The sequence below is a fragment of the Condylostylus longicornis genome, unplaced genomic scaffold (assembly GCF_029603195.1).
Source record: "Condylostylus longicornis isolate FDR11 unplaced genomic scaffold, ASM2960319v2 ptg000010l, whole genome shotgun sequence".
NCBI classification, from domain to species: Eukaryota; Metazoa; Arthropoda; class Insecta; order Diptera; family Dolichopodidae; genus Condylostylus; species Condylostylus longicornis.
In genome coordinates, this window is record NW_026577979.1 from 10,075,245 (window position 1) to 10,219,423 (window position 144,179).

At 24.6% G+C, this 144,179-nt stretch overlaps 1 protein-coding gene across 1 annotated transcript; it reads right to left on the reverse strand.

Annotated features, from left to right (window-relative positions):
• Positions 1 to 4,827: 4,827 nt before the first annotated feature.
• Positions 4,828 to 120,176, reverse strand: LOC129618980 (homeobox protein B-H1-like). Its single transcript, XM_055534024.1, has 3 exons — positions 119,401 to 120,176; positions 39,258 to 39,489; positions 4,828 to 5,582 (listed from the first exon to the last, which is right to left on the reverse strand). Exons 1-3 carry the CDS (start codon positions 120,083 to 120,085, stop codon positions 4,961 to 4,963), a joined length of 1,539 nt encoding a protein of 512 aa, XP_055389999.1. The 5' UTR covers positions 120,086 to 120,176; the 3' UTR covers positions 4,828 to 4,960.
• Positions 120,177 to 144,179: the final 24,003 nt, after the last annotated feature.

The window sequence follows — 144,179 nt, forward strand, 5'->3', positions numbered from 1 at the left end:
TTTACAAAATCATCATCATCTTACCTTGTATATGTATGTATATATCTACAACATACCCGTAGGAATGCTATTCTCTTAGTAGGTGGCTAAATGATCCTTTGTTTAAAATCATTATTTTGCGTCATTATTATTGAATCACAAATGAAACGTCCATTCTCATTTTTAGAATTTTTAAGACCTTGTATGTTTTCTACATATGCAATTTGGATCGTCATTTTGAATCCTATAAGAAATGGAATTAAAGACTTTGTAGTTTAGCAAAATTTTGAAATTTTTAATGATTTTTATTTAATTTTGTTTTTTTTTATTTTGTTTTAAATGAGGTAGCAATTTTAATAAACGATGATATTTTGATAGTTTTTTGGATTTTGGAGGGATAAAATTAGGACTCTCAATTCTCAATTTTATGAACAAGTTAATTTCATTCAAGGAATGATTTATTCGCTTATATATTCTTTTCTCATTTAACCGACATTTAAAAAACTTTGGTTTTTGTGAATAAATCTTTGAATTGTAATTATTTAAAATATAAGAGATTCAATTTAATCCGAATTTAATGATTTCAAAAACTTACCCTGAAGTTTAAATCTAAGTTCTCGTCTAAAACATCAAATGCTCTAACGTTTTTTTAATATGAATGACTATGTGTTCACCTGAGCGCAAAAATTCACTAAGTTAATTCAAGCCAATTGACATAGTTGGTATATTGTAGCGACGTAAGCGACGTCGTTTTTGGCGACAATAACGATCAATTTTTTAATTAAAAATTTCAATTTGTTAATTTATAGATTTTTCGTTTTTGCAAATGGATATCTCTCGTCTTCTTGACCTATTCTGTAATAATTTTAAAATATCGGTTAAACTGAAAATGAAATATTTATGAATACCAGACTGTGTAACTGGAATATTACTTACTGAAAACAAAAAAAAATTGATAGTTTCCGTTTCATTTCAAAGAATTCCGGAATTCCTAATACTTCCAAATATTTTTAGGGCTTAAACCGGCCGAAAAGAGTATCACAAAAATGAGCTGGTTTCATTGGCTTGTGATGATCTTTTGTGATGAGACTGGTTTATGTTCAAGTGTTTTATATTAAAACAGGAAAGTTCTAATAATTTAAACATAAGATAATCACAATTTTGAAATAAACTGAAAGTCTGTCTAGAACCAAAAATTTTTTAACAGCTCTATATTTTTTCGAAAGAGTTTCTAAAAGTTTTTCTGAGATGATACATGTTTTTCTATAGGCAAGAAGAAAAACCATTCCAAACCGTAACAGGTGTAGGGCTGCTTACTTACCAACTCAATCTACTTTTATATCAAACAAAGAAAATTACAATTTACTGACATTTTTAAGTATTAAGAACTTTCAATTAATTTCATATTAATCTCATTTATTTTTCAATTTTTTAAATTTTATATTTTATTTTTAATTATACATAAAAAATATTTTATTTTTTGGATTTTTGTTTTTTTTTTTCTTCTCATTTATTTTATTTAAAATAAAATTTTTTTCTTTTGTTTTCTTACCTTTTTTTATCGTTTATAATACGTTTTTTTGCATATTTAATAATTTTTTTTTACTGAACTTAAAAATTAAGTACAAATATTTATAATATTTTTTTTTAAGCATATTTAAATTTTCTGTAATGTTTTTTACAATAATGTACTTAATAATTTCATTTACATAAGAAAAAAAAAATTTTGTTTATATTAATTGTAAATTTTGTAAAATTAAAATTCAATTAAAGTGCATTATAATAAAATATCGCGAAATATAATACAAGAAATTCCAAAAAAAAAAAGAAAGAAATTTAAAATTATTATAAAAAAATTTTCATTTTTACATTCATTTAATTTTAAATACACATTAAAAATTTTTTTTTATATTTATAATATAAAATATTTTTTATTTTATTTTACAAATAAATAATTTACTTATATATTTTAATTACATTTATTTAAATTTATTTTCTATTTAAATTTTATCTGTGACAATAATCGAAAAAATTATTTTCAAAATTAATTTGGTTTTTTTTTTATTCGAATTTAAAATTTTAAATTTTTTACACTTTAATTTTGTTGTTTTCGCCTTTTATTAACAATAATAATTTGCATATTTTAAATTGGTCTTTAAAAAATAAAATAAAATTTTTATTCTAGCATTTTTTTTAATTAAATTTTTGATCCGCCAATTTTTTTCCAAATTTTTTAATTTATATTTAATTGTTTGTCCGTTTTTATTTTTGTACAATTTTATTTTAATAAGATTTACGTAGTTTAAAACATAAAAATATTGGCAACTCTTTAATTGAAATTTTGTTAATTAACTGCTTATTTCCAATTACAAAAAAAAAACATATTCAGCCCTAACATAAATTTCGTTCATAGCTCCAAAATTCCGTAAATTACGAATTTCATATTTTCAGTTCTGAATTACTAAAATTCTACTACAAAAATTCGTAATGGAGCAGTCATAAATTGCGTTCGTAGTAAAAATTACCCTCTAAAGTCTACGAAAGGAATAATTGCACCTAACAAGCAATTCAAAGAGAGTGGTTGTTTTAAATTTTCAAATTTTTAATTTTTTTTTTTTGAATTTGGGCTCTTCGAACACAGCTACCATGAAATGAAATGAATTCATATTTGCAAAAAAAAAAAAAATGTTCACTTTTCAAAAATACTCAAAAACTAAAAAAAAAACTGCACAAATCCGTTTTTAGCACTTTTCCAAAAAATTTTTGAAAAAAAGTGCTTATTAGTTTCACTCTGTCCGTCCGTCCGTCCGTCCGTCCGTCCGTCTGTCCGTGTGTCTGTTTACAAAACTTCTACATTCTTAAAGATAGAAAGCTGGAATTTTGTATGTACATAGATCTTTACTAGAAACTTATTTCCATAGAACAAAATTTTTACCTATCTCGCCCCTCTAGAAGTTATACCCCCCCAAAACCCTAAAAACGGCCTTTTTTAACTATTTGTTGCAATGAAACCATAAGCATGAAATTTTGCAAACGCAGAAAGACAATGGCTTGCTTCCTCTAGCACGATATACTATAGCTAAACTTTAGAAAAACAAAATGGCCGTTCAAATTTACCGTTATCTAAAGTCTTTTTTTTCAAATTTTTGATTTCGTTTTTCTTCTAGACCCCAGCCTGTAGGAGCTTGAAATTTTAGGGCCTTTTAGACATTACCAAATAGTTCATTTCGTTTGAAGAAAATTTTTTTCCATCTCCGCCCCCTCTCAAGTTATCGCCCCTTGAAATTTGTAAAATTTGAATTTTTGACACCCTATATTTCTGAAACCGCAAGGTTTTTCAAATGTCTATAAACGCAAAAAGCTAACGGTAAATTCCGTGAAATTAAAAAATATAATTATTTTTCTTAATTCACACAATTAACCCTTAAAATCGAGCATTATGTTAACCCCTTTTTATATTAATTTTTGCTCTATTTCAAATACTGCATAAATCGTTCATCCTAAATATATGCAATCCCAGAAATAGTTTTGTATATGAATGAAAAAAATTTTAATAGTGTGATAGGTATACATAGGCTGTATTTAAAAACAGAATTTTCACTTGTCGAAGGGAAAAGTGCTACAATACAAACCATTGGTTTGACCCAACTTTATTAAAAATTATCCTATTATATGAAGGTAGGGTACTCAAATAGTAACCAAAAATATAAATAAGCATTTGGCAGTTAAAATAAAATACTGATTTTGATACTCCAAAAAATTCTGTTGCCATTGCTAATTCATAATCTCTACGAAAGCAATTTGTAATCATCTAAAAGTCTACGTCGTAGCTAAGTTCGTAATTCGTAAAATTCTACGAGGGGAATTCATGACAGAACTGATTATATTTGAGAAAACGTTCAAGTACTTCTCTAGTTTCACCTTTTTTGACTAATAATTACAAAACAGGTAAGCGGCTTAGGTATAAAAGGAACAATACGATGTTGTTGTTTTTATCGAAAACCTAAACAATTAATGTAGATTGTCTAACATGAATTGCATACATGAGTAAAAAAATCACAATCATTTCAAGAATTTCAGTTCTAGTATTGGAAAAATTGAGTTATTAAAATATCTTTCAATTAATATTATAAGATTCAAATTTTGAAAAAAAAAAATCAAATAAATTCATTGGATACTCACAAGATTGTACTCTAGATAACAATGCAAGAATATATTATAATAAATTTTATAATATATTTAATTAATGAATTCATATAAAATAATCGTCAGAATTTCAAAATAATAAGAGAACAACGTAACCATATGTATATAAAAAAATTCAAATCTAACGTGTAGACGCTTACGCTAGGTTCACTGTTACGTTTAGGGTGTAACAAACTAATTCGCAATCATAATTTAAATTAAAGTTCAATAAATTTCTATGCAGAATTTTTTTGTGTGCTCAAAAATATTAATGGATTTAATGTTAACGCTACAAAGCGCAAATTTTTCAAATGTATACTCTTATATAAAAATCGAAGAACATGGTGAAAAAAGGTAAAATATTTGTGAAATGACCGTGTTTGTGGCAAAAAAAGGAATTCCATTCTATACAATAACTATGGAAGTAGTAAAAACTTTTGAGATTTAACAGAAAAACTCAAAATTGAAAGATTTGTAATAAGTTATCAACGCCATATCTTTGCTTAAAGTGAAGGCTTTGTTTTTTTTTGTTAAGTTTTCAGCACAATTAGGGCTTATTGTTAAACGGCTCTTAAGTAATTTTTAATGCCTATTTTGTATCTTTTATGCTTACAACAACAAAGCAGTTTTAATAAATTTAAATGTACAAAAAAAAATTTAATTACATTAAGCAAAGAAAATTTTAAAAATCTTCTTTAAAATTGCTAAAAAAAAATTTAAAAATTCTTTAAAAATTTAAAAAAAAAATATTTAAAAATTTATTTAAAAAAAATTATTATTTTAATTTTTGATAATTTCAAACTTGAATTGTATCTTCATCATCACTTGGTGGTCGACTACTTTCTGAACGGCCCGGTGGACTACCTGGATTTAATGTTGGACTTGGTGATCTTCGTATAATTTCAGTACGATTTATACAATTATTACTAATACTGATAATATTATTATTACTACTACTACTATTGTTATTATTATTATTATTACAAGTACTCCCATTACTATTATTATTATTTGGATTAATGCTACTTGGTGATATACCACCAGATGATACTGGTGTACTTGTATTAATTCCACTTGTTGTATTTGCTGCTGCTGCACTCTGATAATAACTACTTAATGATGATAATGAACTTGATGCTGATAAATGTGGAAATTGTGTTGGTATACCACCTAATGTACCTAATGCTGTTGGTACACCTGGATATAAACGATAAGGTAATGGTTTTTGTAATGCTGCTGCTGCTGCTTGTCTATAATATAAATCTGTAGCTGTTGGTGGTGCACCATGTGGTGATTGACTTGGATATGGCCAACCACCAAGATATGGTGGTCCACCATATAATCTTTGAAATGCTGCATAATTTCCTGCTTCAGCTAATAATTCTAAACCAACTGCTGTTTGTCGTTTCCATTTTGTTCTATTTAAGAAAAATATGAAATAAAAAAATTTATTTTAAATATTACTTTTAATAAAAAATTTTATATTGTTAATAAAATTACGTCATGGGTTTAGATTTAAAAGGACATTTAAGAGAATTGACAAAACTTGATTTTATTAAAATCTTCGTCATTATTATTATCCGATCATAAGAAATACACATTGCAAGTTGCCATTTAATTCAGGGGTGCCAGATTTTTACTAACAATCACCTAGTTTTCCAAAAAAATACCCAGACTATACGAGAAGAAAAAACTTAAAAACTTGTTTTTTTTTTTTTAAACAGTAATAATTACAACCGTAATTCGAAGGTTAACAAAATTATTGGTTCGCAGTCAACTATTTTGGAGAATAATTCTTTCAGTGAAATGTTAGAATAAAATATACTTATATTAGGAACTATTGTATTTTATAACGTGTGGTCTACAAACGATCTTTGTTTTAATTAATTTGTCTAGAGGAATAGAGGCAAGAACTGAAATCTCCTCTTGAATGCTTCTGGGGTTCCTACCAAAATTATAAAATTGAAACTGTCTGATATCGTCTGATAAAATTAAAAATTCTTTCGGAAATATGGAAGATGCTGCAATTTTTCCACAACATGCATAAACTATTTTAATGAAATTTTCAGTACCCTATGATTTCCAAGTTAAAAATTCAAAGACACTTATTTATATGGACACCATCGACATAAAGTACCCCGACTTCAACAAGTAAATTGTTAGAAAATGCGTTGTAAGAAAATTTTCACTGTACTAATGAGTTATTAAATTTCATTTTATTGGTTTACTTTCAAATACCTCTAACATAAAAAGTACATTTGCAAACTAAAAACAAAAATCAAATTAAAACTTTCCTCCTAACACAAACATAACAGCTAATTTTTCTAATTTTTAAATAATTTTTATTTTCAAAACAAGTCACGAACAAAAAATTAATAATTTTTGTTTTGAAAGAAAATCAAATTTCCTTATTTATAAAATATCCAACCTTATAAAATATTCAAATCTTTTTTTTTTTCTTTTAAAATATTTACAAAAAAGCCTTCTTCACGAATTCCGATCACTCAATTTTACATTTAAACTGTAATTACATGCATTTTCTTATGAATTTTATTATGGAGGTGGCAAAATAATTTTTACATATTAAAATGCTAAAACTGATGTTTTTAAAAGGAAATTCTCGGCTATAACCCAAATACATAACAGAAAATCTTCTCCTCTAATATTTATATAAAATAAAAAAAAAGCCTTTAATTCACCTTTAAGGTAAAAATTTAAAACTTTGTGTCTGAAATTTTTTTACAATCATTTCAAATCAAGAACAAAATTGCTGTAGCTCAATTTGGCATTAAAATTTAACTATAATAAAAAATGCTTAGTATGCATATATATATATATCATATTTATATATATCTATATATATATCATATAAGTATATCATATGAATCTAATGTACATATAAGTGTATAATAATTGAAGTAAAAATCTTAAATAATTTAATAAAAAAATCATGAAACATAAATTCATATTTGCATTTAAAATTTTGAAAATAAATCGAGTACGGCGCTTTCCAGTTTTCTTATAATTCCAAAGAAATTGAATATTTCTTTCATCTAATATGGTATATATGTATGCCTATTTTAAGCATATGAATCCAAAAATCATAAAATGGATTCAATCAACTACCGTGCCATATTTATAATAATATTATGGTATAGTTTGGGCAGATACGAGTATATGCAATCAAATCTTCAAAAAAAAAAAAAATTCCTTGATATTATCAAAGGCATTTCACTAAAAAGGAAATACTCGTATTCAATCTGCATATATAAATAAACCAATTGATAAATTTTTTCTAAATCTTTCTTTGTTTAAGCATTTAGCCGCATTTATCCAAAATGGGAAAAAATGATTTAAAATTATTTCGTGCTTTAAATTACAAAAATGCTAACAACAAAAATAAAATCTAAAAAAAAAAAAATTAAAGCTATTATATCCTATCATTATGCAATTACTATATAATATCAGGCACATAATCATCATCATCATCATCATCAACATCCCTATCATCAATGTATAACTATCATTACCAACGCCATCATCAAACTGTCATTGAATATGCAATGGTCATGAAAATTTATACAGAAGCTGTAATTGTATTTTGCACATACAAAATATTCAAAACAATTTTCCAACTCTTCAATTATACAAAAACAACAACAACAACAACAAAGTTTCGGTAAAAATTTTTTTTTGCATCCCAGTGAAAATTTTACTAACATTCAAAAATAATGGTTCTTGGTAAACTGGTATAATGCACGACTTTTATTTTTTTTTCTTGTTTTCATTTTTTTTTTTTTGTATTAAATTGGATGCAAATGAAATTATGTTTTCTGCTTTTTTAAATCGTTTTAGTAGTTATTATTATTACTATAATGGTTGCCAATTGACTTTTTGAACGTGTATGAGCGATTTTAATAAATAATATAAGAATTGGAAAAATACAAACGAAATAAAAAAATGGTAAAAAGAAAATTAAAATTGCAAATACTTTTGAAAAAGCAAAATGTTGTTATTTGGCGCAAATTTCTGCAAAAATAACAAGTAAGAAAGTTAAAAAATGATTTAGAATTAAAATCGATTATAATTCTGTGGTTATAAACGGAAACTGCTTAAATCGCGTCTACTAGTTCAGAATTTTAATGAAAATCGCTCTCAACACATTTTCACTAGACAAATTTGGATTATGTACCTCAAATAATTCCAAAATTATTGAAAAGAAGTGTGAAAACTTGTGAATATTTTAGAAAAGTCATCTAAACATCATTTGCTAAACCGAAATTCTAAATTTTAAGAAAATTAATATAAATTTGAGTTTTCTACAGTTTCTAATCGAAGCCCACTAAAATTTTGCAAATATTTCTAAAAAGAAAATCCCTGGGTTTAAGAAAAACTTGCCTCAGTTTAGAAAAATCGTTTTCAACCAAATTAAATTCATTTGAATATTTCTACACAAAGTACCCGATTTCTATATCTATATTCCATACAAAGGTCCCTTTGGTGTTGAACATTCATCCCTCTTGATAGTTAATACGATTTTTTTCTTATTTACAAACCAAATTTCATAGAGATAACAAACTACAAATTCGAAAAATATAAATAAAATAGAATTCGATTGTGAATTCTTCAAAAGAGAAGAAAAATAGTTTCACTAAACGCTTAATTCCGCCTAAATGAAAATTTTACTTATTAGGTAACATATATTTTTGCAAGTTATACAAATTTACGTGATTTTTGTAAGATATACCCGATGAGTGATTTTTATTCCACTATACTTCGAGACCCTAAGAGATCCAGATTTCTTTTCCACAATTTCATGACACAAACTTAGAATTGAAATCTTTTGATATTTCGTCATATTCTGAAACCCGAACCCCGATCCGGTTTCAATTCATGCAATGAATGAATATTATCATTCGTAAACAATTTCAGAACAATATTTCGATTCATGGTCTTACAATGTCATAAAATATTTTCCATGTAAGACCATTTTCTTCACAATAACGACTTGGAAAGTTTTTACTTGTCAATGTTAATACCGTAAATGTAACTTAATTTAGAGTATAGGCAAATATAATATAGGAAAAAATTAAAAGACAAAATGTATATAAATTGCAGTAAATTCAAAATGGAGTTGATGATGATCATGAAAAAATAAATTATATGGGGAAAACTAGTACACAGTCGTTGTTGAATATGATGAAAAAAATGAAATGAAAAAAGTAAATACTCGTAAATTCTCGAGGACATAATAATTGCACCTCAATAACAGTTTTCATTCATTCTTGTTTTCAATAATAAATATGCAAAGGCAAAAAAAAAAATTTATATGCGAAATGCTATAAGGCAACTGAGATTTTTCATTTTTTATTACAATTTTTCCATATTTGTTGCTGTTGTGTGTGTGTGTTTTTTTTTTCTGAATATTGTTCACATAAAATATTTAAATTTTAATGCATCCAATTTGCATAATAATCATTTTTTGATATATGCAGAACGTTTTCATTTATTTTTTTTTATTTTTTTCTTATTTTGTAATGGATATATGTTAAGTATAGAGAGAACGGTATTATAACAGCAAAAACATCTTAAACAGGAACTTTTAGTATGAAATCATGTTATTTATATTGGTTCATGTGTGTGGTGTGCTATGTGCTCTTTTACGTACATACATATTTTTATATAGTGCTAAAAAAAAGCAAATGGATATAAATAGTTTATTGGCTTATATATGAAAAGTAAATTCAAAGCAATTTATATGTAAGATGAAATTCAGTACAATCGAATTTATTTGAACTTTATGAAAAAAATTCGAATATAAACTGTTTTAAGCACAATTTTTTAAAGAAATTTGTTCTTCCTCTATTTAAATTCAGTTCTTGGTTATTTCTAGAGTTAATTTATTCACACTTTAGGGAAGACAATTGACAATAAATGCTGGTAATTACTGTCATTTACTGTAGAGTCACTCCTTTGGACACAGTAATTAAAGCCACAATTTATGCCACAAAGTGAAATTGTTGCAAATTTATCATTTAATGCTTTCACATGTATGTAGCTCTGTACGCTATTCGAAAAAAAGGGATAGAGTAGTTATTTACATGAAAATTTATTCCTGTAGATGTCCTTGGTTTGATACTCGTAATTACGAGTATTAATAATATGAACAAATGATAATGTCAAACTGTTTACTAGTATTTTAAGTGAATGAGTTATTTTTACCGATTTATATACATATAATAAAATAATATACATTTACACACTGCTCTCCATTACCTTATTATTTTTTAGGAGAAATATCGTGGGGTATTTAAGTTTTCTCAAAATAATCATTGAATTAATGTGAATGTCACAAAGTGAATATAGTGGAATGGCAACCAATGAAATGACAAAAAATTATAATTAGGCTTTTAATAAATATCTTTAAACGATTCAGGAATACCACGTTTCATTTTCGCACAATTGGATTATAGAATCAAAAGTTCGAGTGGGAAAATATAATAGAGTTAAACCACGGAGTTCTGGCAGAGTTTTTTTCTGTAATATTTTCTAAATTAGGCTCATATAGTAATTTAATGAATTTCTTCCATGTCTTACAATATCTTACATCACTGATCTTTAAAATTTCAATTCCAAGAGCACACTTTCTCTATTTGAGCTTCCTTAAGATTTTTATAAAATAGTTTTAATTAAATAAAATTTACCGTGATTTCACTGTATGCGAATAATTTAGTGAGTGTGACTGTTATAAACTATAACAGAAATTATTTTTTATATTTTATATCGTAAAATTGTACATTAATGTCTAAAAAGTTTATAAATTTTTTCGTTTGTAGTAAAAACAAAAAAAAGGATGTTGCCATTTTGAAGTTTTTAAAATAATTTTTATGCTTTTAGATTTTTAGCACTTTTCCAAAAAAATTTTTGAAAAAAGTGCTTATTAGTTTCACTCTGTCCGTCCGTCCGTCCGTCCGTCCGTCTGTCCGTGTGTCTGTTTACAAAACTTCTACACCTTTGAAGATAGAAAGCTGAAATTTAATACGTACATAGATCTTCACTAGAAACTTATTTCCGTAGAACAAAATTTTTACCTATCTCCCCCCCTCTAGAAGTTATACCCCCCAAAACCCTAAAAATGGCCTTTTTTAAATATTTGTTGCAATGAAACCATAAGCATTTTTGAAATTTTGCAAACGCAGAGAGGCAATGGCTTGCTTCCCCTTGCGCGGTATACTATAGTTCTACTTAAGAAAAACAAAATGGACGCTCAAATTTACCGTTATTTAAAGTCCTTTTTTTCCAAATTTTTGATGTCGTTTTTCTTCTAGACCCCAGACTGTAGAAGCTTGAAATTTTAGGAGCTTTTAGATATTAATAAATAGTTCATTTTGTTAGAAGAAAATTTTTTTCCATCTCCACCCCCTCTCAAGTTATCACCTCTTGAAATTCGTAAAATTTGAATTTTTGACACCTTATATTTCCGAAACCGCAAGCTTTTCCAAATTTTTATAAACGCAAAAAGCTAACGGTGAATTCCGTGAAATTAAAAAATATAATTATTTTTCTTAACTCACACAATTAACCCTTAAAATCGAGCATTATGTTAACCCCTTTTTATATTAATTTTTGCTTTATTTCAAAGACTGCATATATGCGTCATCCTAAATATATGCAATCCTAGAAATAGTTTTGTATATGAATGAAAATAATTTTAATAGTGTGGTAGGTATACATAGACTGTATTTAAAAGCAGAATTTTCACTAGTTGAAGGGAAAAGTGCTACAATACAAACCATTGGTTTGACCCAACTTTATTTAATTTTTTTTTTACTACTGGCAATTTATTGCACTTTAAATTTAAATTAAAAAAAAAAATTATTTTTATTTTTAAAAAAACAAAGGTCCTCAAGCTAAAGAAATTAAATAAAATTAAAATAATTTTTTTTTTGTTTTTATAAAAACGAGAAATTTATGTTGTAAAATTTCGCATTTCTTTTTCCTATGATAAAAAATTTAAAACTATTTACGGTAATAAATTTTAATTTATTTGAATTTCTTTAAGAACGCTGATTGAAATTATTTTAACAGTAGTTAATGGAAAATATTTTGCCTATAAATATAATTAGTTCGACACATCCACAAATCATAAGTCATAATGTGAGGTACCAAAACTCATATATAAAAGTGTAGATGAATTTAATTTTTTAAATAAGTTAAAAAGTTTTTATATTTTTTTATTGTTTTATGAGATTTTTGTTTATTCAACTATAAATTCTTAAAATGATGGTAATCCTCCAGCGCTTCAACATTCTTTTTGCATATTCCGAATTCATTTAATTAATAAATTACAATTCCAATAGGCATTTTTTACACTGAGAGTATTTCAATATGCATTTAGTGATTTTTCTCATTATAAGGAGGAAATAAGAATGTACAAATAAAACTGTAGATCGGCATTGTATTTAAAAACTAATTAAACCATAAGGAAAGTGTTTTGATATACATACTTAAATTTTATTTCATCTCATCTTATACGAGTTCTTTGGAAAATAAAAATTTTTTAATAAAATTTCGTTGGTATGAAGGACAATAATGATAACGGGGAACAAGGTATTCGTACAGAAATTCTCATTTCCTTTATTCTTCCTCTAACTTTGCGTTTGCAAACATTGAACTTAAACATTGAAGTCTCGTCAAAAATATATATTTCTTAAATAAAATATAATAAATAATTCGACGAAATTGTTTGACATTTCGAAGCGATAGAACGCATTTTATACGGAGTAACGCGAATTTTAATCATATAAAAGCAAAAATTTCATAAATCTAAAATTTAAATTCAATTTTCTATTCAACTGTAAAATTAAATCTGTGTTATAATGAAGTTTATAATAATTTTTTCGTAATGCATTTTTTCAAAAAAATTACGATGTGATTAAAACAATTTAATTGCTCTTGGGAGAAGTTGTGTTACCCAGAAGTCTCATGGTTTGATACAGCTGTAATACTGTAATTTATTTGAGGGCTAACTATTGTGTTAATGTAAACTTTATGAGAATCAGAAAATATCCTATAAAGAAATAAGATGGTGAGCTATGGAAAATCGGTTTTACAAAAATAAGTGAAAATGAACTTTTACGACGAAATGTACGAGAATTTTCACAAGCGCAACAACATTCCTCATCTCAAGAAATTTCTGTGATCTATTTGTTTTGGAGTATACACATAGAACAACATGAATTAAATATTGTAATTTTTTTTACAATACTATCAGTAATTAATGGCATTTTTGTAAAAATTTACATTTGTCATTCTTTAACAATATTATTAAGGACATTATTTTCATATGTACATTCTTTTTTCTCCTCTACAATCTTGAATTTTTAATATAACCTTCATGTTATTCAGTTAGTTTAAAACCATTAATTATCCTAAGATTTATTTTATTATTATTCTAAGGTTCATAATATATTATTCTTATATTTTTCAAATTGAAACCATTTTCATCTCCTAAATAAATACTTTATGACATTATTAATGTAATTCCGACCGTACTACATCATAGCATACCCGTACACATAAGTACTTAGATTCTCTAAAAATAAAATGTGAATTCAAATCAACACCAACATATCAAAGGGCAATTGTTATGCAGAAAAGAACGATTCAACAATGTTACAACAATTCTTTTTTTGATTCTATTTTACATCTTCAACATTTTAATTTTTTTTTATAATTTGCAAATTTCTATAGTTTTTATATAACAATTTATCAATTCGTCATAGTTAACATTTTATTTTTTATTGTATGACACTTATACGATAGGGATTTATTTTTTTTTTCGTCCTTTTCCTTTCTTTATTCATATTTATTACTTTTTATTGTATAAAGCCGTCATTCATATCCTTACTGAAAAAAAAAAATATTCGCAACCTTTTGTCGTGTGCTACAACAATTTTCGATCTATTTATTGTTTTGTCTTTTTTCAGTAAATTTTAAATGAAATTTAATTGGAAAATATTTTTAAAATAAACAACAGACGATTGTCTTAGAAAGAATAGGTAGCTCAATAAAAGCACCGATTCCAAGTAGAATCAAAAATTTAAGCCTTAATAGGTACCTAATATTGAACTGAAATCTCCTATACTATAAATATATTAAGAATTGATTTAAGAATCTATATAGTAAATCAAATTAAAGTAAATGTGAAACATTAAGTATTATGGAAGTGTTATTAGTTCCTCTTAATTTTAAAATCCAAATAAATTTGATCAATATCGTTCATGGAGTCTTTCATTCCTGATTCAATTTAAATATTTATGTTTAAAATTTTGGGCAACTCATATAACGACCTCACTATTATACTTACGAAATATGAAAGCAAAATATCTTTTATTATATCGTATAATGTGTGTACGTAGGCATGTGTGGCAGTAGCAGATAATTAAGCACTATTCAATTTTTGTATAATGGCAATACCAAGCGTTAACTATATTTACATGAGCCAAAAAAAAAATTCCTGTATCTGTACATATAATAAATTTTTTTTTATAACTTTGTGTTATTACATTTATAGTGACCATACTTCTTTAAAATTTAATAAAGGACAAAGTTTGAATTGTGTCAAGTATTTCAACTAACCAAAAGTAGAGGGCTTGATTGTAAAATCGTTGCGGGCACATTTAAGCAACTAAACTATTGCGTCAATTCAAACCTATTGCGTCAACTAAAAATTGCAATCAGTTTGTAAAAAAATAAAACTCTTTAATTGCTTAATTGCTTGCGACCATAGAGTTGCATGCATGCAAATCCAATCAAACATTACAATAAAATTTTGAATGAAATCAAAATTTTCACTTTCAAATTTTAGTCAAATCAAACAAAATCAATGAATGTTTTATGTTCCAACTTATTCCAACAGGAGGCAGTTATTAAAGCCCTTAATAGTACAATAAAATTTTCTGTAAAATTGATTAAAATATTGGGAAAAACAGAATATTCAAAATATTTTATGTAAGAACGCCGCGCGTATTGCGAAAACTACTCACACATTGTATTAAATTAACAATTTAATTTTTTTAATTAATGGTCACCGCAATTATATTTGAATTTTTTAAGATATATTTAGAATTGTGAGCAGTTTTGCAGTTACAGAATCATTACTACATTAAGGAACAAAAAAGTAAAAAAACAAAAAAAAATGGCATTAATAATAAAAACTTACATGTTATTGTTCAATTCCAGGATCACAGTGTAATAAAAAAAGTTATCAAAAGATAAAATTTATGATGATGTTCATGCAAGAAGCAAGTTATGGAGTACAAAAAAAAACATAATTTTTATTATTTTATACTCGTCATTCTGCGCTCAAAAAAAAAGGAATTAACTGGCATAAATAAAATATTCAAAAAACGAAAACAAAATCTTTTTGAATTATGGTTCTCGACTGACTGAGCGTTAATAGTTAAAATTTTATTAAAGTTTGAGGTGCCATAAAGGAAAAAATATGAATAATTCTGAAAATTTTTAAAATGTTAAAGACGTTTTCTATAATTTCTCTATCCTCGTCGTGAAATGAACTTTTGTTCTAACGAAAATTGCTTGTAGATATAATTTCATTAGTTGTTCGATTACTATCTTGTGATACCTACAGGGATCTAAAGCCCAAATAAATCTTGTGTCTTCACAAATATTTTCATCTGAACTGTTTCCAGACGAAATTATCTTACTCACAATATTAAAAATTTCTCAGATTCCACTTAGAATCAACATTCCAACTCCATATGTGCTAATTATACAAACTATAACTTTACAAACTCAACATTTTAACTCTTAAAAACGCCAAACAAAAGGCTCATGTTTTGCAAATAAATTAAAAATTATAATATAAGAATCAAATTTAAATATTCCTAATATTGTAAAATATTGTAAATATAAAAATAATCAACAATAATGTTAAATGTATCAATTAATTTTAAAATTGGAAATTAATTGAATGTCATGGCTAGTTAAAACTAGATTTGTTATTTACAATGCAAAATAAATACTTAACTTATCAAAGCACCTTGTTAATCAACAATAATCTTCTCTCGAATACATTATTATTAAATTTGATTAAAATATTTATTTTATAGCAATTTTGAGTTTTTCACATAATACCATTGCTGTATACAGGGTTTCGTATAAAGTGCTATATATACCATTGTATATGCTCTTATGAGTAGGCAAAACTTTTGAAAGCAGACGATGCTCAGAACTCAACAGGTTCACAGCTACAGGCTCAAAATAACGCACGTGTGCACATGTAAGACAAACGTATTATTAAATATAATTTGGAAACCTTAGAACAAGGGCTTTCTTATGCCCTTATTATTTCTCTACATTACATATAATCTGTTCAGATTTCAAAATCACATGACATTAAAGTTCAAAAATTTTGAAATTTTAACTTTTCTAAATTTTAAAAGTTAATTTTCTAGTTGACATAACATTGGATCTTTCCCCATTTTTAGCACAGCAGGAAACTCTGTCAACTGAGCTTTAATTTGGTATATCTTCCTGCCTTTACTATGGTTTAGGATTTATTGAGAGAAAAATAGTGTAATAGAATAATTTCCTTAATAACTTAGAAAAATATCCAACAATCGTTCAAAATGGTGTCTTTCTTCGGTCATGCGACTGTTTAACTTAACAACCGAATTTTTCATTTTGAAAAATCAATGGCCCGGAGAATATCACATAGCGCCTCTCGTTGGTACAGCTCTGTAAGTCAGTTTTGATTTCACTAATTTTTTAATAAAAAAAGATTCTTACACATTCATGGGTAAAACACATTTTTTTTTTTTTTTTTTTTTTTTTTTTTTTTTTTTTTTTTTTTTTTTTCAATTTCAATTCAGTTTTTTATTCAAATTCATTAACAGTGTAACAATATTACATAACAATAATAAATGAAAAATTATAAAACTATTACAAATTAACTTATAAAAGTAATACTAAAAATTAAGATTAAATAAATTCAATATACAAAAAAATTTCAAATTACTTTTTCATTCAAATTTTAATTAAAACCAATAAAATAATGTATAATTTCATTAATTAAAAATAAATAATGTACCTCATATAGTGTCTCTCAAAACAAAAAGAACATTGAATAAAAACTAATCAATGCATTCAATGCAATTATAGTATTGCAGTTGCGAATGCTGTTAATTAAAACTACAAGTGTACTAATTCAAAATTAGAGTGGGGTTACTCTATTAAAAAAAAAAATAAAAATTAAAAAAGAGTAAATTAAACTAAAAAAAAAAATGTTAATAAATGTAAAAGGAAAGAAAAAAATTTTTAAGTATTTTGAAAAAAGAAAAGAAAAAAGCGAAACTAAAACAAGTTGATATTCGTAAATGCGAAATTAAGTAGTAATTACAAACAAACTCCTTATTTCAATATGATTGAAACCAAAAAGCCATGATTTTATCTCCCTTAATAGTTTGGAACCGAAACACAAGCCTCGAATGCACTGCGGCAAAGCATTATACAGCCGTGGAGCTATTGATGCAAAAGAGCCTAAAAAATGCTGAACTCTATGTGGAGGAACAAAAGCTAGCCTTCTATTGTTAATTCTAAGATTATGAATCGAACAGTATCTATAATTTAAGTAACCACTTTTCCTAAAAAATTCCTTAAGAACTTTAAAACAATAAAGGTGCTTTAGTGGAAGAATTTTCAAACTCCTAAAAAGATCAAAACTGCTAACTCTACGATTTTTATTCAGAATTAATCTAATTACACATTTTTGTTGCGTCAAAAGTGGCTGCAGAAGACAATTATGGGTTCCACCCCAGTTCACGATCCCATATTGAAGCTTGGAATGAAACAAGGCGTAGTAAATAGATGTTAAAAGTTTTTTTGAGGCAAACTGTTTCAGATAGTAAAACTGCCTTACCACTGTACTAAAATAGTGTTTCAACAACCTTGTGTGCTCAGACCAATCAAACCTCGCATTCAATGTAAGACCCAAATACTTAAAAGAATCGACACATTCTAGTTTAAAACAAGCCGGGTTACAGTTGCTGGAATTATCGTAAGGTATCGAATTCTCCCTATATGCACATAAATTGAATTTGTTACAATCCGAACAATGATAATATAAATTATCAATCAACGGCACCGATCCACCCAGGTTAAAAAATAGTAGCCTTGTTTTATCACTTAATAAAAGCTTATGGAGAGAAAGCCAATTTCTAAGCAATGCCAAGTCATAACTTATATCACATACAACTTCAAACAACGAAAGATTACTATACGAGCAACCAACGTCATCTGCAAAAGCAGTTAGACGACCTCTAAATTTCTGAAACAACAGAGAATTGAAAAATACTAAAAAAAGAATAGGACCAAGGACTGAGCCCTGAGGTACTCCTACAAGAATATCTTTGAAATCGCTAAAAACACAATTATCTATAACAACTTTTTGTTTTCTACCACTTAAATAAGATTTAAAAAGATAAAATACATTACCTCTAAAACCTGCCTTATATAGTTTATCGAGCAGAATTTCATGATCTACAGTGTCAAAGGCCTTTTTGATATCTATAAAAAGAGCAGCATTTTTAGTACCACTGTTTAGACCCCCGTAAATTCTCGAACAAAAATTCAATAAAGCATCCTCTGTAGACAGTTCACTTCTAAACCCGTACTGAATATCACTAAAAAATTTATTCCGATCCAAAAATTTTAACATTCTTTTTTTGATCAATTTTTCAATAACCTTAGCCAACGGGGGTAGCTTTGAAATTGGCCTGTAATTATCTATATTACATCTATCACCCTTTTTAAATAATGGAACAACATCAGCTAATTTTAGCAAATCAGGGAATATACCATCATCTATACACCAATTAAAGATAAAAGAAAGAGTGTCAACTATATTTAAAGCGATTTTCTTCAGCAATAAATTAGTACTGGAGTTATCTAGCTCACTTACTATTATCTTGTAAAGCTCAAATGAAGAAATCGGCTCAAAATAACAGCTGCTAACTTGATGAATATCATCAACCAAATCGCAAAAACCATCAACACATCCCAGCGAATTGAAACCTGACAATAAATTATTCACGTCAGAAAATTTGCTATTGAATTCATTCGCAATTACTTCTTTATCACTCACAATAACACCATCCAAATTCAAAGAAGAAATAGGAACACTGTCAAATTTACAACGATTTAAAGAACTGTTAACAATATTCCACTCCTTTCGTGTATTACCTTTAACCCTATTAAGTTCCGACATATAATAACAATCCTTCACTTTTTTCGCATTACGTCTCACTTTTTTACAAATTTTCTTATACCTTGCTTTTAAAGTAGGATTATTTGGAAATCTTGCACATTTTTTAGCTAATTTATGTTTAAAATCAATATCCTTCAGTAACCTATCATTCATCCAGGGTTTCAATGGTGTAAATCTATTAGAACTAACAAATTCCGAACAGAAATCCACATGCCCGTTCAAAATTTGGTTAAATGCCTCAAACGCTACATTCGGATCACGTCCACAAAATACATCAATCCAGCTTTCTAACCTAAGCCTCTTATTCAATAACTCATAATTCGTTCTTTTAAAATGGATCCTATCAGTTGCCGACCTTGGTATTTTATTGAAGTTAATATCATTAATTAATAAAGCAGTCATAACATGATCTGAAATCCCATAATCAAAAATAGAACTATATAAACTCAAGCCATTAGAATTACTTAGACGAACAAATATGTGATCAATACAGGAACTAGACACATCATTAATACGTGTGGGACAATTAATACAAGATTCTAAACCATAAAAAGACATTAAATTAAGGTAAGATTCTGAAACTACTGCATCACATAGAATATTTAAATTCATATCACCTAAAATAATTAGATTACGCGAATTATTGATATTCAAATGAGCAGACAATTCTTCCAAAAATAACTCTTTACTACCAATATTAAATCTATATATACATAAGAAAGAGAAGTCTCTTTCAAGAATTTTGCAATCAATTTTTAATGCATCAGCAGTATTCATTTCAATAACAGTCTTAGAACATAAAATATTATCACTGATAAAAGCTATAACACCACCAGCTGCATAATTATTATTACAGCACGAATAAATACTATAATTTGGTATACTATATAAATTAACTTCAGAATCATAAATCCAAGTTTCAGTTAAGAAAATAAAATCAGGCTTATTAGTTAATGAATTAATGTGCAAAAGAAAAGTATCAAAATTTTTCCGCATACTACGAATATTCTGACAAACAATTGAAAAGGCAGAGATGCAGCAAAAAGGTTACCATTTACTTTGTAAAATCGCTTTAATAGATACGAGACACCTTGCATAAAATAAAATTTCCTTAACACGCTTATTTTTATGATTATTGCAAAATCATATTTAAATCACTATTATGCATAAATGATTTAAAATCAATTTTGACAACAAAAATATTTATGTACATACTAATTTTCTTATCAAAAGTTAAGAAATACAATGATAATAACCATAAAATTTGAAGATTGTTGAAAAAATAAAATGGTGATCGTTAGCATAAATATCTTAATGGATTTTTCTAGTAAAATTTTAATTTAGTGATAAAAAAAACGAGCACTAAATTAACATTTAATAAAAATGTTTTATAAAAATTCACACTTAAATTTTTGCTTTAACAAGTCATTAAAATTTTATGATTCGCCTTATAATTTGATTAATTTTGAATTCAGTTAACACGGTTTTTTTTTTTATAATAAATTAGATTTAAATTGAATGTTAATTAGATGGCACACACACGTACCCTGTACAACATCCTATGTGAAATGAAATATTTTTTCTCCAAATTGGGAATTAAAACAATTTTCTGATTTTTATAAGAAATTAAGAAAAGTGTGTGAAACTTTATTGTTTGTAATTGGTATTGTAAAAATTCATTATTGAAATTGAATTAAATTATCCTAAATTGAAAGTATATGAGAAATACCTATTGCATGAAATGTTAGGAAACTAAACAGAAAACAGTTTAAGTTAACTTTGCTAAAAATTAAGATATTACTATATTGTATTTGAATAAACCGAATTTAAAATTATCGTATAATTCAATTCGAAGATGGGCAAATTGAAGTTAGTAACGGGCCTCTTATTAAATCTCATTCATTTAATTTTTTCACAACAATTTTGAAAACTTTATAGGCACACAAAAACACGAAATTGTTAAAAATTCTCAAAAATTGATTTTAAAATTGAGTTTTTTCGAAACAGTCTCTATTAGCGTGTAAAGATATAAAAATATATCCTTGCGAGAAAACTAGTTCTCTGGAAGAATATTTGTAATTATCTCAACCTTTTTAGATTTCATAACCCCTCAAAGTCCTAAAAGTTTCCTTTTTGACAATTTATTGTACAGAATCCGCAAATTTTAGTCTCGCCAGCGCAAAAAAATAGTCTCCAAGTCTACATTTCTCAAAATGAGTATAATTTAAATTTTCGCGGCCTAATATTTCAGAAAACGAAAGCTTTTTCAAATTTCTATATAAGCAGAAAGGTAACGATAAATATCTGGCCATCGGAAAATTCTTATCTTAATTTCTTATCTTAAGTGGCATAATTAAGCAATGATTGAACGATTATCTCTCGGAAATTTTTGCCGGAAAGTATGCAATATTTTTTTTTTCATAATATTTCAATGAAATATTTAAGGAGACGAAATTTTTTAAAAGAGTATTGCCATTCATTTGTTCCAAAGAAAAGTACTACTTTACCAGTGTTTTGATTGAACTTTATTCAGGTATATCCACACTTATTCATTACACATTCAATAAAAATTCATAGGTAAAGTTACAGTCTTATCATCTACTGTGTCTCAGTCTCATCTTTTTTTGATAATTTCTTGTTGGTTATACTTTCCCACTTTCATTTATATTTTCCACTTTCATCATTACTATGTTATTGTCGACTAAAATCCATGAACTTTAAAATAATAATCATTTCATCATTTCATTGATGAAGAAAATAAAATCTACCTACCAAATACGTAAAATTATCTCTACAAAATATTATAATAAAAAATTTATTCTCTAATAAAATTTTTGAATAATATTTAACATTCCCGATCAACTAACAATTCCAATCTTATTTTCAAGTAATTTCTAGGATATTCAGAAGGTGTACAGCGTACAAAGATACTATCTTAACTTTAAATTATACGTGTATCACAAATTGAATGAAAAAAAAAATAATTACATAATTCATAAATCTACAATCTAACTATTCATATACATAAATTACAAATTAAATCTTAAAAAAAAAAAAATTTCCCTAGCATATTTCAAATAGGTAATCATTTTTCAAGAAAATTAATTCAATTTAATTTTCTTTACGCTTTTTATTTTCACCATATCTAAATCTATTAAACAACCAACATCATAAATTGTAAAATTTTTTTAAACACATATCATTAAACTAATCAAATAAAATTCAAGCTAGTAATTTTACTATACAAGTACATACATTAAACCATAAAACTAAAACAAAAATCAAAAAATTGAAATTTAACCACGAAATCAAGAAAGTCCCAAAACAAAACTAGAATCCCAAAATAATATTAGAGAGAGAGAGTCAGAAAGTAGACGCAAACATATATTTAAACTTTAATCAGACAATATAAAATAACGCCCCGGAAAACTTAAATGCAATATTCTATTATTTACATTGTAGTTTTGAATGGGGCTGATTTGTATTTTTAGAGTTTTCAACGCTTTGTTGAGTTTTTCAAATATATTAAACAATTTATGTTGAAAGCAGTATTGAAATTAAATGAATAATTTGGGGGATTTTGGTTTGTTTTTGGTTTTAAATCAACTATAATGGTCAATTACAAATAGAATGAAGTTGAAAAAATATTTTAAAAATGTTAAATAGAAAAAATTAGGCCAGATTTGAAAAGAAAAATCAACAACTAAAATCATTTTTTTTTTTGATCATTTAAATCCCATTAACTAAAATTTAAAACAAAATTTCTTCGCTTATCCGACTAAAATTCATTTTTATAATTGTACACGGTAAAATATTCCGGTAATAAGTGAACAAAATCTAAATTTCAATTTGTTGGATAATTTTTTTTTTTGTTAATTCACCGTGTAAAAATTTTTGTTATACTCTAAAATTTTGAATTAGTTTTTCTGTAGAGTAATCCTTTTTTCTAAAAGCAAAAGTATAGGAGCTGAATAAATTTTAAAAATAGAAAAACACAACTTGTGAGTTGTCTCTGAATAAATGCTTTTTGATCTCAATTTATTTTAATTCACGAAATAGGTACATAATTTAACAAGTAAACATAAAATAGAGAACGCTGTGACTCAATTAAAATGATGAATATAGGAAAACAAACTTTGAAAAGAATTTGTCTGTTAGCCGCAGTCCGTTTGTATTTCAATATAATTTAAACAATCTGTTACAGGCATTGAATATATTTTAAGCAATCCGTTACATGGTGACTGAAAAAACTAATCCAAATATTATTGGACTTGAATGCCAAGCTTTCAGAATAATCCCATTGTATAACATTTTTGAAGATAAAATCTTCTTTTATATCAAATTTGGTTTGAATAGATTAGTCGAAATGCTGCAAAATTCATTAAAACTTTGACAAAATTTTTGAAGTTTTGACATTATTTCATTACCAAATTCAAATATTAAAAAATCAATTTGCTTAAGAAAAATAATTTATTCACCTTAAATCTTAAAATCTAACAATTTTTTAATCATTAAATTGCTCTTTATACGATGGAGAAGTTCAGTAAGGAGTTGAACAATAAGAACAAAATTTTATTAAAATTAATTGTTTACTCTTTTAAATTACTAAATCCTTAACATTATTTTTTGTGCAAAATTCTTTAAAACACAATTTTCTACTTTAAAAATTATCAATGTATAATTACTCAGTTTATTCACCTAAGTCCTAAATAAAACCATAAAACCTAACTACGCATGATAAAATTAAAACCTGATATTTTACTTTCTTTCGCTTTCTCATTGTTTTTTACTGGTATAAATTGAAGTATGACAATAGGTTGGATTCAATAGTACAATTGAAAAAATTTATAATTAAAATAATAAAATTCAGTCAAGAATAAAAATCACGGTAAATTTATTAAATATATTTATTTTCTTTTACTTTATCAAGTTGATATTTTAAATGCAATACGGCTTAAGTCTCCATAATGATTACCATATTTATGAGGGACTGTTTCAGCCTTAGGTTAAACAATTTTTGTATCTTTCTGCAAGAGAAGTAAGTTAAATATTTAGTCATTTAAAAACTGAAAGTCACCACGACTGTTATTATTACCTATTGTAAACGTTTGAAATTGTTATCTGTATATGCAACAGGAGTTTTGCAATAATAATGTTGGGGTATGTGAACGTCTTTTTTCTTCAGGTTTCATGAAAATTCATAGAAAATTTATATTTATCTACAATAAAATTGCAGCTAAACAATGTCACAGTGCTAAAAGCAGTCTAAAGAGTAGAATAATAAATCGAATATAACAAACATTTGAAATTATTAAAATTCTGTTATATTTTAACCCTTACTGCTCACATATGCTGCTACTACAAATAACTAATTTTCTTTTTTATTCATTTCAATAGGATTTTTATGCTACTTCACATTTTATTTCAGTTTAGTTTAAATATTATGGAGTCAAAATATTTTCTAGGCCTAGGTCTTGGTCTACTTATGTTTCTCATGTTAGCTGTTAATTTAACTCCTATATTTTAGAATTATGAATCAAAATTTGTGCTAAAGTATTCCTTATGTAATTGTTTTTATATTAAAAATTTTGTATGATCGCGACAAATCAAACAAAATTTAATTAGGACCAAAAAATTTTAAAATATTCTCTTCGTTTCAGATGTTTTTTCAACAATTTGTTATTTTTTAAGTAAATAATTTATTTGGCTTGATAATATTGAATATTTGCGAACACATTTAATAAAAATGTTTGATTCTGTTAATCCAAAAACAAATGTTTGAAGAATGTGTGGTGAATGTCTAAACAATCTTCTTCAGTTTCCTTTCACTGAAATTTTTGAAATACGAAATATTCGCGCAATATTACTTACGACTTAATTTTTATATATTAAACATAAACTATATTTAATCTCAAATTTAACAATGCTATTTTCCCCAAAATTAACTCAATCTTTTTCATACTCGAACATACATTTAATTTTCAAAAACAAAAAAAAAATCAATTTTACTTTAAACTAGGTTAATGTTTAGTTAACAATCATTTATTCACAAAACAAAAACCAAGCACAGAAAAAAACAAATTCAAAAATTTTAACAATATTGTTAAAACTCTAATGAAAAACCATAGTTATTATATGGTCAGTTGGGTTGACTCCCCAATATGTTAGAGAAAATTTCTCTTTTCATTCTTTTTAATGTGCCATACATAATGTGACTACAAATTGTTTTCAAATAAAATGCGGGCTATTATTTTTAATAAATTTAAAAAAAAAAACATAAAAATATTTTACAGGTTGTAATTTTTTTTTTTGTCTTTTTGAAATTTGCATAAATTTTTCTTCGAAAAAAATTCTTTATGAAACAAAATAATAAATATTAGTCGTAGAGATAAGCGAGCTATAGAGAAGAAACAAATCTATTGAAATTCAAATGGTATACAGCTAATAAACTATTGATCATATTTAAATTTCATATTTATTGAACAGTTTCGAGATAAAAAATATTTGTAAAATAATGTCTATAATATTTTCAAAAATACAAAACCGAAAATTTTTTAATTTAGTAAAAATTCCAGAGAGTTGTTCTCTGTATTTCTTTAATAAGATTTAAAACAATAGGAAAATAAAATTTGTATAAATTTGTAAATTTTAATGGTTTCCAATTTGTTGAAAGCCCGCATTTATTCTAAAAAAAAAAATTTATTTTTATTCCAACTATTTTTTTAGTACTTTTTTATCAAAAATTGAAAAAACGACAACTAATACCAAGTATGGGTGGCAGTGTTTTGTTTTTCATAATTTGATTATTTAATAATTTTTCTTTAAAATTTGAAACATAAACAAAAATTCTTTTTTAAATTGATTTGTTTTAATCTTTTAATCAATTTTAAAATATAAAGCCTACAATCACATCTTATCTCGAAATTATAGGTATAGGATTCAAAAAGACCATTCTAAAATTATTATTATTGTCAACCCATAAATTTAATGTAATGGACAAAATGTTATTAAAAATGTTTGAATTCATGCATAATGTGTACAAATATGCGTTGAAAGTGTGTGAAAGCTTGCAATCAAATTTTCAAAAAAAAATCAACAACTTTTACTGTACACTATTTGTAAACTCAAAAGTATTTCAGTGAATTTTTGGAAATTATTAACAGAAAACGTCCACTTATTGGATTATTTTTAGTAGAAAGTCTATACTACCCAATGGTCCAAAAATTATCAGGTTCATATTCGCCGGCTATTTGTTTTTTTTTTCAATTTCTTGAGAATTAATTTGATAATTTCTTTTAGTTAGTGCATATTATTCCTCCAACAGATTTCAAGTAAAAATTTACAATTCATTTCTCATATCAGCTAGTCGAGAGAACGCATTACATTATCTAGACATTAAATAAATAGGATTTTAATCATAGCATTCAATTAGGGAATCGAAATCCGAATTTCGGAATTCCGAAATACATTCTTTTTTTATCTTTTAATCGAAATCCAGATTATTCGAACTTCTATATCGTTCGTTTTCTCCTGTCTAATAAATCAGACGGAATTCCAGCATATTTGGTAAATTTTATTGCATTTAAAATTTTCGAAAATATTCAAAATAATCCGTTGTGTACTCTTCCAACAAATGTTATAGAATGTTTTGAACAAAAATTGAGCCAAACCTTAATTATAGCGCAACATTGGATAATTTGTACACGTCAAGAAGCTTTATTAAAAATTATAATTAAAAAAACATATTTTTATATATTACAACGCTTCATTTCTCACTGAATTTGTGTTGTTACACTAAAATTTTTTTTCTTCATTTGAAATAATTTAAACATTTATTTTTCCTTTCGAATTTTTGAATTTATTTTAGCAATTATTTCGGAATTATTCCGAAATTATACCGAAATTTCAAATCTCATTTTATATAATTCCGAAAATTTTAGAATTCAGTTTTTGATAACAATTGGATTCCATACTTTCAATGCACGCGTTACATATTGTTATTAACGCCACATTCGTTTTATAACAGAATAATTTCGGCTAATTCTTTAAATCTAGGGAAGAATAAAATATGCTACCCTTTCACTAAAAAATTTAATTGGCTACGATTTAATTTTTGACATCATATAGCTCTTTATCTGATGTAAAAATTCATTTTTGATGATTTCGAAATTATGAACAATAGTATATAAAAAGGGATTCTTGACTAAGTTTTCACAATTATTTTTCTATTGATAAAGGTATACTGAGGTTGTATTTGTCGTCCTTGAATATTAAATATTATTTTGTTATTTTAAAAGTTACATTTCTTCCTATATGTCAGGCGTAAATCAGTGTAACTTCAAATCAGAATTAGTGATTTACAAATTAAAATTATAATTTACACAATATTTTCAAGTATTTAAAATTTTCTATTTTGATTATTAATAAAAAATAAATTCTGTATAATAAAATCAATCAATAATTAATTGCTTTCCAATTAATATAATTAATTTTTAACCAAATAAATTTACATAACTATAATGAAAATATAAAAACAAAGCAATTTTATTAAAATTCAGTTGCAATTTTCAATTAAATTTAAAACTATTAAAACTTAACTCTGATACAAAACAAAGAATTTCTTAAAAACGCTAAACTAAGAAAAACAGTGAATTTTACAAATTGGTTTAGCAAGTAAGACTGCTTTTTTTCAAAAAACATAAAAGAAAAGTCAATTTTCGTTTTAATTTTTATTTATAAAATAAAACAAAATATTCAAATTAAAATTGAATTTATTTCTTAAAGGAAAACATTGTCAACATTTAATTTAAAACATCTAGCAATAAAAAATAAAATTTTCTTATTTTATTTTTCTTTTTCCTATATAAATATTTAAATTTAACAAGTCTACATTTTTCCAATTGCATTTATTATGTATATCTGATGTTGGGTACATAAATTCTATAAAATCTAAATCTGCCATAAATCGTTTGTAGACAAGCATTTTATGTTCGAAATGTAGCTATACATTTACGCTTATAATAATTATGTTTTGCGTATAACCAAATTGTAAAATTGTATAAAATTCTTGTAATGAATTTAGTTTATACCATATGTACATACACAATTATATATAGAAATAGTAAACGCGTACATATGAATTATACTCCAGCTGAATATGCAAAAGAGGAAAGTTAAAATTTATTACCATGTTAAAGAAAATTTTTTATAGAAACTCTGGTTTTTAAATGAAAACAAGTAAAGGAAACAAAAAATTTTTTCACACATAGCAATATAGTAGTTCTGGTATGCTGCTTGATGTATGTTTTGTCCTTGAGAATTGAATTTACTACTAGTTTAAGGAGTTTACATTTATTATCATTAGTGTTTTGAATAAATTTTTCAAAACTAGACTTTTGCAACTTTAAATTTATACATGGTAATTTGCTAATAAAATTGTTATTTTCTTTTGTCAACTACATACTTAATAATGTTAAATTTAAATTATAATTGTATCTATATATATTTTATGAACATGATAATAAAATTTATTAGTATATAGAATATTATGAATTTATTATATAACATTTATGGTCCTTTCACATACTGTAAAACTTGGAATAGAATGTTATGTTATTACAAAATATGTTTTTTAAATTTAATTTATGACTAAAAATTGTTATCATTGTATAAAATATTTAAGATCTTATATGCTCGTATACACTTACTTTTGCATAATAATAGGCGCTATATTTTAATTGAAAATTTGTTATCTAATTTCAGTTCTAGAACGCGTGAATTTCTCACCGATATTTTCCTATATAATAAATTATGGTTCTAGATTATTTTAGCTAAGAAAATGATATACCATATGCAGCGATTATTTGACATCGATGCTATTGCATTTTCAAAAGACTTAAGTAGTAATTTTCTGGCTGAAATATTATATAAAAAAGTTTCTAAAAATTGGGCATTTTGAATGGATTAGCAAGCGTTGAACAAATCATCATTAAATAGCAGAAAAAATAATTATAATAGAGAAATTTTGAAAGGTAGTGATACACGAATTGAGAAACAAAAATATTTTCAAGCAATTATGTCAGAAAAGTTAAAATGTTTATTTCTGCAACATGATTGCATTCGATACCTCAAGTTTACAAATTTTTCTAACAACAGTAAGGTAGAATAATTTCTATTGGAACAAAAAATTATAAGAAGACGTCCATTTTGTACATACAGTTCAAGTATGGTATGCTACAGTCGAAGAAGCCAGACCCTACTTTTCTGCAATTGTAAAATTTGAAAAATGCTTATGGTTTCATTGCAATAAAAAGTTAAAAAAGCCAAGTTTTATGGTTTTAGAGGTTGGGAGATAGGTAAAAAAAGCTTTCTAAGAAAAACAAGTTTATCATATAGTGAAGTATATTGGAGTGAAATACGACTACAGTTTCTAATTTTCAGTATACATTTATAGAATTTATATTCAAAATTAGTGTTCATGCTATTTAAATCTTACCGTTCCAAACCATTCAATCGTTTATTCACAAAATTCATAAGAAACTATACAAAATTTCATAACAATTATACAATATATTACTATGCAAAACCTTCAAACTAGTTTCATAATCAAATCAATTATAATTAATCGAATATTAAATGAATTTTTGATGAACAATATGGACGCTCTTAATAAACTCTTAAATACCTTAAAAATTATTTCACATCAGTTATAATTTTTGAATTTGTTTTGAATTAATTTATAAAAAAATTAATTTAAAATGGAAAAAAAAATTCCATGCTTAAAAACTTATTTGTTTCAGGTTTGAAGACAACAACAGCAAAAAATACCTTAGCATTTTTTTTTTTTCATAATTGCCATATTTTCTTTAACTAAATTAAGAGTTTAAGCAGAAATAATAGAAATAATCGTAAATTATGGTATTTTAAATCAAAGCTTAAATTCCCAATAAAACTACTTTTTAATAATGCCAATAACAATAACATAATTTAGCCTTAAAAATTTTCTCAAATCTCTTTATTTAAAAATCAAAAAAGAAAAAAATTCACTAGAAAAGAAACAAAAAATTCATTTTAATTTTCTTATCTTATCTTGACTAAAATTTTTCATTTAAGCTTTTTAATAAATTTTTTTTTTCTAACACCTTCAGCATACTAAGTATAACACTAAAATAAATAATCGATTTCCATATTTAAATTATAACAAAAATTTATTTTTTTTAGCAATTTTCTCATTTTTTATTGACCAATGAATAGAGGTTAAGTAGAGGTGTGATGCTTTGTAACCGAAATAAAAGCAATCAAAATTAAGTCCAATATTTATTGATAAAATTTCAGTAATTCAAAAATTACTTTCAGAGCAACGACGACTTTAATAAATTTATCAATGTTATTATATTTAGGCTATTGCAAGATACTAACAAAACATGGAACAATATGGGGATTAACAATAGACACTATTAATAGACGCGATAATATCCACGAAATTTTTATTTGTATCCCATTTAATAACTTACTTCCCCTTAAAACGCCAAGCTATTTTCAGATTTCGTTACTAGAAGGCCGAGCTGAAAGATAAAGCCATTTCACTTTCTAAGCATCGGCTTCTCAGTATCAGACAAATATTAGGACGTCCAAGCGATTAATGAGTGGAAGAATATATTTACTTAACTAAAATAACGTTATCGTTTTTGATTATAGTCAATGATTTTGTAAAGATTATGTACACAATTGTACATCGCAATTTAATTATCAATTCTTAACCATTTAATTTTTGAAAATTCTTGGAACAGAACTCTTTATACTGATCGAATGATCAATCTATGTTCTATTGTTAAGGTACAAAAAAACATGTTTTTGTAAAATATGCTAAAATATCCAAAATTAGGCTATGATTTGTGCAAGTGAGCTCCTAATTACAAACTTTTTGTTTCTATATTCTAAACATTCCTCAATGTTACTTAAAAAAATTTTGATGAAAATATTTCAAAATTATATTTGAATAGGGCTTTTAGCTCGTCCAATCTAAATAAAAAAAATATTATTCAAAAAAAATCTTAGAAAAAACTCACCTATCCAAACATACTTTTAATTTTTAATCCTATTAATTCAAAAAACTAATAGCATCAAAGCTCGCTGAAAAGCATTAAGATCAAATATTATAAAAATATGTACATATACAAACACACATACCCATACATCCAAATATTATTCGTAACCATTAAAAAAGCTATAATTTAAAATTTCAAATTTATTTATGCCCAAAAAATTAACAGTTGACTATAATAGCATAAAAATTTTTAATTTAGTCCAAAAAAAATAAATAATTTAAATTAAATTTAATGTTATCGAATTTCTTTCCATTTATATTTAATTTTAACCCTAAACTATAGATGCTTTTTTTATTTTTAAACAAAAAAATATTTGTGGCAATAACATACATAATAGTTCCATGGTACTAGAAGCATAGAACTTCATAAGTTGAATTTAATTTTCAATTTAACAATTAGAGTATAAAGCAATGTAAAGAACATTTCGTCAGCAATTTCTTCATACCTCTGTAGCTCAGTTGGTAGAGTGTCCGCCTAGAAAACGGTAGGTCACTGGTTCGAGTCCAGTTCGAGGAGATAAAATTTTTTAATTAATTGTTCTGCCTTTAACTCGTTCCTTTGAATACGTCATCCATCTGTTCTGCAGTTGCATGAAGAAATTTCCATTAAGTTAAAATTTGAGTTCGATTTTTTTTTTGGTTTTTGCTGTTTTCAAAAAATTTATACTTGAAAATTTTCTCAATTACAAATCAAAAATTAGTAACTATAAGTAAATCTGGAACAAGTTCTCCGAATAATTTATTCTCATCAGCATTAATTGTTATACACAAACATTTTAATTCCAGTAAACGCAAATATATATAATGATTAAAAATCAGTTAATATTGCATATCTTCGGGCGCAGAATATTTGTTTTTCAATAGAAAATTAGTAATTTGTTTACCCTATATTATTTAAAATACTTAAAGTATATTAAAAAATTTGTGGAATCAAGATAAATCTTATAAAATTGCTTTTAATAAAAGTTTAAGTTCTTTACTTTCATCGTAAATTAAAAATATGCAAACAACAAACGATAGCCAAAGAAAATTGCCATTAGACTAGTTAAAAAAACGCAAAGTTTATGACATTTATTCATATACACGGATTCATTTAAATACCAATAACTCTCTCTAAACCATTTAAGCAAATAAATAATACAGACGAAAAATTTACAAAAAATTTGCAAAGTTTTATTTAAAAAAATAAATAAATAAACTCCCTGAATATTTTAGTCATAAATTTTGTTCTTCTTTTTGCATACAACAAGGGTGGTTTTAGTCATTTATGATGTAGATTTTAGTTCATTTTTCATTCCTTTAAAAAAATTTTGTTTAGAACCATTTAAAAATATTTAAAAATTGTTTATAGTTTATAGAAAGACAGGGATAATTTACAAAGTTTTGCAAAATGTTGTTGCAAAATTCTTTATTACAAAAAAGAAAACATGAAATTCTCGTTTCTTCTTTTTGTTTTTTTAAATTCACACACACACACACTTAAACACATAACCATTTTTGAATACAGAATTCTCAAAAATTACTGAAATCAGGAATTCGAAATTCTCTTATGCAAATTTTAATACTACACTTTAAGTATATTTACTTTACTGTATGGTATGAGAGACACCAATTACGTACATGTAAGGAAAAATTTTTTAACTGAGATTTGCAAGACCAACGAAAATTAAAAAGCAAATAAATTAACTTAATTTAATGTGAAAAGAATGTATTCGAAAATATTTGGAATTTTAGAACTTTAGAACTGAGTTGCATACCTAAATTCAATAGCTGTTGTCTCAAAATAGTAAAATTTGTATTCAATAGTAATTTGCATTTGGCTATAAATACTCTAAATTCCGAAAGTCGATTAAGGACGTTAAAAAATTATAATTCAAAACACATATATACATTTTTATAAGATTTCAAAAATATAAAATTTTAACCTTCAAAAATTATTGTAAAATAAATTTTTCCGCAACATTTAACAAAACTGTTACTAACGATGAGACCTATTAGGGCTACATTTATGGTTTCAAATTTTATTTTATGCTTGTTTAATATACTTGTAGTAAGTACAATAATGCGAAATTTTATAATTTTCTGTATAATGTAAAATTTCTTATTTTACAAGATTAAGTACATGGTGTCAGAATATTAATAAAACTTTTACAAACACATGTAAGTACTAAGGTATTTAGTAAACGATTGAAACCTTTGCAAGTAAAACTATTGGAAAAATAAAAATTAAAAATATTTCTAATCTTTGTTTTGTAAAAATTGGAAAACAAAATGCAATTGAGTTCAATAAATTTTTTCAGCAAAAATTTAATATATCCGAATATAAAAAATATTCGATTTGAATTGAAAATCAAATACAATTAAGCAGAAAAAATACTAAACACCACGCTGAAATTTGACATGGAAATTCAAAAATACTAAAGAATTAAAAATTCAATTATCTTATTGTTTTAGAAGACTTTTACAGTAGAATGTGTACCATGAGATCCTAAAATTAATATTGTCAATATTTATTGAGATTTGCTACAGAAAATAGAAGTGAAATTTCAAACAAGCAAGCTTAATTGGATATTGAAAGAAAAAAACTCGGTTCTGACTTTTTCGACGCCCTCCCCGAAAATAAGAAAGAATAATTATTTTTTCAAATTTATTTTTCTTTTAATTTTTAATGACGCCCCTGTATTCCGACAACTATTGGAAACTCTTATATGGTAAATCCAGCGCTGATTCAAAGATTAAATTTTTGACAAAGCAGTTCAAATTCTTTAAGTGTATATGTTTTCAAATTTTTTTATTACAATATTATAATGAACCGCTTTTGGTATGTGCACAGGATGATCCAATAAACAAACCTTAAACAGATAAATTTAATCGCGTATGAGTCAATCTGAACGAATGGAAATTTCAAATCTTCTTTTCTATTTTAGAATACGAGTATTTCAAATATTTTGTTAAAATTTTCTAAATCTATTCTATTATTTCCAGTTTTTTCCACCATATTTATTTTAAACAAATAAAATAACCTTAGAGCACATGAAACCTTGACCTGTACGCATCACCTAATTAAGCAAACCATAATCCATTTCAAATAAACTAAAAAAAGGAATTAAAATATATACGGAAATTAATTACCACTGCCATAATGAATATCCGCTTAATTAATTTTTTGAAAAACAAAAAAATTATAAAAATCATAGTACTCAACACTCTTGTTCTAAACCCTAAACATGAGGAAAAAATTCAAAAGTCTAAATGAACAAAAACGTTTTATAAAATTTTTTATTTAAAACTACTGTGAAACAAAAACTTTAAAATGCCACCCAAAAAAAATTAAAACACAAATTAATTATTCGTACTTTTTTAAAAATTCTACAAAACTCTAAGCTTTTACTAAATTTAATGTTTAATGGGAACGCTTAAAACTATTTTGTGTACCCATTTATGTACAAATGTACAAGTATATGTAAAAAAATAATGGAACTAACTAAAAAGTAAATATGTAAAATTAAAAATTATTTTAGAAAAAAAAATTTCTGAAAAATTAAAACATAAAAAAAATTAAAATATCACAGACTTTAAAACATTACACTCAAAGAAAATTGGAAGTGATATTATACAAGAGATTTTCATTTCTCTTCAGTGTAAAATATTGAAAGATTTCCACAAATAAAATCATTAAAATTAAAGAGAAGTTTTATTTTCAAAAGAAAGTGTAAAAATGAAACAAAAATACGAGTATGCTCCCACCTTAAGCATTTTTGCTCATAAGATTATAAATTTTTAAATTTGCTGATAAGATGTAAATTTGCCACCAGAAACCAACAGGTGAGATTAAATTATGTGAAATAATTTAATAATTTTAGTTTTCTATTTTGCAATTAATTCATAAATTTATCATATAGCCCACTTAGCAAAGCCGATAGGTCAATTGAGTAGATTGCAAATTTATAGAAATAAATATAATGAATGCTGTTATAAATCTACAATCATTTGAACTCTACTAAAAGTGCAAATTTACATAAGGAAATTTTGAAATTTTACACAATTTTCGTGTATTTTTATCACAATACTACTATTTATACATACTGTTTAAAATAACGCAAAATTTTTCAAAGTATAACTTTTAAATGGAAGAGAAAAAACCAAAAATCGCGCGTACTTTAAAATACACTCATAAATAAGTTGAAAAGTCATCATTTCTCATTGTTTAACTGATATTTAACTGATAATGTTTAAAACAAAAAGCACAAAGCTCAAAACTATTTTAACTGGTCAGAAGAATGAAAAAAACAAAGTGGAAAAAATAAAAACTCTTTAAAAAACAAAGACCTTGCACAGCAGTTGTTCTGACTTCTTCAACTTCTTCATAGTTTTTTCCTTATTTTTCATCTTTTAAAGACAATATACGCGCAGCAACGCAACTCCCTGCTTTAAAAAAATAACTTAAGAGATTTAATTTTTTTTATTCGTTGCTTGTTCTTTAAATTTTTTTTAACCCATTCTGCATATAAACGTATACACAATCAGACAAATAAAAATTATAACTATAAAAGTTTTAAATGTACGTTAAATGACGATTGGTTGGAATCACCATTTAATTTAGCATAGTAGCTATACGAACAAAAACAGAACTAATGAAAGAGAAAAAAATAAACCAACTTTAAAAAAAAACGTTTAACAATCGGTGTAAAATACCAAAAAAAAAAACGGAAAACAAAAAGCACAAAGGTTAATTTGTAATCATGCGCAATTCTAAAAGAAACGCGTTCTTCTAACAAAATTTTACAATATGACCAAAACCAAAAAAAAAAAAACTAGAAAGAAGAAAAAAACAAAATTCACGTTTGATTGAACAACAGAAAATAACTTAAGCGTTTAAAATAAAAAACAAAAAAAAGATATCTAAAGAGGTGTGTCAAAACGAAATTTACATAAATTTGAAATGAATATGATGAGGAAGCATTCAATTGTATTAATATTCTCTTTCATATATCAAGAAGATAAAGGCTTGAAACAGTATAGAATTGATGCATAATAGGCAATAAATCCAGGCGTCATTAGTAACCATTCTTATAATGTTTGAGAATTTTTTTTTATTTCACTTTAAATCTTATCAAATGTGATAAAATTACAAGTAGTAATTAATGGCGGTAATATGCAATAGAACAAGAAAACTGAAAAATCAACCAGTTTTAAAAGGCGAGATGAGAATTAAATGGTAAAATTGTACTGATATTGTACATAAAATTTTGATGATATCCGAAAATAATAGAATTTTTGAATATTCCGACATTTTAATTAAAATTGGAAAGAAGAAACGGAAATTCCAACTCTGAAACTAAATTAGAAACCTTATTTATAAAAAAAAAAAACTAAAAAACTAGACCTTTAGTCTTACTAATGTGATTAATTTATTTTAAATAAGAAGGGCTCCTTAAAGATTAGGTACGTAAGAAAACCGCAAATCATTTACAAATTCAATTACTTGCTTAATACAAGCAATATTGCATTTAGCGTATATGATCAAAACAATATGACAAACTCAAAAATATTTAAAATTATAAAAAAAAATAATTATTAGAAATTCTGTTCAAATCACAGCATTATTTAATTTGAAACATAGACATGCATTTTTTAATCAATAAAATTTAAAATTATCGCAGCATACTTGGACTTTGTATGCTTAACTCTGAACTTGAGTCTGAAAAGGAGGCACAATTTATCCAACTAATGGTAGGTCGAGATGAACTGTCACCTTGTTCATGCAATCTATACAATCTGCAATAGAGTCTGAAAATAATTTAATTTTTCTCAAACGTACAATTGAACGTAAAATTGTACTTATTTCCCTACTCAATTTATAAAATTAGTGTATTTCTATATAAGAAATATTACAAATACATAGATAATAATACAATTCTTAGCTGCTTAAAGAACATATGTAAATATGTATTAATTTTTAACAACATTCCGAAGTTAAAAAATTTCTAAATCGAAGGGAATTAAATTTTTCAAAAAAAAAATGTGTAATTCTTCGCACGTATGCGTCTCTTTTGTAATTAAAGTTCTTTTTATTTTTTTACACACTTACTATAACATTAATTCTAATTGTAAACTATATTTGAATTGGTTGACATAAAAATTTTAATTATGAACGTGATATATTTCGAATAACAGATAGAAAATTGTTTGTTTTAGTCACTTGTTGTTGTATAAACAGGGTGTATCCGAATTTATAATCTTATTTAGATTTTTTTAATAATCGAATTATTAAAAATTATAAAATTAATTTATTAACAAAAAATCATTCAATGTTAGTTGCTTTCTTCAAATTTCGTAAAACCGTATAAGCCTGAAAATAAAGTCTTTTCCCAGATTCGAAAATGTTTGGAAGTGGCACCAAAAATCCCAATTCTAAATACTGCCGAATACATTAACGCTAAGAGCATGAGTAAGTCTTAAAAATTAAAATTTGCTGATGTTCTAAGTATTTTCGGAAACATTCGGAAACCGAAAAATATTTTCGGTATCAAATAACCTTCCACAATTTATATGAAGGAGGCGTTTGCTAACATTACCCAATCTGCAGGATTATAGTGCTCTGAGCACTTTTATTTTGTCCAATAATTTTAAAATTTAAATTCTGAAATTGAAGTTATCTTCATTTACTTTAATTTAATTTACTTATTTATTTTTTAGCCACATTTTTTCTATAATATGACTGTGTTTCTATTCAAAATATATTTTTAAAACAAGATTCACCAAAACTTGCTCACCTTATATATTTTCATTTACTTATGTGCAATATGATCTATACTAATAAGCCAAACAATATATTTAGTACCAATTTAAGATGTTGGCTTCCATTTTATTATAGTCATCTTTTTACCTACTTTTTAGGTATTTACAAAAAAAAAATTAATTTAATTAATTTCCAATGATAGCGTTCTGAATAACATGAAATAAGAAAGAAAAAAAAAAATTTAACAAATCCCTTTAAAAATTTAATGAACCGTTTCATTTTTGATACGGTCATTTGGACAACTTTCAAGCCGGTGAATTACTTCGAACAAATTTTTTTAAAAGAAATTTTAAACGGCGGATTGAATTACGTGACAAAGCGAATAAAACCAATAAAATAAAACTATCCACACACACTTTTTTATTTAATGTTCTCTTAATGCATTTAAACATGTCTTCTAACGTCGTCCAACTACAAAAATAATTTTTTGTTTTTGATCAAATGGTTTAAATGAAATCGATTTCCCACGCCATTTTTTATTTATTTTTTTAAGTATTTTTTGTTTTTCCTTTTTTGGTTTTATTGATCAACGAAATGGGTTGCCAAGATGTTCTTACTTTTAATTGTTGTTTAAGTATTATTGATTATGTTATTTTTTATGAAGAGGCAGAGCATTATAAATATAAATTAGATATTAAAGTCTCATTAAGAGTATTACAATTTTATTATTAAAAATAGTAATGGCGATTTTATATTGGATTTCTGGATAATACTAAAATATTTGTTTAAAATTTGAAATTTTACCAAAATTATTGTAGATATATAAATAATCTTATTCTTTATCTATTTAAAAAATCGCAAACTAAGAATGCAAGATTCCATAATATTGTGTACAACGGGATGGTGATTCTTAATTAGGAGAAGGTTAAAATTAATAACATTTAAATTGAACTTACCTTCGATTTTGATACCATGTCTTAACTTGTGTATCACTTAATCCTAATTTATTTGCTAATTCCATACGATCTTGAACACTTAAATATTTTTGCCTCTCAAATGATTTTTCTAAAGTTTGTAATTGATGATCAGTAAATGCTGTTCTAGCTTTACGTTGTTTTTTACTTAAACCTGATGTACCACTTAAACCCATACCACTTTTAATACTATTACCATCTTCATCTTTGGCACCTGTAAAAACAAAAACATAGTTTATTTTTTAAATATAAATAAATTAAAATTTTCGTGAATATAAAAAAATTTTTAAAAATATAAGAGAAGTATAAAAATTGCATATATAAAGGGGCATGAGTGAATCAAAGTATAACGCGTAAATTTAATGAACAAGAGTTTTTACATATAAACATGCTATATGAAAACCCTTTTTCCAAAAACAATTCCTTTCCATAGCGAAAAGTGTTGCCGTGTTAAAATTTTAAACCTTTAATTTATACAAAATTTCAAACATTGTACAGTAAAAATCTTGAGTGACCAGTGTCTTTAGTTCTGTAAAAATTATGTTAATCTTAATTCTCTTGCTAATGTGACAACTTAAAATATGTTAATGTCTAATACAAACACAGCTCCTCCGAAACTGAAGTACTACAAGGTCAAATTCATTTATGGTACTTTTCAGTGCAAGGACAGAGCATTTGCGAAAAAAAATCCAGATCTCATATTTTAAATTTTCAAAAGATTCCTTCAAAAACTCGAAATCGTTTACACTATAATGCTGATGTTTCTTTTTAAATTATTCACAATTCATTCGTTAAAATCTACTCTTTAATATTTCAATTTTATTCAAAGAAAAATATCTACTGCATTTACACACTCATCAACACTACATTTATTTACACATACATACATATAAAATGTAATAATGTAATAAAGATTTAGTATTTTACTGCGCTACATTTTTTCTATAATTAATTTGTACATTCACTATAAAAAAAAATTAAAAAATTAAATAGCATTTAAACAATAAAATTATTGTTAACAAACTTACGGTATAATTAACGTCATATTGTAACAATTTGAGTTGCATGAACTTCATAAACATTTCAAGTTTTCAAATGCAAAATGGAACATTTAAATTAAAAATATAAGAAAGTAGGTATAAAAAGAAAAAAGATTTATAATATTGTAACGATAAATTCTAATGACCAGTAACATTTCTCTATATAATTCTCTATGAAATTTATAACTCAAAAATAAATTTCAAATAAATAGAGAAAAGAAAAGAAAAAAAAAATATATTTTTCTACATAATTTCTTATCACATATGTAATCTCAATATAAAAGTGTTTCTCAATCGGTAACGTTACATAACATGTAGTGTAATAAAACTCTAGTGTATATTTAGTTTGATCTAATATGATCAATCAACCCCTTGTTTACCACCTTTTATAATTGCTTACCATCAATGAACACCTCGAAACTCGCGTAATATTGCAAGAAAAGACATCATATCTAATCAAGGAAGTTCACAAAGGCAAAATAAACCTTCGAAAAATTCGTAAAATAGTTAAGGTCTTTCTATAATTTGTAATTGAAGTTTAGAAAAATTACAGAACTTGCGATAGTATTTTCCCTAAAAATTAAATGATTCATAATATTGACAATGAAATAACCTTAATTTCTACTTATCTTCTATTTTAAGTTGAGCAAACCATTTTATGTATCGGCAAACGCAAGCATTTTCATTAAATGACTGGCACTCAAATGGCATTTAATAACAAATTAAAATTAATGATATTGTATTGAATCTAGTTCGTCTGATAAAAATTTCAAGCGACCAAGCTTCATTGTCAATTAAAATCACATTCACAAAAATCAGTTCGCTTTAAAATTAATTAATTAAGAATGCTTTCATGGGATGACTGACTAATTAGAAATCCAGTTTTATCGGAGAATTTAAAAATTGCTTTCTTGAAGTCTAATATATGATGTAAATACAATACCTTTTTAGCCCAATATAATTTGTATGTAAATTGCATTTATTTCAGTAAACAACAAAATCACTTGGAAATAAAAGAAAAATTTAAGAGGCACTTGCTAAGATTTAATATAATTAATCTAATTATAAATTACATTTCTAAAGAATTTATTAAATAAAAAAATGTGCATAATATCATATTTGCATTTAAATTAAAAAAAAAAAATAAAACAAAAACGAAAAATTATTTCTTTACAGCAAATTTATTCGAAAATTCATTTAGAAAATTGTACAAAACAAGAAAATTTTAAAATATCACTTCCTATACAACATTTGTAAATATATTTGTAATACAAAATGTATGTATGAATTCTTGTAACCAATTTATATTTTTAAAATAGAAAATATAAAATTAAAATCAAAATATCAATTCAAATCCAATTCTTTTTTTTATTTAACAAAAACTTAACGCATAAATTATTACGCCCGCAGCGGTCAAAGCATGATTTCAATTCCCTAATTAAGAAAAACGTTTTTGTTATAAAACTTTAACAATTCCATGCTATTAAAAAAAAATCTAACAAAATAAAAAATTATGTATGTTTAGTAATTTTACTACATAATTTTATAAAGAACAACACGCAATGAAAATCTCAAAAGCAAAATGAACAACAAAAAAAAAGTGTAAAGAAAAAATGAAAATTAAAAAAAAAATCAACGTGCGAAAAGCACGCGATTGTCAGTGTTTTGTATACGACGTTGATATTTTTATTTTGTGTTGTTGCGTTACGTTATTGCATCTAGAGTTGAGTAGAAATATAAGCACAATTGCAATTCTAAACTCCTTTAATCTTAATTTACATATAGACGTACTACTAGAAAATTTGATTTTAAAACAAAATTTCTAAATAAATTAAACAAGAATTTTTTTTTTTTGTGAATTTTCTTTTCACAATTTTCCCCCCTTTTTTCCTATAATTTTTCACAATCTTTACTCTACCATCTATTGTATTTTATTTTATTGTAAATGTTCAAATATTAATTTGAATAATATAGTAACTTAAAAAACTAATTTAACTTAAAAAATTAATTATATATTTGCAAATATTTTAATAACTGCATAAAATTTACTCTATTATTAACAATAAGATTAAGAAAAATTAAAAAAAAAAATCTGCATTTCATGATTCTAAGTAATATTTGCCGTAATTTTTTATTATAAATATTTTCTTTAATTAACTAAAGAGTTAAATGGACTATAAAAAAAATTTAAGAAAAAAAAAAACATATTCACACATTAAGGCAATGTAACATTAAACTGCTCATTATACAATTAATTGAACCGTTCCTAATTATAAAATTCTATATAATATTAAGCCTTTGCATAATAAAATCATTAAACGAAAGATTGGTCATTAATTGTTAGAATTTAATAACTAAATTTAGTTATTAATTGTTCAAAATAAAGAGTTTATTAAATTAAATTTAAGAATTTTAAATTTATTTTGCATATTTGTCCAAAATTTTCTAATTTAAAATCTTACTCTTTCTCAAAAAACTAATAAACAGATTAATGGCATATATATCTATCAACCCCCCAAGCTAAAATTATTTCCCGAAATTTTGAGTCCGAACAAAATACAAATACAATTCTTAATGTTTTATGTTTTCGAAGTATGTCGATTGAAATAATTTTTTAATTTTTTTTGAGAAATTTTTGAGTTTTCTTCTTGATTCTCTTTTTATTTAGTATAGTTTTACAAGCCATCTAGATTATAATTATATTTTTGCTTTTTCTTCAATTTATTTTTAAATTCTATTTTTTATTCAAAAATTTTAATCTGTAATTAAGTGTACCCGTCCAAAGACAAGAAAGATTGTTCATCAATTTTCTTAACACAAATAAATTCCAACATCCCTTCCATTTAAACTCCATATAAATTTGGAGTTTATTTTTCATTTGCTCTTTGAGCTTGATGGCCTGATAGATATGGCATTAAAACAGATCATCGTAAAAACACACTCATCAAAAACGTGTTTAGTTAAATTTTCGAAAATTAAAATTTGATTTAAAATTAAGGGCTACCAATTTCGATCTTTGCTATTTTTAGCTGTAACCAATCTTCATTTAATTATAATTTTTAAAACAATTTTATATAAAAAAAAAAAGTTTTTTTATTTTTCTTCTTCACTCCTAGGAGCATAGAACTAGTGCATGATATCATAGATAGTCAATGCCGCCCTACTTTCATTACGTCATAGAGATTTAACTAAGTAGCTGACCATAGTTGCCATAGTTTTTTTTCTTTATATTAAATATTTGAGGTTATTATTATTTTTATTGTTTATTCTTCTTAGTTTTTTTTTAATATCGAATATTATGAATATAAAAAATTGCTTGTATACTATATTTATAAGTATTATTGAATATAATTTTTATAGCGACCTGGCCACTGCACCAATGGTCAGATCATATAAAAAAACAAGACTGATCAAATTGCTGTTTAGCATAAATTTGCATATTAAAAAGTAGTTGCAAAAATTCAAATAATAGAATACTTAATTAGGATTCTGTTAAATTTTTAAAGTGATAGTTGAACCAAGAAATTGAGAAATAAAATTCTGGTACAATTAAAGCACTTTTATTCTTGGCTAAAATATTAATATCGAGTACGTCAACTTCTATATATGATGCAATATTCATAAACTCTGTTCAATGTGCACATACACTCGTAAATTGCGTTTAATTGAATAAATCGAAAGTCACACATATCATATCTAACATGTCTTGTACGATTTTTCAGAAAGGTCTAAGTGAAAATTCAAAGCAATTTACTTCGCTAGTTATCAAACCACTAATGTGTTTCTAATTTGTTTTATTTGTAAAGTAAAATTGTTTATAAACTCATACAATTTTTTTTCGACTTAAAAATATCATAGTGAGACAATCAATAATAACTTTTCACAAAACATAATAATGCTAGTACGTTTATCTTTCCAATGATGCCAAATTTCGAGGCGTCTATTGTAAACAAATTATTTTCTTATGTTTGAATAAAAAAAAAACAGTTAACAAAAAAAAAAACTAATTATTATAATACCGTTAAATATTTTATTCGCTAACATAAGCTTGTTACATTAATCTAAATTACCAGCACCTAAACATTCATTGACTCTGTTTGTTACCTTAATACAAACGTACCAATACCAAACAAATCCAACGAAATCAAATGATTAACGCGATTCATTTTAAAATTTCAACACAGTATTAATTATAAAGTGTGGGTGTTTATTGTATTTTCATATAATTATTATCGTAAGTTTGTTTGTGTAGATGTGCATAAAATTTGTAAAAAAAAAATAACATTTTTTCACATTTTTTCCGCAATTTTACTAGTTATAAACGTTTTACTTTTATTTTTTTCTATCTATACTTTGTTTTCTATTTTAACAATTTTTTTTAATAATTATAAAAAAAAAAACAATAAATAGAAGTATGACTTTTTGTTATGGGAAATTTTCTTAATAATTTTAATTATACTTTACATTAAATTTTACAGTTGTTCATTTATAAATTCAACCAATACACCCACAAGTATACAATCCCAATAAAATATTTGAATAGAATAATTTTCACGTATAACTTTACATTTAAGTGTATAAGTGTGCACTTATGCACACACTCTTTAAATACTATTTTATTTGCCATTGTTTTAAATTATATGAATAAGGTTGGTGTATAGTTTACCTTTTTTAATCATATCTATGAACTAAATTTCATGTGATAATGATTAAAGTATAGAAAAAAAAATTTAAAATGTGTAAAACAAAAATAATTAATTTAACATGCGATTCGATTATAATCGCTCGAACTTAAGGCATAGGCAAAAAAAATGGTTAAAAACTGTTCCATTCATAAAATTAAATAAAACATAGCCATATAGAGAAAAAAATACAGAAAGAAAAATAATTAAAATAATTATTTTACAGGTATTTGGGCCTGGATGACACACTGAATAGAATTTACATACACACAAAGGTAATTAATGCTACAGTCAACAATTGTAGATTTATTTTTAGCAAATTCATCTTTATCTCGTTGCTCTTTATTTGTGTAATATTCTTCTCTCTTCTAGTTTCTTGGTAGTATCTCTCTGTTTGTTTGTCATATTTTCAGAAAAATACATTGTGTATAATTTTCATTCCGTAAGTTCTCTATCTGTCTGTCTGTTTGCAATATTTTTATAACGTTTAAAATACAAAAAATAAATTCTGTAAACATGCTTAAATTTACGTGAAAATATTGTTTCTCTATCAAACCCAAAAAAGTCGAGAATAATTTATTCCTTCTGTCTACAAAAATGTCAGTCTCTTGAATTAGTCTTTTAAAAATTACTATTTCGCTAACATTTATAGTAATTTTTTTTCTTGCACGAAAACGGAAATCAGTCTAAAACTTTAAAATTTTCAATAAAAAATGAATATGGAAGAAAATTTTTTTACACCAACAAATAAAATACGCCTCAAACTATGTATTTTACCATTTCTTCATTAATTCTTGCTTTTTAGCACTTTCAAATGATCTATATACTTTCATAGGTATATAGATCTTTACTTGAAACTTAATTCCGTGTAAAAAAATTTTTACCTAAACCTCCCCTACCACCTCAATCTAGTACTGGCCCCTCAAAGTCCTAAAAATTCCACTTTTTGACTTTTAAATGGAGCGATACTAATAGAATTTTTCAAATTTTGCAAACGCAGAAAAAAGTCGCTGGTTTCTGCTACCGCGGCATATCATAGTTAAACTTTAAAAGAATAAAACGGTTGTTAAAATTTATCGTTTTTTAAAATCCGTTTTTTCCAAATTTTTGGTATAGTTTTTCTTCTAGACCTCAGGTTGCACGAATCTGAAATTATAGGAGTTCTTAGACACTTAGAAATAATTCATTTCCTTGGAAGAAAACTTTTTCCACACCTCACAAGTTATCGGCTCTGGGAATTTTAGAATCTTAGAAATATTTCCGAAACTGCAAGTTTTTCAAAATTTCTATAAATGCCATTAAAAATATAATTATTTTTCTTAACTCACGCAACTAACCGTTAAATCCGAGCATTATGTTAAAGCCTCTTTAAATTCATTTTTGGTTTCACTTCAAAGAATGCATACAATGATCATCCCAAAAGTATGCAATTTTTCAAATATATTCGAGTATAAATGAAATAAATTTTAATAATCTAATACCTAGCCAAATTGTTTTTAAAAGCAGCATTTTCATTTGTTAAAAGGAAAGGTGCGACATTACAAATCATTGTTTTGAGCCAACTTCTTTATTATTGGAGCCTACAATGAATTTCAACCTTCAAAAAACAATGAAGTTTTTAAACTAAAATTCCTGTCCAATTCTAATATTTTCTCAATAATATTGTTATATAATTTGACTGTTTAATATAGATTGCACTTTGATATTATAAACTAATTATTTGGCGACAAAAATTTGTTAAAATTTTAATGCAATAAACAATAGACTTTGGCCTTTAATAGAATTCAATCGAAAAAACGACAATTTACAAAATTCTGTTAAAAATTTCAACTTTGTACACTTTTCAAACTAACACAATTTTTTTTAAATTAAAATAATTAAAAAATTATTAAAAAATCAAAAGTGGGAGTTTTCAAAATCAAGATAATAACCATAAAATTAATACATGTGTTCCAGGTTGTTAAAATATTTTTATGTACATTGAGAATATATGCGCAAAATGTTGGTATGTTTTCCTAAATATATTATTAAATCATTATAATTTATTTTCATGCTCAAAAATTACAATTTTTTTCTGTTTCACTTTTAAAAAAACATGTAAAAAGTATATGAAAAAAAAAACCATAATAGCAAATTGGAAAATGTCTGTTATTACCGGAAAACTTCAATTGCAAATTTACTAATTGTTTTATGTAATCGTTGATTTTATTGAACAAAACTGAAAAAAAATTCGCTTGGTTACGAGCACAATGAGTGCATGCATCCAAAAACAAAACCAAAAATCAAAAAAAAAAATTAAATTTTAAACAAAAATAGTGCAAGTAGGTTTTATGATTATTGCACACTATTCTATAATGCACTTTGTTGTTGCTTTGCACTGGCATGTAAGCAAAATAAAAGTTGTATATGAAAAATTTGCAAAAACAAATGAAAAAATTTTGTAAATAATTTAACATAGTTTTTTTTTTTTTTAATTTTACAAGTTTTGCTTTTAAAAATTATTCATACGTAAAAATATAGAAAAGAGTTTTATTGGTGCAATAGGTAAAAAATTTTAAAACCATGTAATTTTTTACCAACAACTAGTTACCACACATAGTTCATCATTTTTAATATAGTTATAGTGTAAGAAAATGAAACTATGTGTTTTAATTGCATAAGTGTAATAGAATGCCAAATTGGAATTTTTCAAAAAATCAATTTTGACAACTTAATGTGCACAACAAACGCACGCAAAATAATGTGTGAAGCTTAATCCAAATATAGTGTTAAAAAATAAGAATAATTATATTTTTGCAAAAATCGTGCAGTTTTCTAACATTGTGTAGTAGGAGTGTTAATGAGTAACGTGTTAATAAATTCAGCTCATATTAATGTAGATTACACCTGATTAGAAAGTTGAGTAATACATATAATCAAAATTTACAGAACTCTCTTCAAAGATGTTTGTGTTACAAACAATTTCCTTTCTAATTGTAATGATGGAAATTGTATTCAATAAAGTGTTAATTCCAAAAATATCGTACTAAAATAGAATAAATCACTCTTTATTAAAGAATGTATACAATCATGTACGAGGGTACAGACAGAAAATGTAATTTAATCACATATTACGTAAAAAAGCCTACTGCATCTGCAATGCCATCAACAATGTACACTTAGAATGCGTTTACAATAGACCGCATGTGGTCCGTTCTGTTTACAAATTTTCATCAAAAAATGCGTCTTAACTTATAAAATATCGGTATCAATTTCCTATTCCGACAATAGTGAATTATTGAAAAATTATTAGTTTATAATAATATAAAAAGTTTTTCTAAATTACCAAACTCTAATTATTGAAACCAGATTTTCTTTAAATTAATTAAAATATAAAAGAAAGGAATTGCTAAAAAATGAAGGTATTTTTTATTAATTACAAGGTTTCGAATTATTATGCTAATAATTTTGCAATAATTATTTATACAATCGTTTAAATTTTATATCTATAATTACTAGTAATATAAGGCGTAAAAACTTGAAATTTTTCTATTTCTTTGAAAAATCATTCTTAATAAACGAGACCAATTATTAATAAAAATAAATATTTAATTGGTTTCAAGAAGATTTTTCGTATTTAATTATTTAAAATCATTTATAAAGTTTTAATTCATAAAACAATTATTACGAGTCCATTGAATAACAAATTCAAGAAATACAATCCAAATTAGAACAGAAAAAATTTTAATTTGAAAAACATTTCCTTATATTTTATGACCACTTCGATAATTAATGTATAAGAAGCGAAAGCAATTTGAAACTTGAAAAGAAAAACCCTTAAGCGATAAGATTTTCTTTTCTTCTTTCATTTATGTCTTCTTTCAACATTCGTTCTAAATACAATTCATTTCAGAACATCTTCAATATTTACTACTTATATAAAATATTATGATTTTTCAAACATACTTGTTCCATAGCAGATTTCAACCATAATTGGAGAAATTTTACTCCATCAATTTAACTTTGGTCCTTCATCCGTTTATTTTAAAAAGAATTAGATTGATTCCTAATTCTCGTTTTCTCAGAATTTTATTTCAAGCTTCAGAAATTTTAATTTTTGAAATATTTTTTTTTTTAAATCAACCATTCAATTATTGTTTAAACATCTCACTTTTCACGTTAGCGTTGTGTTATCGTCCAACTCGTATGCAATAAAAAAAACATAATACAGGGGAATACTTCCAGTATTCTGAGGAATTAAGAATTTTCAAAGGAAATGTGCTGCTTCATAAACTTTCATTGATTTGACACAATTTTATTTTATAAATTCTATGTATTTTTTTTCCTATAGTAGGGCAGGTGTTTACCCTTAAGCATTATCCAATTAATTCTTGAGATATTTTATATCACTTACTTATATTTGTTGCATACAGGGTGTTTCATATGGTGGTGCGCATTGACACATAGCAGCGTATTTGTTGTAATCAGTTTGGCAGGTAAGGAAAAAAAAATATTTTTTGGCCATAAGTTTAGACAATAATTTTTTTTTATTTTTGACATTACGGCAAGAATTTTTGTATTGTAGGCTTTTTAAGAGACCCACAAAGAACTTCATAGCACTCTTACATTAGATATTCTTACAGTTCAAAAAATGAATTATTGAAAAAAAGTCGTAGTTTTTTTTTTAATAACCCTTTTTTTTTTAGCTTAAATTTAAGCTTTTTAGCTATTAAATAGGGCCACTATCCACAATTTTACAAGATTCACAAAGCTTGACTTCAGAAAGCTGTTATGGTTTCCGAGTAAATTCTTGAAAAATTTGTTTGTAAATATTAGTTGTGATGGAAGCCTATTATGTTATTTTTTTTTCTTATCATCTAAAATCTCGTTCATCTAGAAGTCAGGTATAAGTCAATACGCCACTACACGGAACAACCTGTATATAAATATCTAGTAGCGCTTAATATAATCGAATACCGAATCCATATAGGTGATTTTATAATAGATTTAAATAAAGTACAGAAATAAAATATGAGCTTGTTTGTTTGCGAATTAAGTGTTTTTATATAATAAAGAAGCTTACGAGAATATTTGATTAAATTTTAACTAAATTTTCGAGTGCACATATACACAGTTTCTACTTAATGTTTAATTAATTTTAGAAATCGTAATTTAATTTTATAATAGAGATCGAAAAATAAAAGTTTAATCATTGAAAAGTTATTTACACCTATAATATAATGTAGAGCGGCCGCTTACAACTCAAATGTTTAGTTGCTCGAGCTCAGCTTAGAAGAGAAAACTTTAATGAAACTTATCAGAAAATACGTATTTAGTCATTAGTTCTATCTTGAAATTCCTCAGCCAAAAACTCATAAATTTTATCACAAAACACAATTAATCCCTATTAACTAATACAATTAATCCCTATTTATTTCAACTTCATACTATCAAAGTTGCCAACATTTCAAAATTACTTTAGTATATTTTTTCACTCTTTAAATGCTGCATAGTGCGCGCACATTAAAAAATTTTCTGTCATACATACCATACAATCATGGGTATATGTTGTTAGATTATAAAATAAAATCGAATTTAGATTACAGATGGCGTGGGATGAAATTTCTTGCGTTTCACATGTGTGTTACTTTTTACTTTTTTTTTTTGTTTTTAATGCGGAAATGATTTTCTTTTCATTGTTTTCTAATTAAATCTAGTTAAAAAAAATTATTTTTTTTTTTATTTTTGATTCACGAGTAATAAACGAAATAACCGAAAACAAAATAGATTTTAAAATTTTAACATTTTCGTTTTTTTTTTAGATTTTAATCTAAATAAGTTGATGTTTAATATGAAAGTTCAATCGTATAAAACACACAGCCGCAGCATATGTACAGACAAACATAATGTTTATTTATTATTAAATTAATTATTATTAATTTATTCAAAAAAAAAGACAAAAAAATATGAAAACAAATTTAACAATAAAAAAAAAATTTATTTTTTATTTCATGAAAGGTAAAATTTAACGCAATAATTATGCAATATTTTTTCCCCAAATTATAATGTTTAATTGTTTTGTTATTATGTCAAAATAAGAGATACAATGCATACATGCAAACAAAGAGAAAAGAATTGTGAAAAAGAGAGAGAGAATAATATTAGAGTGATTGAATGAACATTAACTCATTTAATACGAAATCGAATATTCCATATACGTTTATAATACGTCGTAGTTTAGAACTTTTAGGATATAAAGGAGAGTGGATGTTATAATTAATATGAATTCTGTAATATTCTAATCTAAATCCTACAAGATCAAAACTTTTTCCAACTAAAACTTTATGAGAATTCAGTAACATTACATTCAACTTTACTTTAGATTTTATTATTCTTCTTATTCTATTAGAGTTGACAGATAGTTAACAGATCTTAATAGTTTATATCTCACTTTTAACCTTATTGACAAAGAATTTGTGTTTGAGACAAAGAGAGAAACTTTATAGCCACACAATCTCTTCAGGTAATTTGTTTATATCCTATAGTTACCTTGTATAATAAATAAATTTTTTACTCATTTTTTAAATTAATTCACAAAAAAAAATTTACTTCACTTTGTTTTTTCAAATTTATGGATTAAATTTTAATAATAATTACATAAATTTTTTAACAAATTTAAAGAGATGAATTCCCTCTAAAAATTATATTTTTTTTTTTTTTGTAAATCTAAACAATACCATATTGAGGGGCGCATGCATTTCAAAATAAAGTAGAAATAAATTTTGAATTTTGTTTTTTCAAAATTAATTATTCAAATCGAATTTTTATTTTAATATAATTAAATTTTTTATGTACATACCAATAACAACACTATTGGTTTGAATAATGCAAAGAAAATTTTCCAAACCATGACTTAAACCATGCAATTCAGAATCAGTCAATTCAAACATGGCAATAATTGTCTAAAATAGATAATTAAGTACACAAATATAAAAACAAAACTCAAGTATTTGTAGGGTCATGCAGTACTTATTCCGAAATTGTTAAAACATTTTACGATTTTTTTTGTGTATAATAAAAAGTTAATTAATCATAACTTAGAAATTGTTGAAGCTATAATACTGAAATTTTGCATAAATGAAAGAAAATTATGGAACCTACATTATTGAAATTTCACGCAAGCATATATTTTATTCTTTATTCTTATATTTCATAAAACTAGTTGAAATTTCTTAAATTGTGGTGGTAGCTGTCATACAACTTCCAAAGTCATTTGGCCTTTTATTATGGAGACTATTGAAATTATAGTGCTGAAAGTTTGCATAAACGAATGAGAAACTAAGGGTTCTTATGGAACAGCGTGGCAATCAACACATAACACTTAAAATCATTCATTCGTACGGGTATCACAGAGTTGACACGTGAACTTTATCTATTCTCGCATTGTATAAATTGCATCAAAATTATTTTGAAATAAAACTAATTGCTTTTAAGAGTTCTCATAGTTTTGACATTGATTATTCCCTGAAAATCATTGCATTTTGCAAAAAATACAATGATTTGTAAAAAATAAATTTCATACATTCATAAAATTTATTTCGAATTTTAGCAAATAAATAAACAAAATCTCCACAAATTTTTTACCTTCATTTAAAGCGTATTTTTTATTTATTTTCTTTTTTACATGTGTGTTAATTTCTTTACATAAAATGACAATAAATTTCTAATAGGAAAACAAAAAAAACATTTTTTTAGCTAATTTTACTTTCCTTTTATTCTAACTTCCGGAACAAAACCAACAATTAAAATTTTTTTCATGCAACTTTATCTCTTTCAATACACTTAAAATCAGCTAAATGCATTCAAATACACATTTAACTGGACCTTGTTCTATCTTTGAAAAAAACCCGATTAAATGTTAAAATATATTACAAATTAAATGAAAACACAGAAAAAAATTGACTACTTTATAACAATAAGTAGTAGTAACTACAATTTTTTTCAAAAAAAACTTAAACTTCATATCTTTTAGATTTAATCAAGATCAATTTAAATGATTTTCAGTCATTCACTACACCACCTCTACATATACATAAGTACAAACGACAATATACAGCTTACTTTTAATAAATTTAACTTAACCAAATATAACCATTAGTATAATGAAACAAGACACTTGCAACTCAACTCCGAATTCAATTTTAAATTATAAACTAAACTGAAATATAAACGTCCAAAATGAATAGAACAATAAAATTATTATACAAAAAACAAAAGTAAAATTTAAAAAGGGCACACAATAATTCTCACTATGGGGGAAATAATAAAATAAAACCGTTTGCCATTTAAGAAGTCCTTTCTTTGTTCTCTCTTTAATTTCAAATGTAATGAAACAGTTCACCTAAAAGCATTTAACAGCGCAAATTAGGAAAATTTTATTTTTTTATATTTATTCGTACTTATATATAAATTACAAAAATGCATGACATTTTGCTACACATCAACGATTTTTGATACTCAACACTAAACTGTACTCAAAATGCTTTTTAAATTAAATTCTGAATATAACCACACGCACATATAATATGTATACTATAGTAATAAATGTATGCAAGAGAAGTTATTATTTAAGATTCTTATCATATTAAACTGTTGGCTATTTTAGTGTAATTTTCACTTCAGTTACACTTCTAAAATAATTACCTTTATATTATGTAACATTTTTTAATAAAGTAAGTATATTTAAGTGAGTATAATGTAAAATACATATACGTATTATGGTGTATTGCAATATAAAATGTTTAATATAAAAATTTATAAACTATATGCAGCCTTTAAAAAAATATAAAAATAACAAGGACCAACAAAATTCCATTAATAGAACAGTTACATTAAATATGTATACATATATGTAAATGTATGTTTAGAGAAACGTTTAAAAATTAGTTCATTTTTATTGCATAAATTTTTTAATTGGATACTTAAATTTATTCAGTTATAGCATATTAAATTTTTACAATATGAAATGTGAATTTAAATAAGGCACTCTAAAATCTATATATGAAATTTTCGTTCACTATGTGCAACATTGTAAGTATATATCAATAATAAAATATCTAGGAACAAGATATATAATATTTATAATGAATTTATATTTAGTTATATACAAATTGCGATTAATTTACACTGTAAAAAATTATCGTGTAAATTTTGTTACAATAATAAAATAAATGTAACTGTATTGTAAAATATAGTTCAATAATAATATAAGTAGTAAAATATACTACGATGAAAGTGTTCAATGACAGTGCGAAGTTACACTATTGAGTAGACAGACTTTTTAATAAAATTTTTAACCCAATTTCAAATGTATAACACAAATGATGTTTGCCAAACAAAATTATAATATGAACAACAAAAATATAATATACAGATCCATGGAAGAATAAAACAACATCTCCAGAACAAATTTCACAGTAACACTATTAAGCGTGTTCACGATCAATTTAATTTTAGAAATTTTCAAACTATGCCAAAAAACTGTACGTAATATGCAATTCAATTAACAACTATGTACGAATGTACATGACGTGTAATGTCGAATATAAATTCACCTACAAATACAGAAAATAGATTCTACAACATACATTCAAATAAAAATTAATTTATAAAAGGACATTTAAAACAAATTTATTCTCATTTCTACGATACTTAGCAAAATAATTTAAATATTGCACCTTGATCTTTAAATTAGATTTATATAACACTATCTCTTAAATCAGCTAAAATTTTTTGACATAGTATAATTAAAAATGCTGGTAAATTTGTAATGCCTTAAATAAAATTTTTAAGAAAAAAGTAATATTATTGTTCTAAACAAATTTTTCTGCATGTCTTTCTCAGTTTGAGTCTTGATTCTATATTAACCTATGATTTTTCATTTGGCAGAGTTTCAAGTTTCATGCGTCTAAATAGCATGTTCGAGTATTGGTCCAGTAGACAAGTCAATATCACTGATAATCATTATTAATTACAACGGTAGTTATACGCAATTGCAGATATGCTCATATGAATTAATGTTGTTGCGTAAAATATGTTTGACACAGAGACGGAATAACAAATTAAAATTCGCCCTTTCTCAATTATAACACACTCAATTATGTTCAATAGCACGACACCATGTCATCCTGTAAAATAAAACAAGATCTCTCATCAAGTACAATAAATGAATAAATCTCTTCCTTTTAAGGAAATAAACATCTCTCATATTTTGAAAATTACATTAACCCCTACAGTTGACGGTGACTCACTCAATACACTGACATGTTCAGTTAGGTAACTGTACACTTATATTTTAATTACTCTATTTTTTTTTACTCTTTTATATGAGTTTTTCAAAAAATATGACTTATCAGTCAGTCAAATGTCAGGACGATAAAAAATAATTTTTAATAATTTGTTTACATGATAGTGTCCAGGAATTTATACCTTAAGAACTTTAATATTGTCGAATTAATAGAGTTTAATATTATTTGAAATGCAGCTGAATTATTATGAAAGAGACACAAATGAAGGCAAATATTTCTACAGACAACGCTGCATTTATTATGAGTATGTGACACTATTATGCTATTGTGTAAAGTGACTAGGTTCAAAAATGAATATTTAAATTTTGATGTTGTGGTCACGCTTCAAATGCCACTTAATTGGGCTGTTAATGTTAATATTTATAAATATGTGTGTATGAAGGTATGTTATTCTGAAGTAATGAATAAAAACTTGACATAAAAATAAAATTAAGGATCAACACAAAGTATTTTCTTGTCTTACAAGTAATTTTTTTTTATTTCTTTGTCATTTTGAAATTCGATGAATTTTTATTGTTTAATTTTGTAAAAAAAAGAAGAACTTTTGTGGTTATTTGGCATTTTAGACATTTTTTTTCTTGCCAATTATTGATGATAATTTTCGGAGAATGAAATTAAATATTTACATACGTTACATGTCAGACAATCATAAAAGAAAAATTTCAACATTTCTCAATACCTTAACCAAAAAAAAATGAAATATAAAAGCAAATTTGGAATAAAAATAAAATAAGTAGCTTTAATTGCATAACAATTAAAATTTATTCACTTGTAAAGAAACTTAATGTTTGTTTTGTTGATTTTGAGCACATGAAGCGATTTACATTAAAAACATTTTCTCTCTCACCAAATTACAATGCATGCTCACCAAATGAATGATTACTCTGTGTTCTTATAATGCACACAGTTATTATAATTTTTTTTTGTATTGTGGTATAAAGTTTTTTTTTGTATTGTGGTATAAAATTATTTTTTGTAATATCTCTCTTTTAAAAAAAAGTGTCGAATACTCCGTGTAAATCTCACTTATCCTGTTAAGTAATTTACTAAGCAAACGGCTTCTTAAAAAGTTTTACTTTTCATAGATACTTTTTTAGTGAATAAATATTCAATACTACCGTTTTCTGTTATACCCGTATTAAAGAATTTTCGATTTAGCTTTATCTGTTGGATCCTCCTAGTAACTTAAAAACTAATTGAGTTCTTATTACCAAATTTTCATATAATACCACAAAATATCAACCTCATTAAATTTGATCGAAATACTAGTTCGAATAGCTGCCATAAACCACGATATACTTGCCCCTATCGTGGACAAGTATAGCAACAACAAGTTTGGTCACAGGGCAAGCAATATTATAAACAACATATAACATTTTACATAAATCGTTTAGGGAATAAGGTACTATGTTCCGAACAAATGTTAATAGAGGTCATTTGATATCATATGGATATTACACACTTGACACGATCAACTCTATCTCTTTTCGTTTAAATATAATTTTGCTATACAGTACTCTCTAATTATAACATTGTTTAAACAACCTCTATAGTCGTTAATCGTATAACAGTTTCAAGAATTAATTTAAGTTCTTACTGCTAATCATATAAAGAATCTAAGTAGTTCTAAATACACAGAATTAAGTAAAAATAAATTCTCGTTTCTCACAACAATTCTCCTTTTAATTTTTTTTCAACTCTAGGTTATACATACGCAATTTCGTTCAATGTTTTTTTTAAATTTTCCAAAATCAAGCCCTCATTTTAAGAGTTCAAGTCCAAATAAATTAAAATCGATTCATTTTTTATTCAATGCAATCCAGAATTTTGGCAACAAATGAAAAAGAAAAAAATGATTAATTGATTGCTTATGTTGCAATCAAAATATTTTAATAATTTTTTTTTCTTCTTCTTTTTAAAACTATTAAATTGAAATTTTAAAATTATTATTTGCAATCTTTTATTATTTAAAATAAAAAGAAATCAATCATAAAAAATCCATTTTAAGAAATTTAAAACTCATTTTAGTTGAGTCACGTGTTCACATAGTTGATAAAACACACAAAAAAAAGGAAAATTAATGTGATGCCTCAAGGATAATGTTATGTGACCCATTTAAAAAAAAAGTATGAATCAATAAACCTAAATTCATTTTTTGCTTTGGTTAGTTACTCTAATAAATGGACTCGTCATAATTTTAAATATGAAATAAAAACTTCTACTTCATTAAAACAACATCAAATATGAAATTGAATGAATTTTTAGAAAAAAAAAACGAAAAATCACAAGTCATTATTATCCTTTATTGTTATTGTCATAAATAATACTAAAAATAATAGTTAACTTTTATTTATTTTTATTTTGTTTTTTGAAAAAGGACCTCATACTGTTCTTATATTTTGACATAACAATATACTACAGTAATAGGCTCTTTAAGCTCTCCAAATAAAGAGCTCTGTTTTATTCCGAAAATCATTCTAGTCTTACATATTCTTTGAATATGAAGGTCCTTTTCATGCTAAAATAAAGTACATTCATTCTAAAATAGTTTTTTTTTTTGTATATTTTATTCCACTTATGGTTTTTTACTGCGCTCTCTTATTATCCTTAGGGCATTTATTTGTAGAAAAAAATGTAAAGCAAAAAATAAATAAAATACAATTATTAAATATTATGTAATAATCACTTTTGAAAAGGGACTGATCTAAATTAGAATAGAAGTGATCTAGAAAATTTTAAACTGTAAACACCAGTTCATTATATTTTTAAATTTCTTTTTGTATAACCGCTTTCAAAATTTTAAAATATTGTTGATAGGTAAAAATTATATAAAAAGTAACATGTATGCATGCCGTATAATTATGTTCAAAACAGTGTATATATACGAGTAGTTTATGAGAAAAAAATTGTACCCTAATTTTGAATGCCCTTATATTATTTAGGCAATATGTGATGATAAGTACAATTTCATATCATATTTTAGGGGACATTTTAATATTTTTTACTTTTTTAATTTATTATTAAAAACTATAATTTTGCAATTTAATATTATAGTTGTTATATGAAATGTTGCCCGGCAAGTATTCACGTTATGTGAATTAAAAGTGAATTTTTTCTAATGTCATGCAATATTCAACTTATATCTCATAAATACGAGCTGAGATGAAATTTTCATTGAAAATAAAAACAATTTCTCATACTTTCAATATATTCATATATAGGTATTTGAATTACATGTTTAAGATAGCAGACGATAATTCAGAAAGTATTGGTACATAAAAGTAGCATAATACAACTTGTAATACTGCTCGTACTAGTTGCTCCAGTTTTGCAATTATGGGTGGGTTTTATAGCAAACAAATACGAATTTTAAAATATTACAAAAAATTAGAGCTTTGTTTTAATAATTCTCCGTATTTATTCATAAAATGCAGGCAATAAATCCCATAACTCATGCATATTGTATAAAAACTCATTTGCAAATCATACTTGTAATAGAGTTCATATGTTCAGAACTAAAACCGAGCTTATATAATTGGATCAGCCATTTTGGCTTATAGTTGTCATGAATAATTTTAAAAAAAAATCATGTAATTTGACAATTAAAATCCAAAGTGAAATGACAATTAAACCAAGAACCAATTTTTTTTTTTATTATTACAATTTCAAACAAACGAAATTATTTATAATTTTTCTTTTTTTTTAATAAATTTGTAGCTCCTTTTTAAATACATTTAGTTATCTTAAAAGGAAATAATTAAAATTAAATTTCCAGAGAAAAATATTTTTCGTCCATTATTGCATTTAACATTATAATAATATCATCTACCTTTACTATAATGTCTAGCCAGAAAAATACCATTATTTTTTGTTTTTATATGAAATAATAAATTTTTCAGTGTTTTATCAACACGTCACAGAAAATATTTATACACACAGAAAAAAACAACAAAAAAAATCACAAAGAAAATTAAATTAAATTCAAAATTATGCTACATTTCGCTAAATTGTATTATTTTCACGGGCCGATGAATCTTTTCTTTTATTTTGTCTCTTTAACTCATTTTCGCCTATGTACATTATACCAGTTAGCGCAATTTCATGCATACATGTATATATTATATATATGTACAAGTATATAAATATTTTGTTGCTATATGTATAGTGATTTTAATGCCTAGGAAAATTAAATTCCTGGAAATATTTAAGTTTAATTACAAAACTACATGGTACATTTAGACCATACTTAAATTGTTCTTTTTTCTGCCTCGGCTACCACACGTTTTATACTCGAATTGCATTTCCTTTTTGATTTTGATTATCACATAATATTATGTATATATATGATGTACTTCGTCGTACTTAATATATTAAAAAAAAAAAAGATTCAACCAAATGGATAATGTTATCATTACTATTGTATTTTGTATATGGTAACGTTGTACAGTAAATTTTACATTTAAAAGCAATCAATTATTACAAATTAAAAAGAAGATGACAATAAAAATAGAAACTATATAATTAAATATTTTCAAAATTCTGTTTCTTGATTTGAATTTTTTCTAAATAAAATAGTTTGTTTGGTACATCTTTCTTTGCCTTGCAATTCTAGTGTCATCTGTATTATAAGATCGACATCTATTGAAAAATTTAGTTTATATTGAAATTTTAAGAAAAGGCGAGAACTTAAACCATTCCGGTTATGAAGATTACAGATTTTAGCCTTGCAGTTACTTTCTTGAGCCGATCACCAAATAAACAAGTGACTGAATATCGCATTATCAAATTATGATAGAAAGTAAAAAGATTTAAAGTGGTTAAATATGCGCGTCACATAACATATTCTTGACAAGCATATTGTGTTTAACTTACAGGAAAAGGTAAGGTTTTGAAGGATTCCAGTTAGAAAATAAGTGACTTTTCGATAAAGTGTGTAGAGGATTTTTTTTGTTATTTAGGTGACTAGATGTTTTTAGTATAAAAAGCAGTGTACCCTGTTGAATTTTTTTGCAAATTTAAAACATGATGATTTAAAATGAGTTCTACTGTAAATATATAACACGTTCTGTATAATTCACAATTGCAAATATGTATTACATACATAATACATATAATATTAATTAACTTATTGTGGTGCATGTTTAGTAAAAATTATCTAAACTTGTTAAATTATAATATCTCTTAATTTTCCATTTATAAAAATACACATGCATATTCAAAACAGACATATATACTTACTCACATATGCATACTCTTGCAATAAAAGGTAAATTTAATTAACAAAAAAAAGCACAACTTCAAAGCAAGTCTATATACAAAATAAAAACATGAAGCGTTAAATCTTGCACAATTATTCCATAATCTCTAATGAATTTCTTTCTTATAATATGTATATATATATATATATATATATATATATATATGTACATGAAAAATATCCGCTAAATGAAATATTTGTTAAAATGTATTTTAGTTGTTGAGTAATCAAAGTAAAAGCATAAGGTGAAGAAAAAACAATGTTAATTTAAAGAACTGGAAAAAATAAATGTTTACATTGTTGCAATTTTATTCATTTTTAAGATATACTTTCATAATCGTATAATAAAATTGAATAATATTTGACTATTTAGCAACATGCAATTTTGGTAATCTAAGAATTAGATAAGAAATTGAACAAGAAATACAAAAAATATAATTATTACATACAATGTGTAAGCTATCAGAGTAGTATATTTTGTTCCGCAATCCGTGTGAAACTTATTGGTAAATGAAATTCAATTCCGTACCAATTGAAAACGGAACTCCTATACATTCCATATACGATCCAACAGATTTTCGAAATTCAAAATTGAGAAAAATTCAAAATAATTGAATTTTGAAAGTTTTGTCTTGAAAGAATCATTTTTAAAATTTTGCATAAAGAATTGTATTGTTCTTCTACAAAAGACAAAAGCGCATTTATACAGACAGGGGAGTCAAAGAAATGTTGTTGTTCAGGGATAACGGAACTATATTTGTTCTAGAGAATTCAGTTTAAATTTTGCAAATATAATAAAAAATGCACATTTAACTTTTTGCACTCTACTATCACTTTTGTTTGAAAATTACCTTTAAGTTGATTAAACAAGAATCTTTAATGCTTTTGCTCTTCTTCAGCTCAAATTATAATTTCGGAATTTCATTTGACAGGTAATTTTCTTCTTAATTTCGTTCGGAATGTTAAAAAATTATTTTTCGCCTTTATTTTACAAAAATTTTAATTTAAATTTTAATTTCAATTGAAAATTTTCTTTTGTTTCTAAATTGCGATATTACATGTACTCATATTACGACTTACAACGGACACGATAGTTAAATGTTCCAATTATAACTCCAAACGGTAATTATAACGGTAGTTATACTTTTTGGCTGGAAACTTTTCCAAAAATCATTATTTGCAAAGTCATATATAGATTTTTCTGGCTTAGCTCGAAACCTGCTCGCTCCTGACCTGGGATCGAGCGATGCATTTTAAAATATAATACCATGTACATTAAACAATTTTTGGTTCCGGGTCTAAATTTCATCAAACGCTAACTATTTTAAATTTTTATTTGCCCATATTTTTTAAGCAAAACAAAAATATGGTTTTTCCTTCAATCAACTTTCTTCAGCTCAATACAGAGCACTTAATTTCAAATTACCAACAAGAGTCATATAACAATTTTTTTTTAAGTTGTTGCTATAATCTATTTGAATATTATTATGAAACTTAATTTGCCACCTACAATTTATAAAATGGAACGCTTAAAATATTTAACAACTTTTATTTTTAAATGTTTGTTTTTTTTTTTCAAATTACTACAAAATTTACTTAATGTTTTTATTTTTATTTGTTCGTTATCCAATGATATTTTATTTCCGGTTGCCATTAAAACCTCTACCATTTGAGCAATTAAATTGTTGTCTTATCGTTATTAATTCGCTATTAAATTGCAATTTTTATGTACTTAGCAAATGTTTACATTTTTTTTTCTTTTATTTTTAATGTTTACATCGTACAGTAAATGTTAAAATACATTAAAATTGCGTTGACAATCTTATAAGTCGTTATTTAAAATAAACTTTATATTGTATAAAATATACAGAGAAAAAAGAACAAGTATAAAAAAGGAAAAAAAAATGTGTAACGATTATGTTATAAATGAAGGTGAGTTCATTTAAATTAACGCTGACGTAAGAAAATTAATGTAAGCGACAGCATTCTGTTTAATTAAATTTACAGTAATAACGAAAAACAAAAAAAGGAAATGATAATTTGTTGAGGAATAATAAAATATATATTGGGAATTTGTGTAAATTAAATGAGATTTTTAAATAGAATGGGAAAAAATTGAATGGAAAACACGGAATTATGAATACGAAATTGTTTTGTTTGGCCATCAGTAATTTACGTAAAAATTTCAGAAGGCAAAAAAGCTTAACGACACGAGATTTAAGCTTCGTTTATTGTAAGTAATGCAAGTGAATCAAGTACAGAAAGTGGTTTTGGTTCAGGTGTTTTTGGGTTGAGATTGTACCTTAATTGCCTGATTGAATCTCCGAACTTGAAGAGAGTCCGCTTGGCTTTATGAAGGATCTATAACGTCTTAATAATCGCCATTGGTTTAGCCGAAATCTTACGATTTGGTGGGATATTCATTAAATATTGTGTGGAAATATAAAGAATAGTTAAATTGAAAAGTTCTTAGTTAAAGAATATGCAAAATGTTAAAGAATCGACTTAGTGCCACCCAAAGAATTTTTAATGAAGCTTATATTTGTCATCGTAATTTATTTATTAGTAGTTACGAAATACAAAAACAATAAAAGAATTCAAGAAAGAATTATCTTAGAAAAATTGTTTTCTTTTCTGAATGTACTTATAGAATAAGCAACTTGAACCCAACTAAATTAATTTATATTAATAAAAAATAGTTTAATTTTGAAAAGTCGCTGATTTTATTAATATTTGTCTAATATTTTATAGAATTTTTCCAAAATTTTGAACGAACCACACAAAAAAATTTATTTAATTAACCTAAAATTTAATTAAACAAGCTCATAATAAAACTTCGAAAGTAAAATTGCTAATTCAAAAATATTTTAAACATATTTTTCAAAAATACTAAATATATAGGAAAAAAAAATTCACCTACGAACAGCAAAATTTATGCAATACAAAATTATTAATTTTTCTACTGTTGTTTTCAAAAATAAGGTAACCATCCACTACATGTTTAGGAAACACTTTTCTAACAGTTTACTCAAGGTAGCTTGCTGTAAATTTTCTTCTTACCGCCATTCTTTTGTCAACCAATAATCTTTCGTAATATTTGTTCTTATATTGAATTTTGTTTTCCATATAAATAAAAAACACTTCGTTATTTTGATTAGATCCAACAAAGGATAAAGTTAATTTTTATTTATATTTATGGTATTTTCCAATTTATATGCTTCATTTTATCAATAGCGACAGATTGCGGGTATTTTTTCATAAAAATTTCTAAAATATTTTCTTGATCACATTTGAAAATAGTCTTCCCTCTAATGGGTCAAAATCTGGTCACCTTAATACATCAAAATAATTACATATTTCTAATTTTTAATATTTTACATAACTAAAACTCATAATTTTTTGCTTAAAAAATAAAAATTGCAAGAAAATATTAACTTTCAAGTATAAAATGTCACTTTTATATAGCAAATATCCATAGAAAAATTTCCTATGTTATTTCCTTTAAAAAAAACAACATTCTGTTAAAAATTTTTATTTTCCCAACAGATAATTTAATTCATACCACATAAATTTTCCTATATGTGTTACATATACATAATTATAGTGTTATTTTCAACACCCCAACTAAATAACTGTTGAATTTATAATAAAGTGCAATATTTTACCATAAAACATTCTCGAAATAAAACCAAAGAACGGAAATGAAACTATTATTTTCTCATTAGGGGAAATTTCCTAGGTTTACTTTTGCAACATTATAACATAAACAAAATATATTTATATGTATGTGCTAATACCTCAAAATATATTTAAAATAGCAGTAATTTGATAGTTCGACTATTCTTAACACATAATATTACGATATTAAAATGATAACTAACATTCTACCAGCAAATTAAAAAAAAATAACAAGAACCTTAATTGCAAGAATTACATAGAATACAAAAAGTAGAAGAGGGCTTATATTTTAAAGTGAATTTTTAAAAAATAAAATAGAATAGATAACAAGGTAAAATTATATTTTTCTAATATGCAATTATTTACTGGAATAAATAATACGGTTTGCAAAATTTACACCTCGACACTATATTAAAAATAATAGTTAAAATCGTATAGCATGCAAATTTAATTCTAACTTTAAACTGATGGAGCGGAAAAGGATCGTTTATAAAATATTTAAAAACGAAATATCATATTTTTTTATAACAATTAAGTTAAATTTGTTCTACCTTATCTGTATATATGTTAGATTAACACCATAAATTTAAACGCCATGCTAAAGTAGCAATTTAATTTGATAAATGCCCCAACACTGCAACTATGCATGTTTTAAAAATCTTTTTCCCGAAATCATTTTGTTTTTTATCCTTTCTTTATTTAGGAAAAAGTTAAAAGGTTTTGTGGTTGTTCATCACATAGATATTGAAATAGAATTTATAAAATAGGTTCGTGATAGTCCTTATATATTGATGAAGAAAAAGTTTAAGATAATTGGGAGTAAATAGCATATAAAGTGTAGTAGAAACATTTGTACTCCATTCGTTAATGTCTACGTAATTCAAAAATAAAAGTATTTTACATATCCACATACAGTTAACATTAGATAACCTTAACTCAGATATACGATATCAAAGAGATTTGGTCTTGACAACACTCCATATCAGTTCAATATCAATAATGTTGTACTTTATTATATAATGTTCTAGATAGCATTCACAGGATAAGCTCCGTTTTTATATAATTAACTAATTATACCATTACGAAATTAACTAAAATTTAAAAACCAGAAGCACAATCGATAAATTCTAATCCTAAAATTTTTGAGATTTATGTTCGTTCAAGAGATAAGAATATTTTTATTTAAAAATAGAAAAAAATTCTAATCTCATGAATATTTCTAGCATCATGTTTCTCTCAATAATATTTTTAAATTTCCTTTTTTTTCTTCTGCTCCCCTTTAATACACTTAACAATTCAATTTAACTAATCGCTGTTAAACGTATTCATCCGATTTATTTTAAATATACTCCACTTTAATATACTCAACCTCCTCCAAATATTTTCAAACTAATACCAACTTATAAGCAAAATTAATTTAAATATAAAAAAAAAATTAAAAAAAAAATTATATAAACAAATAAAAGGATAAAAGTTTTGAAATTTATAATGTATAAAACACAATAAAAACAAAATTTTTGAGACAATTTTTATGATCATCATAGATATCCGGTCTAGACAACAACAGTTTACAGTATTTATATAGAATTTTCGTTTTCAAATAATTTATTTGCAAAACTTTAATATTAAAAATTTTGCATATTAATGAAAATATAGTAAAAATTTAATGTATACTTCTTATATATTGATTGTAACGGGCTGCCACATGTTCAAATTCATAGAGGACTTTAAAATACCTTGACGCCTCCTCCATATCTCTCTTAGGTTGTATACAATCTACCATGAAATTGAAGCTACAAGGGCGCTATGTATAATACATTTGATAATGTTAGGCACATATTTTATATAGTGAAAGAAAAATTAACTGATAAGTTCAAACACGTTAAAAAACTTAACAAAAATTCTTGCGACAAACAGCTAAAATACTCACGACGTTTGTAACAAAGATATGGGAAAAACGCGTATAGGCTTATTCTTCATTTACTAATTTACTTACATTTTGAGTCAGCAAGTATTATACAGTGAAAAAATTTCACTACACTTTTTAAATTTCAAGAAATTCGTAATACCCTAACATTAAACATCAAAAGAATTACACATTTTTTTTCAGTGAGGAAAAACTCACCTAATAAAAAGTGAATGAATTCTGCTATAATATCCCAAAAATTAACATTCTAAAATTTTCAATACTAAGTCCATTGTGATAAATAAATTGGATATACATATATGTAAAGCCTAATTTGAATTATGGCTGCGAACCATCGTTGCAGATTTACTACGTATGTATAGCAAATGTACTACACTTTCTACTTGTTTTTATTTCTTTCAATTTATGTATACAAAATGACATCTAAATTTTTTTTAAGTTTTCTCTACTACGAAGTAAAAATATTCAAAAAAAAAAAAATACAAATCTTTTACGCAAATTTTCTAAAAAAAAACCATTCGTGCTTAAACCATACAATTAAAACTTTTAAAAACTCAACGACACACAAATTATTATTCTTTTCCGTTCGTTTTTTGCTGTATTTTTTATTTAAAAAAGGCTCATCCATTCTATGAAAAAAAAATTCTTTTTCTTTTTTTTGCTTTTCCAAATAAATTAACCATCTGCAGATGCTTTTTCTTTCTTGTTTTGTTGTTTAAATTTGCTTCAACATTCATTCATACGTTCATACACACTCTGGTGATTTGTGCACAGATTTACATCATTTACATACGCATACACAAATATGTATCTACATATTATGCTAATGCAAACTATATACATACTTGCGTACAAATAAGGTAATTTAAATAAATCCAACAGAAAAAGAGAAGAGTGAAAAAAAATAAATACGTTCCAATTTCATGTTAAACGCTTCTATTCTCCAGATAATAAATGAAAAAAAAATTCTCTAAACAAAAATTTCTGTATCTATTATTTTTTTTTATAAATGAAACACTCACACAATCACAACAACCAATACAACCTAGCAAAAATATTGTAAAAAGTTAACGTACAAGGGAATAGAAAAAAACGCCATTTAATATTCCGGTTTATTAAAAAAAGATTATTTTTTTTTTGCTTTTCTTTTTTTATTTTTTTTTTGCTAAAAACACCCGTTTACACCAACTCTACATTTTTATAATTCGTTTTCTTCTTTTAAATTTTTGTCATCGATTTTTTGGTCCATCCCATATTTTTTCCTCTGTTCTTTTTTTTGTTTTTTATTTTTTTTTTTGTCTTTTTCTTATACGTACGACTTACTTGTCTTTCTTCACATTTTCCTCTTTATTTTGCTGTTTTTATTACATATTGTATTTTTTTTTTTTTTATTGCTGCGAAAAGTCAACAACATTCAATTCTCTATCTCACTCTTCTACTTTTAAATACGTAAATTTTCTTTCTTTTTCTTCCTTTGTTACAATAAATACAATGTGTGATGTCTAAATAAACATGTATACATAACATACTGTGTATGCTTTATTATAAATAGCTCTTTTGATTCTATCTTCATCTCTGTAATACCTTTTGATTTATTTGTAGCAATACAGTATGTATATTTATATTAGTAATTGTGTTTGTACACAATTTTGTGAACGAAATGCGCCGATTATACCAATTTTAACGAGTCTTTTACTTTATATAAAGCTTTTAAATGGTCTTAAATGATTCACTTATACAGTGTCATTGAATGGTATAAATGATTTTCACATACTTATATTATATTATATAAAAACGCACACGTATGAAATGATGCTCATATATAACACAAAACAAGAGAATAAAATAAAGTATCTAAGTGAATAATCTTTAATATGGGTACGAAGAATATATAGATATATAGATGTATGTAAATATATGTTTGTACATATCATAAATAAATACATCATGACAAATTTTTCTCAATTTTAAAAGGTTCTGTACGATATACAACCACAAAAACCTCATACGTATAAATACAAGTGTGGTCGTTTAAAACCAAAATCTATAAGTGTCTAATATAGTTTTACCCTAATATGCAATATGTTGTTCCTTAGGCTTTTTTGTTTTATAATTTCAAGCATAGTAAAAGTTTGAGTTCTTGGCGCCTGAGCGTGTTAGAATCTCTTGGAATATTGGAACATTGTTAGACACTATTTTTCTTAACCTTGTTGCCGTTTTCAATGAAATAAAACGAAAATATGTATATTTCGCTTAGTTCATGCTCGGGCGCCAAGAATTGAATATTTTTGTTAAATAAAGAAATATTATTAACTGAAAATGTTTGAAAAGTTGTATGATTTATTTAAAAAAAATTCTTTTCTATGATGTTCTCAAAATATTTGCAAAATTTCCCTTATGTGAATTTTAACAAATTTTGGGAAAATTAGAATTTAGCAGAATATATGCTTAGAACGTTTTGTTTTTTAACCAACAGGCGACAATGTATGAGCATAGCTTAACTTTATAAAAAGATGATCACATTCAATAAATTCTGTACTTCTCATTTCATATTCTTCTTATATAATATCTTTGTTAATTTATATTCAAATACATGGAATACAGAAGTCCCTTTTAATATTTTAATATTTTAAATTTATATACTTTGGTATATAAGTACATTAATTCATCATGTATGTGTATGAAAAAAGAAAAATTAAATATAGATATTTTATAATGAAACACATACATCCATATAAAAAAAATTTATATGTACAATACAGTTAAAATAAAATTGAATTAGAGTCCTTTTATTTTCTCTAAATCCTGCTATATTAAAAGTATTTATAGACGTTTACGGTATAAAAGCTGCAAAATAAAATAAAAACAAGAATAAAATATGAAAATTTGCTTTTCCTTCTTTATTCACTTAAAATACATGCATATATACGTAAGGACATAATGTTAAAGACATTTGTGTGTTTGTTCTAGATAAATGTATCACTAAATATCCTGATAAATATTCTTATATTTCACGTTATATTATGGCATCCTAATCTGTTTCAATATCTTTATATGTATGTATAACGTACTATTTTATTATATATTTTCGTACCAAAACCATATTCATACAAAGAACACGTCATAAGGATATAGATGTTAAAATAAATTCACTATATGTGTACTAGTATGGTGTGTACAGATATTATGCTAAAAAATTGGAACGTATGAAGAGATGTGAGGCTGACGCGGCAGGAAAAGGAAGTAATATTCAAGAAAAATTAAAATAAAAAAAAGATGAAAAATGTTTTTATTTCTTGTTTTGTTTTTTTACTGTTACTTTTCAATTTGTTTATTATTTTCCTTTTTTTGCTCTTTTAAATCAGGATATGAGTTTGGCTAAGTGGTTTAATGGTACTTAAAAAGTGCTTTTATAGGTTTTATCCTGATCAGCTTACATATATATATATATTTTTCTCTATATAGTCATAATATATACATATATATGAAGAATATGTGTGTATGTGAATTCTTAAAATTATGTCGTTATACACATTGTAAGTTTTTATAAAAGGGAATTGTAAAACACATAAAAAAAGAAAAGTTCGCTTTAAAAAATAATAAAAAAAAAGGACTCTTTATTTTTGCTATTCTTGTTGTTATTATTCAGAATTTGAGATCAATTTAGTCCCTTATTTTTTTTTTGTTTGAAAAGAAAAATCTCAATTCACCTCTTTTGACTTTCACAAAAGAAGTCAAGTTCAGATTTCAACAAAAAAAAAAACAAAAATGAGGAAAATAAAGATTCAGGATATTTTAGAAAAAAAAACGTTGCCATTTTTGTGTATATATGGGTGATACAACAAAATTTCACATATAGTTATATGTATGTATGCATGCATATAACTTTATTAATAGAAAATGCGACGAATATGTGCTAAATTGTTTCATTATATTGTATGTATGATGATTACATGTAAACTACACAATCAATAGGACTACTTTGGTTTATTTTTAAAGCAATATGAGGATTATGTTAAAAATATATAAGCTGCACTAAATAATGAATTCCTGATTTTAAAATTAAAAAGAAAATATGTGTTTATATGCGGAATCAAACCGAAATAAATGAAATAGATTATATTTTTGAGCTAACAAACAATTAAGAATTATTAAGTAACAAAAATAGTTTTTAGATATTTTATAGATCCCAATATGTTCTAAATTGGGTTAACAACAGGAATATTCTCAGCAAAATATTTCTAATGTTGATTTTATTATTTGTTTATCACCTTAAATAAGGCCTTGCTATTATTAAGTAGTACATAAATTGAATGCGAACATTTTTGAAATTGTATAGGCTAAATATATTTATTATATACATAACTACCAATACGAGCAAATAAATGTTCCAATAGGAATTACTTTAGATATTTTTTCTGAAATAACTTTCTGAAAAGTATTAGTCAAATACTTGAATACAAGAAAGTTAATTGTATTAGTTATTTTCGGACTTCGACTATAAGAAATCATATCGTATCTACACAGTTTACTTTTCTAGCAAATAATAAAAATAAAAACTCTACGAATATGAAATTTCTCAAGAGTTTTGATTCATTTTAAAATCAAGAAATCTTTTTTGTTGAAAACTAATTACAATGCTTTTTTTTCTTAAAAAATTGTTCCTACCAAATCAACATTTTGGAATTTTCGACAAAACACTCAAAAGCAAATTACTGAATTGTTGACTTTGTTATACAATTTTTCATTCAAAATTTTTTAGCATATATACGCTAAGTAAATAGTACCTGAATAAAGTAAGGCATGCGATATAATAGTTAAAGTTCTCTCAAGTGTGTCAGCATGCAATATGTACATACGATAGCTGAATTTTAAATTTTTCTGTATACTCTTATATATTCATTTGTAATTGAAAATATTTAAAGAAATAAATAAAATAAAATATTTTTATTCATATGTAGGAATAACTGCACTGAACTAATTTATAAACACCCAATTTAAATATTTTTTATCAAATCACATAAAGAAAATTAGTGAAATGTAAAAGAAAATAAGAGAAGGAAAAGTAAAATTTTTAAAACAAAATAAAGAATTGTTTTCGATTATGGAAACGTATTGTTAGTATACTAACCTACTCTCTGATTACATAAGCATTGAAATAATAATTTTGTCCAGTTTCACACAAGATTGTTTAACATAGCAATTTAGCAATTTATTTGCAATTTTAAAGTTTTCTGATAGAATATTCAAATTTATCGGGTTTTTTGGTCGATGAATACAAGACAGTATTGATGATTATCGACACAACAATTGGCGTTGACATTTTTTTGAAATACGTGATCATATCATTGAGAATTCCTTTCTTAAAGATACTAAATGAAAATCAAATTCTTGACAGAATTCAACGATGCAAAATTTAAAATTTATTTAAAAATGAAAAACTAAACCAAATGCTTTATTTTGAATATTATTTTGATATTTTGTTAAAAAATATTCAAACTCAAAACTCTGATTATATTCAAGAAACAATTAACAAATTAAATGAAAATTTTCGTAAAAACTTTGAGGATTAACTACAAATTTATATTAGACAATTTCAAGTCTTTGTAGTGAATGCATCTATTATTAAAGGCGCTTGATGAACGTATTATTCGGAATAATATTCAAAATTTGCACTCAAATACCAAATGATTAACCGTTATATATGCTAAGAGCTCAAATAATTGCTAAAATTTAGAAGCTTTTAGAAACCAGTTTCATTTGGTTGTTCAATCTAAATTTAACAAAACTTGAATAAATTAAAATTAAAATAACGTACTCATTATTTAATTAAAGTTCATGAAAAATTCATATTAGCTATTTTTCAAATTAGTATTTAAAAAATTTTCTTATGCAAAATTTTTTGCTTTTTTAATCTCCATATTTAATGGTTCTAAAAAATTTACCCGTGTATAATTAATAGGTACCATATAAATTTATGAAAAATTCAAATATCGCGGTCTTACTTTAAATAATTGTAAGTTCTGATTTTAAAGAATTTAACGAATTAATTCTAAGAATATGCCTAGAATAAAATTTTTTTTTGTATAATTAGTAGAACTGAAATATACATTAGTTTTCCCTATATAATTTTATAATAATGTGTCTTAACTTTAAATTAAATTAAGCGATATAAAGAAATGGAATGAAAAAGTTTAATAATAAATTATAAGCAAAATTCTTACAAATAATTGTTAGAAAAGATTATGAGATTTATGTTTAGCTAAACTAAATAAATCATACTCCAAACTGAATTTAAAGCTTGTTAATTATTATTTTTAACACATTGTTGACCTGCCACGAGTTAACTCGTGTTTTTATGGCCGAATGTTGTTGACCGGACACAAGTTAATTAGTGATGCGCTTTGAAAAACGATGACAGAACGTAATAAAGAATCTAAATGAATTACACGTGAATGCTTTATCTATTTTTCCGAGTGATTATGGATCAAATTGTGGCAACAGAAGAGGGCGATTCTAATATTAGTCCACCAAAATATCAAAAAAGAAATATAAAAGCATGAGATACCGTTACACGTAGCGATTGTTATACTGCTTATCATCTGAAAAATTTTATTATAGCCGTACGAACGTATGTTCGCAGGGTATACTAAATTTGCCTTACCGTTTGTAACGTTGAGAAATAACGGTCTTAGATATAGACTCAAGTGTATGTTTTTGATCAGCGTCGAATTCTGAGTTGATTTAGCTTTGTCTGTCCGTCCGTCCGTCCGTCCCAACGATAACTCAAAAACTAATTGAGCTAAGTTCACCAAATTTTCACAAATGATTTATTACGGTAAGTGCCAGAACCCTATTTAAATTGGACATGATCGGGGTACCGGTTCGGGTAGCTGCAATACAACTTCAAAATTTATTTGGCTATATCTCAGAAACTATAAAAGGTGTGGTATTGAAATTTCGAACAAACAAATATATTAGTATGGCCAAAATGTCTGGTAAAAGTCGTTGAAATTACTTGGCTCCTTCTGGTACCTGCCATACAACTTCAAAAGTTGTTTGATTATATCTCAGAAACTAAAAAAGCTATTGTATTGAAATTTTACGCAAGCGAATATATTAGTGGGGCCGATGTGGTTGAAAAAATTCGTTAAAATATCTTAGCTCTTTCTGCTACCTGCCGTACAGCTTCAATAGTAGTTTGGCACATCCAGTATTTTGAAAAACACAGTACTGAAATTTTGTATAAATTAATATGGTAATACGGCAACTTAAAGTCATTGTCTGTTCCATAGTCAGTTATGGCTTATTTATTCGCATATAGGATAACCAATTCGTACCGGTATCACAGAGTTGACAAGGTCAACTCTATTTTTTCTGGTTTTTTATTAAAGTTTATTTTTATTGTTTCACTTCTACACCCAAATTACGAAATAATAGCCCGCAACATGAGATAAATTTTCAGTAAAATTACCGGTCAACAATGTGTTAAATTCGAATCCTCCATTTTCTAAATATGTACTTCTAAAAATTTAATTCTCCAATTAAATTCCAATAGTTTTCGGCTATAGAAGAATTTTTAACCAAACATAATCCATTCAAATTAAATTATCGACCATTTTTTTCTTTATATTTTCATTTATTTTTTGACAAAGAAAAAAAAGACGCACGGGCAACTATCACCTCTTCAAAACAACTTCGCCATCACCTTAAAAATATTTCAAACCATTCAAATTTTTCGCCATTTGAGCGTGATAAACATTCATTTTTATTCACTGTTATTTACTCAAAATTCAAGAGTCCATAATATCACTATAAGATTAAAGTTAAATAGCAAATAAAATATAAAAAAAAGCAAGCCATAATTTAATATTTTAAATAAAATTTCAAAAAAATTAATACAAAATACAATGAGGAACAAGGAAATGTCTAATTGCAATTTTTATTGTTAAAAATATCAAATTTCTCTAATTCATCATTTTCACTCAAATTCATTTTAACAACTACATAAAATTTCAATGAATTATTAAAATGTTAAGTATGAAATTTCTTAAAAATTATTTACATTTAATTTTTTTTTTTATATAGATATTTCAAATATATTTCAAACAATAAAATTATTAATTTATTATATTCCCTATCCCATAATTTTAAAACTTTAATTTGCAAAATTGTAAAATACCTTATATACTTGTGTTTATTTTCCAAATGATTTGAAATGATAATCACATTATTTTTTAATTCAAATGCATTTTCACAATAATTTTTCACATTTCTTTAACAGTATAAACAACATTTTAAATATGCGAAATAGTGAAATTTTCATATTATAAAATAATTGAATTGCTCTAAAATTAAAGTACATATATATACAATCCACTGAAGTTGACACCTCCTAATATACATACATTATCACACAATAATAACGTCTAATTTAATTTTCACGAAAAATATTTTTCCACATAATTTTTAAATTTATATAAAAAAAATTGTATGTAATCGTATAAATAGATAGACCTTTAAACATAAATGAGTGAAAACTGCATCATTTATTAAAAGAATATTATTTTTTGCCATTTTTTTTTCCTTAATAAATTTTTTTTTTTTGCATTTTGTTATTAAATTTATTAAATTTGATTTTTTACACCCATTATACGCTTAAAAAATTACAATAAAAATATGCATTTGGTGGGTAAAAAAATTATATGAAACAATTGTTTTAGAAATGAAAGAAAAAAAAATTAAATTGAAATGAAAAAATAATAAGAAACGTATTCAAACGCCTACAATTGACATGCAAAAAGTACATTGGGGACATTAAATTTATTGAGATATAAGTAAAATAACATATTTATTGTGTATATATGTGTAATTTATGTACAAATACAGAGTGTTTACTAATCAATTACGAGTTTAAAATTTTATACTTTATTCATACCCTTTTTCCGCTTATTTGAGACTCACAATCTCTTTTTGAGTTAACATGCAGTAGGAATTAGCATACAGATCATATTGTAAGCAAACTCATCTCCAAAATCATTTTCATTACATTATGCGTGAGCCAGAAATATTGCGGTTATTGCTAATGAACAAGATAAAAGAGTTCAGGATAGGCAAAATTTGTCATTTAATAATGATTTTTAAACGGCAAAGATCTGTTTTTCTAAAAACTGAATTTCTTTAGATTCGTAGACAATAATTAGAATACAAATAGAACAGAAATAAATTACGGCAACATTATACGAAAAATTATATAAAATCTCTTAAAAGTGAACAAAGTTACATTAATACATTACGATTCTTTTTAATCCCACTCCAAAAATATGAGAATCCAATGCACTCTGTAAAAATAAACACATAATTGTACTTATACTTTACACTATTACAATAAAGATTATGAATGCATGCATTTTTTACTTTATATATATATTAAAATAAACATTTTCTAGATATAAGTGTAAAACAGTGCAAAAATATTCACTTATGATTTCCTCAATTTTATTATTTTCAATTTATTAAAGTCAAATATGTATAAAAAAAAATAATAGAAAAAGTTAATGAGAAAGTAGGAAAAAAAATGAAATTATAACAAGAAAATGGTGTTTAATTTGACATGAAAAAAAAAAAAACTATGACGTTATTTTAAAATTATAATTTATTTATAAAAGTTTTTCAAATTAAAAAATTTATGAATGACAAGAAACATTTCGTGCCATATAATTACCGGTATCATTGAGTAAAGAATGATTTCTCAAGTATATACTAAGAAACAACATTATACTCAAATGAGTGGAAAAATGTACTGTGTATAACAAAATTTTGGATACATTCCTCAATTTTAATATTTTAATTATATTCTAATTAAAAATATTCAAGCCTTTTATTCTTATTTTATTCTTATATTTTCAAATAATTAGAAGTAAATTATGTGAGTACCTTCGAAAAATTAAATATTTGCCATTTTTGTAAACACAATATTGTGGCAAGTGAATTTCCGTCACTACCTAAATGATAATAAAATTGGACCCGAAATAAAAGTTGCCGCAGAATTTTCGCACCGAAATTCGATTTAAAGAATCTAGTCAATTCGAAAAAGAATTTCTCAAAATTATATTTAATTCAGATTTGAATAAAAATTTTTTCAGATTTGGGCTACTACACCAGCGTTTTTTATATGTTTCTTAATTTCGACACTCTTCTACAATTTTTCTTTATGAAACTTAATAAGAAAACTTAATTTCTATTCTGGTACAAATGCAGGATTCATTCACATCAGTACATCTGGAAAAAATATTAATGGCTAATCATATTTAAATTAATTTTATTAATTTTCCAAATTATCCCTTAATTTTTAACTTTTTACACCTTTTTATGTATTCAAAGTGGAAATTCATCATTGTAAAAATTTTTGCAAACCAAAAATTATCATACAAAAATCCATACATATATATACTTGAAATACTCCCAATTCAAAATTGCCATAAAAAAGTTTACATACATACAAACATAACCACACATTCATAAGTAGAAAAATGAATGCATTTTGTGTTTATTGACGTACAGAAAATGTAACACAAAACAACATTGAAATGACACAATTTTTATTTTTATTTTATTTTAGTCTTCTTTTTTTTTAAAGTAAAACAATTTCCGGTTGCACCAATTATGAAAAGACTCCGGCAATATATTAACAATATAAAAGTGATAAAAATTCAAAGAACAACAAGAAAAATCAAACATCAGCTGCGCCATTAGCTTCTGCCGCTCTTATTATAATTTTACTATCATTATTCCCAACAATAAAAATATTATACACAAACTTTAAAAATATTCTTTTATAAAAAGCGGTGAATGATTACAACAAATTCGCGTTTTTTTTTTCATATTTTATATGATATTTTTATTATGTTTTGAATACAATTGCCGCAACGATAATTGTGCTACAAAAAAAAAAGATGAAAATTTTGTTACAAAAATTTTGATTCTAAAAAAAATAAGAAGAGCACAAAAAAAATTCGCTAAATCTTCTGCATTATAAAAACTGATGATCATTTCATTTGTCCTCCTTAAATCCTTTTTCCTTTCAAAGCATACCATTTTCAATAATATTCTTTTATGTATAACACTTTTTAAGTACTTAAATAAAATTTTACAGAAATTGTTCTTTTAAGCATTTTTGCGAAAAAAATTAATAAAAGAAATGTTCCTATTAATTTAAATTCACTCGTCTGGCTCTGTATTGAGGCTGAAGCCTTTTGTATTGAAAAAAGAAAATTGAAGGTTTATACGCAAGCAGACCCTAAGTGGAAAAACATGAATTATAAAAACCTCTATATCAATGTATATAAAATTGAAATTTAACACCAGCGTGCGATATATATAACACAAAGACAAAATGTCAATGTTAATGAACAAAACTGCATTTCAACTTAGCTGTTATCTTGAATCATTGTTTGGCAAACTTTTTTCTTTAATACATTCCTTTTAGAGGACAAATGGTGGAAACATTTATATTTCAACATTTTGTGAATATTAATAAACAATTTATTTCATAGAAATAAATTACTTTTGTCCCCATTTTAAGAATTTGTTAAAAAAATCAACAAAATAGCATAACATGATTGCATAGGCCGAACTTTGGCTTTTTACAGACAAAAACATCTGCAAAACCTAGAAACAGTAAACATCTTTTAATTGTAAACTACGTATATTATTTTCATATTCGTCATTTAATGTAAAATTTAATTCGGTGGGGGTGAAAAATAGAATTTTTTTACTCCTAAAAGTATGCAAAAAATCAAAATAGGTTTGATATAAGATTTGATCAGAGTCTTGAATTGCCTTCACTGACTTCTCAATTCATCAAACATAAATTTTTTAATAAACTAAACAATATTATATATAAAAGTGAAATGTGCTACTTTAAAAACCACTGACCTGAATTTATTTATTTATTTCTTTTTTTTATAAATTTCGCTTATAAAAATCGTTAACGTTTTAAATAAAGTATAAATGGTTTACTTTTATGACATCATATCATTCAAAAGCGATTATAAAATATTATTTTAGTTGGAAGAAATAAAGACCATATATACGAGTATATACATACACACATAATAATCAAAATAATAAAAATAATAAAAATAATCAAATAAAACTAAAATTAAAATTATGATTGTGTTCCTGCATTGTTTATTTGTGTAGATTTTTTTTTTATGTGAACGCGCGGGTAATTGTTATAAAAATATTTTCGCGTTAAATTCATTTTTCTCTAATTCCGGTCGCTTGTAGTATAATATGTATACACACAAATATTATAATGTGCAAATCACGCAATTTAATCATGCTATGGCACCAATATAATATTTTGAATTACAAAAAAGAAAAAATATTAAAAAAATTTTCGGATTTATTTATATCGACAATAAAATACACGAGTAAATAAATAATATAAGTAAAAAATATTATGTACCAGCTAGTAAAAATTATTAACGTTTTGCTTCAAAAATATGTATGTATATACGCATATTTAAGGAGCCTTATTAATTACATTGATTACTAAAATCAACAAAGGTATAAGTCAAGTACGAATGTTTTGGAACTAGTAAAATTTAATGAGAAATATTTGAAGTTGATTGCAAATAATCTTTGCTGAAATTGTCCCAGTTTTCTAAAACAAAATTTATAATTCTCACTCCATTTACGTATAGTTTCATTTAATTCCATTTTGTATTTAAAGAATTTGATAATATTTTCCAAATTTATTCTCTCATTATCCAAAATCTTATTCCATTTTTCCATATTTATTCAAAATTCATTGATTCTGAACTATTTTCCGTTATGTTTTGTTAAAACTAAATGGAAATAGCTGCATAGAACAAAACTCAATTAAACTTCTTATTATTTTTTTTTCACTTTGAGTTCGGAAAAATAAATCGCTCTGTCACCTAATTTAAATACATAATTAAAATATAAAAATTATTCAATTCATTTAAATCGCGTTCGTATATAAAATATAAAAATTATAAATTAAAACAAAGACCTGCTAAACTAAAAGAAAAACAAACGCTAATCGCATTGTGTGAAAATTAAAATTTTTAATTTGCTTTTCATAATTAAAAATAACGGTTGATTTTGTTTTTCTTTACTTCTGTTTTTGTACTTTTTCTCTTTGAAATAGATAAAAATACAAAATGAAAACAAAAGCCACCGTAACTCTTTAATTGTTACAATTTTTTCTTGTAATTATTTTTTAAATCAAAATAAAAAGAAGTTAAAAATAAATTAACGGTACGCAAAGAAGCACATATATTATAGTGCTGATATTAAGAGGATTAGAATAATTTTTTAACTGAAGAGAGCACATTAAAAATAGCACAAAATATAAATAAATTAAGTATTTTTGCCAATGCTAAAAAATTATAAATTTGCATATTGTAAGGCTTATAGTTTGAATTAGTGAAAGTTTTCGTAATAACAATTTTATCGTTACATTACGTTGTAATTTTTCTCGATATATGGTTTCTAAGATTTGAGCTGGTTTTTTTGAAAGTGGTATAAGTCCATCTTTTTTATATATTGAGATATTTCTGGCTTTGCGTTTGAATCATTTTAAAAATAATAAGTCTAAATAGAACACTATTGAAATTGTGATTGTAACTGCAGAAAAAAGCTGTCTATAGCTCGTCAAAATTACCATTAACTTAGCTTTTTTAAAAAGTGAACTTATACAAATTGCAAAAAAACCAACTCATTTGTAAGCGACACTGCAATTTTAAAGTAGTTGTAAAAATTTAAAATTTTGCAAATAAATCCGAACAAAATGACATTGCGTATACATTTTTCGCGAATTTTCAGTTAACATGCTAAAGCTGCTTAACCGCAAACAACTTACAAATGATCGACTAAAATGGTCATTTATATGTGTAGATATGTATATATCAAATATTGTTTTTATAAATCCACATTTGTATGTACATAATGTTTTATACAGTTTATTAATAAATAACAATCCTTATCACATAAGTACATATGTGTGTTATATATGTACATATATAATATAAAATACTAACAATGTGCAATCCAATCCGACACATATGTATACACCTGCATATTTATTTACCTATCTACTATTTAAATGCTTGATGAATTGATTAAATTCACATATATAATATAGCGAAAAAAAAACAGAATATTTTTATGGTTAGCTGAAGCTATAAGTAAAACCACATATAAAAATTTATTTCAATTATATTTTAACAATTTCATTCAATTATTTTTTTTTTTATAAGAGAAATTAAGTGTTGCCAGACGTAAGTACACAATTATATTAAATATAGTTAAACAATTTCGATTGGAATTTTAATCGGAGTTTCTCTTAAAAAAATTTAAGAAAATTACACAAGTTTTCAAACATAAAAAATATTCAAGATTGCTAAAATAAAATGGACGTAACTACCTAACATAATGAACGTTAAGATTGGAAATATACGGAATATTAGAAAAATGCTCGACAAAAGATACAAAAGTGCGACTAAAATGAAATCATAAAATCTGTTATTATTTTATCTTGGAAAATATATATATATATATATATATATATATATATACAACATATATATATATATATATATATATATATATATATATATAAATATGTAACAAAAAATCTCACTATGCCAAATTTCGGAAAGAAAATTTACTCTTTCGCATGAGGCAAAATGATATTTAAAATGACATCTCGTGAATGAACGAAAATGTTTACCACAATTTTCGAAAACAAAAGAGAGTTTTCAATATGCTATTGAAGTCACTCAAATTTTTTATAAAACACGTCAAATTTATTCGGTTTTCTTATGAAATTATTTTACTGCACATTAACTTACGCAGCTCTTTTTCAAATAATCTACATATAGGCATAAGATAATGCACTATTACTAAAATTTATGTAATAAAGATAATGCATTTATTTTAATGCAAAAATTTAAACGCATGAAAAAATTCATAATAAAATTAAGATAAAAAGAGGGTATAGAAAAAATATAAATACAATGTAAATTATAAATTCACAAATGAAATAACCATGTAAACCTCTAAAGTTCGCGTAAAAAAAGTGTTCAGGAATGTATGTAAATATTTTGAATAGTTTTTTATTGTTCAAATTTCAAAATGCTTAAAGGGTATGTGCATATAAGGTAATTTTTACTATATTAAAACAATGAAAATGTACAAGGAAAATTAAAAGTTATTTTTGTTACAATAACTGCAACGGCACGTTTTGGCTGATGATGATGACTTCATATACGTTAACTATATGTAAGTGCAATTTGTGTTTTATACAAAATATTTAGAAAAAATTGTTTCTCTTAATTCTTTTGTTCTTTTTCTTATGGACTGTAATTTTTATAATTGGATGGACGTTTTCCAAATAGTAAAACAAAGTAGAATAAGATTGTAATAGATAAAGCCTTAATTTGTCATAATGATTTAAAAAGTGTATTTAAATATTTTATTATTCAAATAAATGAAAAACAAATTATCAATTATTTGACAATTATGTATTGCTTTTATAGTAAAATGCTAAGATTAGTTTAGTAGCAGAATACGTCCAACCAAGGCAAGAAGTTAACAATAAAAATATTTTTTTCCACAAAATCCCATAAAGCTCAATTTTTTTTGTTTGAACTTTCAAACTTTCAAAATTAAATAAGAATTTTAATAAATTATAACAAAATTCTTATAAAATAATGAGCTGTCCAATGAAATCAAAATTGTTTTTTATAAATAGTTAAGTTTAAAATTAATTTCAATATATTAATTTTTATAAAATGTTTTAGAAAAAAATTTGAATTAAGAAAAAAACTTACATTCTTAAAGACATTTTGAAAAATAAACAATAATTTTCACTCACCTGAAACGAGAAGAACAAAACAAAAAATATTAATTATTTATTAATTAAAAAATTCTAACAGAATATACGGGAAAAGGTGGAACGTATTTGCATACCAAATGTACATATAAGATTTTTTAAATTCAAGTATTACAATTTTTTAAAATACAATGATAACATTTCAGAATCAAATTAATATTTTTGTCAGGGCTAAAAAATTAGGACCCGTTGTACTAGCGAATCAAGTCAGAAAGTCCAGTTAGTTTTTGTTTTTCTCTCCATTAATCTAGGTCATTGCTAGTAAAACGACTTGAAAATTTTACCCATTTCAGAATCGATATATTAATTTATAACTTATTTTCATATAACGGCTATACTAAAACATACAGTTTGGGAAGTTATCTCACCAACAAAAACAGTCCTGCTATTAATCCGCATTTTAGTCGTCCAGGAGGAAAAAGAGAAACAGGATTTACCCTTTGCATTTTAATACATGTTATCATTTTCGATATTCTTAAATGTCGACATTCAAGACCTTTTATTTAATATTTTCCTTTTTTAATTAACAATTAAAACAATTTAGTAACAATTATTATAGATATACTTAGACGAGACAATTAAATTTATAAAATTGTAATAATACAAAAACGAAACAAAACAACATGAAAACAAAAGTACAATATTAAAAATAACAACAATTCTAGTAAATATCTATTTGTTGATTTAGTTTCGGTTCTTCGATTTCTGTGGTTTTCTTCTCATATTAACATGGGTAAACTTTACTCTTTTGATTAAATTCAACTGAATAAGTGTCATTTTTAAAATAAGTTTCCTATATACTTTTTATTTGTAAGACGAAATACAACAAATAATATTAAGCTAAGTATTCAAAAATGAACGAAAATGAATGTCAGATTTCATATAAAATTTTCTTATTTCAGTAAAGTACAAAGTTTTTGTAAAAAGAAACCAGAAATTAATAGTTTAAATTTATTTTTAAGGGATTGAGATTGAGATGGTAGAATTTCGAAATTTTGTTTGCCAAAGACGACCTTGGACCAAGCTAGACAGTTATTTAAGTTAAAATAACGGTAAACCAGCTACTTGTGAAAGTGGCTATAACCAACAACGAACAAAAAAAATATTAAAATTTAAACCGCGACATCTATGTACACGATTTTCTCACGACTTTGTGGTTCGTTTGTCAAAAAACGAATCTAAATTTTTGCTTTCGTTCCGTTCAACTTTCGATTCGGATTAAAAATAAAATAAAAGAAACAAGTTTAAACCACACTATCATATATGAACAAAATTAATCATTTAATCAATTTTAATACACATTCACATATGCATTAACAGTACAATACAAACATAATAAAACAGTAAAGTAAGGCATACACGCAAAAACATTTAACAATATCATATTATTATTTTAATACATAATTAAAATATTATAAAACAGAACTTGATACGGTGACAAATTATTCACAAAAGGTGATTTAATTTTGTACGACACCTATGGGTCAAATTTCAAAAAAAAATATAATTAAGTTAATTCTTATATACTATACTCACTGGTTATAAATACTCTTTTAATTTTCAATGTTAATAAAAAACAAACACCAGATATGTAAAAGTAGCATTTTAATCGCTATAATAATAATGAACTATAAAGTTAATTAAGAAATTAAACCTTTACAACAATATAACATTAATTAAAATAAAAGGTGTATACTGATATGCATATATGACAAATATGGCCATCTATATGCATGAATGTGTAGATATTTCTATAAACGATGACAATTTGTATTGAAAAATTTTAAAATGACCTTACTATCGTTTTACTGTGATTATTACTTACGGAATTTGTGATTGAATAATTATCAACCTTTATCAATTTCTTTAATTGTTTTCTAATAAATAATTAAAAAACAAATGCTAATAGAAATTATATTGTAATATGATTAATTTATTATAAAATTAATTTATTTAAAATTAGATATGCAGCGAATAATTAAAATTAAAAACCTTTTAAATGAAATTATAGTAAACAAATAAATTATTTGATAAAATTAAGTAATAATGATTAAAAGTTGAAAACAAGTTTTAGCTTTCAATTTAAAATTACTTTGTACTTACTTATATATTTTTGAATTTACTAAATAGTAATTTTAAAATTCTAAAGAATTTTGCATATTTATAGGCGAAAGCATGTAAATATTTCATGAGTGCAAGAATTTATTAAAGTTTTATACATACATTTTTCGGATCTTGTAATGAATTGTGAGTCACATTGGGCGTATTTAACGCATCTAAATTAACATTAAGTCGAATCGGCTCTTTTTAAACACAGTGTTTATGGGTATCTGATTAATCAATATCCATAATAGTTTTATGATTGTCATAACAAAATTAGGCAAGTAATATGCTCTGCAATAAAATCGATATAGATATCAGATGTATAGAATAAACGCACTCTGTTCCTAAGTAATAATTGCAGAATTATACATTCTCCGGAGCTCATTATGAATAAAATCTGTATATTTTGGATCACTACTTGCCCCATGTAACCCAATACTTAGGTTTGCCAATAATTCCAAATAAGAAAATACTTTTACAAATAAACTTGTTTAATTTTCAATGTTGTATGTTGTATATAGCATAATCATTTAAATGCACAATAAAGACATACAACACACTAAAGAAATCTTGATATTTTAAGATATTGTAATTTTACGACAATGGGGCTTAATGCAAAGCGTTAACATTCGCATATTGCTAATTTTGTAACACCTTTTAAACAAAAAAAAAGAAAACAACCATTAAATATTTTTCACCTTATTTTCCTTATATTATGCAGTACGAGTATAACAGTGTTGAAGATTTTAATCATATAATTTTAATATCGCAACCATTTAGCTTAACATAGTAAACTCAATTATATTTTTTACTTTATTTTTAATTTTTCTTCTTTTTTTCGCTTTGGCTTATTGCCATAAAGCGTCAATGAAAATATTTATTCAAATTTTTCTATTTTTAGCATATATTGCAAAAGCAAAAATTTAAAGAAACTGTGTTGATTAGTTTCGTTCTGTACGTCGTTTCGATTGCTTGTTTGTTAGCTTTGTTTACAACATTGAATTCGAATAGTCTAGACTTTAATATTATAAAAAGTTAATATTTAAATGCTGTTACTATGTCAGTAGTTTTTTATGACCTACTTAAGGATTTAAGTTAAAGCCTCTGTAAATTAATAAAAAAGTAGTTTACGTTTTTACGAGTATATATTTTATTGAATCTATAACTCATTGTCGAAGTGCTTAAGAATTAACAATAACAAACGGTATTGTCATTATAAAATGTGATTGTGTGGCGTTAATATTGATGGCTTAATAAACAGTATTCTAAAATATATGTAAAATATTTAATTTCCTCCTAAATATATGCAAAATATTACAATATTTTTAATAAATTAATCATAATCACTAATTTTTTAGCCCATAAGTGTTATAAAAATTAATTTTTAATTACTAAACGAAATGTGCTGTTCACAAAAACCCAAATGAATTTAATTGCTTATATTTTCCTTTTATTTCTTTTTTATCAGTTAAAAATCAGATCCACTAAAAGTGGTACAATTCTATTTGTCTTTTTACTTAATTTTATGACAGTTTTTTTTTTTTGTGCGCGCTGTTAAAATTCATTTTTTATGAATTTTCAATTTATTAAAAGGTGTGTTTTAATGTACATATGTATATATATGCATGTATGTATATGCTAACAAGTAAGTTATAAAAAGAAACTTAAAATTTTTATCTGTATCTCCAGACATCGTTTGTATCTTACACATTTTATTTCGTATAATATGTAGATAGAATAAAGTCACTAAAGTCAATATATTTAAAGAACATTTAAAATATAAATTAACTTGTTAATGTTTATGGTACTTAAATTGATTTTAAATTTAGCACGTATTTAAAATATACTTAATATAGAAAAATGAAAAATTTAAATAAAATGTAAAAAAGTTATAATTTAGTTGTTGGTTGGTTTGTAATGTTACATGATGAGATAAAAAATATATTTTAAGAAGGTGTAAAGGTCCTTTGTTATCAAAATTAAGTAGGAGTTTAAGTAAGGGGTTAAGAATTTTAATACATGCAATTGTAAATTGCAAATTTGTTACAATCTTTGTATTTGTTTTGGTCTAAGCTCCTTTATGAATTTTTCTTAAAGTTCTTCTTTAGAACGATGTTTTATAAATTAAAATTAAAAATTTGAACTTCATAACTGTAAATTTTCATAATACGTTGTAAATAGTAAGAAATTCGAGAAATCGACGATGCTCTCCTGAACAACTTGAGCAACTTCTGAGAAATTTAGCAATATTTGTATTTCAAAAGAATAAATAAAAGGAGTAAAGTAAAGAGTACAGAACCCTGAATTGCCCAGATCAACTACATATATTTTATATTGTATGTTGTTTCTTTTTCTCACTTATTTTTGTTATTCTTTTTTTTATATTCATTGAGTTTAATTGAACGCAAAAGAGAGTGAAAAAAATCACTTAATTTAATATTTAACACAAATGTCATAATATAATAAGTAATATGACGCATATATGTGTGAATATAGATATACACACATCATATACAATATTTTTATAATGGCACATAAATTTTTCGAATAAAAATTGAGCATTGGACTATACTAAAATCTGATATAATTAAATATTTCAATTTGTATTATCGTTAAAATGCAAAAATAAAAAAAAAAAATGAAAATTAAATTAATAAAACGATATTTTAATTGAGATGGTAATTTTAATCCATATATATACTTGTTTTCTTCTTATTTTTCATTTAACAATTTTATTTCTTTTATTAAAATATCAATTATGACACTTTTAAATATTTGTTAAAGGATAATTGCAGTCGTGGTAAAAATATGCAACTAAATCAATTTTATATTTTTAACGATTTCGAGAGAAAATCATGCAAAATATTTTAAAAGCCAAAGTAAATTGTTATAAATGTATTTTATTAAAAGATTTTTCTTGTAATGTCGGCAATAAATATGTTATTAGTTGATATTTATAGAAACAAAACTTTCAGTAATTCTTATTTTACAGATTTGTTAGCACCATTGCCTTTAACATTTTGAACAAAGGTAAGATTTAATCTTTTGCTCTAAATAAAAATAGAATTATGAAAAACTTTCATGACTCATTGAATGAATTCACACCAGTCTTAAATTTTAATTTCTTAAACAATATTTTTCCGAACACTTACTCTTTTCTAATGTTCAGAGTCACAGAATCCTGTCCAGATTCCCAATGAAAACAATTAAATAGTTTTTTAATGTTTTCAAAAAAAAAAAATATTTTCACTATTTAAATATTTTCAAACAATAATATTGTTGGCGTAAAAAATAAACCACTACATTACTAATTTGGCGGTTTATTTAGTAATTATAACATGATGTCTCTACTCTGTATAAGAAATTCGTCTAAATTAAAGACAATATAATATCTATACGATTACAATACAAACACTTTGAGAGTAAGGAGTTAGAAATTCGAATAATCTGAAATTTATAGAACGAACATTTTCCAAAACACAAAAATGAACATTACGTTATAAACGAGTAAAATTTTATTTATTGGAATAGTAGTTATCCCATATCTTATTTTCCGACAAATATAAATTTTCAAATATTTCACGAGCAAAAGAAGTTGTCTGGTTTTAAATCTAGAGTTATTTTCTGAAAAGGCATTAAAAAAAATAAATTTAGTAACCGAATTACCAGATTCCTTAATGAGAAAAGCCCATTTCCACCTCTCTTCCCGATCACCGATAAGGAGCTCAAATTTCTAGAACAATTATGTTAAACATTTCAATTAATATTTTGTTTTCTGGACATTTATGTAAACAAATTATTACTTTCAATTTTATTTCAATTAAATTGAATGTCAATTCAACTATCACGTTTATATTATTAATTTGCAATTGATCTAAATTAGAAAAATCCTTGGATGTCGATCAATATGTTTTTAAAAAAAATTAGAATTAAAATGCACATATTATTGTAATGAATACCATATACGTACAACTAATTTTCAATTAAATTATCTTATTTATTTATTGATATTATAATTTAATTTTTCTAACAAAAAATAAAACAAAAAAAATCACGGTTTTAATGTACTCCAACACTATGTGTATACAAATAATTTACAATCCTAAAAATATGTAATATAATCATAAAAATGTCTAAAATATTATTACTAATTAAAATTTATTTAATAAAATAATTTATAGAAAAAAAACGCATTCGAATATTTAATTCACAATGATATTTTTTATGCGAAATCAAAAACCCGACCCCATATTTTAACGGTATGCATGAAAAATATTCTCATTTAGTTTCTTTAAAAACAATATTATACAAAAACAAAAAACCCTCATAAATTTTATATGATTGATTTTTATAACACTTAATTAAAAGAAAAACAAAAAAAAACAGAAAACATTATTTTCCACCATGTTTTTGATTGATATCTCATTGTAAAACAAAATAAACAAATTTCATTTTTTATTACCGTTACCCTGACCATATTAGTTAAAAAAAGATAAAAGAAAATGTTGAAAAATAAAAATAGAAAAAAAAATAAAAACTGCCTATCAAAAATAATCAACCAAATACCATTAACCATATAATCACGTAAAAAACAATCGTAAAACTCAATAATTAACGATCAAAGTAAACAACAACAATAGCAATAACAGTAACACAAATAACTACTAAAATGAAAAGAAATAAATCGTAATAAGTAAATTTTTTAACTATATTAAAATTTATATGAAATTTTCAACATTGTATTGGTATTAGAGGAATCAAATAGTGCACATTATATAGGAAAATGGGTAAAAATTAAAATGTAAAACGAATTGCCTGCCAAATTCAATATGAAATCAATTAAGTGTTAAATATTAATTTTTTTAAAAAAAGAGCAAAGAAACTAGAAATTAAATTATGTAAACGGAAATAATTCAAAACACATATAACATATATATAAGAGTGTGACGGCAATTCAAACTATAAGAGTGTGATGAACTGTTATAAAATATTAAATATGTTGGCTCTTATGAAAGTACTTAAGTGCAGGGGGGCCATAGCTCCTATTTTAAAATCTTTGCAAAACATATTGAAATTCAATTGACAATTCCATTGAATCGAATACATCATTGTGATTGACATTGAATACACAGCTACATATATATACACAAAGATATATTTGAACGTTGTAGCATTTTTTTGGAAATGTTTATACGCAATACTTTTGCTAAATTACTAAATATCTGACGTATTGTAATACATAAATTAATAAACACCAAATCATATGAACTTTATTGGTCAAATTTCATTTTGGTACTCAAATAAATAACACGACTACAAACAGGTTAAAAAAAAATATCAAAAATCGGGTTAATATAAAAATTTTAATATTGAAATTAAAGAAATTTAATACCGGAAGCGAGCAACTTGAGCGGTTAATTAAAAACAGTGATGAGAATTTATTAAATATTTTAAAATATTATTGTTAATTGTAAACTTTCTTTTAGAAAACTTATATTGAAAATTTATACCAAAGAATCCTTCCTTTAACTTTGGCCTTTAAAATATCCTTCATTTAACTTTGGCATTCGTGTTATTACATTTTCTAAAAGAGAAATTTACAAGTGAATTATCTACATTTTTTACTTAAATTTACTTTAAATTAATCCTCAATATTATTTTTAGGAACTATCAAATTACAAACATTATTTCCGAAAATTCTAACCATTTTCCATAAAAATTTCATAAGAAACCATTTGATTTCAACTATTACTTATGCAATCAATTATATTTCGGAAGTATACCTCTATAGCAGAACATAACACGCTTAAAAATTGTTACAAATCAAATGTTCAAATTCACTTTTAATTTCTAATAATTTTTCTACTAATATCAAAACACTAAAAGTAGTTTTACTCGTTTCTTTTTGTCTTACTTCCCAGTTTTATTTATTTTTTGTTTTTTCCATTTTTTCTTTACTATCATTTACAACTTCCGTACAACATTAGTTATTTTGGCTCCCTCTTCTATTTTTCTTAAAAAAAACTTTAAAACTAAAAAAGAAAATGTTAAAATTGAAAAATTGTAAACGGTTGAATTAAATACCACAAATATGTATGTTCCTTGTGATATACAACAGTGCAACATTGGTAAAAATAATTTAAAAAAATTATGTACAATTAAGAATGAAAACAACGACGACAACATTGTAAAACCGAATAAAAAAAAAAATAGAAAAAAAACAAAAGTCTAATAAAATTGTGAACAAACGAACAAGAATATTGAAAATGGGAAACAAGACGGAGAAAAAAAAATTTAAAGTTAGTCATAATAAAAAAATAAAAAGTTAAGCGTATCTTAAATCACCATTAACTACTTTGCTTAATCACCATATTCTGAAGCTCTTTAACTCGCCTCTTTCTCCTTCTTCCAAAACCATCCACTTTTATTTCATTTCTTTTCTTGGTATATAACAATTATTTTGTTTTTGTTTTCATTTTTATTTTTATAAGAACAAAATAAATTAAAAATTTATATAAAAAAACATTTTTGGCTAAAAACTGGGAACAAACATTTGAATTTTTAATATTATATAAAATTTAGATAAAACTGAATTAATTCCGACCAACTATAAGAAACTTTTTAAATCGTTACTTTTATAGCGATGGCGTCTGAAGTTTGTTTGGGGCGCTTTCCCTGTATAAATATTTACATTCATTTTAATTTTGTTTAATAAAGAAACCATATAGCAATTAAAAATATGGTTGCGCACCTAAGCAATGGCAAACAATAGTACTAAAGTATTTATTTCTTTAACCTTTTTTACCCAATAACTACTTTCAAAGCAAAGATTTTAAAAATTTGCAAATTTTTGTTACTGTAAGCCAAAATAAATTAAGAAACATTATCTAAATTTTGGAAATCCAGTTACTACTATAATAATATTATTTTACTAGTCGGGGTTACCGGATTCAGTTGTTTTCTATAACACATCCATTTCTTAAAAGCAATAGACTCGTCACATATTTCGTTTATAAAATTAATAAAGAATTTTATAAGTATAACTCCAATATAACTGCAGTGGCCTAGTTCATATTATTATGCAAAACTTATGTTGTTACAAAAAGTATGGCTAGAACTTTTTTGACATTCATATTAAGCATATTTTTACCGACTGTATTGTGTAAACAATAGGTAGGTTATGTGATGGCAACAAATTTTGCATATCGAGTTTTCGGTGGGAACGTACTTCTCCATAGTAGGGAAGTGTAAATAAACTATTTTTAGCAACCTGTCGGTCTGTCGGTCTGTTTGAAATGAACTCCTCGTATTAAAACAATGAACATATAAATTTTTTGGAAAGATCAGGGCTCGAAAACGGATTTACGGGCCGATTTTACATTTTTCACCATTTTGAAGAAAGTATTCAACCAATTTACTTGAAATTTCATATATAAGCTTTGCTCGATCATACGCAAAAATTCCTAACTTTTGGAAGAAATCAGACATCAGCAACTGGGCGTTTACTACGGGCCAAATATACATTTTTGTGTATATAAAGAGAAATAATCAACCGATTTCATTGAAATTTAATATATGAATTCCCCGTATTAAAACAATGAACATGTAAATTTTTGGGAAAGATCAGGCATCGGCAACTAGACGTTTACTACGGGCCAAACATACACTTTTGTGTATATAAAGAGAAATAATCAACCGATTTCATTGAAATTTGATATATGAATTCCTCTTATTAAAGCATTGAAAATATAACTTTTTTGGAAAGATCAGGGCTCGAGAACTGATTTGCGGGCCGATTTTACATTTTTCACCATATCCACAGAACAAATTGATGGAATTTCTTGAAATTTGATATTTGAGTTCTGGTTGTTACCGAAACTAACTGGCGAGCATTTCAGGGAATTCGGGTAGCACAAAGCGAAACTCTACTAAGAGCCAAATTTACATTTTTCTAAGTATGTTAACTATAAGCTTACTAATGTCCTAAAAATTGGAAAGAAGTATTTAACAGACATTATTTTAATTTTCTGTAACACTTTCATTTAACTAGACAATACACAATGCGGTCGGTTATGTGCATCAGATTTTTTTTTCTGGCTACATGCTTAATACTACTGCACAATTACAATATCAAGCAAATATTGTAACTTGCATTGTGCAATATCCGTTAATTAAGTTCATACATCTAATTCCTATAAAGTTACTGGTAATACTTGCGCAAGAAAACAGAAGTGTCAATCTTCGATTTTAACCAAACTCTTTCTTAGACTCTTAGCACAACTATGGAGTATATTGAATTACAATAAATCTACAAACACAATTTCGAAGCATTTTCAATCGACCTCTTGCTTATAATATACTGGAAGTAATGCATGTATTGTCTAAGTTGTAAACGTTGAAACTAGTCGTTTATACAACTTCAAACAATTATTGTACATTTTGAAAACTCTATACACAATTTAATATTCGTTAACTAATTCTATTAAAAAGTATTAATAGATGTACGAACATTGAACATATCTAATTACATATTTTAATTTATATAAAAGCATAATAAAATTCACTAATGGATCGGGTTTTTTTATAAAAAAAAAAAAAGCTTAATAGCGAACAATTACTTACAGTTTTTAAATTTTTTCTTTGTAACTTTCTCATTTTTATAGATTGTTGTTAAAAGGAACGAAGGAAAAAACAACATTAAATAGTAAAGAAAATCTTAACGTTTACGTTTTTAAAAATGATCATTTAGGTCTTTGAAATTTCATTACTTTACAAAAAGGTACCATTTATTTAAAATTAATCTAAAATGATCTCAACGTTCATTCATACCAATATTTGGAAGCTATTTAAGATTATTGTATTATAAATAAAAAGTTATAATTAAAAAAAGTTACTTGAAAAAAAAAATTCTTAATTTTAAAATTTTTCCTTTTTTTCTTTCAACTTTTGTTAGGTAAAAAGCTTTTATAAATTGTTTAATGTTTTCTATTTTTCCTCGATTAATGTTGTTTTAGACTAGAGTTTTCTAAAATGTTTTAATGAGAAAATGTATTTCAGAATTTATATAACAGCGAACAGGTTTATTTAACACAAGTTGAACCAGAGAGAGAGCATGACAATCAAATAATGTTAGAGTTCAAACCAAGCATCATCAATGTGGTTATGTGTTTTTTGACATCACATTCTTTGCTTTATTTCTTTCAGACAAATTATTCTAGTTAGAACATGAGTTAAATAAAATTCAGACCCCAGAATATGGCTGTATTCGATCTGCCGGAAAAAAATCAACAAGTATGCATTGATAAGAAACAAAAACTGCCAAGGGTAGTGTCATTTAGTGAGTATCCAGACTTGTCCCAAGAAAGAGACTACAATTACACTTCCACATGCTGCTGCTACTTCCAAAGAGAAACACTTTTCAAGTCTGAAACTTTCTTAGTTTGGTCTGTGTTGGGTTTTCTTAATGTACTTTTTTTAATTCGCTTAGTTAAATTGTACAAATATATTTTTATAAATCGATTTCATAGTAGCTACTCTGTACAATGAGTTTTATTCTATCATAAAAGGCACTTCACACGTGTACAAAATCAACTGTACAATTGACAGTTGTCGTGATTTGTACACAAAACTGTGTACAAATCACGATCACATAAAAGACACTTCACACGTGTACAAAATCAACTTAGAAACCACTGCTTTAAATAAATAACATTTTCAGATTTTCTTACTTAAAGACAAGCTCATAAAATTAAAATTGGACACGGGAAATCGTAATTCAACAATGTTACATTAAGAAAAATTCATTTTAATCGAAAAAATTTAATGTTCACATTTCGTTCCGGAAATAAACTTTAAAAGTGTGGGTTCATGCTATTAAGTACTTGCTTATATAGCTAAAGTGTACATAAAATAGTAAAATGGTGAAATTTAGAGGTTTTTTTTTTTCTAAATTTTATTTTTTTAAATAATTTAAAATTCTTAAATGACTTGATAAATTTGAAAAAATAAAAAACAGTTCTTTACTTTTTAGTTTTTCATGTACAATTTTTTCTAAATAATTTTTTATTAATCGACTTTAAATCGACTGACATGAACTATAAATTTTAATGTTAAATGATAAATTAGTGGGGTTCATAAATGTGTAACCCATAATAATGTACAATTTAGTTAAGTAAAAAACTAAAATGGAATCTTAAATACTTCATTTTCATGTTTGTTTATTAATAAAACTTTTTTTACTTTCAAGATATTTTAAAAATTATTTGCAATTAATCAGAAAATAGTAATCAGTCATAGCTAAAATTAATTTTTGTTAAAAAAACGAACGAAAATGTTTTTAAGAAAATTGAAATTTCAAAGAAATTAGAAAAATTTAAAAGATATTAGAAAAATATTCTAAAAGTAAATTCTAGGAGTTTGCGGTCATTAGGACATTCAATAGTTTTAAAAAGTTGAACGCACATAAACGCGAGGGACTAAAATAGTGAGCATCTGACCATTGGAGCAGTGGTTATGGCACCAGCCCTTTAAACGAAGGGTCTCGGGTTCAAACCCCGATCAGGTCACTATAAAAATTATATTCAATATTATATAACTTAATATGCAATACTAATAAATATTATACAAGTAATTTTCAAATATTCATAATATTCGATACTAAAGACTAAGAAAATAAACAGTAAATTAAATAAACTGAAATATTTAATATAAATAAAAACTACGGTAGGCTAGTCACCTACCTAGCTAACTCTCTATGACTATAGAAACTAGGGCATGATAGATATCATGCACTAGCCCTATACTCCTCCTAGGAGTGAAGAAGGAAAAAAAAAAATAGTGAGCACATATTTTGACTATATGGGTACAAAACATTATACAAGGACTCTATACAAAGTCAATATTTTTTCAGGCTAAACTACTGGCATATTTGATAGATCCTATACGTTAACATATTTCAAATAAAAATAGAGCCACAAATTTCAACCATAGAAATAGAAGCACAAACTTTTTAAAGCAATTCCCTAAATCCGAATAATTAATTTTCGAGATTCATTATAAACTCATAATTAAATCTAAAATCGTAAAAATGGTGTGCAATTGCTGCCAAATTGGATTAACATTTAAAAATTTAATTTATTTTTATTTTTTTTTAAATTTTATTACAAGTGTAAGTGTCCAAAATAATTGCTAAATTATTTTGAGTTGTAAAAAAATGCCAATAAATTAGCCAACAAGTTCATATACGCAACAACATTTGTATTGTTGCCCTCACGTATTTTGAAATAGCAAAACATGTTGAAGGTCTAATAATTTCAATGTACAATACCTAGTACATAGTTTTGGAAACATTTAATTTTATTGTAATGGAAATTATGTAAAATCGAAGATTCTTATAGTTGTGTGGAAACAATGTTTACAGTTCACAAAGTTCCAAGCTACAGCTACTTAAAGTAAACTTCTACCGATTCACTACTTTACATTTGGGACATCCTATGTAATATAGATTAAAATTAAACTAAAAATAATATACATAAACAATACGTAACATTTCCATAAAGGGTAAATAACCCAAGTAGCATAAATGCAATCAAAATAATACTTCAATTTAGTTTTACATCGAAAGCAAGATTAAGTCAAACAAGAGTTTTTTCAAATATTTTTTATTTTCGAATTAAACACTAAATGTATTTTATAAAAATCAATTGAAATAGTTAATTGTTGAACTCATCAATTGTTAAATCATATTTTTTATCAAATTTAAAATTCTCATACAATATTGAAGATTATTATTAGTAATAATAAAATTTTCTACATAACAAACAATTGCATGCCATTTTGAATAATTATTTTTAAAATTACATACTAATCGTCTTAAAATAGAAAAAAATTAACTGAAAATTTTAATTGCATACTTTAATTCACATAATAAAAAAAATTTTTTTATTATCATAATTGTAATTAAAAATGCATATTTAATTAAATTATTATAATTAATTCAAATTATGAAAGCTTTCAATTATAAATTAAAAGATTATTACCTAATAAAAATTGCAAGTTGCATTTCATAAGTAATTCATCAATTAACAATATTATTAACAATAAAAATTAGAAATTAAATATTTTTTAATATAAAAGTGAAAATTAAGAAAAGGAATGTTTGTTTCCCAAAAATTTCAAGCATAAAAAGTGCATACTCCCCTAGAAACGAGAAAAAATATTTGTAAGGTTTTGTTAATGTATAAGAAAATTTGAGTAAATAAAATTTCTGATAAGCGTGTTATAAACAGTGACTGAAAATAATATCAGAAAATAGGCCCCTTCCATTGGAAAAACAATCACTTCTATGCTTATAATCAAAAAAGTAACCATTTCGTTTGACACGTAATTCTCCATTTTAGATTCAAATTTTATTACAGATACCTGATATTTACGAGCTTGTCTTGCAAAATTGAAGTAACGTACAAAATTATTAGAAAATTAAAGTAAACAAATTCAAAATTGAATCAAACAAAAACATATTCCTCCATATTGCTATTGCATATCGTTAATGACATTGCTCTTTAATTACTCTTAGATTTCAAGAAAAATTTAAATATTAGACAAGCAAGCCCCTTTTAATGAAATACTTATGTTTTCCATATGAATCCCAACACATTATTTTGCAAAAATAGCCTAAAAAGTTACTAAATTAGTAAAATTCAAAATCTTAATATTCGAAATTGAAGAATTTTTAGATTATTTACAAACTTAAACTTAACGAAACCTTGTAAAATAGCTTCTAAAATAAAATTTCTAATTTTCAGAAATTTTAATTAAATAGAGGAAAACGATGCCATTTAACATTGTTACCAATTAAAACAAAATCCTAAACATACTATTTAGAAGGTAAGTATTAATTAATTTAAGCAAGTATACATAACATTAACTTTAACATTATGTAATAAAATTATTTTCTATTTTATCCAGTCATATAGTAACTGAAACACTGTTACACATACATAAACTTAGCACATATATAAGGTAAATGTACAATTATCGTGACAACAACCAATCTTTCCATTTACTCTTCTATTTTTTTTTCTTAAATATTCACTAACTGTCTAATTACTAATTATATATAGCTTCATGTATGTCAATACTTAAAGCTATTTAATTAAATAAATTTAATTAAATTTTAATTAACAAAACAATTTGTGAATTTTTTTTTTCTTTGCCTTTATTTTTCCTATCTCTTTCTCACCCTCTCTGCACTTTTTTTGTAATTAAAATTCTAAATCAATAGTTAAACACGCGAATATTAAAGTATATAAATAAAAATTAAGTATATAAAAAAATTTTTTTTTTTTAAATTTCATAATTAACTAACTGAAAATATTGTTTTCATAACTATTATAACAAATTGTTTAAAAATGTTGGTATTATACAAAATAATTTGCAATGGAAAACTTTTCGGTCCAGTAACTTCAAATAATTATTATTATATTAAAAAAAGTTTATTTAACATTTTAAACGAACAACAAAAAAAATAATGAAAAGAAACAAAGTAAATTAAAAACAAAAAAGCAAAAACTCCTCCACTGCAAAAATTAATGATTTTGTATTCAATTACATACTTATATCTATTATACACATTTATATAATATGCAATTATTGCATAATTTAACAGGAATGATTAATAATAAAAAAAAAAACAAAATTAAGAAACAACAAATTGAAAATTGACTTGGTCAGTTTAAAAACTAGATATTTTACAATTAAATTATACATGAAAATTATATAAATATTTTCTTATTAAAATTTTTATCAAATTCATAAATTTTTTTTTATTTATTTTTATACAGAAAATTATAATTTATTTGAATTATTAACATAATTTTGCATTTGCTCGTATACACACCTACATTAGTTATAACAAATCTTCTCCCGTTTGTTTTAATGTAGATTTGTGATATTAATCAGACCGATCCGACTGAGTCAATGGAAAACTTATATCATAGTTTTTAAAATTTTCTGATTCTTTAGTAAAACTATACATGTGTTAACATTTTAAATCCCACTTACGACTTTTTTTTATAACTCATTACAGAATTCGACTCTTCACTTAAAATACTCCGCATATTTTAAGTGAATATGCACTAGGGCGAGCACTGTCAAAATGTAGCCAAAATTCTGTAACTATATTAAAGTAAATATACAATGTAATTTATTCAATTGTTATGTAAAAATTATTGTTATTTGTATGAAAACTATAATTAAATTAAAGATTTTTTAAAAAATAATCATTAATCAGTCAATTTAACATTAAAATAATATTAATTTTTTTAATTAATGCATTTTTCCTATACTATAAAAATTAAAAATTTATAAACTTATTAATTGCCATAATAACGATTTTTTTCTAATTATATCCGCATAATGGAATAAATAATCAAGTATAGAAATTCATTGTACATATACATATATACATAAAATTTGCACAAATGTTTGTAATTTTTAAAATTAACAAAATCAGATTTGTGCGCGCTGATTGCATTTAAATTATATAATCAAGAATATTAAGAATAAAAAAATTAACAAAATACATAATGTAAAAAAAATCCATAATAAAGAGAGATTGAAAGAGAAAGATAAAGAGAGGGGTAGAGAAAAAAAAAAGAAATTAAAAGCTATCATGCACCCACTTAAAAAAAAAACGATTTTTTTTTTATGATTAACAAACCATGAAAGAGCATTTTCATTATCGCATCTTTAAAATTAGCAAACAAAAAACTAAAAAAAAAAGTTCTTTAATTAAATTAATTTTCCCTTATAATTTCACATCATTCTTATTTCAAAACAAAAAAAAAAAACAATATAACCATGAATTACAGGGTAAAATGTAAGTGAACCGATAGAACTCTTAACACATACACACAATACATTACATACACACATACATTACATATGACTGTAAAACATTTTGCTATTCTAGTTAAAACTCTAGTTAAAACAAAAAAAGAAGAAAAACATTTGATAAGGCATAAAGAGCGCAAATTTACATTCAATGATCATCTCTTACATGCTCCATGAATTTCTAAGCTGCAAGCAACATACAAAAAAAAAACATTTTTTTTCTTTCTCAATTGTATTGAAACTTAGTCTTAAGGCTATTTAGTTTTTTATTCTTCTGTAACACTTTAAAATCAAAAGATATGCTCGATATATTTAAAATGCATAAAATATGTCCTGCCTTCAAATTACATGCCGATTTGGTCACTTTATAAATTTATATTCGAAAATTATTATAAATTAATTATAAATTTTGTAAATGGTTATTTATATGAGCAAAAAATTTTCACTTTATTATAGTCATAATGTTAATAAAATCTCTGTCTCTAATTATTACAATTTCGTAGTCGACAAAAATACCAACAACAATGATTAAACTATTAAATTAACCGATAATAGATTGAAAATAATTTATAATTTTGCAAAAATAGAAAAAAATTGAAAAACAAATGTCAAGGCTCAAATACTAAAGAAAATACTACACTTGCTCCATAAAATTGAAAAACGTCAATCATCTTTGACCAAAGTTATCAAAGTATAACAAGTTGGCATCGCCCTATTTATGAAATATAGAAATCCTAACAGTTGCAAATCGCGTAGGGTTGAATTTTTCTTACCTCGCACAAATATGCGCCAGTATGTCAAAATTTTTGATTAAAATAGTAATTCAAAAAAGAATGAAAACTGTTAGTTATCAAATTTACATTGATACGTACAAGCTGAAGTAGTTCAAGTACAAATCATTGGTCGACAAACCAATATTCGGCTCCAAACGCAATTTTTCAACATACTACTTTTTTATCAGATTTTATTTAACAAGATTATACAATGGTTCAATAAATCGAATTTAAAAGAATTTCAAATTCTTCAAATATGGTCACATTTTTTATTTTACTCTGTCTCTCAAAAATAAAGTATTAAATCTTCATGAATTTGTCGAATACAAATATTACACTTAATTTCAATTATTTCATTATTGAACATAAATAAAATTATAAACGAATCGTTAATGGCACAAAAGAATAATGGTACAGTCTCATGCACTTCCAAAATAATTGTTGCAGTATTAAATGTACACGCTGTATACTCAATTTAATTTAATATTTAATTACCACTATAAATTTAATTGACATGAAAATTTAAAATACAACAAATTATTTTACACAATATTTTGATTAAAAAAAAAACTATATTAAATAAATTTCCCCCCTCTACATGATACACGGTAAAGCATTAACATTTCTTCGAGTTGTCATTATTCGCGAAAATTCTCTTATTTTAAATAAAAATATGATGAAAAAAAAATTTAAGGAAAACATATGTAAAAATATTATTTTTAATGGTAATGAATTTTATGTTACAAATATTTTGTACAGCTACACACGTACACATTTCTTACATAAGAATTTACAAATATTTTAATATTTTAACAAATTTTAAAAAAAAAAAAGTACACACCTGCTTAAAATTTACTTTTCAACTTAATATCATTTTGTTCTTGTTGCTTTTTTTTGGTTTTTATGGAGAGCATAACTTTGAAAATATTTTACTCATTTTTATGTGTAAAATAATTTCAATTAGCATATTGTAATTAAATATACAGATGTCTATTTTATATAAGTTTGTATGTATGTATTTGTATAAATGGTATAATTTAGAAGGATTAACCCACGTCTTGTTAATAATGAACAAATTGACTATACTTATGAATTTAAGTAGAATATATGTTTATATATAAGTTAATAATGTATAAGTATACAAACGTACAACTCCTCGTATAAAAATAAGTTTTTGACACCTCAAAAAACCTGAAATTCAAAACACTTGCCTCCTTAGAACAAGTTGCTATTATTGTTGTTGATCACAGAATATTACACCTTTGGCATAACTAAGAGAAATTAAATAAAATTTCTCTCTTCCATATAAAAATTCAGAAATACTGATTGCTGAATATGCCTAATATGCAAGTAACTAGATTTATACTAAAAATAGTATTGTTAGGACAAGTAAATTTACTAATATGACCAGTCTTACTTACGATTTGTGTTTATTTTACGACGGACTAACACAGATCTATAGGCGGAGTTAAATACAAAGTTAGATGAGGATTGGAGACAAATTCTAAATTGTAATTATTGAATTCTAATATGTAACAAGCAATAAAGCAAAACTGTGTAAGTTAACGTATAAAAGAAATTCAAAATATTACTAAATTTGCATTATAAATATTCAAATCTGTAATCCATCAAAATTCATAAGCTTGGACAATAATTTTAAGGGTGTTAAATTAATCAGTAAAAACATCCCGAGATAAATTTGTACCAAATTACTTTTTAAAAAAAATATACTGATTTTGAAAATTTAAAAAAAAATGAATGAAAACTGGACTAAATTCTAATTTAAAAATTTTATTCACCACACTTTTTGTAATTCAAAGCATCTTATGAATTTTACAAAGAAATTGGTCATGTTATCGTTAAAATTTATATAATTATTTAATTTTCTATAAATAATTCGAGTATATAGGGGGAAAGGAAAAAAATTAACCAGCTAAAACAGCATAAACTTGTATCTTATATAATGTTAGAATAGTGTTATAAAGTCAAACAATCAACTTTGTTAAAAGCTAATATTTAGTTGTGATGGACTTAATTTATCGAGCAATTTAATGCACACATAAAAATTACTAAAATTTTCCGGTCAATGATTTTTATTCTTTTTTGTTTTTTTTGCTTTTAATTTCTTGAAAATTTTTTAATTCTTGTTATTTAATTTTAAATTATTGTTTTTTGTTTTTTATTCAATAAAATTTATGAGATATTTTAAAAGAGCTTAATGTTATTTAATAAATTAATTTACATACCTACAGATATTATAAAAATTCACATATACAATCAAAAACTAAAGCAAATAAACGTATACTCGAAAGCAAATTATTGAAAAAATTCAATTCTGAATGGAATTGGGAGGCTTTTTGGAATGCTTTTGCATGTCCAAAATTATTTGTGCGCTTTTTGAAGTTACAAATTAAAACAAAATTCTTACATTAATTTTTTTCCGTTTTATATATTTGTTTTTTTTTTGTTCTTTGAATTTAGAGCATGTAACTTTGAAATGTTTTTATAATGGTGGGCGGCACCACCTATCATTAAAATTATTTCATTTTTGAGGTTTGTTTTTTAATGTGTAAATGTAACTAAATGTTTAGTATTTAGATCTACAGAACTTAAAGAAATGAAATATAATATTTAATTGTTATGATCAAGCTCTCAATATCTGAGGTTAATTATAACAATCACGGAGTCCTGTTAAACTCAATGAACCCAAGATTCATTGTGAGTTCAATATTTGTAAATTCAAATTTTATTATTGTAAATTCAAGTGATTGTAAATTCAAGATTTTAATTATATTAAGTTAGAAGACGGGTAATAAAATTATTCTAAACATTCATGACCAATTGCACAAATAGCCGTACAACTTTTGCAACGCATCTTTTACACTCTTATTTGTAACTTCCTCTTCAGAATATGAATCTAATTCAAATATTCGCATAAAGAAAGTTGTACGAGACATCTAGTGAGTGTACCCCTATAAATGCGAATCTAATGTAAGCATCACTTATTGAATATAGTGAACTGTTATTTTGAAACTATTTTAGGAATTGAAGTAAAAGTTCAAAGCCTTTATGCCTGTAGTACACATTAAACAAAACGATAAAACTGAATATTTTAATTATTCATTTTGTTTCTCTCAAAATCTTTCGAATTTTCAGTCTGCATCTTTCTTGACTTGTATATTTCAAACGATGTATACATTAACTTATTAAAACACTTTAAGTTAGGATTTTGACTTCAAATATTATTCATGTATTTTGTTTGTTCAGAATGTGATGGGGTTCAACTATTTGTTTCAAACAAACTCTATACAAACCCTTACAAATCACACATTTAATCAAACAAAATCAAACAAAATTAATGAACAAAATTTGATAGGGTAACTATCAGCCCTAACTACGATTCTTTCTCAAGACAAAATATTATATATATTATATGATTTTCCCAGATCCAATGCTTTAATTCTAAATTTCTCTTCAAAACAAATATTATGCAGCTTTCACTTATACTGCATCAACAATTCTTAATGTAGAAATTTAACATTCCCTTGCTCAATTTCTTTTTTCTACGTCCTTGTCATAAACTATCGACCTAAAAATTATAATAAAAATTTATTTTCCGTGTTTTTCACTTTTTAAATCTCTTTTTTCTTTTTAATATTTATAACAATTTCTACATTTAAAACTATTTCCTGCCATATTATGACATTAAAAATTATAAATGAAAAAAAAAAAACAAAAATATGACAAAACGAGTCCATTTAGCTTTTAAAATCGAAATTAAATTTATTTAAAATTTTACGTTATATTGAAAAATTTCTGATACGTTCAATAACAAGTAAAATTATAAGTAATATAAGAAAAATACACATATTATTTTTTTTGTTATTTCTTTGATGTAATCTGATTAGGAACAGATTAGTGTCTTTAACATTTCAAATAAAATTATGGGACAATGACTTTTTTCTCGATTTTTGCTTGCTTGAACTTTTCTCTTCTTCCCATTTCTCATATCATAATTTCTTTTTTTCTTTTAAAAATAATTTTACTTTGTTTTTTTATTTTCGAATTATGACATGAAAATATTTTTGCAAATTAATTTTAAAAATGTTTTTTTTTTTAGAGGAATGTGTATAGCAAGTTTATAATATTTTTCAAGTAAACGATAATTGCCCAACCAAAAGTGAAAGAAAACTTCCCTAAATTTGTTAAACAAAAAATGTGTAATATTAAACAGACTTTAAGACAGAGCTGCCGCTCTTGAAAAACCTAGTGATTGACTCATTTCAGATAAAAATAGGCCAAAATAGACTTATAAAACACATCAAGATATCAATGTTAATTTCTAAATAATTTTCATAGGAACTATGGAAACCAACGCAAATTTGTATCCATTTTTTTGTTTAATGCGAATAGTTTTAGAAATCATTGACAAATAAATCAAACGCAAAAGTTAACCGCACTTTTTTGACAATTTTAGAAAAGTACAACAACAAATAAGCAATGTACTTCAAAATTATAAAATTAACTTATTTGTCTATCTAAAGTAGCAACACAGATTTAAATATTTAAACTTTCTATATTTCAAAAATCAGCTAAGAATAAATATAATGCAAAACAATTATGTCATTTAATATGCAATTATACCGCAATATGTGATTTTGATTTGAACATATAAACGTGAAATGTATAAAATTCACATTATGCCCCCGAGGAAATTTACTTGTACGACTCGTTTTTGTATATGAAAGAATTTTAGCAAGTTTGAATGGAGAAATGAAAATTCTTCATATGACCTGAATATTATTTTGAAATCTTGTTACACATACTCGTATATACTTCTTTCAACTCAATAACATACAAGAATAATAAAAAAAATTTTAAACAACTTCCTATTCTACTACTTGAAAATAAAAAAATAAAATCTTTTAAAAAAAGAAAAATTAGTGAAATTATAGTTTACCTACCATTCATTCAAACACAAATTCATCATCAATTATCATATCTTATAATGCATACACATAAACATACTGTACAAACTCTTATACATATCATGCATACACGTATAATTAATAGGTGACGAATGATTTTTTTTTAAATATAATTTTTGCTCAAATTAGATATTTCATCTCTTTATCTATCATTCACTCTCTTCTTTTTTTCGCTCTTCATCTTTCGTTTATTATTGTAGAAACGAATTTATGTTTATATTTTCACTATTCATCTTCGTTTAATAAATTTTTGACTGCTCTGCTTATAGTAAACTTGAATATCACCTGTCATATTGTTAATATTACATTCAAATAATATATTTATATTTGTATGCTTACATGCATAACTATAGGTTTACCAACATAATAATAAATTACTGAACACAATAACAGTGTTTCCAAAAATATAAAATGTTAACAGCATTTTAGTTCCTAATATACACTGCATGATGTAACTTGATGGTATTGCAAGAAATGATCAACATAATTTTATCAATTTCACTAAACAAGTAAATCTTCATTCTCCAGAAAAAAATATTTTATTAGCCGCTCATTGTCTGGGAAATTGAGTAATGAACATGCGATCCATCTCTGCTTGTGTTTGATTTTCTTTTTTTATTTAATATTAAAATTTTTTTATTTAAGAATTGAAAAACACTGTTATGCACATATTTCATTAAGAAAAAAAAACATATTTAACATAAAATTAAAGCAGTTTAATTCAAATTGAAAAATATTGAAGATTTAAGAGGTAGAATTAACCAAGGTTTTGAGAAACAGCACATTTCACTCTAACAATTTAAGCTGACAAGCCAAACTTTTAAAGAAAAATTATAAAAATAAACAGATTTAAGCCGCCTATTTTGTTAACACAATCGTTTTTTATTTTTTCACATTTTAGATGATGTGTCAAAGTTCGTTATAATCGCGAAATCTAATTGGTTTGATTAGCTATTACCATCGTAAATTAGAAAAAATTCCGCCCAAAGAATACTTCAAATTTTTCTCGCTATATAGACTTGTTATTGAACCTCCTCGATTAAATAATTTGACATCTGCACACTATTTTTTGAAATCTCGACTATCCGCCATGAACTGCAACTTTTTAATAAACAATGCTGACAATATAGTTATAATATTGCAGCCGAATCGTTCGAAAAATTGATTCAAATCTGAACTTTTCAAATATTCCACTTAGTCACTTAGTCATAGTTATCTGACGAAATTATATTATTTAACAGTAAATGGCTTCATATTGATAAAATATTGATTTATCGATTATTTCTCTTTTTAAGCTATAAAACGAAACGCTTATTGTACCTCCCTCTGAAGATATCTAAGTTTTGAAAATATCAAGTATTCCAATATTCTCCCTGTATTTGTTCATTTATTACCAAATTTCGGCATCTTATCTTTTCATCAACGAAAAAAGTAGTAAACGAAAACAAAAAGAACAGACAGAGTAAAACTCATTAGAGCGTTTTTTCTGAATTTTTTTTGGAATTGTGATAAAGATTGAAAAAATCTTAAATCAACTGATCTTCGAAATATATTATAAAGACAAAATAAAATTGATCAGAATTTAATTCGCTTTAAAAACATTAAAATTATAAACTGACCCATTCCAAAAAATTTAAAATGTTAATAAGACGGTTAAAAAGCATTAAAAAAAACACATTATTTTTTTCATTTATTTTTTTTTATCTTTTACCTCTTACTATTATTATTATTATTGTTATCATCTTTTTGGGAGGTGTAAATCTTATATATTTAACCAAAAACTTATGTAATCACCTGATGGTTCCTAAATTATGTGATAATTATCTGTTAGTTTTTTCTCTTCTTATTCCCTTTAGAAAAAAAAAGGTATCTTCTGGTTCCGTTTCCTATATACATATAACATAAAATGTACACATTTATTTACATATAATATCTATAAAGTTTTATACATATGAACATATACGTATACATTTATATTAATGCTTATAAGATAACCGCGTCACTATTAATGTAAATTAACGTTTAATGCTTAGACAAGAATTTATTAAGATACGCGCTTCTTTATTTTGTTTTTCTTATTCATTTTAAATTATTTTTCAGTTCATCTGCATAATTTACATATATATAAAAAGCCAACTATGTATAGAATATTATTTGAAAAAACCAGTGATCTGCGCCATATAGTAAGCAATTTATATGTAAGTTAGATATAAAATTTACATAATATAGCAATACCATAAGAAGGGTTATTTTAGAAAAAGAAGAAGAAAATAAGAATTATCATTTACTTAAACTTAATTTCATTAATTTTGAATTTAAATTAGATTTTGACCCCTTACTCGTTCAATTATACAAGTGAATATAGGGAAAATTAGATTTAAAATCGCATTAAGTTAAGAAAAATCAACGTTCTGGAAAATTTGATATAATTTAAATAATTTTGCTTTGCATATACATTCTTATTTTATTTTTCTTTATTTTTAACACAACAGCCATTTAAATTTAGTTGTATTTGGGTTAGAGGGGGCATCGTATATATACAAACATATAATTAATGATTGTTTATAATATAATTTGGTTTAATAAGTTTGAGCACCGGCACCAGGCTAATACTGCAGTTATCCAATGTGCCTAGCCCAGAATGTTAAGTTGGTTTTAACAAACCTGATTCAAAACTCGATTAGAAAAAGAATTTTCCCCTAAAACTCTGTGCAATGTAAAGAAATCAGTTAGTGTTAAATTTTACGAACTTTTTGTCAGTGTTAGTTAGCGGATATTCGTTTTTTCGAGTAAAAAACGTGTTCAACGAACACAATATATCACGTAATTTCAATGATTTTTCTAAAAAATTCTTCAACATTAAAGGGGTTGTACTGATAAATTCACATTAGGGTTTTCTTATATTTACTTATAAGAAAAACACTTATTGCAAAAAATTTTATATTTTTGAACTAGTCGCTATTTGCTTGTTCCAGATTATTATTTTGTTATTGATTAAGTTGGCTTCAGACACAATAAAAGAATTCTGTAATTTATCAGTAATACACGCTCTAGTATTCAACTAAATTCAATTTAAAAAAAAGAACGGTTACTTACAAAAGTTTTAATAGGGTTTAAAAATAATTTACAATCTACAAATAAGTTAAGTTCATGAAATTTTCAGTAAATATTTTTTTGCATATGAAGCCTAAAAGGGCACACTTCTTCCGTTATCGAAATGATCATTTAGGTGTTGCAATCTTATGAATTTATTGCAGACAGACAAAAATTGTAAAATGCTGCAAAAATTGTAGGTACTGCAATCTTAGGAGTTTGTTGCAAACAGACAAAAATTGTAAAATAGAAAATCACACGTGTTAATTTCCACAAAAATTAAAACTTTTGACAAAAATTGACCCGAAAATGTATAGTGAAGAAAAGAGAAATTTTACTACATATTATTCAATTTGGGAACACGGAGTATGATTGTTTAATAACCAAAGAAAAAACCTTGTCCATAATTACCATATTCTTTTCCCCCTCAATACTCAAATGAATTAAATTAAAAATTTTTTTTTTTTTACATATTATGGCGCTTGTTTAAAATCCATTGAAGAAAAATTAGAAAAAATATAACATAAAAACTTATAGTTTGCTGTAAACAATTTTAATTTTAAAACTTTAAAAAAAAAAAAAATATTTTCTTAATTTTAAGGTGTTAATACAAATGAGATATGCAAATATTAACACTAATTTCTTAATGGAAAATCTTAAATCATTTCGAAAGAAAAAAAATTGAATTTTTTTTTTCTTTTTCTGTTTTTCTATATATTTTTAATTTATTATACTTATGACTATGTTTATAGAATTTATGATCCATTTAAATATTACATAGTATGTGTTGACGTTTATTAAAATTAAAATAAAATTAGAAATGATGAATTAATTTAATGGCACTTAATTAATGCCTTGAAAGCTAAAGAGAAGAAATTAAGGAAATGATATTACGTTTAAAGAAATTTTGAGATTATAAGAGTTCTCATGAACACAATATGTTTAACTTTATAATAATACTAAATTACAAAAATTAAGGAGCCCTGAAAACGTTAAGCTATGGCCGGCACAGTAAATGACAAAGCAAATTACTTACAAGTAGTTGGAAATATTGATGTGAAGTGGAACATTGTGAAAGTTGTAATTTCTGTGTTACTGGAAAACATTCAGTAAGGCTATCCGATAACTTAGCGGTGTATCCTTAAAATCCTTAAAATTAAAATAAAATTAGAAATGATGAATTAATTTTATGGCACTTAATTAATGCCTTGAAAGCTAAAGAGAAGAAATTAAGGAAATGATATTAGGTTTAAAGAAATTTTGAGATTATAAGAGTTCTCATGAACACAATATGTTTAACTTTATAATAATACTAAATTACAAAAATTAAGGAGCCCTGAAAACGTTAAGCTATGGCCGGCACAGTAAATGACAAAGCAAATTACTTACAAGTAGTTGGAAATATTGTTGTGAAGTGGAAAATTGTGAAAGTTGTAATTTCTGTGTTACTGAAAAACATTCAGTAAGGCTATCCGATAACTTAGCGGTGTATCCTGGAGCTATTTAAAGGAATATGCTACATGATTGAATTTTTCGTATTCGTGATGTTAATTTAGCAATTTCAAGTTATTCAGTAAAGTTTTCAATGTCAGACCAACCCAATTTTCTTTGAGATTTCACCATAGTAAGATTAACTATGGTGAAATCTCAAACATTAATGCAAACAAAACAGTGTTGCCGTGACATTTCATTCTTAGATTCTTCTTCCTATAATATCAAAATAGAGAATCAAACAGTGAACGTGATGTGAAAAGCAAAAGTGGTAGCACAACAAACAATCTAAACGCTAAATAATGGGTTGCTAAAATCGATAATATTATTGCCAAAAAAGAGTTAAATTGATACACAATCTGCGTTATTTATTTAGTTTCTTCTGCGATTTATATCCACCTTTCATCACTTACGAATTGTCACTGTAAGTATAGTAACGCGTCAATATGTTACTTGAGTTATTAAAAAATTACATAAACCATTTAAAAATAATTAAATTATATAACATGTAATCAATAAATTTATTAAACATTTTACCTTATTAAAAAAAACAATAATAATATTAATAAAAATAAACGCTACGTTTATTTATTTTAAATACGCGGTCAACTCATTTGATTGGGTTTTTTTTTTTTAATTGAAAATCAAGTTATATGTCAACCTGACAATCATTTAAGTAAAGTATTTAAAATATAAGTGAAATACAGAGGAATATAGGATACAAAAAAACATAAATTAATAAAAAAAAAATTACCATATCTAATTAATTAATCCTCCTAACGCTAATAACCTCTTTTCAAATTATAAATAAAAATAAAAAAAATTTGCGAAATATCTTTAAATCCAACACATAATAAAATACGAGTATATGTTTGAAAAAAAAATTATATTCGATTTATAATATTTGCATGTCTTCATTTCTTTATAAAACCGTAGGATCAATTTGTGGTGAATTTTGCGCTCAAGTAACTAAAGGGCACAGCTAGTGAAATGAATTCAGATACTTAGTCTAATCTAATCCAAAAATTTCTATATGCGCAGCAAATATACTGAATACAAATATTCTATCAGGCAACAACACTCAGGGAGAAGTTTTAAAACTGTTTATAAATTTCTAGGTACTTCAGTAAGAAAAGAAGAAGCACATATTCGATGTTTTTTAAAGAAATTATAAAATATTTTTATTAAATGACTAAATTTTGAGAAGGAGAGGCCGAAAAGAATACAGTTAATGAAGAGCAGTTTCAGATTCACAACAGCAATTTCAGATTCGTAGCAGAAAAGATGGATAGTTAAAAGTAAAAAGGCCTAAGCTACGCACAGTTTACAGGGAGTTTCGCAGCATTGAGGAACACGATCCCATTTTAATCTTTATAAAGGAGTGTCATTAGTTACATAAGCATGACTAAATAAGAATATACTCAGCATTTAGATCCAAAATCAAGCAATATTTTTGTAAATTTTGAATACTTTTGCATAATGAACGAAATTCCTGTAACATAACTTAGTTCCTTACATTTTATAAAATATTTACATAATCTACCTGTGTGAATGAAATCAACTTCCATTTCAATTCATTTCAATTTATATTACAAGTTTTAATAATTGGTAACAGGAAAATAGATTTTTTTTCTGCTTTTTAATATAAACTAAAACTAAGGAAAAAAATAATAGTAAAATGAAAATAATTACATAGATTGAGATGAAATAATTATATAGACAATACTGACAGGTTAAAATGCGTTCAAAATGCATGCTAATCATATTACTCTTTATTATTATTACATTCATATTAAATTTGCATACAAACCGAACACACACACTTATTAAATACATAAATCATTCTAACTACAACTCTATATACTATAAAATATATAAAATATAATTAATAATAAAGCCCATATAGAAGATAGAAGAGAAAAACAAAGCAAAAAAAAAAAAAAACAAATTTATATAGTAACAAATTTTAATTTACCTCACATTCTTAATCCCACTTAAGCAGCATTATAGAAGCTAAACCACACACATTACCGCACTTTAAAAATTAAAACGCTCTAAACGTAATTTAATTCAAAATTAATTTTTATTGCTATGCAGATTACCTTTAAATTCAATTTTGCTTATTCGTTTTGTTTTTTTCTTTTTTTTTTTTCTTATATTTTTTTATTACTTTTTTTTTGCTTTTGGCGCGATTGTGAGTATTTTTTATAATGCATTGCAAATTTTTAATCTCGTTCATTAGCTTTTAAGCATTGAATGCTAACCAAGTAACCAAAATGAATTATAAGGTTTGAAAAAAAAAAAACAAAAAACAAAAAAAATTGTTATTTGAAAAAATAAGCAACTCTAAATGAAAAAATTTTATCACTTTCTAAAAGGGGACAGAAGAGACTCGGATATTTTTATAGTTAACCGCATAGTTTTATTTTTGCTTTTGAACAGCAATAGGGTAAAAATAAGTCTAGGGCAAAAAAAATTCAGTTGAGATCCAAACCAATTCTAATTTTAATTATTGTCAAATTAGCAATTTTCAATAGTGATTTTCTGTTATTCATGTATGTAAATACATATTGTTCTGTCATTATTTATGTACATAATGATATTCTGCTATTAATTGTTACTGTAAAAATTGTAACGTTAACAGCAACAATTGTTGCTTAAAAATTAAATCAACCCATTAACATTATTAAATCAACCAATATTTTAAATGTTTAACACCAAAATATTTAAACAACAGCTTTCATAAACGAAATGAAGACAGTCTTATACTTGCCCATAATTTGCATTAATCTATTGTGACAATAATCATTTCAATTTAAAATTATATTCTCTACACTCTAAATTTGCTTTTAATTTCTAATTTCATGGTTATAAGCAAAAAAAAATTTAAGTAATAATTTTTGAAAAGTAGTTCTTTTTTTTGCAAAAACCACTTCTTTGAGCGACACCTATAGATAATACCTTCAAGTTTTATGAAAAAATAAAAAAAAACACAACCAACTAAATGTTTATCTAATTAAATTGCAAACTCGAAAATTTTATCAAACTCAAGATTCTCAATATTTTTATCAAAATGTACTTGTAAATTTCTTCATTTTCAAATAATTTGATATATGAAACAGAAATATGAAAACTGCTTTCCTATCACTTTTCGTTAGCTTCTTCTCATGTTAATTTAATATTAAAATTAATTAAAAATTAATAAAAACTGATTATACGAAATACACTAAAGGAAAAATTCAATGGATGCATTTGGAAAAAAAATGTCAGCTAATTACCTAAAATAAAGTAACAGTAATAATGTGCGAAATAGAGTTAATGAGATTTCAAAAATGTTAAAGCAACTTTAGTTTAAACGTAGCCTTAATTGTCATGTTAAAAAAAAAATTATCAAAAAATCATTGAACTGCACATAAATTTTAGTCTGATTTCTTAAATGAACAACAGTTTAGAAAAATTTGTTTCTATGACTGTAACTTAAACGAAGCTTTCCATTTACTTCTTAGTACTTCAAGTTAGATTAGACATTAACTTTAAAATAAAAAATGAATTACAAAGTAATGTGATAGTTCGACCGGAATTACCATCACTTCTCTTGTCACTTATGTCAAAGTTTTAAAAGATCACTTACAAAGTTTCATTTAAATTCCATATATCGCCACATTTTGCCGTATTTAGTATAGGATTTTGAAGGCTTTTCGAAAAACAAATTAGAATTTATCGATTTTCCCAAAAATCGGAAGAAAAATTTTTTTTGAATTTAAATTGAAATAATTTTCATTTTACTGCGACGTCATTTTTGTCTCTTACTGTACACACATACTCTTCATTTGATTTTCATAATTTTATTTACTTTTTTCTCTTTATTTTTTCCTTACATTAAATAAGTATTACATCATTTGCGAAAATCAGCGAAAAAAAAATAAACGTAATTCATAATTTAATTTTAAACTTATTTTCTTGTACATTAGCTGCCAACAATTAATTTAATTCAATATTATATATAAAAAATTCATTAATATCAACACGATTGTATACGGGTCTGTTCACAGTGTTCATTCAATTCATAAATTCAATCTAAATGAATTCACAGTATGTGTTTATAATTTTAACGTATGAACGTCACACTATAAGCACACAATGTGTCAAAAAACGACAAAATATCATTATACTCTCTGATTAAGAAGAACAACTTATAGAATCGTGAAAATTAATTCAAGAAACTGAAATAATCTTCATTTGTACACATATAGTGTGTGTGTATATAAGTGGGATATGTATGTATATAAGCAAAATTTTTTTTTAGCACATAATCATTAAGAAAGTTGTATAAAATTATATATGAGGGCTATCCTTTAGCTCAACTATTGTATTTTTATATTAAAGATTTTATTTGTTGAACATATTAAAATAATATTTTTACAATATTTCAAAATCTTGATATATAGATTGCATATATAAATATATATACACACATATTTGCTCCTTACAGTAGGCAATTTTAATTTAAATACGAAAATATTTCCTCTCAGAATTGCTCAGTTTCTGAGAATACAAATAATAGTAGAGATTTTATGAATAATACAGATTGAGTGAAGATTGAATGAAAAATGTTGGTACACTGAAAAAAACCGATTGAACAATATTTAGAACCGAAATTTTTTCAATCTAAATTTAAATCGTCCAAACTGTACTAGGCGTGTATCGATTTCTAACATATAAGAATTAACATGTAAAGGACATTTTTTAGAAGAAGGTTATCAAAAACAGAGTACGTCTACATATATTTTAAATGAACCTAAATGTTTCAACAATATGGAATTTCAAATTGAAATTATTATCAAAGTAACAAAGGTTTTTACAATGAAATTCAGCAAAAAATTCTTCTAATTATGCCTTAAATGTGGACATTTGCAAAAGCTTTTGTAATTGCTGTAAAGGTAGAAAATTTATTAATCAAATATCAATTGGAATATTAACTTGTTTGAATTGATTTTCAAAACCCAGAAATTTCTTTTGCAATTATTATTATGTGACAAAATTTAGCTCTCAATATTTTTAAATTTTATAATAAAAATTAAACGACAAAACCAATCTCAATGGATCTTAAAATAATTTTTAACTGGTTTCTTCATATATGTACAATTTAAAGCACCTGTATATACACATATGCATACATACTTAAGCCTACATATGCTTTAAACGAAATTTAAAAAACAACAACAAAATAATTTTTTTCACCTTTTTAAATGTGAGGTGATATTATTTCCGTTTGATTGAATTCCGTATTAAAACGGATTTAGTCAATCATTCTTGATTTTTAATTTTTGTTTGTTTTTGGTTGTTTCTTTGGTATACACATATGCCATATACAAAATTGTATATGCAATAACCACAATAAGTTTAAGGAAAGCCTTAAATACTTATATTAAAAAAGAAAAGAAAATATTTAAATGAGGATTCATTCCTTGTCTTTCTCTCAAAAGTTGGTTACCCGTCGTCATCGTCATCATCATCATCAGCATCATGTTCCTCATAATCATCATTATCATTGTTGTTGTCATATAATCGTAACATTTTAATGATATGACGTTTTTGATCTTATAAGTGTTACATTTTTTTTTTTTAATTTTTAACTTTAAAAACCTTAATTTTTTTTTCTTTAAAATATTCCTATAAGCTTAATAACATTTATTTTATTAGACAGGTATATATTTAATATTTAAAAGTGGTGTTTAATTATTCAGACATATTTTAGAACTTTTAACAATTATACTTAATTCCAGTTTACAAAAGCAACAATAAAAAATAAGGCATAAGAAACAAAGTTTAAAGCAAGCATTGGAGTTCACATTTTGCTACACTGTTTATTAAGCAATTTGCAGTTTTTAATTTGCGTAAATAATGCGATTAATTCAGATTATTGCATAAGAATTAAAGACATTCCAATAGAAATGTTTTCCTTTTTTTTTACATAAATACTATAAATATCGAAAATCCCAGTTTCAAATTGACCGAAAATTTAATCGATATTTTTAATACATAATTAAATTACTGCTATAGGTATAACTTATGGCATATGAAAGGCTGGTGAAAGTTTATAATTTAATAAAAATTCATGAAATACTTGCGGATCACAAAAACCGATATTATATAAAGAAGTACAGCTTAAAAAGTGCGAAATACGGCTGAAAATCTTAATGAAACTTATTTAATCTAGAGTAGAAAGAAAAATTTATTAATTGAGCTGTTAAGAATAAGGTGGCCATAACGATCGAATTTTAGTTACAGTTAAGATTGCAAAATTCTTAAATTAGAACATGTTCTTTGAAAAAATTATTCAGTTGTTTCCTAAAAGTTGTTGTTTAATATGATAGTTCCTTTGGACAAAATCGTATTCTGTCAAACAAATGGATAAATTCACATTTAAACAGCACTATCAAAAACTCAAATATTCTATAAAAATCAGACATCGATTTGCGAAGCTTGTATTACGAAGCTATGTTCAGGCAATAGTTCTAAACGGGCAAAAATATGTAAATAAAAAATGATAATATAAGGAGATTCGCCGCAGTAGGAAAACTCTAAACTAGTATATAGATATTGTTAGATCCAGAAAACTGCAGCATTTTGTTCCATTCAAAAACAAGGGCACATTCATTCGGGCGAAATATTGCTTAAATAGATTGGCGCTACATTTTATGTACGTGAACCGCAATCATCAATCTGCGTTAACGTTTCGTGTATTTTTATACTTATAAATGTATAAACGAAAGCGTTCTAACCTCTCTTTTACAATATTGCCTTATTTAACACTTTATGAAATATTTATAAGTCTAATATTTTTTCTTAACTAGAACCGACTGGCATCAAATTAATTTTCAAAATTGAATACAATCAAAATGGTCTTAATATTATTTAAAAATTTGTATCAAAATTCTTACTACTTATTCTTATTTTCGAAATTTTTTAAAATTCATACTTGAACTGATATTAATTTTATGGTATTAAGCAAATTCTTATTTGTTGTACAACAAAATTAAGACAAAACTCTGAAATATCCCAAGTGAACTGCGTAGTTCTCATAAATTTGAAAATGTAATAGTATTTTCAATAATGTATGAATATCAGTAGAATTTTCCCTATGAAAAATATAAATTTGTCTGCTAGAATACCTTGAACATCATAGCACAGAAATACTCTGTGAATACATTGAATTCAACAATTTATGTTAAAGCTAAATCGTATCAAAAATCGTGTTACTGTAATATGGAATCGGGGGACCTATTCAATTTACTAATCTCTAAAATTTTAAAATGTATAAAATTGACGTGCTCTTATTAAATTTTTTACCGGAAATATTTTAATCTGTACAGTTTAAAATTATAGGCATTAAACAGTAAAGCATTAAACAGAGAGTTAGGGAAAATTTTTACTCGATATCAATTACGATTAATTTCGTTTTTTATTCAATTCTTTTGTCCATTTTTTTTTTGGTACACAATTTTTTTCTCTAAAATTTAAAATCTCTTCAAATCTATTAATTTAATCTTATAAGGCGTACAAACGAATACAATAACCGTTGACATTTTCATTGAAAAATCAATTTTTTTTTTGTTGTTCTTTTTGTTTCTATATTGACATTTAGTTTTTTGACAACTTAATTCATTTTTTTCATATTTATTTTTTCATTTCTAAATTAATAAGAACAAAATTTTGTGATTCATTGATGTGGCTTAATAGGTCAAATGAGGTTAATAGGATAAAAATTATATGAAATGTAAATGTTAGGTATATGAAAAAATAAACGTTTTTTAAATGTAGGTAATGTAAGTAAGTATGTATATGACATTTATTTAAAAATTGTATTAACTTTTGACATTTAAATTTAATATTTCAAATGAGTTAAGATAAACTTGATTTAATTGCGTTTTTAATATCTATATACATATATGCATACGTTTATAAAATTAGAAATATCCTGTTCGCAGAAACAATGATTTCGATATTTTCATATTAAAACTATTCTCCAAATTTAAGTTATAAGTTATAAATTTAGAAGCAGTTATGAAATATTGAATATGACTCTAGCTAGTTTTAATTTTTTTTAATAATTTGAAAAATTTATTGAATTTTTTTGACAGGCTTCATGTAAAAATTAAAAAATTAAGCAACATTTATATATGTACACATATACGAGAGAAAAGGGCATAGTGAAAACTTAAATTTCATTAAAAATTTTAGAAAAAGAGAATGGTTTAAAAAGGAAGGTTTACTAGTGGAAAATGGAAATAAAAATTTATTCCGAAAATATTTTGAAAAATTTGAAAAATTTCAAAGGATGGCAATACTTTCAAGGGCAATCAATTAGATTTTCATATAATCAAGTGACTTTTCAACTTAATTTTTAAAAACTCTATTCAACACATTTTCAGTAAACTTTCGTTATTACTTTATTGATCCTGGTATAACAACCGTCCATTTTAAAAACTATATAAATTAGTTTGTAAGTTTTCGTAATATGAATTAGCTATAAATACTATTTTCTATTTAACACATATTAACCAATTTACTATTTAAAATCACACGTAAAATTTCTAAATTTATGTGTGATGTTAAATAAGCGAAAATGAGATTCAAAAGAATAAAGTGATTCACCAATTATTTATCTGACTAGATAGTTAAAAAAAAACTTTGCATTTTTATTTGATTTAAATTGAATATTGAACAGTCCAATTTAGAATCACAAACTGGTTCAAATACACAGAATTTTTATAAGAGTTATATAGAATAATTGGAAATTTAGACGATCTATTTAAATTTTCTAATTTATTTCAAAAATTAATTTTCAATTTAAATAACGAGCTGCAATATATTCCAATAATCTTATATATTCACCCTTTAAAAATTTTAATTAAATAAAATATCAAAAAAATTAGTAGTCAAATAATCGCATTTTTATTATTAATTAATCATAAAATCTATGTAAGTAGTAAAAAATATAATTTTTACATTGCTTAAATTTCTACTTAATAAATTACTAAGCAATTATTAAAATAAAATTTTCAAAACTAATTATTATGAAAATAAAAATCACAGGAAACCCCCTTGAAATCCCACATATTTCAATAAATTTTTTAGATCACCCACAAAATTTTTATTCAAAAACAATTATCGCATTGTTTTTCAATCATGATATTAAATTTAATATTTAAATGGAGAAAAAAATTCTAATACATTTCTCTTCCATTCTAAAAATATTAATATAAATATACTAATTGGTTCAATTACATTATTTTCTAGTTGCGTGGGTTCAGCGTAATAACATGTCATAAACTTGTTAAATTAGATCATTTTCTATATAAGTAAAATACGATTTAGATGATCTACTCTACAAGCAAACCAAAAAAAAAATTCTATGACTTTGGTCTAATATGATATTTTTCCACTTATTTAAATCAAATAATTATTTTAATAATTTTGATTTTTTGTTGTTGTTTTTTCATACAATTTCATTTAATTGTTTCTCTATTTCGATTATTCTATATACACAAAATTATGAAATTATTAAATCTAATTAGTGTCAGAATAGCTTAATAATCATTCAATTTAACCTTGTAATTTTTCATAGTGTAGTTATAGTAAAACACAACTAGTAAATAAGTTTTTTTTTTATAACAACGGGAAAAAAATATAAAATTAATTGAAAAATTAATTTTCACTATTCTTTAATAATTACAGGAAGTTTTTTTTGTTGTGGCTTTGTTTTTGTTTTTCAAGATGATAAATGATAAAAATGTTGAGTATTATAAGTAAATTATAATACACGATTTAATTAATAATCAATTCAATTAAGAAAATAACATTCAATTACACCTACATTAATAATTAATAAAAGTATATATAATTAATTATTTTATTACTTACCATTACTACAAACACTATGACTGTCTAAATCATTATCACTATCACTATCAACATCATCATGTCCACGTCCACTACTATCAATGCTACTATTACCACCACAACCACCACTTGGTGCAACACTTAAATCTCTAGGTCCTTGTGGTGATGGTGATCTAATATGATCATCATCTAAATCTCTTATCTGATGATGATTATGATGATGATGATGAAATCCACCTAATCCATGTGTTAAATGATGTTGTTGTAATGCATGATGATAAACAGCTTGTAAATTACCATTTGTATGTTGATGAATCTGTTGTTGCTGCTGTTGTTGTTGTTGTTGTTGTTGATGATGATGATGTAAAGCTGTTGCTGTTAATGTTGTATGATGTAAATGATGATTTAAAGGATTATTATGAATGCTATGATGACCATTTTCTATGGGACTATTACGATTATTACCATTACTATTACTATTGTTATTATTACTGATATTATTGCCACCATTTCCTATTCCATTACCATTGCTATTACTTAATGTACCATTTACATTTAATGTATTATTGGATGCAGCTGCAGCAGCTGCTGCTGCGGCTGCTGCTGCTGCTGCCGCTGCACTACCCGCTAATATATCATTTATCATAAAACGTGAACGTGGTGGTTGTAATACTGCCATTGAACCACGTTGTATTGGTACTGTCATTTCAATTTTAGAATTATTAACACTATGAGCAGTAATATTTTTATTACTGCTATCTATTATAAAATTATCAATTTTTGATGTCAATTTAATATCATTTATATTATATAAATTTTTAATATCACTATCTTTATTATTACTATTATTAATGTTATTCATTAATAAATCACTTTTACTATTAAAAATTTTTTCCGATTTTAAAGTAGCGACGGGTTTTATGTCACTACTTTTTTTATTTTTATTAATATTATTTCTTATTAGAGATGATTTTGATGTTGCTGATGCCGATGATGAGGATGATAATATTTGTAATGATTTTGGTAAATAAGATTTTGGTATTATTGATGTTATTAATGTTGTATTAAATTCAAATGGGCATAAGCCCATATAATTTTGCCCGTTTTGCACGATTTTGATGGTTTTTTTTTATTAGAATTCTTAAAATGAAAATATGTATAATAAATTTTCAATGTAATTGTTTAATGGCAGTAAAAGTATAACTAAATACATATACGGTTTTTATTATTTTAACAATTCATATTGATTCCGTTTAATATTGCCTGTTATCTTATAATTTCCAAAAATTTTTTAAGTTTATTTTAAAAATTACATATAAAATATAATTTATATTCTTGACAAATTTTAAACACATTTAACTTTTATTGGAATTTAGATTGGTGCAGGTGATAAACAATAACAATTTTCAACTAAAATATTTGACATGATTACGTTCTTAAATAGATTCTAACTGTTATAATAATCGTTTCAATTTACTTCCAATTATGTTCAAATTTTAAAATATGAAATAAAAATCATTTTTTACATTCTATTGATTTTACAATAAAACAAACTATGACATTTTTATTAAAATTAAAAAATTTGACATACACATATGTATGTATGCAGTTATGTCAACATCAAGGAACGCACATGCATGCATATAATACGCAACAAATACTATTAAACAGTTTATATATATTTTATAAAATATTACAATAACAAAGTATATACGTATGTATATATACGTCAAAAAGAAAGAAAAAAAAGAGATAGAACTATTGCAAAAGAATCAATTTAAAAAATTGAATTTTTTCTTGTTTTTTCTTCTTTTAATTTTGCTTCACTTTCAAACATTTAAACCGTACTTGAACGCTGTCAAACCGACACTAACAACTTAGTTTAATAATTCGCTTATCGCCCTCACGGCAAAAAAAAAAGAAAATAAACAGAAAAATAATAATAATAACAAATAAAAAATATACGGTATAAAAGAAAAGAAAAAACAAAAAATTATTATTACACAAAAAACAGTAAACAAACAAACAAACGAACATTATATAGTAAGAAAATAAAGATTATAACATATAACATAATATAACACAAGCATATGTTATACAATTATTATTATTATAACAGTTACATACTTTTATATACAAACATCTGTACATGAACAATTATGTATGTAAATAGGAAAATGAAAAATTATAACAAATTCACGATAAAATTATTTTATTACGATTATTATTATTCTTATTATTTTGGTTATTAATAACAGAAAAGAAAACAAAAAAAAATTGTAATACAAGTAAATACACAAACATAAGCGACACACATACACAGTTACATACCATATATTAAAATTTATATAAAAGTATTTCATTCAATAAAATATTTCAACTTTATATACATACAGAGAAGAATCATTATTATTGTTATTATGTTGATTATATTTTTGCTTGGTTAATGTAAAGGCGAAGAGATTTAGGTACTTGCAATTTACATTTCTCTTCTCTTCACATCTCGTTTTAGCACAATATTATAATTTAAATTCAATTTAACACTACATCAAGTATTGCATTATAAAGTAAGTATTTCCATGATAATATATATTATAAATTTGATGTTAAATATAGTAATAATAACAATAATTCACAAACACATAGATATGTTATAAAACAATTTCACAAACATATGTACATGCACGTCTGTATAAAAGATATGTGCGAATTTTACTCATTTGCATATGTACATAATGTAGATGTCACACATCAATAGAAAATCCTTATAATTTTTGCCGTAGTACAATTTTTGGAATTTGAATATACATATACTAACAAATCGAGGCCAAAAAAAAAAGAACTAGTATGATTTTGTCCTCTTTGTTAAAATTTAAATTATAATGCACAATATAACGGTATTATTTTAATATTGAAATTAAATGTAATTTGTTATTCCTTCTGATTAAAATTGAACTTAAGGACTGGCGTCCGCTCAATTCTACTGTAATAGTTTTGAAGTTTTATACCTTATTTCGAAAGAAGGAAACTATAATAACTAGTATAATTCTATAATATAGTATATTTCATATATTATAGTAACAATATAGCAGATGAATATGCAATACTTTCATATTCAAGTACTGATTTCATCCAAAATATGACTTTTCTTTATTTGTTTTATTGACATATCCGTTTGCTGTAAGAAAACATTTACAGTGTCATCACAATAACAAAATAAAAATAAAAAATTTTAATAACAATCTTTAAAAGCCTGAGTAAAATACACAAATACCTAAAATGGTATTTTAAATAAGAACAATTAAAGAAGAAAAGCAGAAAAACACAATTCTAGGGGCTCTCTAAAGAGAGAATTGCAAATAATATATTATGTACATAAGTAAACCAAAAGAAAAAAAGCGCAAGCAAACAAACCAAAAAAGCGAATGAACCAAAAGCTTATAAGGCATTAAATAATATATCAAAAGCAAAAAAATAAAATAATATGTAAACATACAAAAAGACCACATCAAACATTTATGAAGTCAATGCAACCAACTCATACACATTATTATGTACAAAAGTATATATTCAGATTTTATGATGAACAAGTAAAACTGGTTTAAACATAAGGAAAGTCAATTAATATTTTTTATTGTAACAAATACTACAGATCATCGTATACACACTCTCATCTCACAAAATATTGAGCGAAAATCAAATATTAACATAATATCATTGTTCAATATTTTTACTACTGCTATGGAAGTAAAGTATAGGTTTGCATATAAGTAAATCTAAATTTTACGAAGTATTAAAGGAAATAGGTAACATAAAGGTAAGTAACATTGATGTCACTATTAACTCGACAGTAAATTTTTTTGCTATTATCATGGCATTCGTTTTTAAGAATTTACTGTCACAATAATTTTTGTTATATTAGTAATGCTCAAAAATAAATTCAATTCATTAAGTGAATTCTAGAGTGTCATAATATTAAATAAATTTCGGTAAAATAAATTTAAAATCATAAATAAAATGAATGTAAAACATTCATGACAATTCAAATGAAAAATAAATTATATTGGCATTGACAATAACATTTGCGGCGAAATAACTATACTTTATATAGAAAAGAAGAAAAAACCAAAACTTGAAGATGAAATAAAAATCCAACCAATCATATTGAATTTTTCGGGTTTTTGAAAATTTTGATTTTTTCTTTTTTATTTACACAATTTGATTCTACGTTCTACGCACGTACACATTTAGATTTGACTTTGAATTATTTAAGAATGTATTCGATTTTGCTTTTCACTTTTCGTACCTTCATTTTACTCATGCGCACATTTGTCATACTGAAAAGTACCGTTAAAACTCTTATTAAAAATCAAAATTATATATTAAGGGTTCTAAGGCTATCAAAATTAAGATTTAAACCGCATCAAGAGGGACAATTAAGAGTAGTTAATTGAAGAGCAATTTAAATTAAAAAATAGTCAAAAAAATTTCAAATATTATTTGACATACCCATGAAGTTTGCACCGACAATCTGAACAACTGTCCAAATGTTCATTTGGATGTTCATTTACTTTTGACATAAGAAATTTTGAGAAATTGAAGAGTTCAATTAAAATACTTTGCAATTAAAATATGAACCTAATATTTCTAAATAATCTGAACACTAATGAAAACTACTTGGAGCTTAATTTCTCTGACATTAATTCGGAATTCAATATTGTTTTGGCTAATGCACATATAAAGCTAAGCTTCTAAAACATTTTGCGTTGACAAGAACTTTAACTAAATAACATTTTCAATAGAAATTAAGAATTGAAGGAACTTTGTTGTTTTTTCCGCCCCGGTGTTTAGATTAATGTTTCCGAAAATAGGTTACAGTCTTATGAAATCATTATTCTTTAACCACTTTACTTTTATAATACTTCATACTTACATTCATAATTTAATTGCAACTTGAAGCCGAAAACTTTATGCAGCAAAAAAACATGTTAATAAAATTTATAAAAATGAAACTTTCATGCATAATAAATTATTTTCATAAATGATGAAAGTACAATTTCCCAAGTTAAACAAAAGTACTTTATTTCTCTTAAAAATTTCGCTGTAAATATATTAAGAGAATTTTTTACAATATTTAAGAGAATATCAATTTAAAGGAATAATATGAACAATGGAGGCGTGTACTCAACTACAAAAACACATTTGTAAAAATATGTAAAAGAAAGAAAGAAATAGATATATTATTTATATAAAAAAATTTTATATATGGATTCGTGAATTTGAAAATGTGAGTAAAAAAACTGTATGATTTTCATGCAATTTTTAAAAGCTACATACAAACGTTTAAATAACAAAATAATAATATATTATATTTCTAAAAAAAAACTGTATATCTGTCTCTTTTCATAAAATTTCTTATTAATGTACAAGCAAACGCAACCACAAAAATAATAATGATAAAAAGGCATAAAACAAAAAAAATTTATACATAGTAAAATTACAGAAAAAGAAAACAAAAAACATAATTTATAGTTCTCTTTCTATCATACTCTTCTGTCTCTTTCCCTCACACACTATTAATAATTACTATATTTCATGTAAATTATATTGGCATCATTATAGTAGTTGGGCAGATGTAGTAATAAACAGCGACAAAAATAGCAGATTCATTTTGTTTTTTATTAACTATAATTGCGATGTACAGTTAATACAGAATAATTTGTGTATGAATGTGTTTAAGTACTTATGATTTTGCTATAGTGTGTATGAAAAATTATAAGTACTTTTATAATATTATTGTCTCATATTATATTATAATTATCTATCTCTCTTTAAACAATGAATATGTTCAAATGTTTCTATCTCCCTTCTTTTTTTTATTGATATATTAAAAATATATACATATATACAAATAATAAAAGCAAAAAAATAAAATAATATTTTAAAATAAAATCATAATAAAGTGTAAAAATAAAGTGAAAAGGGATGGGTTATAACAAAACAAACACAAAAAACGAAAAACACAAGAAAGGGAGAGAAAAAAAACGGGAAATGAAAATGAAAAGAGAAAACAAAACAACAGAAAGAAAACAATAATTTTAAAGCTAAAAGGATTTTACATGGATGGGTGTTAATTTTTCTACTTTTCTTCTTTTTTTTTTCTTATTTTTTGTGATACAATATGGGGGGTAATTGTTAATTAATCTACCACGTTATATAAATGTTTCTTTTATTTGTCGGAAAATGAAGCTATTACAGTTGATATTTTTGTTGTTGTTTTTGATATTTTTTTATTATTTTGAATTTGTTTTTATTTTATTTTATTTTTTTCGAGTATAGTTGGAAAAATAATAAAAAATAATGGAAAAAATGAGAAAAATTATAAAAAATTTTGGTTTAAGTATACATGAGAACGTATTGGTTTGTATGTTCGTAGTGAAATTATGTTAATAAAGTTTAGAACTGAGGGGGGTGTTTAAAATGTTGTTGATAATGTTGATGATGGTGGTGAAAGAGTTTTCACCACTTTAAATATAAGTATTCCTTCATCTCATTTAAATGGAAACGGAGCCAAAGAAAAAAAAGGAAAAGGAAAACAAAAATTATTATATTTTCTCCCTCTTTTTTTTTGTATTTTTCTTCCTATTTTCAAAGAGGAAATTTAAAAAGGAAAAAATATTTTTTATGCACAAAATATTATAATACATTTGAGTGTATGTATGTAATGTTTGTTATATGAATATATGTATAAATGATAATTTTAAAATATTTAAGGATACAAACGGAAAATGTATCCTTAAATATGTAATAATTATTTTTGTTTTTCTTTTTTCTTTATTTCTTTTTGTTTTTTTGTCGTTGCTTTTTATCTTTCATTATTTATGAAATTAATGAGAACATTTTAAATTTTTTTAAATAAAAATTAATATTAAATAATTTATATATTATGTATGTACATAAACACACTTTATATAAGTAGAGGAATTTTGAAAATTTTTTTTGTATTCTTTTAATGTTTACTTTAATTTTTTATGCATATAATTATGTGAGGAGTTAAAAAATAAATTTATGTTAAGTGTGTGGTTTAGTCATAAAATTCTGATTATTCTAATTTAACTGATTTTGTATAAAACTCCAATATGTTTGCAAATTTTATATTAGGATTTTGAAGTCGAATCAAATTTTCACCGTGAATCCGCTTCTTAAATTGCAGAAATGGAAAGGTAGTTCCATACAAATTGAACAAAACGATTACGAAAATCGAATTACATAGTAAGGCCCCAGATCTTGTAAATTTAAAATTTATTTTAATTTATTTATATTTTTATACTTTGACAACTCTCATTAGTCTTCAAGTGTCTTTACTCATTCTGCTGCACTACATACATATATGGAAGTTTGTTTTAAATTCATATAAAAATAATGTCTATCAAAAAAATCATTTACTTTTCGGTTATTTTGTCACAAAAATTATTCTTAATATTTAAATAAGGTATAACTATTAATTGAAATATTTTATTTAGGGTTTTTTTAAATTTGCATATGAAGGTTTTTAAATATAAAGAATTAATAATCAGAGTAACAAGAGAGAAAAAATAAATATCTTCTCTTCCGCCAGGTACAATTTATAGTAATCTACATACCACCTATACTATCTCGATTCCAAGCAAACTCTCGGAGTTATACCTCAAAGAATTGGACATGGGCTCTTCATAATACAGAGAAAGTTCTGCCTAAATTATTTGTGTCTGCGGGCGGGCATAGCAAAACAGTCACATAAAATATGCATAGCCATCTGCACGTCGTTCCGGCAGAATCTACACAAAGGGACCAAAGAACACCATTCTTATACATTTAAGCCAAAGAATAAACTATTCTAATTACTTATATGATTTACCGACGGGCTGTTCGGTAGAAAAGGTCACCAATATACATTTGTAAAAGCTATATAATTTTAAGAAATTAAGAACTTTAGTTTATTACTTGTGATTTACGGTACTAGTAAACGCTTAGCAAATTTACAAATGACGAATATACTATTATATTGGGATGCTAAATTCAAATCAAATACAAATGAATATAATTAATAATCGAAAGCAATCTGTAATATGGCAAGGTATTACTTCACATTTCAATCTTATCAAATTGTGAAAAAACACTAACGTTTTGAGCTTGATTATAAAATAATTCTTATTTATTTTTATACATTATTTATTAATTATTAAATTTTGGAAAAATAAAAATATTCAAAGTAATTTGTGAATTATTTTAAAAATTTTTACACTTAACATTATACCTACACAATATTTACTCGCGTTTTTGCAATTATTAAAAAAAAATTAATAAAACAGCAAGCTCGTTTCATAGCATAGGAGGAAAAAAAAGACTCTTATCAACTTTGATTATTATACGCTTTTAAAATTAAACTTTCTTAAATTAAAAATAACTTTTTCCATTTAAAAATTAAAAAGAAAATTTCATTTCATCAATTTTCTCATTTTCGCACATTTCATCGACAAAATAAATAAAAACATCGGGGAAAGGAAAAATAAAAAGAAAAACAGAATGGACCCATTAACAAAATACGGGAAAAAAAGTACGATTTTTATTTCATACATAATATATACGAAAAAAATTTTAATAACATATACATATACATTATTTATATGTACATTAATGGTTTTTTATTATTTTTGTCTTTACTCTTTACCTGGATGCTATGGATTGTGTCCCGATACAACAAGATGAAAAAAATAATAAAAATTTATTATGAAAAATAAAGCTACCAACGCGAAGAATCGCAATGGAAAATAAAAAAAAATTTAGGGAAAATTCATGGTTCACGAAAATGCACATTTTTTAGTTAAGAGAAAACTTAGTTTATAATATTTTATGCAGACTTTTTCTAACAGAATCGTACATTCTCGATTTTGTTAAATAAAACGGAAATTTGATAATGTTTGATATAAGAATTATTTTTTTGAATCATAATATTGGTTATAACCCATCTCTAATGCTATCAAACAATATGGAATGAAAAATACAACATGTTTGACATCAAACATTATTGCCAAACATTATGGATATTTACACAAACATTATGGGAGTCAATTTTATATTTACCACTATTAAAGGAGCAGGAGCACTCTCACTAATAATTCCATACACACGATTTCTCAAAATAATTTAAAAATTTGCATGTGAAACATTCGAAACGAAAATAATGAATGAAACAGTGATGATTTGATCTAAAAATATTCAAACAGATCCAAACAAAAAACTTTTAACTAAAAAGACTCTTAGATATTTTTAAAGTCAGTACATTTGTACACCAATTCCTCTCTTTGCTTTCGTTCATTTACATTAGAGATCGTTAAACAAAGCGACTGACAATATGGCAGTAACAAAAATCACCAGTTTTTAAATTTGGTTTTTCAAATCTGCTCAGTATAAAAAAAAAGTTGATATAAAAATTTTTTTTTCTTTATAAATAATATTTTTAATTTTTTTTGTTTTATTATCAATTTCTCTACACTATAGATGTATTAATGCACAAGAATACATACATACACAATATCAAAAGATACTTTTATACCAATAAAAAAAATGTTTATTTAAAAAGGGTTAAAAGCAATTAATATTGTGCGAAAGAAACAGAAAGGTGGTTTAATCTAATTTTTTTTAATACTTTTGCTAAGGATACTTTATTTTTTATTGAAAAAAAATTGTTAAAATAATTGTTTTTTCATTTGTACATTATTTATTTAAACGGGCAATCAGTGTAATCAAAGTCATCAAGCAAAATCGCCTTATCCCACTTAAAACCATTTTTAAATATAATATCAACCAATTTAACAAACTGGAATCGAACATGTTTGCATCAGCCATTGCGTACATGTTTGATTCGTTTTCAAACATGTTTGATTCAAAATAAATAAAAAAACAAAATAACGCATTTAATCACAAGTTAGATTATCGTTTAATATTAAACCAACAACAAAATAATGTTGTGTAATTGCAAACTCATGGGAAAGCCGTTACCGTTTTAATCAACAATTGGAATACTGAGAAATTTCATGAGAGAAGTGAAAGTTCTAAGGGATCTTTGAGTAATATGAAAAGAAATTCTGTAATTTAGTAAAAACTTAAATTTTAAAAAATGATTTATGTGTGCCTATTAACGGACAAGTTTTTTTAAGGATAACCCTCAGCAAAAGAAAAAGGATATTCAAAGGTGTCCGATGTTTTTTGCACTTTTCATTTTTTTTTAATTTAAAATAAAAATATTATTTAGTAGCGTTGGTAATAATACAATTTTTTTTTTATTTCCTTTCATTTTGTTAATTTAAAATACTTTTTGAGTTTTAATTAAGTTGACAGCATCCAGTAGCCTAGACATTTTTTTTTATTAAGTTTCAGTTTCCTCCTTTTTTTATGTTATATATACTCGCGTAAAAATAGTCACACACCTATATATTTTCTTTTTCAATATTAAACCGCAGCAACGGTATATAATGAAAAATATATATATATATATATATATGTATATTGTAAAAAAAAAAGGATAATTACGATGAAAATTGGAAAAAAATGAGAACAAACGTACACACACAAGTATAATATATAGGAATTCAGTATTTACGAGAATGTATGTGTGTGTATGAAGCCAATATATATTTTAAAGAAAAAAGTGAAAAACTAAAAATAATTATTTTGAAAATTTCTCATCGAGAATCAATTTTAATTACTTTTTAAAAAAATTTTCATATAAATACACACAAAGCAAAATCAAAAAAAAAAATTGGATATAAAAATAAGGTCTCCCCATTATAATTTTATATCGATAGAATTTGCGAATATTAGGAAAAAGTAAAAAAAATTATTTTAAAAATGTTTAAAACTCAAAATATATAGGTTATGAGTTATAAAAATAATCCACCAAAAGGCCTCTAGACATAGTTAGTCTTATTTTGAGGCATTCTAGTGTATTTTCCTGTTGTTCTGAATAGTTTAAAGCCATAACCGCAACATTAAGTGAGAAAAAGTAAATTAGAAATTTTGTAAGTAAAAATTTTCCAATTAAAAGGTAAAATTATTTGTTATGTTTTCTTGAGTTGACACTTTAAAATTGTTATCAAATATAAATTTTAATCACAGACAATGTTACTGCGATACATTATCAGTATATTAAAGTGTCATTGTTACACATTTTCAACTAAATATGAACTGATAATACTGTTCCTCGAAACTCGAATAGAATTTTAAAATAAATGAAAAATCGTTCGATTTACAAAAGGCTATAATCATTTGGCTAGTTATACACGTAAAACAAGCTCACAATGGTTGCTCTATCTCGAATGGTTCCGGAGTTACAAGCATTTATATGTATTTGCAGAAAAACTCTGGTACCTTTCTTTTTTCGACAGATGGGAGCCCGAAAATGAGTATATCTGAACGATTCGCTGCGTCTGATTACGACGTTTTCGTGCTTATTTCAAATCAAAATTTTTGCTCTTCTATTTAAAAAAATTAATTTTGAACTCCAATTTTGATCAAGCAATCTTTTATTACTATTGCTAAATATGAAGTTGCTAAATTTTTTAAAAGTTATTTAATTTACATTAAAAATTTTGCAAATTAGGCTTTTAATTAAATATTTGTAAATCATTTTAAAAACAATTTTTGGCAACAATGTTTAATTATAAACTATGAAGCAAATTGGTGATTGTTATGAAAATCAGAATTGCCTTTTTGACTTACAAAATCAATAATATTCAATGCAAATTATTTTTGTCTATATAATATTAAACATTTTTCCATTATTATTCAAAATTGAATTGTTAAACTAAATTACTCAATTTCCTTTCTTTTATTTAAGCTATCATCACCCGGCCACCAACCAACCCAACCATCTTCATTATCATTATAAATTTTAGCAATAAACAATAAAAAATTTTTACGTCATATTATCCACATTTATTTCTATAAAATTTTTTTTTCATATTCCTAATAATTATTACCTTTTGCATATATAAACTTTTTAGAATTTTAAAATTTATGAGTTATTCATTATGATTATATAGTGAAAATTGTGTATTTTGCATACACGCACCATGAGTATAAATTTTAAATATTAGAGAATTTCCTGACCAATAAATTAATTCTAACCATTTTTACTTTACACTGGGCTATAAATGTGTTATTTCAAACTGATTTTATATTCGAAATATAAAAATGGTAATAAAAGATTTTTGAAATTATTTTAATTTTATTTTACAATTTTTCTTATTATTGTTATTTAAAATTTCATAAAAATACAGAAAAACAAAGCGTACATATTAATTTTAATTTTACAACTTTTATTATATTATTTTGCACCCGGAATACATACACACAAATATTGTGTGCACCATACACACCATTATAACGACCAAAAGATTTTTTTTTAGATCTGAAATTGACCAAAAATTCACTTTTGAAAAATTGAGTTCACTCAACCACAATTGATTTTTTGGGTTACATGATAGTCGGCGGATTTAAAATACTGGAATTTTGTATAGAGATAAAAATGATGATGATGTTGATGATGATAATTATGATTATGGTGACAAGTTTTGCGTGTGTAATACACGAAATAAACCATAGAAGTGGAAAATTTTATTTTTCCATCTTTTAATTAGCTTTTATTATTATTTTGACTCTTGCCATATATTTTAAATATATACGAGAATATTATCGTATAACTTTTAGACCTTAAAAATTTTATGACACTTTGTGACATGATTTGTACATCATATAGGTATAGCAGTTAATTAATATGGGGATTTTTCATTGTCTCATTAATTTTTTGAATAAAATATAAAAAATTAGAAATTATAATCATGACTTTATTTCTAAATTTTTCTTTTGTTGTTTTTTCAGAGTTTTTTGAAATTTTCTAGAGCGAAAAGTTTACCTACACCATATTTTTGCTTTTTCTTTTTATGTTTGAAAAATTTTCACTAATGCGTTATATTATGTTTAACATAAGGGAAATAAATAAATTGATGACAAAGTGGATGACCATTGGCGTATTGGGTTTTGTTACTTTTGTAAAACAGAAATAGAATTTTTGTTTTGTAGAAAATTTAGTATTTTGGTTTACGTCGAAAATATTGAATTATAAATAAAATTTTAAGAAAATTTTACTATCATGATTGAAATAATGCGTTCTACAAGTAGGTCAGCTTTCATGTTGAAAATTTGGTATTATTAAAAATTAAATTAAAATTAGAACATTTATCGAAGTAAATTCAAAATATTTATCTAAATATTTAAGTTGTAACCTTAGTAATAAGAATTACTGATCAAACGTCAAATCGATGTTAGAGATTGTTAGAGAAAATGCTCTAGTAGATATTTTATAAATTTTATATCTATTCAATTTAGATGTGGCCGAAATTTCTTACTCTTCGAGTAATTAATCTAATTCTCCGTATTTCTGACAATTGATCAGAATTCTCATATTAAAATATAATGTCACATTTCTAACCAGATTACTCATTTTTGTTGTATATTCTCATTTTTTTTCATTTATAAAACTTCTACTAAACTTATTGATCTCCTAAATTAAAGTTACAGAAAAGTAATTGAATTTTGTATATTTTTTAGAAAAATCAAAGTAATTAATATGACAAATATTCTTCATCTTTGAAAAGAACATGTGACGTGATTAAAAAAAAGTGATTCTTCCTACAATAATTATTTATCGAAATTCTTCAATGCCACAACGCATGCAACTGTTACCCTACATTATTTCCTTGTGCACAGCTATCTCACCATATTAATAACTATTTAAAAATTACTCATTATTGAATTTGTTACATAAAAAACGTAATAAAACACTTTAATTTAGATTACAACTTACTTAATTTTTCTCCAAAAAATTTACTTAAATTATTTAAAAGTAAAAAAAATTGTGACACTAAAATATAATTTTTGTTATGAGACACTAAAAACAAAGTGACATTTATTAATCGTAATGACAGTAATAAAATAATATCTGGCATAACTACTATTACTACTACAACTACTATTACCATGTCACTAATAAAAAACTATAAAAATGATAGAAGTGATCTGCACCTGGTAATTAACAAATTTATGACTCGAATTTTATTTATTTTTTTTTTTTGTATTTTTTTCTTGTTAAAGAGAAAATCTATAACGGTTTCATTTCTATTAAAAATTTTAATTGGGCGGCGGTGGTATGGCATATCTAGTTGCGTTCAGGTCACTGCTGTTTTAAATTTTATCGCATCTTATTTTCAGTATAAGTTTCGTTGTGTACAAAAAATTTTTTTTAATAGGCAAATTTTTATATTGTCACCAAAAATAAGTAACGAAGAAGAAAATTTTAGAAATTTTTTTGAATTACAATCTGTAAAGATTTCTATCTTTTCGTATAAGTTGGACAACACATTTTAAACTATAAAAACAAGTCTTGTAAAAACAATTTTGTTAAAAATTGAAAAATTGAATAGGAAAAATATTAAGGGAATCAAGGATGAAAGATAAAAATAACAATTTTTTTAATTTTTTTTTTAAATTATGAAGTGACTAATAAATTTTATTTTTAAATTGAAATGAGCTCCTGCGTAAAACATTTAAAATTATTTATTTCAACAAAATCCACATTTATCTTAATTCTTTTCATAATACAAAATTTTTATTGTTTGTAGATGAATGGCTGAAAAATTCACAAACAAGTAAGTTTTTTAGAAAAAAAACAGTAGTTTTGACAGAGAAAGATTTATTGAAAAAACAAAAAATGAAAAATTTATTTTGACTTTTGACTTCTATATGAAGGGACCTATGAATAGTCCCTGTTTTTTTTTTGGTTTTAATTTTAGTACTTTTTTATTGAAACCCTATATGTTTATAGTTTTGCATTAGCATTAAGCAATATTAATAAAAGTTATTGAAAAATTATAATTGACTAAAATTCCTCTGCAAGAAACCAAACCAAACCCAATACATTGATCTTAATCTAACTGCTACTGCCATCTTGCATATTCTTTTTCAACTCTCTATAACTATATAGAGCCTTAAAACAACATTTGGATTTAGTTATTTAATCTAATTTTTATTATACTCACTTAAATTAGGAAATTATTTACTTGTTCGTCAAAGAAAGGCTATTTTTAAATTAATTTTGCTTTTAATAAAAAGTACTGCGAGTGCGCAACTTTTTGAATATTTCTCCGGCAATCCCATGGAAAGCACACGAACAACAACATCATAAGCGTTTTTTCCAAGTACTGTTTTATTAATGCAGTTTTTGTCTCCTATTTGTTACCAAAACAGAAAAAAATTGAAAGATTAACTTAAACCATACTTAAGTTAGAGGTAGATCTGCCTGTAAATTCAATACTACATTTCAAAATACCTTCACAAGGTAAAAACTATTGGTAATGGTATAGCAGCTCGAGAGCTCTAAGAATTCTAGTTCTTTGACTCTAACAAATTAATTGATTTCTTTACCTAATAAACATTGGCATTGTGAAATGTGAACATTATGTTTAAATTAAAAAAAACTAAAGAACTTTATTTAAATTATGGAAAACTAAAACTCAATTATACAAGTTACTCAAATACGAACGAATTTAAAGATGCTGTTATTTTTTTTAAAATACTTATTAATAATTCATTTTTTTTTCATCCTTGAAACTCCATTTTAATTTTTTTAATAATTATTAAAAAAAATTTATAAATTATTGTGAAAAATTTATCAAATTTTTAATTTGATTTTCTCAAAAACTTTTAATAATAATTGTTTTAATGAATTTAATTAAATATTTTTTTTTTTGAAATTCTAAACTATAATTATCTAGTGAATTCAATTAAAATTTATTATAAATCTATATACATACATAAAAATACTACCAAATACGTGTATACACAATCGATCAAAACTACATAAAATTGAATTTTTTTTTTTAAACCATGTAATTAACTTTTGTTCTTATTTATTATTCGTATAATAAAGTAATTATTATTTTTTCATTTCTATAAAAAAAAAATCATAAATTATAATGGACAAATACCTACATATACCTATACGTTTATACTTACAACATCCCATTATTTTCACACTATAAAAATTTCAAAGATTTTAAAATGGCGCGGTTATTAGATATTAAGGTAAACCACTTAAGTTTAAACAAAAAAAGAAAAAAAATTATAATTTAAAATTTAAAAAACTTAATAAATCTCATATAAAAGACAAAAATATTATTGTGTTTGACTAATACATTCGCATTATATAAATAATTGCAATAAATAAAAATGTGTGCAGGCAAAAAATCGGTAGTCCGTGTATATTTTGCCTATTTATTTCATAGCAATAGCAATAATATTAAAATAATTGTCATTTTAAAATATATATGTACTTTTATTGTCACGGTTAAATCAAAAACCCCTTATATACACATATGTATATATATATATACATATATAAATAATAATTAACATTTTACGCTTTGATACTATCATAACACTTATATTTTAATATTATTTATTATTAAAAAAAAAAAACTCAAACAGTGATGTGACACTATAATATTATAAGATATGTGACAATATAATTTTATACATGATGAAGTCAATCTAATAAAGTGATTTCTTTTCATTAAAAATGGTATAAATGACATATAATTGTGTCGTAATTGAGGTTAAATTAAAGTATATCTAAAATAAAATAGCAACAAATGAAAATGATACCCTATGAAAGGAACATACATTAATATAAGGTGTGTTAATAGGGAATTTTCAAATTCAATTGTTAGTACAGAGTCGACCAGAAAAATATATTATTAATGAAATTTAATTATGTTGCAATTTTAACTTTTTGTATTTAAAAAATTTTATAATAACTCATATAAAGAAATCAAATTATTCAGAGTAATTGACTACGAACACACATTAAAAGATAATCAATTTGTTTAAGGAAAATGAGAGAAATTTACTAGTGAGATGAGTATAAATCTTAAAGGCAAAATAAAACTTTTATTAATATTAAAAATTTGTAATGAAACAATATAGACTATAATTTATAAACAAGGACAAGGAGTTTCACAAAAATAGCGAGTTTCACAAAAATTTTCTCCGAAATAATGATATTAAAAAGTAATTAGTCAAAGTAACACATTAGGTTCTCGAATTTATATTGAAATATAGAACAATAACTATGCGCTATAAAAATAGCTGATTAAGCTTGAAGGAGCAAATTTTTTTTTATGTAGTTTCTTTTTGTAAATGCTAAAATTATTCTTAAGTAAAGAGCATAAATAATGAAAGTAATTATTTGATTTTTATTGAAGAGACTAATGACAAGCTAAATGAGTACAAAACGTGTATACATAGAAATACTATCATCTTTTCATGAGTTTCAAAATCTATTGACTTTGCCGGTCATATTCCCAGAGTCATCAATTAAAATGTAAAGAATAGACGGAAAATAGATTTGGAATTTCAGAAATTCCAAATCTGAGGCCTTATAACTGGAGAAGGAGAGCCTAAAAGGCAATTTTTTGCTCGTCTGGAGACGTTCTATCACCCAGCTTCAAGGCTCCTATTGAATATCGAACCCCTTGTATATATTTTTATATATTTATATATCTTCGATTACTAAGTGTTTGTATTAATTTTAAAATTTTTGATTTTCTCGTATAATTCTCGTATAATTCAAAAGCTAGATTTGTACTAAAATCCATTTTAGTATAATGACATTTTAATTCTATAAAATGGGATTCATAAACTTGAAAATGTCATTGTAGTAAAAATGTCATTACTACCTACATGTTTATGAAGCAAAACATTCCTACTGAGTCACTCTGTTACATGAAATGACCAAAAATTTTTTTTTTGTTGACCTTTTTGATTTTAAATTTTTCTTTTTACTTTTTTTTTCCAAAATTTACAAAATAAAAAACTTTTTTCTTTAATAAATTTTTACTTAGATGTCACTGTAATAATATGATGACAGTAATTTTCATATTATTCTATTAATGATCTTTGATATCATATTCAGTGATTACATCTTTAATGTTTTCGAAAGTACAAAAGTATAGAAAATAAAATTATTTTTAAAATGGGGTTTTGGTTTTAATAATTTTAATGGGAAATAAAAATAGTATAGGTACAAAAATTTATCTATGTGTACAAACACACATTTAAGTAAAGTGTAAATGATCCAAAGACTTGTCATATACACCAAACATTACAGGCATAAAAATAATTTTGTAAAATAATTATTTAGAGCGTAATAATTACTAGTTTCTATTGTCATTTCCTATTATCATGATTGTATACTCAACATAATATACTCGTAGTATATATACTGTTATATTGTATAGGTATACAGTTATATAATTAATTTTTAGTGTTTTAAAAGTATGAATTTTAAAATAAATTTTGTTTTAATAAAAGGGTTTATTGTTTAAAATACGTAAAAAAAAAATAGTTAAAATTGTCCAATTCTCTTTACAAAAGAGTAATTATAATTCATTAAATTCATTTTTAATTAATTTTTTATTTTATAATTTTTAGTTTTTTTCTCTTTATTCACAAAATGTTGTCATAAATTTTATACAATTGTTTAGAAAATATCGCAGTAGAAAACCATTATTCTTAGATAATTATTACGAAAAGCAAAAACAAAAAAATTAAAATATGGAAGAGAAATCTGTGCGGTTAAATCAATTAAAAATAATTTTTATTTTTATTTTAGAATTTATGTTAATTTAATTTTGTTTTATAACTACCAATTGCGTTATTTAACTATCTTATAATAAAAGTACTAATTTAGTTAATTATTACTTAAATAATTTAGTATTAAATTTGAATTTTTAATTTCTAATTACAAACTATACTCCTACTCACACACTTTTATTGCGTATAATACAAAGAAAAGTCTTTTTAATAACATCTACATATTTTAAAGAATTATTGTATAATAAACTATTGTTCTAAAATGATTAAAATATAAAGTTACGAAAAAATGCATTTCTTACTCCACCCCCGCACCGCTATATGTGTAACACAACCAAAATGCTCCTTCGAGACTTACCGTTCTGATAAATTTAAACGCTTTATGACGGTCAATTGCTCAAAGCTGCTATGTTGTAAAGATATGGTCGCCCAGCCAGAGACTTTTCTTTCAGTAAACCAACGGGTCTCTTCTGCCTCCAAAGAACTTACAAACACCCTCACCCTCTAAACTTAATTTCCTTAAGTGATTTCCAAGTCAAAAAAGTTAGAGACCAGCTGAGGACAATTTAATCATAATTCCGATTTTATTATTTTTACATCCTTTCTCAAATGTTATTGAATCACTTATGAATGAATAACACAAATATACTTTGTTGAAGGGTATGTTTTCTTTGTTATTCGCTAGTCCATCATCACGACCCCAACCGTCTCTCTCGAAGTGGCCTAGAATTAACTAACTAACTACCAAGCATTAACTAACCACTTCCATAGCTGAGCGATTGCTCCATTTGATTACTATATTTAATACTCGATACTCCCCTTTCTATACTTAAGTGCACGTACATTTTAATATCATTCATCTCCGCTTCAGAGAAACTAGAACAAACTCCTATTGGTTCGAACCAAAATTATAAGTAAGATATTTTTTTAGACTAAATTGCTATTTTGGAAAATAAAAACGTTTTCGCGAAAATCTAAAACTGAAACACATTCCACTCTCTCAAATTTATATCACCATTTTCTTAGCATTTATATATATTTATGTACCTATGTACACACTCATAAATTGAAAATCTTTTATATTCAAAGTCTTTGATGACTAAATTTAGTTTTCTTTTTTTTTCTCTTTAAATAAAAGCTTGTAAAAAAACGCTTAATTAATGATTTTTACATGAGAATATTTTTACATAAATTATTTTGAAATCTTAAGGAAAATTAACAAGAAAACTTGGTATTTAATATGCCAAAATGAACAAAAAAAAGTTTCAAAGTAATAAAGTGCCTCAATTAGCAGGAATACTGGAAAAAAGTGCTACGCTATTAGACTAATAAATATTTTAATTTGTATCTTTTAAAATTTTTCTCACTTCTCATAATACAAACACCCCCTTTACAATTAATTCCATGTTATCACCCAAAAATTAAATGTACAAATAAAAAACAAGAAAAAGAAAAGAAAAATAACACCCTTGAAAATGAAAAAAATTTCATCAAAAAATTAATACTAAAAAGGATGAGTTGAGCATAAACAAAATGTAAGCGTATACATTATGAGAAATTTGAGCAAAGAGGGCGCGCACTTATTTACGTCTTTGTCTGATCGAAATGTTTGCTTCTCTTATTTTTTTTTGTTTTGCAACATGAAATGGTATGAGGATTAATAATTTTTCTGTCATAAGTAATTCTAATGGAAAAATAATTTTTTCCCTCGTCCTTTATTCGTTCTAAATTGGTAACATTAACATGATATTTGAAAGTACAAACAAAATAAAAAAAAAAAAAAAATGAAAATTATAAAACACTTACGAAATAAAAAAAAAATTTTGTTAAAAATTTCATTTGGGATGTTTAAAGACAACTTTATTAGATGCAATTTGCATAAATTTTCACATAAAGAATATTAAAAGTACTAAAATATTCTCAGAAAATAAAAACAAACAAGTTAAGGGTGACTCAAATGCTTTGTAGCTAAGCACAGCTTGAGGATTATTAAAATATTTTTAGAAAAATATTAATGGTAAAGCAGTAAAATAAACAGAACTTCAATGAAAATAAGAACAGAAGTGAGAATAATTGGAGTGATTTGACAGACTTGTAAAAGTTTTCAATAATTAATTACATTAGGCGAAAATGAAAATTTTGCATACTTTTGGGCACATTACATTTAAATGGTGTTTGCTATCAAAAATGTGAATTGTTCTAAAGTAAACCTAACTTTTACATATACATTGTGTATGTTAAAATTTTTACTATTAAAATGCAATACAATCAACTAATTATGAATTATAGTACAATAGATAGAACAAACCTACTCATACAACATGAATGTAATTAAAAACAAATTCAAATAAATATCAGTAAATTTTTAAAAAATATACAGTTTGTTTTATTAACTACGGAAGAACAAATTGACTCTAACCATATACTCATATACATCTGCACTTTATTATAATTTATAATATAATATTAATGGGGAAATTTTATACACCCTTAAATAATATTATTAAAGAAATAACAAACGTTATGCATATTAAATGTACTACATATAAACTTCATTATCATCAATATTACAATCATGTAATATGAAACAGTGTTGCTCTTTTAATCACTTATACAACAAAGAGAATAATATAGAATGATGCAATGCAATAAAAAGTGATGCTAATCTGTTATACATAGCCGAAAATAAAAATTAAAACGAAAGATTACCATATTCAAAATGAAAATATTGCATTATATATACAAACAATTTTGGAGTTGTTTGCATTTATATCCTTATTTTCTATATAAACTGTAAATGGTGCTTATAAATATAAGATGTATTTGTATATCTGTACGCGTATATGAAAGTATATAATATATACTCAAAGTATGTATATATTCAAATAACATTTAAGTTGTATGGAAGTATGAAAATTCAGAATTGTGAGGGAGAAAGCGAGATAATTTTTAAAAGCCATATTAAAATATTAACGTGGGGAATGAGTAACGTTTTGCCTTTCGTTGTCTTTGTGTATGAAGTTGTACTATGTAGCAATTGCACTTTTATATTTTCATTTGTTATTTGTACTTTAATATACTAGAATTTTTTATAACACTTTGTAAATGTGGGAGGAAAGGAAATGTTTTTTTTTTTTAATATAATAATGGTTACTTCATTAAATATACAAGAGAGGTTAAAATGAGGGCTGATAGGAAGAATAAAAATGTGTACTTGTAAATGACAAAAAAAATAAGCAAAAATATTCTGAACTTGGATTACTTACAATTGGATTAAAAATTGCGCTGCATTATAAAAATATGTACTTATTTTTTGTTTCATACTATAGCATTGGTATTACTTGTCGTATATGTATATATATGAACTTGTGTTTGTATATATGACTTAAGCTTTGAAAATGTCTGCTATTTATAAAATTTTAGAGTGTCAAAGCGAATAATTTTCATAAATAATAAATTAGAAATTTTGTTTTTTTCATAATTTTTCTTGTTGCTCACTCTAAAATAATATTACTGATGTAAATTAGTACTGTTCATTGGCATATAGACGAAGCAAATATGTATATATATTGCATATAGATGGTTAAATAAAATTATTTTTATATATATATATACACTTAAATGCACAAAAAGGATTTATTACAGTTTATATTAAATTTTATTTCCCGTTCATAATAGTGAAAACGTAATTAAAAAGAAATTTTATTCCGACTTGGCTTACAAATGTGACTGTAAATAATGCATATTTGATTTTAAGTAATAGAGCTATAAGAAAATAAATATACCTATTATATGATATTGACAGTTTTCCGAAAACGAATTGGAAAGAAAATGTTTATGTGTTTCACTTTGTCCACCCGTGAGTCTGTAGAAATATGGTATTCTAACGGTTTGTATAGATACTAATAAATAATTTACCTCGCTAGAGCAAATTTTTTCCACCTAATTTTTCATATCACCTAATCAGTTAATTTCAAAGAGAGTTCATAAATAAAAGCAGCTTATCGTTTTTTATAATACGAATTCAAGGCTAACCGGATATCAAATGGGACGACTGCAACACGTTTTCAGTAATAAGGCTAAATATTCAAATGATTAAATGAATTTAATTTTACTCTCCAAAATACAATGACAAATATATATATTGTTATCAAGGAATGAAACAAAATGTGAAATTTATTAAACCTACAACATAATAAAACATGTTTCTCGAACTTAGGCCCTATTATTTGCCCGATTTATTATATCTAAAATTTCTTCACTTTAAAAAAAAATTATGCAAAATTTATTTTGTATTTATGCACGTTTCAATGAATTTTATTAGATTTGGCTGATATTTTATTCAAGTTTAGATAAAATAAAAAGAAATTATTATTATTATTGAATTTTTGAAAATTTAAAAAAAAAATTTATTTTAATTTAAACACTTTTATATATTTTATTTACGTATATATATGTATGTATTTGTGCGCGCTAAAAGCATTTTATATTTGAGAATATTAAAATAATAAATTTACATTTTCAGAAATAGAAATTGTAAATTTTAAATAACATGTCTATATTAAAATAAGGACACAATATTTCAGTAAAACTTAAGTGTTTTTAAAGTACAATTACAATAATTCAATAGAATTTACAAAATTCTGTAAATTTAGAATGAACTACAAAAATTTTACGAAATCTTAAAATTAAATGGATTTTGAAGCGATATAGAGCTTAATAAATTATTTTATATAAGATTTTAAATTTGATTGACCTTCTTGATTAAATTGGCAACAAAATATAGTATTCATTAGCACAACGAATGCAGAAATGATTATAAAAAGACTACATTTCCTACCAAGTTGTACACCCATTGTTTTTGGTAACATTAGAATATACCAATGCTTATACCAATTCATTAAAAATATTGACTTCAATTGACTTAGGTTTTCTATCAATATTTTTAAATTAAATGTATTTAAAATTCACAGCGATTCATTTTCTCTTGCTTGTTCTCCAAAAATTTATTCATCCGTGTAAGATACTCGTACGAACATATTTATGTATAGAAATATTTTTTGATACCGTACTTATTTTATAAAATATAATATTGACAAGGAATTATAAATTTGAAATTATTTTTTGTGGTTTCTCACAAAACCTAAATATCCTTTTAAAAACAAAAATTTACACTAAAACTTGCAGTACGTGTGTATACGAAAATATAAAGATAAAATATAATTTGATAAATTTTAAAATTTTTGTTAACCGCAAGCATCAATAAAATTCTATTTATCGCACGCAATCAAATTTAATTTGTAAGAGAATTTATTTTATGAAATATTAAAATTCATGTTGTTATTACAATTATTTAATATTATAAAATTTTAACCTTCTGTGCTAATTTTTAAATAATATCCTTTTGCAAAAGTATATATGTAGGTCAGGTTTTCTTGTTATTATACATGAGTAAAAATTTGTGTTTGTAGATGCAGTAAAAAAAACCACAAAATTGCATATAATTGCGGTAAGCATAAAGAATTCTTAGTGAACTTTAAAAACTAATTTCATGCTGAACTAGAGCAGTTTTAAAATATTGCAATCAAAATTTATATTTTCGTTTATAACATCTATTGCTTTGTCTTGCTGTAATATTACGAATTTTTGAATTTAATGAAATATGAAAAATATTATTATTTAATATTATATTTTAATAAATACTGCTTAGCAGGCTAATAGGTAGAACGCGCAGAGAGTAGGGAAATTGATGTTCACGCAGGGCCTAGTAGCAATTGAAATTAAATATTATTAGACATATTTTTACTACCGTTGCACGCGTTGATTTAAGAATATTAAATGAAAAAATCCTTCTAGTTTGCAGTGCCCCATCAAACAATTCTAATATTCTGCATATATTAAACGATCTTTAAATATAAGTTGTTCCTAAAAACGCACGAATCACAAATAAATATTTTATTTCTTTTAAAGATATAAAACAAGCGTCGAAATATATCCCATAATTATTACCTTCAATATTAATTCAGTTTCTTAAGGCTATTATATTAAAA

Coding starts and splice junctions, on each gene's coding strand:
- LOC129618980 (XM_055534024.1), bottom strand. CDS start 120,085: ATGACAGTACCAATACAACGTGGTTCAATGGCAGTATTACAACCACCA. Junction 39,490..119,400: donor TCATAGTGTTTGTAGTAATG/GTAAGTAATAAA, acceptor TTGTTTTTACAG/GTGCCAAAGATGAAGATGGT. Junction 5,583..39,257: donor ACATGGTATCAAAATCGAAG/GTAAGTTCAATT, acceptor TTTCTTAAATAG/AACAAAATGGAAACGACAAA.